The sequence below is a fragment of the Bos grunniens genome, chromosome 4, assembly GCF_055505025.1.
Source record: "Bos grunniens cultivar Pamir isolate PY7600 chromosome 4, Bosgru_T2T1.0, whole genome shotgun sequence".
NCBI classification, from domain to species: domain Eukaryota; kingdom Metazoa; phylum Chordata; class Mammalia; order Artiodactyla; family Bovidae; genus Bos; species Bos grunniens.
In genome coordinates, this window is record NC_141168.1 from 87910869 (window position 1) to 88046377 (window position 135509).

General features: G+C 38.6%; 2 protein-coding genes across 19 annotated transcripts; one reads left to right on the plus strand and one right to left on the minus strand.

Moving 5' to 3' along the window:
* Positions 1-246: 246 nt before the first annotated feature.
* On the minus strand, positions 247-80673 carry SLC25A40 (solute carrier family 25 member 40). Of its 9 annotated transcripts, none has more exons than XM_086397328.1 (13): positions 80428-80673; positions 35832-35950; positions 32302-32370; positions 30864-30985; positions 28889-28948; positions 27016-27122; positions 14105-14172; positions 11581-11705; positions 10786-10959; positions 8800-8909; positions 5281-5362; positions 2969-3049; positions 1223-2628 (listed from the first exon to the last, which is right to left on the minus strand). In XM_086397328.1, exons 4-13 carry the CDS (start codon positions 30958-30960, stop codon positions 2516-2518), a joined length of 1017 nt encoding a protein of 338 aa, XP_086253454.1. In that variant the 5' UTR covers positions 30961-30985; positions 32302-32370; positions 35832-35950; positions 80428-80673; the 3' UTR covers positions 1223-2515. The 9 variants fall into 9 exon arrangements, with proteins under 9 accessions (XP_086253457.1, XP_086253454.1, XP_086253453.1 ...); XM_086397327.1 differs by lacking the exon at positions 35832-35950 and adding an exon at positions 68984-69108; XM_086397326.1 differs by lacking the exon at positions 35832-35950.
* A 160-nt stretch (positions 80674-80833) lies between these two features.
* On the plus strand, positions 80834-108000 carry DBF4 (DBF4-CDC7 kinase regulatory subunit). Of its 10 annotated transcripts, none has more exons than XM_086397320.1 (12): positions 80834-81126; positions 82308-82480; positions 91763-91942; positions 94108-94158; positions 94630-94699; positions 94910-94986; positions 97448-97484; positions 98261-98306; positions 102262-102390; positions 102837-102951; positions 104868-104992; positions 105690-108000. In XM_086397320.1, exons 1-12 carry the CDS (start codon positions 81081-81083, stop codon positions 105706-105708), a joined length of 1068 nt encoding a protein of 355 aa, XP_086253446.1. In that variant the 5' UTR covers positions 80834-81080; the 3' UTR covers positions 105709-108000. The 10 variants fall into 10 exon arrangements, with proteins under 10 accessions (XP_086253446.1, XP_086253448.1, XP_086253442.1 ...); XM_086397322.1 differs by having other exon boundaries at positions 105941-108000; XM_086397316.1 differs by having other exon boundaries at positions 106818-108000.
* Positions 108001-135509: the final 27509 nt, after the last annotated feature.

Here is a 135509-nt window from a genome sequence, read left to right on the forward strand (position 1 = left end):
CCTTAAGACCAGTGAGAGTAGCTGCAATGTCTTACCTCCAGTGCTTTTTATACTGCCTACCACAGTAAGTGTTGAGTGATGGATTAAAACATAATAACAGTAATTTACTTTTAAAAGTTCATTTTGGACAAAAATTAAAAAGTAATACACTAAGCTTTCCCATATCCCTAGAATTTGTGCCCCAGGGGAAAAAAAAGAGGCTAGAATTAAAGGAGTCAAATGTGGCTAAATAAACATAGTAATTGATTAGTTTTCCTAGAAATAACTTTATTTTTGAAAAGTAATATGGAATTATATGAAAGGCAGCAAGCATGTAATACTTGAATAAGACATGTTTCTTAAAAAACTTACACATAAGAAATTAAATGTGTATGTTAGAAATTTTAACATTAACAGAATGCATTTAGAAACATTACCAAGAATACAGATTGTAGCCAAACCGTTTTTGGTTCCTACTAGTAATGCTTTTTTACCACTTAAGTATGAAGTGAACTTGCTCAGTCGTGTCCAACTCTTTGCGACCTCGTGGACTGTAGCCGGCCAGGCTCCTCTGCCCATGGGATTCTCCAAGCAAGAATACTGGAGTGGGTTGCCATTTCCTGCTCCAGGAGATCTTCCCAACCCAGGGATCGAACCCTGGTCTCCCGCATGGCAGGCAGATGCTTTATCCTCTGAGCCACCAGGGAATTCCACTTAAGTATAGACAAAGCCTAAATTCAGACTTCTTTTCTTTCAGATACATTGCATGTAATGCATGTTACAAAAACTACAGGGAATTAGGTTTATTTAAATTCTTTTAGTTATAAAATAAGAATTTTCCACAATGCAGTCAATAGTGGGGCAAGGAGAGAATGAAAGTTTCCCTTCTGTTTGTTTATAAGTAACATTAACTTGAAAAATATAACTGTTTTCTGAGACTGTTGTTCAAAATCTAAATTTTTCTGCCTTTTCCTACCAGTTACCCAAAAGCACAGCAGAACAAAGGTAAATTTAAATTGAATACTGTTAAATTCAGTGTTCAAGATAAACTTCCACGTGTGTTTTATATATATGTTGATAGTATAGCATTAACATAATTTCATATGAAAGTATTTAGCTAGAAGCACAGTGGTAGCTTTAAGAAAGCACAAAATATTGCAATGAAAATGTATTTATATTTTTATGGATATATATGTTGCAAACTTAAGGTAAATCAACACAGGATAAAATAAACACAAACAGCTTAAATACAAACCCTATATAGTTTATTTCAGGTGAAACATTAAATAGTTTTCTACTATATTAGAAAATACATTAATTCCTACCAACACTAGAGATTTGTCACTTAAATATATATTACTCCATTTTAGGGAAAAAATGCTTCACATTTTCATAAAATACAGATAGACTGCAATAAAGTGCTTTTTCTTAGAGTATACAGATCCTGAGAAAAACAAAAATATTTAAAAATATTGTTTGTCTTGAAATCATATTCTTTTTCATTCTTGAAACTAAACTTCTTAGGCATTAGCCTCCAGTGACCAAAAGCTCTTTCTTCAAGGAAACTAGCTGGGTAGTTCCTTGTCTAGCACACTTGTGTGAGATGTGTAAAGTCAAGGGACATGTTGAACATACTCTCAGTGGTGTTAGAACAAGCGAACAGACGTGACCTAGAGAACTTCACAAACGGTAATACCTGATGGCAAGACAGCTGAAACCAGAGGCCTTTCTTGTGCTGAAACAGCCTTCTCACTGCCTGAATGCAACGTGCTTTTCCACTGAACACCCAAGTTTGAAGTGAACATTGAATACAGTCAGTGAACGCGCTCTCTCACAGAAACAGTAGATAATACGGGGTCTTTAGACATCAAAAATAGCAGCATCAATATCACACAAGTTATATTTTTGGTTCATGAATGTAAGATAGCCATACCTCAGATCAGAGAAATCTTAATACACATGAGGCCTTAAAATAGTAACAGGGCGGGGTAGCAGGGGAAACACCCAAATACATATGAATTAAAGAAAATAACTGATAGGCAATATTTGGTAAATGATGTGAATAATAATATTTAAAGACTGCTTTCCATTATCTACTTTGTTGAAACACTTAAGTATCTACGTCCATGATTTAAATGTGTATAAAAGACTTGGGAATTCTTTTAGACTCTGTACATCATTCAGCACACAACTGCAAAAATGTCTGACGACTCTGACACTCCCAACAGGATGAAGTTACACAGAAATCTGTACCAAACTCTGAGATTATTGCTTTCAGTGTAGAATAATTTTTCTCTTCTTTACAAGAATGCTCAATGGTTATGATTTCTGGAATTCTAATTCTCAAAACTAGGATAAAAATTTGAAATTAGAATGATTAAATGCAAAGTAGAGATTTACTATTCGTTTAAATTATAGATAAGAATGATAGAAAACCACTGTAAGATAATAGCAAAAAAAGTGAAAAAAAGCTCTTGCCTAAGAGTCTCCTCTTATTATTTGGTCATGGCTGTTATTTCAGGTTGAAACAGCATCTCTAATATCGCCGTCTTTGAGCATTTTGTTTCTGGAAAAAAGACTTCCCAAATTCATATGTACTGATCATAACAGCACAAGCAGGAGCAATTTTAATTAAACGAGGAATCAGTCCTAAAAAGGGAAGAGAAAAATTCAGACCAAATTTTACCGTACATTTTAAAATGTAATTTATTTGGTTTCATTTTGACAGTTATCAAATTAAGTGAGGTAACATATAAAACACTGTCCCATAACTGGTGTCAAAGAACAAGCCCAATTGTTCACTCCTCACTTTGATTCCAAATTACTTCAAAAGCAACTGGTATTTAAAATTTTTAAACTTACAGCAAAGATATTTAGGAGGAAATAGTAAATGAGGAATATTTTCAAAAATTTTCTGCTGAAAGGCAATTAATTTAAAAGGAAAAAGTAAACATTTTAGTCAACAGTTTGGTAAAGGAAATATTTTTACCTGTAAATAATCCAGAAAATCCATTCTTAGCAACAATGTTCTTCATTATAGTCCAGGTTGACATTTGCAAAGGCATAGAAACTAAATGTTAAAGAAACGATGCTATTATAAATTACCACTTAATTTCTAATATAGATAAATACACATAAAAGAGTGTTTATGGGCTTTGGGATATATCCTTTCAGTATAATAAGAACAGATCTGTTTACATAAAGAACTATTTTAAATCTTATTTTTAATAGTTGGATTCATTAAAAAGAATTTTTAAAGGCACTTTTAAGGTACACAGGACCAGATGCAATCAAGGAGGAACATACAGAAAGCCTCTCCTGAACTGATGTTTAAGCTTGGTGGTGTGTGTCCTTTATACTTTTTTCCGTATCTTAAAAATCTTTCATAATGGAAAAATTTTTAAAGATGTACAGGAATTTTCATGGGGTTCCCCAAGTGAAGCCACGATAACCATTTTTCATTGTACTTTTAGTGCATACATTAAAAAAACTTTTTTCCCCAAAGAGAAGCTTTAAGGAAAAATAGCTTATTCTCCCTAGGGAGGCTCCACTTTACTAGAATCTTTCTGAATAGATGTGCTAGTCTTGAAATAAATCCGTCCTGTCTCCTCTGAAGGGAAGTTTTCCTGTAACTAACAGTAACATCTCACTTATTTGCAACTGCTCAAGTGTCTGGAACACAGTAAAGAAACAGATTTATACATCTTTTGAAATCAGCAAAAATAGATGTTACTCAGATTCAAACATAAACCTCATGAATGTGCTGTACATACACAAAGTTCACTGACCTTCGTTGTACACAGTGATTCTAAGCAGCTGGCTTAGCCCCCAGACTACAGACGCTAAAGGTGAAAAAAAATCTGCTAAAAGGTGGGCATCCTACCACTGTGACAGCTGAGGATTTCAGTCTTCCCAGACCAGTGCGTGCTAGGCAGACACTCCTAATGGTCTCACTGGCTTCTGAGAGCTGCGCTATGAAACTACAGTGATCAGTGTGTACAGTGAGGACTACTCTGAGTCATTAGGGTTAAAGTACATTTCAGTACGTGTGCCTAGGGAAAAAGGGAAAATTAGGCAAAGGGATCATTCAGTAACAGCTCTGTAGAATCTGCAACTTAATGAAGAGGGGCTCATTATCTCAAAATGTCTTCTATATAATATCAGATTCCCTATGAAGATAAATGAGGCCTTGTCATTTAAGAAGCTAAACTATCTATATAAATAGTGTAAGTATAACTACAGTAATTAGAGCAACCAAACAGAAAGGATACATTTTTAAACCAAGAACAAAGTATTTATGACTGAAATTTAACTCTCTAAAAACAGTCAGTGACAAAAGCTTTATACTACAAGTTGACAACTTATACTCCTTGTTTAATTGTTTTCAATTTTGGAAACAACTAGTAAAGAAAGGAGGCTAAGTAGCTGGGTATTTCTAATCTTACGGAGCTCAAGTTTCAAACTGGTCTCTATTTTAATAGTAGGGTGAGATGAATGTAAAAGACGACGAACAAGAAGACGTCTCAACTGGAGGGAAGCCATGGCAGAGCCCTGCCTAAAGATCCAACGTCCCAGAGCTCTTTCTACAGGGGAAAAGCAACTCCATACACTGTAAGGAAACACTGTGATTATTAATATTTCAAGCACAGACAACAATAAACACTCCTCTACTGACCATCCAAATGATCAAATCCTAACAATTTTATGTTTCAGAAACAAAGCCCTATTTCCAGTGGGCTTGCTACACTTTCTGTAATAATAACAGAATGAATGGATCTAGTAGAAGCAACTAATAGTATTTTTTTATAAATACGGACCATTGTTAAATTCTTCATTGTGGTTGTTCAGTATTGCTTCTGTTTTATGTTTTGGTGTTTTGGCCAGGAGGCATGTGGGATCTTAGCTCCCCAACCAGGGATCAAACCTGCACCTTCTGCATTAAAGGGGAAGGCCCCAGGACAGTTTTGTTCTAGAAGAAATTACAGGTTATAAAGAAGTAGATGGGATAACAGGCAGGGGGAAAAAAAAACACATCAGAAGGGAAGCTAAAAAATAGAAAAGAAAAAAGAATATATATATGCATACTAATACAGTCTTTAAAATTTCTTAAATTTTTTGTTTAGGTTTAGAAGTTTTTCTGGGTACTCCATTCTAACAATACATTAGTTTGAGTTAAGTAGAGAGGAAGGCAACCAAGGGGCAGGGGGAATCTTGTCTTCCGTACCTTAGATATTCCTAACTATCTAGAAAGAAAATATTTTTCATGGCACTTTAGACACATTTTAAATTAATTAAACTTACTTTTCTGGCTTTCATATATCCAAAGTTGGGTCTGCTTTTGTGTTTTTACCACATCAAATGGCAAAGTTACAACAGCTGCAAACTAACAAAAAATAAAATTAATTTAAATTTAAATTTTTCCCAAAGTATTTTATACTCTAATTAGCATATTACTTAATAAACACAGTAATAAAATCATAACTAAACTGAAACATAAAGTGAAACCAGGGATGTTTAAGAGAAGCTCCTATTGAAGAGAACAGATAAAGTCTTGTGTATTCCTCCCAAAGTTCAGGACTAAGAGAACAGTCCCCCTATATTCCTGAGGTCACACTACACTAGTTGGCAGTCAGAATTCCAACCAGACCTCTGACTGCAAAACCAGTATTCACAATTTCTGATGCTCCTGTGTGTTCCATTATTCCTTTACCACAGATGAAGGCATAATATGTATTTTAAAGCAGAAATTAAAGTACTTAGTAAATAGCATTTACAATTTTCCAAATGTTTTTAAAATTGTTAAAAAAATTAAAGAAAATAGACTTTTGAACTTTTAGTGCTACATATGTTTTCTTTATGGGTTTCAACATCCACAATGAGGTGCCATCTCACGCCGATCAGAATGGCTGCTATCAAAAAGTCTACAAACAAAAATGCTGGAGGATGCGGAGAAAAGGGAACAGTCTTACACTGTTGATGGGAATGCAAACTAGTACAGCCACTATGGAGAACAGTGTGGAGATTCCTTAAAAAACTGGAAATAGAACTGCCATACGACCCAGCAATCCCACTGCTGGGCATACACACCAGGGAAGCCAGAATTGAAAGAGACACATGTGCCCCAGTGTTCATCGCAGCACTGTTTATAATAGCCAGGACATGGAAGCAACCTAGATGTCTACTGGCAGAGGAATGGATAAGAAAGTTGTGGTACATATACACAATGGAATATTACTCAGCTATTAAAAAGAATCCATTTGAATAGTTCTCATGAGGTAGATGAAACTGGGAGCGAAACAAGTCAGAAAAACACCAATACAGTATATTAACGCATATACATGGAATTTAGAAAGATGGTAGTGATGACCCTATATGCGAGACAGGAAAAGAGACACAGATGTAAAGAACAGACTTTTGGACTCTGTGGGAGAAGGCAAGGGTGGGATGATCTGAAAGAATAGCATTGAAACATGTATATTACCATATGTGAAACAGATCACCAGTCCAGGTTCGAGCATGAGACAGGGTGCTCAGGGCTGGTGCACTGGGATGACCCTGAGGAATGGGATGGGGAGGGAGGTAGGAGCGGGGTTCAGGATGGGGAACACATGTACACCCATGGCTGATTCATGTCAATGTATGGCAAAACCACTACAATATTGTAAAGTAATTAGCCTCCAATTAAAATAATTAAAAACTTCAAATTAATCAATTTAACAGTTATTTCCACAATGCCTTAATTAAGCAAGAAAGGTTTTCTGAAAGAACAAATTCCCTTAAGAATGGCTTATATTTGATATAACAGTCATGCAAAGTAAAACCTAGTCTCTATTTTCTGTTTCCCAACTTACATTTGGCCAATATGCTCATAAAATGACCTTTAAAGTCATCTATTTTTATTTCACCCATCAATGTAAAGAGATTTAAGTTCTTGAAATCAGTTTCAAAGATCTCAGGTAAGATAAAATCAATTATTGTTTCTCCACAATCTAACCCATATAGTTGTCCTTTAGTATCTGAGGTGTATTGGCTACAGATGCTGAAACCTGTGGAGTATCTGTCCCTGATATAAAATGGCACAGCACAATTGGGCGCCGTGTCTGTGGTTCCACACCTGTGGATTCAATAGCCAAGAATCGAATTGATTCAATCTGCAGATGCAGAACCCCTGGATAGGGAGGGCCGATGGGCATCAAAGGTAGCAACGATGGGTATGAGCCTGACACTCTACAGAATAACAGGGTTTAGGCTGTTCGGTTTTCTAAGAGAAAGCCTGGACGTTATCCCACTGATGTGCTTTTCCTGTTGCAGACACATTTTTATTTGTTTAACAGTTAAAAGGCAGTAATATTTTCTAAATTATTAAAGATTTAAAAAATATATTTTCTGTGTTAGGTAAGAAATAGTAAAACAACATTCTTTCATTGCTGGAAAGCTGGGACAACACCCTACAGCCATTCAGCTTTTTTTTTTTTTACATAAAGTACTAAGTACAGAATTGGTTCTACGATTGTTATGGATCACTAAACATAAATGGTACTTGTTTTTTATCATTCATGGTGGATTAAGACATAAATAAAATTTGTAAGTTAATCACCTCACAAATAGAAATAATTAATCATAAAGATTTTGCTGGTATTCTAACTTCTTAAATTGCTGCAAAGAATTGCTCTCTTGCCTCAATATATTTAAACCCCACTAGGGTTAATTTGACATATACCAGACCCAAGAATCTTCACGTCTCAATTTTGAACACAATCTCAGTGTCTTCTGTAGCCTAGGTTTTCTGACAGTGACTCCAATATTTTTCTGCCAGTCTCTATGACTACACTGTGCTCCTTCACTCTATTTATCTGGTTCCAATATGTCAGCACATCACTGTGTCATCACAAATTCATTCTCTAAGTATATGGGGATAAGAAAGCTGTGTCCAAGATCATGGTGATAAGAATCTGCATAAAGGCCCACTACATGAGTTTTCATTATGTGGAGGAGTGGCCAAAGGTGAACTCCCTACTACCCAAAAATGGTCACTGGGTACTGCTGCTGCTGCTAAGTCGCTTCAGTCGTGTCCGACTCTGTGCGACCCCATAGACGGCAGCCCACCAGGCTCCCTCGTCCCTGGGATTCTCCAGGCAAGAACACTGGAGTGGGTTGCCATTTCCTTCTCCAATGCATGAAAGTGAAAAGTGAAAGTGAACTTGCTCAGTCATGTCTGACTCTAGCGACCCCATGCACTGCAGCCTTCCAGGCTCCTCCACCCATGGGATTTTCCAGGCAAGAGTTCTGGAGTGGGGTGCCATTGCCTTCTCTGTCACTGGGTACTGCTCCCTTCTAATTGTAAAGTTTTTTTTTAATTCTTTTAAGAGGCACTCAGCTAGAATGTTCCCAAAGAAACAGGAATTAGCAGAAAAGGATGCAATTACTTCTACTCAATCAGATGATACATAAGAGATAACATTTATAAACTATTAACTAACAAGATCTACTGGTATTTAATGACCAAATTGCCAAATACTTTGTGTAATAAAGTACTATCTAAACTCATTATCATAACTAATGATCTAACAAGGTCAAAAGTTTCAGAAAGACACAATGTACTTGTAATAAAGAGAGATATAAAATGCATTTTAAAATATTTAATGGCTAGTACTGATAATTTATCTTCAAAATAGGGTAGTAAATACTTAGCACTTTGAGGATGCACTACTTTAAAGTTGTTCTATCTCAATAGACATGAAATGGTACATAATATTTTGTTCTGTTTTAGTAAGACAGTTATCACTATTTTGGAATATAATAACAAAAGAATAAACTTACAGAACCAGACAGTGCCCCTGAGGTAAAGTTGATCATAAATGTTGGTTCATATAAGCCAGATTTTGCACACAACCACTTCTTTAAGACTTCATAGTTATACCAGTACATTGCTACAAAAACAGAATAGAATGAACACATTTAGAAATGAAATGTGGACTTTATGGAAAATATTTGAAGAATATTATATATTAAAGGAAAGGAGAATTCTAGTATTGATACACCTTGCTTTCTATTTAGACAAATACTGGGTGAAATTTGTAAAAATAGTAACCAAATTCTCAGTAATATTCTAGGAGTCTTATAAACAAAACTATGCATCAGTAAAAAGTAGGACTTTAATCTCAAAACCCAACAAGAACACGAGAAGAAAGGAGAGTCACAGCTCATGAATACTGATGTAAAACTCCAAAAAAAGAAAAACAAGTATTTCATGAGCTATCACACACTATGACTAAATTAGGTTATCTGATAAACACAATGGTGATAAACAGAAATGCTTTAGATGCCCCGTGCCACATTAACAGAATTGTAGAACAATCGAAAAATGATGGAAAAGCATTCAAAGAAATTTCTTAGAAACCTAGGAATAAATGGCAGCTTTTTCAACTGGATAAAGGATATTCATCACGAACTTAAAAATGAAATAGTTATAATTAACACATTATTGTCTACATAGAAAAAAGGCAGACAAATTAGAATTTATAAGTTTTAGAAGAAGCTGAATATAAGCTAACAGATAAAAAATCAACTCACACTGCAACATCCACAAACACCTGGAAAACATTTTTTTAATAGATTTTTTTAAATAGGCACTAAAAGCTGCAGATTCTTGTACATACCCAGTAAGAGACTTTAAAAATGTTCACAGCATTGTTTACTTGTTTATTCATGTATAAACAAGAGTGAAAAAAAAAAACAGTTGCACATATAAAACAAAACTTAAGGAATATTTCCAAGTAAAATAAATTTTATACCTCAAAAATAGGCAAAACTGAATACCATTGTTTAGCAATAATACACATGTGATAAAACTACTTTTTAAAATCAAATAAATGATAAAAATTCAGGTAAGAGGTTACCACTAAGGATGTGACAGTGGAAGTGGACATACGTGGTTTCATGATTTTAAAAACTGCAGTGTTCTAATTCATATACAGAGGTGGTGATGTCACAGGTGTTTATTAGTGCACTTGGTAATTTATATCCTTACTACTTTTTATGTATAAAACATCAAAACAAAAAATGAAAAAGTATTGGTCTAGGAATCCATGGTGTTTCTAAAAAGCATAGCTGAACACAAAAGTTGAAGAAAAATACTAATGGAAAGGGAAAGATACAGGACTGTGAACAGGAGTCCAAGCAAAGGATTAAATCAAAGGGAGAAAGAACGTGGAATGTTAATACAATGGTCCTCAATAATTCTTTCTTCCAGGTTTTAAATGGAAACATCAGTTTCACAAGAGAAGTACTACTGAAGTATGCACATTCTATAAGTTAATTTTGTATTTCTTCATGATTTTCTCCCTCTTCATAATTCAATGATTAGCACAATCTTGAATCTGATTTATAATAGTCCCTACAAGACACTCACTCAAGTGGGAGAGATTTTTAATAACTGAAAAAAGTAGGAGTCAATATAATTCACAGGTGGTCTTAAATGTTATGATATTTTGATTCATAGTACTTTGCATATCTTACTAATTATGACTTCTTTACAATAATTTTAAAGGTAGCTTCATTACCTACATATGAGTACTCACCAATTGATATTTAAAAAGAAAGAAAACAAAGAGAAAAGAAAACCAGGCTTGAAACAGAAACCGTTCATTAAATAAATACTCATCAAGATCTGAGAGAGCCATGCTGAACGAGGTGTGTGTGGTCACCTAAGACAGTAACTTACCTTTAGCCTTAAAGAATCTAGAATTTCCTTCATTTAAAAGTGGTACACACAAAGCTACTTAAAATGTAGCAGATAAATCCTACCTGAGAATGGTACATCTCTAAGAATGGTAGGAGCCCAGCCCCTCCAGAGGGAAATCCAACCATCTTCAGATACTTTCTTGCTGACAAATCGATGCAGTTCCTCGTAAGAAAACTTCTTAGATTGCATCTTGGTTCTGATCAATTCCAGTGGACTTATTACAGTCACTGCACCAACTGTACAAAACAAGCGAATACAACAAAAGCAAAGCCATGCATTATGAAAACATGCGTGCAGAAATGAGTATTTCATGCATTTTTGTATTTTAAATTTTATTCTGAAATGTCTGCAAACTGTATCTAGTATCTAATGATGGCAACATCCTGGCTCAGATTTTTTTTCCCCTGATAAAGGTATTTCACACACCTTACTCTTTCAAGAGCAGTTCCACAGCCACTATACATCAACCAGGACTATTATAAACCTCACTTCCACTACACAGAGAAAAATGTCCTTCTGATTAAACTCTGAATCGCAAAGTGTATACAGAAAATGATAAAAGACTCTGGCTTTAATTAGACTCTGTGTTATTATCCTAAAATCTAGAATCTAAGGTCTACAATCTCAAACCTAAAACCTCTGTCCAAGAATTAACAGGACAGGCTGATCCTGTCCCATTCTGATGGCAGTCACCACACAATATGACCGCTAGAGCATACGTGTTGACATATGAGGACAAATACGATGCAAAATAAACCGTTAGCAATACACTACTCGAAATTCTCTATGAATGTAAACATTTTAAAGCAAGCTTTAAGTAGAAATCAGAATGAAAACATTGTGAATTTATTACTTACGTCTGGCCACGATTCCAGCAACAATTGGTATGCGGCTTTCATTTTCTCCTAATTTAGATCTCAGAAGAGCAGTTAATTGATCATAGCAGGTAAAATAAATAACTGTGGCAGGAACTGCCATCACTCTGTTAGAACAAACGAAAAGATTGGTACAGCACTATCAAAAGGCTGAAACATATTCTTACATTATTATGAAGCACAAGACACAGTGCACAGAGCATGTGTGCTCAGTCATATCAGACTCTCTGAGACCCCATGGACTGCAGCCCGCCACACTCCTCTGTCCATGGGACTTCCCAGGCAAGTACACCAGAGTGGGTTGACACTTCCTTCTCCAGGGGCTCTTCCTGACCCAGGTGTCAAACCCACACCTCTTGTGTCTCCCGCACTGGCAGGTGGGTTCTTTACCAACTGCACCACCTGGGAAGTAAAAATGAAGATCCTTCTATTTTACAGAAGCTGAAAACCACAGCAAATCAGCTGTGAGATCAGTTTTTCTTTAAGAATTAGCAGTGTTTAACTTAGACAACAAAAGATGTAAAGTAGGTTTCTGCTCTCCAGAGATTTGTAATGTAGTAGAGAAGGTAAGTTTAGAGCACCCAGTCAGGTCATAAATAAGAAAAGACAAATAAGTCGTCTTGACTTATTCTGTGTCTGGTCTTCATTCCCAACTACATACATTATGGTAACATGAAAATCACTAAAGTAAAAAATCTTGTAAATATTACTTGTAAAAAAGTACAAGCACAATTATAAAATACTTTTGAACTGTGGACCATGTCATACCTACTTATAACTGAAAATAACGTCACCAGAACTATATATACTCAAAGGAAATTCCAATGACATTCTTTCAAATGAAAATATCAGGAGGGAGTTATTAATTAAATACAAAGTCGAAGGTACTATCATGTCATAAAGATTTAGCGCAACAAGAAACCAGTCTCTGTTTCTGGTCTAACCAAAGGACTATCACAGACCACACGTGGGAACACCTAATACTCAACAGAGAAGTGTGGTGATGAGAACTTAGGAACAGGACTGACTGCTGCTCCTGGATCTATCACCAACCTTATAACCTTAGGCACTGTTTAGAGTAGGTGCCTCAAAACTGACTAATGAGCTCCATAACAAGATAAGTCAGAAAGAAAAGAGGCAGAGAAAGGCAAGGTATCAATTGGAATTTTTACATTCAGCCTTACTAGCTTGTCATATGAATTCACGTAATAGCTAGTTAGTACAGAATTTAATTATCTGGAAAAGAAGTATAAATAGCACAATACCTCTCATTATTTTAGTAAAATAAAAACCGAAACGAACACTAGTTTCTTAATTTCTGAACATGGAAAAATAAAGAATGCTTCTGTCCCAAGTCCAGTATCTTCAGGAGGGCCTATTTGTCTAATTGACCTGGGGTCATCTTAGAGGAATTTAGCCCTCGAAATACTCCCTGTAACAAGGCTTTTCTGTACGTCTGGAGCACTAAATGAGCTTGCCTGCAATGATCTGTGCAAATGATGTGAGTTTTGGCAAACATCTGCTTCTTTTTGGGGGGCTGGAGTTTCAGTAACCACAGCCAGTCATGAACACAGCATGCTGTATCATTAGCCCCAGTGCAAACCCTACACTCAGATTCAATTGCTGGTAAGGAAGAACCCCTGAACTTGCCGTGACAGCCCGGGGCTGGGAGACGCAGAGCGCCCTTCGTGTCACCAGCGGGGTCTCGGGAGGACTCTGCTGGCCAGGTCCTGTTGCGCCTCCCCCCTCACTAAGACCCCGCCATGCCTGACCCTCACTGATTCCGCTTCGTGCTTCTCCGTTGACTGATTTCACTTCATGCCTCTCCCTTCACTGATTCCACTCCATGCCTCTCCCCTCACTGAGTCCCTCCATGCCTCTCCCCTCACAGATTCGCTCCATGCCTCTCCCCTCACAGATTCGCTCCATGCCTCTCCCTTCACTAATTCCATTCCATGCCTCTCCCCTCACTGATTTCGCTCCATTCCTTTCCCCTCACTGATTCCGCTCCATGCCTCTCCCCTCACTGATTTCGCTCCATTTCTTTCCCCTCTCTGATTCCGCTCCATGCCTCTCCCCTCACTGATTTGCTCCATGCCTCTCCCTTCACTGATTCCGCTCCATTCCTTTCCCCTCACTGATTCCACTCCATTCCTCTCCCATCACTGATTCCGCTCCATTCCTCTCCCATCACTGATTCAGCCTCATGCCTTTCCCCTCACTGATTGTGCTCCATGCCTCTCCCCTCATTGATTCTGCTTCGTGGCTTTTCTCCTTACTGATTCCACTTCCTGCCTTTTGCAGTAATAAACCACAGACATTAGTATACATCCTGCGAGTCCTTCTAGCCAATCATTAAATGTGGGGTAGTTGTGAGAGTCACAAAACAATGCTCTTGAAAATGAAATGTTCTGATATTCAAAATGCATGATGTCCCATCATACTGATAAGGCAAAACAAAACCACTACCATCACTAAATAAGAAAAATACTAAATTTCAACTTACAACGTAGGAGGAAGGCCACTCCACAGGGATTTAATGCCCTCATTTCGAATGATTTTCAAAAAAGCATCCTAAAATTGTAATAGAAAAAAAAGTGGTCAAAATAAACAAAAATGTTTATAGTGATAAACGGTATTTGATTCTTTTAAGCATTTATTTCTAAAATAAACGCTTCCCAGATTTATATATGCCCATTATTTAAAAAGGAAAAAAAAAGAATTTTTCTCAACTTCCAGACAGAAATAAAGCATTTCTAAATCACAGTTCCTGCTTACAAAATAAACCTACATTACTCAGCTTGGGATTGTTCTACTCAGGGCTGAGAAGCAATGTTTTTTGAAGATTATTATAAAAAGGAAGTGGAGGGATGGCAGAAAGTTAGAATAACTCTCCTCTCCCATTATGAGATCTGAGAAAACATTATTTAAACCCAATATTTGAAACCTCTGAGGAAGAACAAAAAGCAAGTAGAAGCTAGAGGGAAGCTTACTGTTAAAAGTCAAAGTCCCATGAATGAGGTTTGCACATTTACAGCTTTTTGCCCATGGGAGCTGCAAGGAACAGTACATTTACTTGCTTGAGATAGCAAACACCAGAGTTTAGGCTTGTAAACTAATCAGAAAGTTAGAAGGGAAATCCTAGGAAGAGAGGCTACAGAGGACATGTTGTTGTTGCCCTTTTAGTCGCTCAGTCATGTCTGACTCTGTGACCCCACGGACTGTTAGCCCTCCAGACTCCTCTGTCCATGGAATTCTCCAGGCAAGAACACTGGAGTGGCTTGCCATTTTCTTCTCCAGACAAAGGATGTAAGCCCTTGAATTTAGCAACAAAGTCAGCCACAAGATGTGGCTCACAACTCAATTGTGCAGCCCCAGAAGAAGACAACAAAAACAAACCAGACACCCCGTGGATGGCAGACGGGGTGGGAATTTCAGCTGCAGCCCACCACAGTGGTGCCTGAGTATAGTCTGAATCTAGCCAAAGTTAACTGCCTATTAGAACAGAACTGACTCTTGGGAAGAATATAACAGAACCCAGAGTCTTTACAGAGCATTCTTCATAATGATCACTATCCAGTCAAAATTCATGAGACATAAAAAGAAACAAACGAAAAAGTAGTCATCAGAAACCAGCACTGAGATGATTAAGATGATGCTATCTGCAGACAAGAACTCTAAAACACCTATTATAAACATGTGCAAGGGTTACAAAGATGATGGGTCCATGGTGCATGGACAAATTTGGAATTCAGCAAGGAAATAATTACTGTTAAAACTGCCAAGTGAAAGTTCTGAACCTGAAATGAAAAATTTAAAAAGTGGGCTTAACAGCAGAAAGGAGACAGCAAGGAGTCACTGAAGACAAATCTAAAATTAAATTGGAAGAAGGAAGAGAAAACAAATGAAGAAAAATGGGATGAAAAGGACATTTTTTTTTTTTGGTGTTGGTTCTAGCACGTCTTGTAGGTCTTCATAGAACAGTTCAACTTCAGCTTCTTCAACGTTAGTGGTTGGGGCACAGACTTGGATTACTATGATACTGAATGGTTTGCCCTGGAAACAAACAGAGATCATTCTGTTGTTTTTGAGATTGCATCCAAGTACTGCATTTCGGACTCTTCTGTTGACTATGATGGCTACTCCATTTCTTCTAAGGGATTCCTGCCCACAGTAGTAGATATAATGGTCATCTGAGTTAAATTCACCCATTCCAGTCCATTTTAGTTCGCTGATTTCTAGAATGTCGACGTTCACTCTTGCCATCTCCTGTTTGACCACTTTCAATTTGCCTTGATTCATGGACCTGACATTCCAGGTTTCTATTTAATTGGAGGCTAATTATTTCACCCTATTGTATTGGTTCATCAACATGAATCTGCCACGGGTTGTACACATGTTCCCCATCCTGTAACCCCCCCCACCTCTCTCCCCATACCATCCCTCTTGGTCATCCCACTGCACCAGCTCCAAGCATCCTATATCATGCATCAAACCTGGACTGGCGATTCATTTTACATATGATAATATACATGTTTCAATGCCATTCTCCCAAATCATACCACCGTCGCCCTCTCCCACAGAGTCCAACAGGCTGTTCTATACATCTGTGTCTCTTTTGCTGCATCGCATACAGGGTTATCATTACCATCTTTCTAAATTCCATATATATGCGTTAGTATACTGTACTGGTATTTTTCTTTCCTGCTTACTTCACTCTGTATAATAGGCTCCAGTTTCATCCACCTCATTAGAACGAAGGATGATTAAATGAAGACCAACTTCTCAGCAGACACATGAAAGGCCAAAAGACAATGTAATGACACATTTAAGGTGCTAAAAAACAAAGCAAGCCAGAATTCTGTATGCTGCCAAAAAGATGTCAAAAATGCTTTATAAAGACATTTCTATAGAACAAAAACAGAGATTACACTGCCAAAATATCTTCATTATAGAAATGCTGAAAGAATTCTTTAGGATAAAGGGTCATGGTGGCACTAAGTAACTATCATCTTCAGAAAGGCAGGAAGAACAAAAGAGGTGGTAAATATGTGGTTACAGGTAAAATATGTACTTCTTTTTAACTATTTCAAAGACATCAGTTCAGTTCAGTTCAGTCGCTCAGTCATGTCTGACTCTTTGTGACCCCATGAATCGCAGCACGCCAGGCCTCCCTGTCCATCACCAATTCCCGGAATTTACTCAAACTCATGTTCATAGAGTCAGTGATGCCATCCAGCCATCTCATCCTCTGTCATCCCCTTCTCCTCCTGCCCCCAATCCCTCCCAGCATCAGGGTCTTTTCCAATGAGTCAACTCTTCGCACGAGGTGGCCAAAGTACTGGAGTTTCAGCTTCAGCATCAGTCCTTCCAATGAACACCCAGGACTGATCTCCTTTAGGATGGACTGGTTGGACCTCCTTGCAGTCCAAGGGACTCTCAAGAGTCTTCTCCAACACTACAGTTCAAAAGCATCAATTCTTCAGTGCTCAGCTTTCTTCATAGTCCAACTCTCACATCCATACATGACCACTGAGAAAACCATAGCCTTGACTAGGCAGACCTTTGTTGGCAAAGTACTGTCTCTGCTTTTGAATATGCTATCTAGGTTGGTCATAACTTTCCTTCCAAGAAGTAAGCGTCTTTTAATTTCATGGCTGCAATCACCACCTGCAGTGATTTTGGAGCCCAGAAAAATAAAGTCTGACACTGTTTCCACTGTTTCCCCATCTATTTGCCATGAAGTGATGGGACCAGATGCCATGATCTTAGTTTTCTGAATGTTAAGCTTTAAGCCAACTTTTTCACTCTCCTCTTTCACTTTCATCAAGAGGCTTAAGCCTCTTCACTTTCTGCCATAAGACTATTTAAATTGAATTTAAACTGTGAACTATTTAAACTGTGAACTGTGGCATCTGTAAAGTACTAGGATGTGCCATCCGTGAGGCAGCAGCACAAACAAAGAGGAGGGGGTAAGGGTGCCAGGACATGGGGGCCCAAGATCCACTCTACTTGCGAGTTAGCAAGTCGGCCTGCATGGCATCAAGAGAGCCCAGGTAAAGACGAAACTCTCTGGGGTGAGACATAAAGCTCATCATCACAGCAACAGCAGCAGCCAGAGTACTGGCATTCTGATCCCTGTATCCTGAGCCCCAGTTTCCACAGGCGTGTGAAGAAGGCTGGATGACACCTGAACACACGGTGGATGCACTACAGGGGAGGAAGCCGACCTCAGGGGACCAAACCATTTACAACGGGGAATAAGGATGCCTCTATCGTCCAAGGTCATTCACTCTCCAAACAGCCTTGAAAAGATGACCAGGAACAAAGGACAGACAATGCCACGCACATGAGATATGCCCCACATGAAACACTTTTGAAGAACCGTTTGCCTAGAAACAGGAATTGAGGAATCAATATAATGTTATTAAAATTCAAACCAATAACAGGAAAGGAGGAAAAAAGGGAACAATTAGAAAAATATACAAAAACAGATTAATACTCCAACCATATGAAAAATTATATTAAAGGACTAAACTTTCCGATTAAAACTCACTACATCAACAGCCATCTGCATACTATCTGTGGAGTCTCTAGGGCTTCCCAGGTGGCGCTAGCGGTTAAGAATCCACCTGCCAATGCAGGTTCGATCCCTGGGTCCGGAAGATCCCCTGAGTAGGAAATGGCAACCGGCTCCAATATTCTTGCCTAGAGAATCCCATGGACAGAAGAGCCTGGCAGTTCATGGGGTCACAGAGGGTAACAGAACAAGACAGAACTATATCACCATCTTGGAGTAAAAGAATGGAAAAAGACAGGCTACATAAACACTACATGAGAAAGCTAAAAGCTGCAAGCTGAAAGGTGGCTATACTACATTCAGATAAAAGACTGCAAGATAATACAGATGTATCAGAAAAACATATCAAGTGAATGTGTATGTTCCTAATAACTAAGGTTCAAAACCCTATGAGGCAAACCAGAGAGAATTAAAAAGGAAGACAGACATATCCTCAATCCTATCTAAAGATTATTATATCCTCTATCAGAGAATAATAGAATAATTTTTAAAAATCTGTAAGACTTCAGCAGATCTAAATAAAACATTAGCCACCCTGACCTAATGGCTTATAGAACGCTATACCCAACAACTGCAGAATACAATATACACTTTAAAGAGCACAAAATAGTCACCAAGACAGATCATACATAGGGCCATTACACAAGACTCAATACATTAAAAAAAATCTGAAAACTTAAGAGTATATTCCTTTGATCAGATCAGAATTAAATTAGAAATCAGGAACAATGACGTATCTAGGAAAATATCGAATTATTGGAAAATTAATAATCCATGGCAAAAGAAATTACAAAGAAAATCACAAAATATTTCAACTGATAATGAAAATACAACATCAAAATCTTTGGAACATATCTAATTTAGTACTTTGAAGGAAATTTAAATGTGGAGTTGAGGAAAGAAAGGCTTAAAATCAATAATTCATGTTTCCACCTAAGAAAGTAAAATGCAATGACCAAAATAAATCCAAAGAATAATTCTGATTTCTGGTTCTGCATGTAAAGAGCTTGAAAGCATCACTTCCATCCTCACAACAAGAAAAAACCTGAACAAACTGAAAAATCAATTCCTCTTAGGATAATCAGAGAATTGAGGTCACTGGTCAAACTGCTACCTTGAACACTGGTAAGTGAGAGTGAAGTCGCTCAGTCGTGTCTGATTCTTTGCGACCCCATGGACTGTAGCCTACCAGGCTCCTCCATCCATGGGATTTTCCAGGCAAGAGTACTGGAGTGGGTTGCTATTTCCTTCTCCTGAGGATATTCCCAACCCAGGGATCGAACCCGGGTCTCCCGCGTTGTAGGCAGATGCTTTACCGTCTGAGCCTGGAGAGACCATCCAAATACAGAGACTCACAGCACAGTAGAGCAGAAGCCCGCAGTTAGAACCAGCACCAACAGGAATGCTATGAGCTATAACTGACCAACGGCTGGAAGCTCAGTGTAGACTAACCGGAGAATCAAAACCTCTGAGGCGCTACTCTGAGAGGGCCTTCACGCTTTTATGACTTTTAGCCCCTGAGCCCTACCAGATCCTCACTGGTAAAATCAAAGAGAAACCCCCTCCTGTTTCCGGCAGGGTAAGGGGAAAAGAAACCACTTTTCAAATATGCCCCAAATCTCTATTCTCCTTTTTTTTAAAGGAGAAACACTCAAGGGAAACTATCTTACTATCTGAGGAATCTCCAGGAAAAGACAACAGGTAAGACAACAACTGGGAGAGTGGAGGAAATTTCAGTCTCTACAACACAGCTATCCAGAAGTAAACAAAGCCCAGCGTCTCGCTGGATAACACTTCACATTCAAGGTCTGTCTTTTAACCCAATACATCATGCCCAGCTTTCAACAAAAAGAATTACAAAGCATACCAACAGGCAAAAAATGTAGTCTGAAGAAACAAACCAAACATCAAAATCAGACTCAGATATGGCAGAGATTTTAAAATTACCAGCCTGGGGATTTTCAGTAACAATGATGAGTATGTCAAGGGCGCTTAGTAGTATCAGAGGACTAGTAGTGGAGACAGTGATAAGGCCGCCTCACCAGAGGCAACGGAAATCACCAGGGGAGTCAGAAATTCCACTCCCACTGCCTTAGTCTGTTAACGCTGCTATAATGAAACACGACAGAGTGGGTAGCTTATGAACAACACTAATTTATTTCTCAGTTCTCAAGGCCGGAAGTCCAAGATCCAGGTCAAATGAGGGCCCTGTTCTGGATTTCACACTTCTCATTGTATCGTCACAAGGCAGAAGGGCAAGGAAGCTCTGCGGTCTCTCTTCTAAGGGCAATAATCTCATTCATGAGGTCTCTGCCCTCATGACCTAATCAACTCCCAAAGGCTCCAGGTCCTAAAACGATTGCATCAGGCATTAGGATTTCTACAGTGAATTCTGGAGGGAACACAAACACTCAGACCACAGTGTCCCAAAGTGAAAGCCCCGACCCCCACTCCATGTGTCTGGAGGCTGAGTGAGGAACACGGACTTCCAGCTCTGCCAGCCCATTAATAAGGTGGCGCCCTCTTCCTGAGCTGACAGTGTCAAAAGGGCCAACTGGGATATTTAAATGAGATTCAGAGACTCATAATACCCAAAATTTCCTGGTTCCAATATTTTAAAAAATCACTTGTCATTTTAAGAAGCAGGAAGAAGAAATTCCCTGGTGGTCCAGTGGTTAGAAACTGGCGCTCTCACTGCCAGGGTGCCAGGTTCGATCCCCGGTTGGGGAACTAAGATGCTGCAAACCACATGGTGCAGCCAATAAATAAATAAACAGGAAGAAAGATGCCAACCTGAATGAAAGGAGACAATAAACAGACACTGGCAGTGAGACTGACAGGATTATCTGACAAAGGTTCTAGAGCAATCAATATATAAACCACTGACCATCACTTACAAAGATGTCTGAAACAAATGAAACATTAGAACAGCTCAGCAAAGGAATATATACACAAAAACCTATATATCAAAATGGAATTTTACAACTGACACCACGGAAATACAAAGGATCCTAACAGATTAATAACTACATGCCAGTAAAATGGATGACCAGGAAAAAAATGGAAAAATTCCTAAACCAGAAAGAAACAGAAAATATGAATAAATGAATTACCAGAAATGAAATTAAATCAGTAATTTAACAACTTCCAACAGACAAAAGTCCATGACCAGATGGCTTCACAGGTGAATTCTAACAAATACTCAGAGAAGAGTTAATGCTTATCCTTCTGAAACTGTTCCAAAAAACTGTACAGGAAGAAAAACTTCCAAACTCATTCTATGAGGCCAGCATCACCCTGATACCAAAAGCAAGCAAAGATGTCACACACAAAAAGAAAATGGCAGGCCAGTATCACTGATGACACATATGCAAAAATCCTCACAAAATCTTAGCAAACCAAATTTAATAAGATAAACACTGATCAAAAGGGGTCACACACCAGGATCAAGTGAGATTTATGAAAGAACAGTTCAGTATCAATAAATCAATCAATGACACACCATATTAACAGACTGAAGAATAAAACCATATGAGGAGGACTTCCCTGGTGGCTCAGTGGTAAAGAATCTGCCTGCCAATGCAGGAAACACGAGCTTGATCCCTGATCAGGAAGACCCCACATGCCAAGGAGGAAATAAGCCTGTGCTCTAGAGCCCAAGAGCCACCACTACTGAGCCCGTGAGCTCCAACTACTGAAGCCTGTGCCACCTAAAGCCTGTGTTCCACAAGAGAAGCCCCGTAAAGAGAAGCCCGTGCACCACCAACTACAGAGTAGCCACCACTCCCAGCAACTAGACGGAAAAAAAGCCTGCATAGCAACGAAGCCCCAGCACCGCCAAGAAGAAAATAAAGTTTATAAATAAATATATAAAAATAAAATAATTCAGCTAAAAATAAATCCACATGATCATCTCAATAGGTGCAGAAAAAGCTTTTGACACAATTCAACACTGTTTCATGATAAAAACCCTCAACAAAGTGGGTATATGGTTACAGAGGGAATATACCTCAACACACTAAAAGCCATACACAACAAGCCCACAGCTAACATCATAGTCAACAGTGAAAAGCTGAAAGCATCTCCTCTAAGATCAGGAACAAGACAAGGATACACTTACTCTCATTACTCAACATGATTTATTCAACATAGTTTTCAAAGTCCTAGCCACAGAAGAGAAGAAAAAAATACAAGGATTCCAAACTGGAAAGGAGGAAGTAAAATTGTCACCATTTACAGATGACATGATATTAAACGCAGTAAATCCTGAACATGCCAGCAGAAAACTACTAGAGCTCCTCATGAGGTCAATAAAGTTGCAAGATGCTAAATTAATATACAGAAATCTACTGCATTTCTAAACACTAACAACTATCAACAAGGGAAAGGGGTGGCAAAGAGTTGGACACTACTGAGAGACTGAACTGAGCAACTGAATCAAAACAATATGGTACTGGCAGGAAACAGACACAGATCAACAGAAGAGACAGCTCAATGAACCCACAATTATATAAGCAATTAATCTATGATAAAAGGGGCAAGAATACACAGTGTGGGAAAGACTGCCCCTTTAATAAACAGTGTTGGGAAAACTGCACAGCTACACGTAGAAGGATCAAACTGGACTACTCTCTCACATCAGGTACAAAAATAAATTCAAAATAGATTAAAGGCTTATATCTAAGACGTGAAACCAAAAAACTTACAGAAGAAAGCATAGGCAGTAAACCAGAGCTCCACAACAAAAGAAGTCACAGCAATGAGAAGCCTGAGCACCACAACTACAGTAGCCCCCGTACAAGCTCGCTGCAACCAGAGAAAGCCCTCGTGCAGCAACAAAGACCCAGCACCCACAAAAATAAATGTTAAATTTCAAAAACATTTTATATGGAAAGACAAAGGAACTTTAGAAATAGCTAAAACAACTTTCAAAAAGAAAAATAAGAATAAAGTAGAAGGAATCAGTTTACCTGATTTCAGGACTTACTCTACAGCTACACTAATTAAGACTGTGTGGTACTGATGTAGGTAATAGATAAATGTTACAGGATAAACAACCTAGAAATAGATCCACACAATATGCCCAAGTGATTTCTGACAAAGTGCAAAAGCATCTTAATGGAGGAATGATACCTTTTCAACAAATGCAAGTGGACAACCATTGGGTAAAATAAACAAAAAAGAACAAACTTCAACCTCAAATCTATATATTATATAAGAATGACTCAAAATGGATCATGGACTTTAAAAATAGGAGAAAATCTTCAGATCTAAGAGTAAATAAAGAATTCTTAGATTTGACACCAGAAGCATGATCTATAAAGTAAAAACTAATTGGACTTCATCAAAATTAAAAATTTTTACACCATGAAAGACCTTGCTTAAGAGGATAAAGGGGGAAGGTAAAGAGTGGGGAAAAAAATTTAGTAATTTAGTAACTACATATTCAACAAAGGACCAGTATCTAGATAATACAAGGAGTACTCAAAACTTAACAGTAAAAATATAAACAGTTCAATTAGAAGATGGGCAAATGACATGAAAAGTCATTTCACTGCAAAGGATAAACCGATGGCTAATAAACATATGAACAGATTTTCAACATCAGTAGCCACTACAGAAAATGTAAATTAAAACCACAATAAGGTATTATTACACACTTATCAGAACTGCTAAAATGAAAATAGTAACACCACCAAATACTAGTGAGGATGTGGAGAAGTTAGGACAGTCATACACGGCCACAGGAATGTAAAATGATACTATCAGTCTACTAAACAGGCTGGCAGTTTCTTAAACCATAAGCAGGCAACTACCATATGACCCAGAAACTCATGGATATTTACTCCAGAGAAATGAAAACTTACAATGATATTATGATTAAGAAAATATATACATTTTGGTCTTAATCCATGGTTCCTGGCACACAGCTCCAAAATTCCTATAATTTCCTAATTGACATAGAACAAAGGTATAAAAACAGTATGAACTTAACAGAAGCAGAAGATATGAAGAAGAGGTGGCAAGAATTCACAGAAGAACTATACAAAAAACATCTTAATGACCTGGATAACCATAATGGTGTGGTCACTCACCTAGAGCCAGACACACTGGAGTGTGAAGCCAAGTGGGCTTTAGGAGGCATTACTATAAACAAAGCTAGTGGAGGTGAAGGATTTCCAGCTGACCTACTTCAAATCCTAAAAGATGATTCTGTTCAAGTGCTGCATTCAATATGCCAGCAAATTCAGAAAACTCAGCAGTAGCCATAGGACTGCAAAAGGTCAGTTTTCATTCCAATCCCATTAAAGAACAATGCCAAAGAATGTTCCAACTACCACACAACTGAGCTCATTTTAAATGTTAGCAAGGTAATGCTCAAAATTCTTCAAGCTAGGCTTCAAAAGTATGTGAACCAAGAACTTCCAGATGTACAAGTTGGATTAAAAAAGGCAGAGGAAGCAGAAATTAAACTGCCAACATCCTTTGGATCATAGAAAAAGCAAGGGAATTTCTGAAAAAAACATCTACTTCTGCTTTATTACTATGCCAAAGCCTTTGACTGTGTGGATCACAACAAACTGTGGAAAATTCTTAAAGAGATGGGAACACCAGACCACCTGACCTGCTTCCTGAGAAATCTGGAGGTCAAGAAGCAACAGTTAGAACTGGACATGGAACAACAGACTGGTTCCAAATCGGGAAAGAAGTACGTCCACACTATGTATTTTCACCCTGCATATTTAACTTATATGCAGAGTACATCATGAGAAGTGTCAGCCTGGATGAAGCACAAGCTGGAATCAAAATTGCCAGGAGAAATATCAATAACCTCAGATATACAGATGACACCACCCTTATGGCAGAAAACAAAGAACTAAAGAGCCTCTTGATGAAAGTGAAAGAGGAGAGTGAAAAGTTGGCTTAAAACTCAACATTCAGAAAACTAAGATCACTTCATGGCAAATAGATGGGAAACCGTGGAAAAAGTGACAGACTTTATTTTTTGGGCTCCAAAATCACTGCAGATGGTGACTGCAGCCATGAAATTAAAAGATGCTTGCTCCTTGGAAGAAAAGCTATGACCAACCTAGACAGCGTATTAAAAAGCAGAAACATCACTTTGCTGACAAAGGTCAGTATAGTCAAAGCTATGGTTTTTCCATAGTCATCTACAGATGTCGGAGTTCGACCATAAAGAAGTCTAAGTGCCGAAGAATTGATGCTTTTGAGCTATGGTGTTGGAGAAGACTCTTGAGAGTCCTTTGGACAGCAAGGAGATCAAACCAGTCAATCCTAAAGGAAGTCACCTCAATATTCATTGAAAGGACTGATGTTGAAGCTCTAATAGTTTGGCCACCTGATGCAAGGAGCCAACTCACTGGAAAAGACCATGATGCTGGAAAAGATTGAGGGCAAGAGAATGTGGCAATAGAGGATCAGACGGTTGGATGGCATCGACTCAAAGGACATGAGTTTGAGCAAACTCAGGGAGATGGTGAAGGACAGGGGAGCCTGGTGTTCTACAGCACATGGTGTTGCAAAGTCAGACATGACTGAGTGAGTGAACAATGACGAGTGATGCCTCCATTCAAATCTCTGAAGAAAGGCATCTGGATGCTTCCAGGCTGGTGAGCATAGGGAGGTGCTGGGAGAATGACAGGCCTGGAGAGGACATAGAAGCTCTATGCCTCCCCTAAGTCCTGCCCTGTGCACCTCTCCTATCTAGCTGTTCCTGAGTTGTGTCCCTTCATAATAAACGAGTAATCTCTTAAGTAAAATTCCTTCCTGAGTTCTGCAAGCTATTCTAGCAAATTACTGAACCCAAGGAAAGGATCGTGGGAACTTCCGTCTTTTGACTTGCAGCCAGTCAGTCAGAAGCATGGGTGACAACCTGGCCTTGAGGGTGGCATCTGAAATGGGAACATCCCCATGGGAGCTAACAACTAACTCCAGGTAGATGGTGTCAGAATGGAGTTAAACTGCAGAACACTACCGGTCTGAACTAGAGGACTGCTTGGTAGGGGGGAAAATACCACTAATTTGTTCAGAAGAATTCTGAGTGTTCAGAGAGAAAAACAGTGAGTAGTTTTTTCTTATATGTTGACACCAAAACCTGTGAATGAACATATCCAGCAGTTTTATTCAGAGCCAAAAATTGGAAACCACTTGAAACAAACTATGGCATATCCATACCATGTAATACTAGTGAGTAATAAAAAGGAGCAAACTATTGATACAGTAAACAACTTGAATGAATCTTCAGACAATTAAAATAAGTCAGAAGTACCAATCCCAAAATGTCCTGTTACAATTCCATTTATAGAACATTCTTAAGATGACAAAATTATGTAAACGGGGAACAGGCTAGTGGTTGGTAGGAGTTAAGAAGTAGGTGTGACTACAGAATGGAAACAGGAAGGATCCCTGGGTGGTAGAATTGTTCTGTATCTTCACTGTATCAATGTCAACATCCTGATGGTCATATTGTACTCATCCTGTTGCATGTAACCAACTGGGAGAAACTGGCAAAGGGTACACAGGGTCTGTCTCTGAATATTTTTCTTAAAATTATGATCTACAAGCATTTCAAAATTTTAAAAACCTACTCCTTTTCCCCCATATATAAGAAAGCATAAACAGATGAACATAAAGTTAACAAAGAATTAAAAGTAAAAAAAGTCTTTCTCCTCTTCTGCTTCAATGTCTACCTTTTAACTGTGTGCTAACTACATGATGGACTCTTTACTGTCTTGCAACTGTTGAGTCTTTCATATAGAAGAATAAACATAAGAATAAAAAACATGCTGTGATTATAAATAATGTAACCTCTTTACCAATGTTCCCTGGAAATGTCCTGGCTTCTTATACCATGCTTTGTTGCCTTCCTCTTCACAGACACACAGATGATCCATAAGTCCATTACTATATAGAAAACATTTTCCTAACAAAGAAGATTACAATGGTCAACACTTATTTCACACAAGTGTATTATTTTTACAGATGATCAAAATAAAAATACAAGGAGCAGGATGAACAAGACACAATTTTGTCTTCACCTTTTAGGATGAAACAATCTGATTTGTTTAATGACAGCACTGGGCTCTAAACTCACAGTGGTGAAAAGCAATTGAATAAATTACTGGATTCTGTTTGCAGGACTATAGTCAAAAAATGTACACAGAAAAAAATTCTCTTCAGTTATCTGAGGGAATGGAGAGAAAAGATAAGAGGAAAACCTCTTTTGAAAAGACAGTATGGGTGTGCATCTTCTCTATCTGATCAGAAGAAAAGTCTGTGGTGTGTAAGGGAAATTCCGACCAAAATATATTATGAAACAATGCATATCTGAATCTTAAAAGAGCTCATTACAAGGAAAAAATTATATTAACTATATGAGGTGATGGATCCTGGCTAAACTTATTGTGGTAATCATTTTTCAATATATACATACATGAAATCATTATACTGTATTCCTAAAACTAACACTATGTTCTGTATCAATTACATCTCAACTGAAAAAGTCGATTATGAAAAAATGTTTTTCATAATCTCAACCCATGCAAATAAAGCTATGCTTTGTCCCTTTCTCTGTATTTTTACTTCTTAATCTAGACACTGGCCAGCTCCTTCCCAATTGACTACAACTTTTTCTAATAATGATTCCTTCCCATTATTGGATTCATTCTTGCTCCCATAACTGTCTTCTCCATTTGACCGTATATAATTCTATCAGTTTCATAGTACACTGGTCTATCTTTAATATATAGGAAACTACTCTGTTTTTCATCCTTTCCTACAATCCACCTATTCTTTCATCCACCTGAATACCTGTTGTTCATTCTGTCTCCCTGATACACATTCAACAGAGTGGCATTTACGTATGAGCTTTCTTACAGGCTGTTTTCTGCTATTTAAACACGTTCGAAATGACATTTTTATAAAAACCGCAAAATATGGATCAAGGAATTGTTATTTTGCCTATCTAATAAAAACATATAACTACTCTTCTCAAAGTCTACATAAGCTCTAATGTCCAGCAATTAACCAAGCTGCTTGATAAAATACTGAATTTCCTATTACTATTCAAGCGACAATTAGATGCCTATTGGAGGAATACTGTAGGATGGGCACAGCTCTTGGACTAAAGTAGGAAGCTAGATTCAAGGTCCCTTATAAGTAAAATTCTGTTCTTACTTGTGAGGCATATACTGAAATACAAAACTGTCCTCTCCATTTGTTAGTAGGTTCATGAAAGTGTTATATGTGTTATACATATGCACGTATACACACAGCCTGTTGACCCTTGAACAACATGAGTCTGCACTGTGAGGGTCTACTTATACAGATTGTTTTCAATAGTAAATGCCACAGTGTTACACGATCTGCAGTTGGCTGAACCCAAGGATAAGGAACTGCAAAAACAGAGGAATTATGGACACTGAGGGCCAACTGTAAATTATAGGCAGATTTTCAGCTACACCAACGGTGGGCAACCTTAACCTCCTCATTCTTCAAGGGTCAACTGTACTTGTTTTCTGCCTAGACTTCATCAGGTATAACTAAGAAATGAGGAAAATGTTTCCGCATGAGGACAAAGGCATCAGTTTTCAAAAACTGGCAAAAAGAGAATATTATTTTCTTAAAAAAATGAATGCAGTGACATTTAAAAACCTAACATAACATTTTCAGGATAAGCTGAACACATACCTTTGGGGAATGGGTTGTTTTGGGCTTGGAGTCGAATTTTAACAACATCAAAGGGTGTCACTATGAAGATACATAAAATTTCAATTAACAAGTGATATCTGTAATTTGTATAGATGTTTGTCCAAAGAAAATACACATGATACCTATATAATGGTTAAAACTATTTATCATAAAGTGGTTTTAAGTGTTAACATTCTAATTTTTTGCATTTGAATTTTGTTTAAAGAGGAACAATGAGAAAATGTAGTTACTTCTTTCACAGGTACTAAACTCTCATTTTGGAGAAGGCAATGGCACCCCACTCCAGTACTCCTCCCTGGAAAATCCCATGGATGGAGAAGCCTGGTAGGCTACAGTCCATGGGGTCACTAAGAGTCGGACACGACTGAGCGACTTCACTTTCACTTTTCACTTTCATGCATTGGAGAAGGAAATGGCAACCCACTCCGGTGTTCTCGCCTGGAGAATCCCAGGGACGGAGGAGCCTAGTGGGCTGCCGTCTACGGGGTCGCAGAGTTGAACACGACTGAAGCGACTTAGCAGCAGCAGCAAACTCTCATTTATACTATTTCTATGGCTATAATTCCATTAACATTAAAGCTAAAATACTGGTATTTCTAAGAAAATATGTTATCTAAGATAAAAGTGAATGTTCCAAAAGACCACTTAAATATCTGAAGATAACTATGTATTACAAGTAATCAATAATCAAATAATATGTCTCCCTATATTAAAATCTCCCTCTGTTAAATTCATCTGTATCAAATAAAAACCACAGGTATCGAAAATTTGAGTAAGCTATCCATAACTCATTCTTGCTACCATATTGTGTTACTCTATATGGGAACAGTGCAGCAAAGGAAAATGGGCATTATGATCTGAAGTAAAATCAGATCAGATCAGATCAGTCGCTCAGTCGTGTCCGACTCTTTGCGACCCCATGAATCGCAGCACGCCAGGCCTCCCTGTCCATCACCAACTTCCGGAGTTCACTCAGACTCACGTCCATCGAGTCAGTGACGCCATCCAGCCATCTCATCCTCGGTCGTCCCCTTCTCCTCCTGCCCCCATTTCCCTCCCAGCATCAGAGTCTTTTCCAATGAGTCAACTCTTCGCATGACGTGGTCAAAGTACTGGAGTTTCAGCTTTAGCATCATTCCTTCCAAAGAAATCCCAGGGCTGATCTCCTTCAGAATGGACTGCTAAAACAATTAGTTTACATTTGTTCTAACCATCTTGGGCTTCCTGGTGGCTCAGGCAGTAACGAATCTGCCTGCAAGGTAGGAGACCTGGGTTCAACCCCGGGCTCAGGAAGATCCCATGGAAAAGAAAATGGCAACCCCCTCCAATATTCCTGCCTGGAGAATTCCATGGACAGAGAAGCCTGGTGGACTACATTCCACGGGATCGCAAAGAGTCAGACGCAACTGAGAGACAATACCTGCTATCTTACTTAAATGAACCAGCCAACTCATTCAAATGTTAAACTGTCACCTACTGTGTCATTTGGCTGTGTCTATAAGAAATTCATTTAAAGACAGAGAAATGTAGTCCAGAGAAATTTAAGCAATTCACTAAAAGCAAAGTAAATGATAATCTGAATTTGTTGCTACTGTAAGTTACCCAACGTCTATGTTTTTCATTATGCTAATATTTAACCCCATATTTTTACTATTTTAAAAAGGATAATCGTCATAAAAGTTTTGACAGAGACCTCCAAGAACTTCAGATCTGAGCCCCTAAATTTAGAGAGGAAAAATTAAGTTCAAAAAGAATAAAGACAATCCCAAAGTACATTCATCCTGAGAACAGCAAAGCAAAGACTAAAATTCTAGTCTCTCGATTCTCTGTCCAGGGCTCTTTCCTGTTATCATGATGAAGCATGAATGATAATATTATCAGTATTTCAGAGTAAAATTCAAGTGGGATCAATAATTCATTCAGATACATAATCTACATCCTAACATTATTTTACCCATCAGTGATGTCAGTATAGCTCCAGTGCAAGAGGCGAACATTTGCTGAAGCGGCGTCACTGTGATAACTGCTGGTCCCTCTGATTCAGGATCCATATCTTTTAACTAACAGTAGCAAAATCTGTTAAAGAAAAGCAAGATGTAAAATGAAAGTGTAACAGAAGATGCCCGCAAAACTAACTGCTAAAAGTTAAATAAACTATAAAAACTAAAACCAGTATTCCTATCAAAGCATATGTTGTTGACCAGCAGAAGTATACACATAAGTTCCATACGCAAAAACACTACACAACTGTCATTAATAGAACGTGTTCTCGGATGTTCCAAAAGTGGTAACTTCAGCTAAGCTATGTGAGCAGCATCACATTTGCAAGACAAATCAATAGAGCATTAAGAAAACACTCCGGCCATGGAACAGAATGAAAGCAGCTGACCAATAAGACTCAAAATCAGAATTCGGCCTCATAAGAACCACTCAGATACTTGAATCTAGTCGAGTTGTCAGCAAATACAGCACTATTTTTATTGCACTGCAAACACTGCTGCAAAAGTACAAAATAAATCAAAAGCATAAGCTTCATAAAAAGCATTATTTTAGAAATAAGATAGTGAGAAAAGCAATATATACTCTTTTGAAAAACTCAACACAAAAGAGTATAAAAATCACTTATAAACTTATTAAAAGAATAACCACTGGCAACATATAGTATCATCTTTCCAAAGGTCTATGTACACAAAAACGCAAATATGGAGGCAGATTACATCTAACTGAATATGTATGAACATTCAAGTATCTATACATGCATCTTGTTTGAAAGACAAAATAGATTAACACCATTCATAGCTTTTAGTAGCCAACTTTGATGCTTAAAAATATAGATATGTTAATAAATACAGATTGACATCATTTTTAATGCTTACATGGTTTTCAATTATATTTATGTAGTCAGCCTCTTAGATATTCAGGTTATTGCCAATTTATTAATTCTTTAATTTCATAAACTCTCATATAAATATATTTATACATACATCTTACTGTAGTGTCTTTACAATTACTATAGGAGAAAAAGTAAGACTGCTGGGCTAAACTAAAAACCTGAGAAAAATTACCACTGCTTTCCAGAAAGACTGGACCAATTTATATTTCTATGGTAATATATGAGTTACTGTTAGCTCATAAATTCACCAACACTCTCCCATACTACATATCATTTATTTTTTCTGACCCATTTGAAAGTAGACTGCATACATCATACCCCGTTCATCCTAAACACCTCAGAATATTTTCATATAATTGAGGTCCAATTACCAAATTCAGGAAACTTAATGCTGACAGTATTCTAAAGTTCATTTTCCAATTTTGTCAATTATCCCAATTACAACCTTTATAAAAATGAATGCTTCTACTGTTTCTTTAGGCTTTTATTATTTACCTACCTGATTTAAGTCTTTTCCTCAACTCTATGTTCCAATATTTTATTGTTTGTAACATCAGTATCTGAAAATCTGTAGTGAAAAAAGAAAGAAACTGTCTTATCTTTTCACACAGGAAACGGATAGCAAACCTAAAGGAAAGGAGTATATAAAAAAACTTTAAAACATAAATCAACTAATATTTATTAACTATTATTTATGAAATATTTTATTAAGTACTTTGCAGAATATGAAGAGCACTCCAGAAATATTACCTTAGAGTTATGAAAGCATTATCACACAAAAATCTTCATATTATCCCAGCAAATATACTCTACTTTAAAAACAGACAATTCTAAACCTGCACATACTGATCCATCTTAGTATCAATAGGAGTTGAACAACCAGATTTTGTGACGCATGGAGGAAATTCAGACTAAGGTAACATGGTAAAGGTTGCCACAACACAGAAGGTAACCCTCTGGTCTACAGGACTAAGGTCTTAGCTTCTTTGAGTGAAAGTACGGTGGGAAAAAGGTGGCAGGGAGGTGCACTGTTCTAGAATAAAGGAATCCACTCAAATGCATCCTGGTTTAAAGAAGAGAACTTTAAAAAGCCAGTTTGAAAGTAACTAAAGAAATCTGAATATGGATTGGATATCAGATATTTTAAAAATATTCTTGATTTTGTTTGGTGAGATAATGTTATTGTATGTACATAAGAGGTCTTTTGGAATGATTTTGTTCGCTGCCTACTGTACAATATTATGGACTTCTATCTATAGTTCTATTTGTCAAATTTCCTCTTCTTCAACAAACAATGCCAAGAAATAGAGGAAAACAACAGAAAGGGAAAGACTAGAGATCTCTTCAAGAAAATCAGAAATATAAAGGAACATTTCATCCAAAGATGGGCACAATAAAAGGCAGAAATGGTAAAGACCTAATAGAAGCAGAAGAGATCAAGAAGAGAGGTACAGAAGAACTGTACAAAAAAGGTCTCAATAACCCAGATAACCACGATGGTGTGATCACTCACCCAGAGCCAGACATTGTAGAGTGTGAAGTCAAGTGGGCCTCAGGAAGTAATGCTATCAATAAGGCTAGTGGAGGTGATGGAATTCCAGCAAAGCTATTTAAAATCCTAGATGATGCTATCAAAGTGCTGCACTCATTATGTCAGCAAAGTTGGAAAACACAGCAGTGGCCATACGACTGGAAAAGGTTGATCCTCATCCCAATTCCCAAGAAGGGTAGCACTAAAGAATGTTCAAACCACTGGACAATTACACGCATCTCCCATGCTATTAAGGTTATGCTCAAAATCCTCAAAGCTAGACTAGCATCACGTGAACTGAAAACTTCCAGGCATAAAAGCTGATTTAGAAAAGGTAGAGGAACCAGAGACCAAATTGCCAACATTTTCTGGATCACAGAGAAAAGAAAGGGAATTCCAAAAAAACATCTACCTCTGTTTCACTGACTCTGCTAAAGTCTTTGACTGTGTGGATCATAACAAACTGTGGAAAGCTCTTAAAGAGATGGGAATACAAGACCATCGTATCTGTCTCCTGAGAAACCTGCATGTGGGTCAAGATGCAACAGTTAGAACTCTGTATGGAACAACTGACTGGTTCAGGATTGAGAAAGGAGTACAACAAGGCTGTTGTTTATTGTCATCCTGTTTATTTAACTTATACGCAGAGCACATCATGAGAAATGCCAGGCTGGGTGAGTTACAAGCTGGAATCAAGATTACCAGAAATATCAACAACCTCAGACATGCGGATGATACCACTCTAATGAGAGAAACCAAAGAAGAACTTAAGAACCTCTTCATGAGGGTGAAAGAGGAAAGTGAAAAAGCCAGCTTACAATTAAATATTGAAAAAAAAAAACTAAGATCATGGCATCTGGTTCAATCACTTCATGGTAAATAGAAGGGGAAAAGGTGGAAGCAGTGACAGATTTCCTCTTCTTGGGCTCTAAAATCACTGCAGGTGGTGACTGCAGCTGTGAAATTAGAACACAACTGCTTCTTGGCAGAAAAGCTATAACAAACCTGTGTTAAAAAGCAAAGACATCACTTTGCAGACAAAGGTCCGTATAGTCAAAGCTATGGTCTTTCCAATAGTTACATATGGTTGTAAAAACTGGACCATAAAGAAGGCAGAGCACTGAAGAATGGATGCTTTTGAACTGTGGTACTGGAGAAGATTCTTGAGAGTCCCTTGGACAGCAAGGTCAAACCAGTCAATCCTAAAGAAAATCAACCCTGAATATTCACTGGAAGGAATGATGCTGAAGCTCCAATACTTTGGCCATCTGATGAGAAGAGCCGACTCATTGGAAAAGACCCTGATGCTAGGAAAGACTGAGGGCAAGAAAAGAGGGAGACAGAGGATGAGATAGTTGAATGGACGATGGATTGACTCAGTGGATGGACCCAGTGGACATGAGTTTAAATAAACTCCTGGAGATAGTGAAGGACAGGGAAGCCTGGCATGCTGCAGTCCATGGGCTTGCAAAGTTAGACATGACTGAGCGACTGAACAAGAAGTATCAAGTGACAACCTTGGGATTTTGATTTCATCTGCTTGATGATTAGTCACGCTCAGTGTCTTTTCACATACTATTGGTCATTTGTACCTCATCGTTGAAAAATGTCTTTTAAGGTCTTCTATCCATTTTTAAATCAAATTATTTGTTTTTTAAGCTGTAGGTGCTTCACAAATATTTTGGATACTGCTGCTGCTGCTGCTAAGTCGCTTCAATCATGTCCGACTCTGTGCAACCCCATAGACGGCAGCCCACGAGGCTCCCCCGTCCATGAGATTCTCCAGGCAAGAACACTGGAGTGGGTTGCCATTGCCTTCTCCAATGCAGGAAAGTGAAAAGTGAAAGCGAAGTCGCTGAGTCTTGTCCGACTCTTATCGACCCCATGGACTCTTCCATCCATGGGATTTTCCAGGCAAGAGTACTAGAGTGGGGTGCCATTGGATACTAGACCCTTAATAGATATATTGTTTGTAAATATTTTTCTCCCATTCTACAGACTGTCCTTTTACCAGTTTACTGCCTTTCGTGTACTGAAACTTTTCAGTTTAATATACTTTCATTTTTATTGTTGTTTCTCGTGTCACAGCCAAGAAATCACTGCCAAGATAAATGCTACGAAGCTGCTATCCTGTTTTCTTCCAGGAGTTTTGATATTTGGGGCCTCACACTTAAATCTTAATCCATTCTGGGTTGATTTTGTATATGGTATAAGGAAAAGGTCAAAGTTCTTAATGTAGCCAAATTTATTGATCTTTTCCTTTATAGATAACTTTTTTGTGCTTTCTTTAAACAATCTTTCCCTACTCAAATGTCCCAAACATATTCATCTATATTTCTCCCCTAAAAGTTTTAAACTTCTGCTATCACCAAATTTTAAGTCCTTAATCCATGACTGACTAAACTTTCACCTTCAATCCATGCAGAAGTATTTTAATAGCATGTGAAGCAGTGATCCAATTTCACTTTTTTCCATGTTAAAACAGATAACCACTTTACCCAGCTCCAAACATTAAATCCCTCTGGGACTTCCCCGGTCGTCCAGTGGTTAAGACTTTGTCTTCCAATGCAGGGGGTACAGGTTCAATCCCTGGTCAGGAAGCAAGGATCCCCTAGGCCTCAGGGCCAAAACATGGAAAGATAAAAGCAATATTGTAACAGACTCCAAAAAGACTTTAAAAGTGGTCCATGTCAAAAAAAAAAAAATTAAAAAAAAAATTAAATCCTTCCTTTCTCCTTTAAACTGACATACTACTTGGTCAAAACTAAGTTTCATTTCAGTATGGAATTGCTTCCGGTCTCTCTATTCTATTTGCCAACTTATCCATCCTTAAACTGTAGCACACTGTATTATGTTTGGTAGGGTAAGTCTACCCTCTCTGTACCTCTTCTTCACAAGTGTCATGGTTACTCCTGGCCCTATGGTCCCTTCACAGAAGTTTAAAAACCATCTTACCATGTTCCTTGAAAAACCTCTTTGGGATTTTGACTCAAATTGAATTGAATCTATAGATAAAACTGGTGAGGATTTTAACCGTGAATACAGTCTGTTCTTTCATTTCAGTTCAGTTTAGTCGCTCACTCGTGTCCGACTCTTTGCAACCCCATGGACTGCAGCACTCCAGGCTTCCCTGTCCATCACCAACTCCCAGAGCCTACTCAAACTCATGTCCATCCAGTCTGATGCCATCCAATCATCTCATCCTTTGTTGTCCCCTTATCTTCCCACCTTCAATCTTTCTCAGCATCAGGGTCTTTTCCAATGAGTCAGTTCTTCCCATCAGGTGGCCAAAGTATTGGAGCTTCACTTTCAGCATCAGTCCTTCCAATGAATATTCAGGACTGATTTCCTTCAGGATTAACTGGTTTGATCTCCTTGCAGTTCCAAGGACTCTCAAGGGTTTTCTCCAACACCACAGATCAAAACCATCAGTTTTTCGGCACTCAGCTTTCTTCATAGTCCAACTCTCACATCCATACACAACTACTGGAAAAACCACAGCTTTGACTAGACAGACCTTTCTTTCATTTACTCCGATCTTAACGTTGTTCTGAGAAGTTTTAAAATTTGTCCTACAGAGATATTGCATATTGTGGCAGATCTAGTTCTAGGTACCTGATAATCTCTACTACTAACATAAAACAGTGTCTTCCTTTTAATCACATGTTCTCTGTGCAGTCGGGCTTCCCAGATAGCTCAGTTGGTAAAGAACCTGCCTTCAAGGCAGGAGACCCCAGTTCGATTCCTGGGTTGGGAAGATCTGCTGGAGAAGGGATAGGCTACCCACTCCAGTATTCTTGGGCTTCCCTTGTGGCTCAGCTGGTAAAGAATCTGCCTGCAATGCAGGAGACCTGGGTTCGATCCCTGGGTTGCGAAGACCCCCCTGGAGAAGGGAAAGGCTACCCACTCCAGTATTCTGGCCTGGAGAATTCCATGGACTGTAGTCCATGGGGTTGTAAAGAGTGGGACATGACTGAGCGACTTTCACTTGCTCTGTGCAGTTAGAACATGCAACTGATTTTTTTTTATCTATTAAGCATGTATCCAGCCAATCTTGCTAAAAAAAAAAAAAAAATCCTCTATTATTTTTAACTGTTGACTTATAGACTCTCACGAGTTTTTTATGTAAATGTGTATGCTATGCTGTGTTCAGTGGCTCAGTCATGTCTGACTCTTTGCAACTCCATAGACTATACATTGGTTCCTCTGTCAATGGAATTGTCCAGGCAAGAATACTGGAGTGGGTTGCCATTTCCTCCTCCAGGCAATCTTCCCAACCCCAAGGGGTGAAACTGCATCTCTTGCATCAGCAGGCGGGTTCTTTACCACTGTGCCATGTGAGAAGTCCATCAAAGTGCATATTTGTCTGCAAACAATGACTGATTTCCATCATTCCTAATCATCATGCTACCATCTTAATTTCCTTTTTGCATAGCTAAGATGTATAATACAGTATTAGATAAATAGAGAAAATGAGTATATTTGTTCCATTTCTGAATTTTAAAAGAATTCTTCTAAGATTACCCATGAGAATGATGTTTGCTCTAGACTTTTTATCCATTTATTTTTAAACATTCTTCATCACATTAAGGAATTTTCTTTCCAATCCTAATTTGCTATAAACTTTCTTTTCCTTTCATTCTTTTTTCTTTACTAATGTAAAACTGATATAAAATTCCTAAGATTATTATAGTGACTTGATATATGTATATGCTGTGAAAAAGTACCTTCTATCTAATCAATCAGCACATCCATCACCTCACATATTTAGCAATATGTCTTTTAGTGAAAACATTTAAGTTCTACTTTCTTAGCACATGTCAGTTATACAACACAGTATTATCAATTATAGTCACCATATTTTACATGAGATCATCAAACTGTATTTCTCTTATAGCTGGAAAATTTCACCATTTACTAACCTCTCCCTATTTCCTCCACACCCTGGCCCCTGACAACCACTTTTCTACTCTGTTTCTGATTTTTTTAAGAGTCCACGTACAAGAGGTGCTATGCAGTCTTTGGGTTTCTCTTTCTGGCTTATTTCACTGGGCATAATGTCAAGGTCCATCAATGATGTCACAAATGGCAGAATCGCTTCTCCTGGCTGAGTAACATTCTATTTATCTATATCACATCTTATTTTCTCTCTTCACAATTTTACTGAGGATTAACTGACATACAATGAACTGCATATAAGTAAAGCTTACAAACATGAGTTTTGACCATCTGTGAAACTATCACTCATCAACAAAATGAACAGAAGTGGCGGGCCCATTCGTGTCCTTCTGCTCCTTTGCTGGTGCTACTTCCCAGCTCCCATCCCTGCATGGATGCAGCTGTGACCTGCTGTCACTACAGTTTAGTTAGAATTTCTGAAAATTCCACACGAATGGAATCACACAGTATGTATTAATTTTCTTTTGGCATCTTTCATTTACCCTAAGTGTTCTGACACTCATTTATGTATTGATACTTACTTCCTTTCTATTACTAAGTAGTATCCCACTGCATAAATATACTACAATTTCTTTATTCATTCCCTGGCTGATACAAATTTAGGTTGCTTCAAGATGGGGACTAGTACAAATAAAGGGACTATGAATTATTCACATATAAATCTTAAGTAAATAAGGAGAAATAAAATGGCTGAATCAAACGGCAAATGCATGCTTAAATTCTTAAGAAACTGCAAACGTATTTTCCAAAGCAGTTTAATCATTTTATATTCCCACCAACATGTAAGTTCTGGTTGCTCCATATCCTTAAAACACTTGGTACAGTTATTTTTAAAAACTGTAATCATTTGAATAGCTGAGTAGTGATATCCCGATGTAGTAGTACTTTGCATTTTCCCAAGGAATAATGATGTTGTGCATCTTTTCAAAATATGCATAATTTTAATTATTTGTTGAATAGTTGGAAATTTTCATGTATTTTTTTGGTGATGAAAAGGCTATCAATAGTTTGTACATAAACAATCACCAACCTAATCACAAAAAAGTAATAACATATACTAAGCCAAAGAAAGTCTTCCCTGATGGCTCAGACAATAAAAAATCTGCCTGCAATGCAGGAGACCCAGGTTTGATCCCTGGGTTGGGAAGATCCCCAGGAGAAGGGAATGGCTACCCACTCCAATATTCTTGTCTGGAGAATTCCATGGACGGAGTAGGCTGGAGGGCTACAGTCCATGGGGTTGCAAACAGTCGGACACAACTGAGCGACCAACACACACAAGCCAAAGAAGAAGAGAAATCGTTATTGAGTTTTATAATTTGGGGCCACTTGAGTCACTACTTGTAACATAAGAGACACAATACTCTTCACTACATGCATGGGTTTCTCATAGCCACAAGTATTCAATTCTACAAATCACTATAAATTTTAAATGCATAAATACTCCATCTGGTAGTGGCTACTTCCATGAGGAATTTTAAACAGGCTATCTAACATTCATCCTTTAGATCGTCCACAAGTATTAAACTACTCTTTTGCTACTGGGAAAAACAGACACACAATTTACCAAACAATTTACCACAATAAGCCTCATTCTAGTCATGAGACAGGTCTCAATGAATTTAACAGGATTTAAATAATATAAAATATGTTCTCTGACAAACTAGAAAAGAATAACAGAAAGGTATCTGGAAATCCCTAAATAACGGGAAGCTGAATAACACCCCTCCAAACATCTCATGTATCAAAGTAAAAATTAAAAAGCATTCTTACACTGAATAATTAAGTATTGAAGGTTTCCTTTTGATATCAAGCACATGATAAGAACATACATTATCACTACCCCTACTTAATGTTTTATTAAAGTTCCTAGCCATCTAGATAAGCAAAAAGTACATATAAAGTTTATAAAGGAAAAAAAAATCAGTATTTCCAGATGACACAATTGTGAACACAGAAAACTTAAACTCATCATAGAATTATTAATAAGTTAGCAACGTTGCTAGCTATAAAAATCAATATGCTAGGCTTCCCTGGTGGCTCAGTGTTAGAGAGTCTGCCTGCCAAGGCAGGAGAGACAGGTTCAACCCCTGGCCCAGGAAGATCCCACATGCTGCAAGGCAAGCCTGTGCGCCACAACTACTGAGCCTGTGCTCCAGAGCCCAGGAGCTGCACCTACTGAGGTCACCTGCCACAAGTGCTGGAGCCTAAACGCTCCAGAGCTGGTGCTCCACAAGAGAAGCCACCACAGTAAGAGGGCCATGCACCCCACAACTAGAGAGCAGCCCCTGCTCATCGCAACTAGAGAAAAGCCTGTGCAGCCACAAAGACCCAGCACAGCCAAATAAATATTATTTTTATAGTGTTAAAAATCATTTCTATATACCTGTAATACATAGAAAATAAAATTTAAAATAAACAGCATGTACAGGAGCATGGAAAAATTTCATGTACTCTGGGGATAAGTTTCACAAAATATTTTCAAGACATCTGTTTAAAAAACATAAAATTTCACCAACTAAAAGGTCTTTATGGGTGGAGTCCAGATGACAGAGCAGGAGGATGCTGAATTCACATCTTCTCACACCCCGGGCACCTACCAGGGCTGCTGAGAGGCCTTGGACACCTAAGGGATGGGAGGAATTCCCAGGCGACTGGGTAGGATGATGGGGGTAAGGGGGGGAAAGAAAAGTAGAGGCGGGATGGGAGCAGAAACCCTGAGGGGCAGCAGGAGGATGAGAGGGGTCACCACTCTCAGAGGGGCCCACCCACAGAGCGAGGATTAGCAGGGATGGGAAGGGATTTGGGGAGACAGTGGACCAGAGGGGAATGTACCCAGCATCTCCCCCACCTACTCAACCACTGGCAAGCCTGCTGGGGTCTCGGGCCTGAATCTCCAGCTTCTGGGGACCCCTCCAGCCTAGAGGGTCCTGAGCCTAGCCCCCACCCCCGCCAAGGGCCTTTTCTAGCTGCTGGCCTCTTTAGCCTAAGCGCCTTCCTCCCCTAGGGCCTTCTCTGGCTTTTTCTGCTGTTGTAGTTTTGTTTTACTTTGCTGTTGTCGTCTCAATTTCATTTCTCTTAAAATATCTACTTTTTAAAATTTTTTATTCTTTCTTACTGTTTTGCTCCTTTTTCTTTGTTGCCTACCCAGCCTACCCCCCTGCATGGCATACAGGGGTCTCCATTCCTGGCCAGGGTTTGGGCCTGAGCTCCCATGGTGGGAGCACCAAGTCCAAACTAGAATCCCAGGGAATGTTAACTGGTGTGAGCTATCCCACAGGTCCTCATCTTGGCACCAAGACTCAGCTCCATCCAACTGCATGCAAACTCCAGTGCTGGACACTGCAGCAAACAACCAGCAAGGAAAAAACAAAGCCCCATCCATCCAAAAAAAATGAGATGACAAAACAATATGGGACAGATGGGACAGACGAAGGAGCAAGGTAAAAACTTACAAGATCAAATAAATGACGAGGAAATAGACTATCTACCCAAAAAAGAATTCAGAGTTTTGATAATAAAGACAACCCTAAACCTCAAAAGCAGAAGGGAGGCACAGATCAAGAAAACAGAAGAAATGTTTACCAAAGACCTAGAAGAACTAAAGAACAAACAGTGGTGAACAACACAACAACTGAAAGAAAAAATACACTACAAGGAATTAATAACTGAAGGACAACTGAAGCAGAGAAAATGAATAAGTGAGTTGGAAGACTGAATGGTGGAAATAATTGTTGAAGAGCAGAATAAAGGAAAAAAATGAAAAGAAATGAGGGGAGTCTCAGAGACCTCTGGGACAACATTAAATGCACCAACATTCAAATTACAGGGATCCCAGAAGAAGAGAAAGATAAACAGTCAGAAAATATTTGAAGAGACTATAGTCAAAAACTTCCCTAACACAGGAAAGGAAATAGTCAACTAAGTCCAGGAAGCACAGAGTCTCAGGGTTAAACCCAAGGAGAAACATGCTGAGACACATATTAATCAAACTAACAAAAATTAAATTCAAAGAAAAAAACATTGAAAGCAGCAACGGAAAAGCAACAAATAGCACACAAGGGAATCCCCATAAGGTTATCAACTGATTCTTCAACAGAAACTTGCAGGCCAGAAGGCAGTGGTGGAATATATTAAAAGTGATGAAAGAGGAAAGCCTACAACCAAGGTTACTCTATCCAGCAAGGGTTTCATTCCTATTTAATAGAGAAATCAAAACCTTTACAGTCAAGCGAAACGGAACAGAATTCAGCAACGCCAAACCAGTTTAATAACAAATGCTAAAGGACCTTCTCTAAGAAGAAGAAAACTTCTCTAGGAAGAAGAAAAATAACCACAAAAACAAAGCCAAAACAATTAAGAAAATGGTAATAGGAACATACACATTGCTAAGTATCTTGAATGTAAATAGAATGACTGCTCCAACCAAAAGACACAGAGTGGCTGAAGAGATATAAAAACAAAACCTATATATATATCCTGTCTATAAGAGACCCACTTTAGACCTTGGGACACATATAAACTGAAAATGAGAAGACAAAAAAATATTCCATGCAAATGGAAATCGAAAGCTGGAGTGGCAGTACTCATATCAGATAACTAGACCTTAAAATAAAGGCTGTTTCAAGAGACAAGGAGGGTCACTACATAATGATCAAGGAATCAATACAAGACGATATATCAATTATAAATATACATGCACCCAGCATAGGAGCACCTCAATACATAAGGCAAATACTAATAGTCGTAGAAGGGGAAATACAGCAACACAATAGTGGGGAATTGTAACACGCCACTTACACCAATGGACAAACCATGCAGTCAGAAAATAAATAAGGAAACACAAGCTTTAAATGGCACAACAAACCAGTCGGACTTAACTGACATTTACAGGACATTCTACCCAAAAGTGGCAAAACACACTTTCTTCTCAAGTGCATACAGAACACTCTCCAGGAGAGATCACATCTTCATTCACAAATCAAGTGTTGGTAAATTTAAGAAAACTGAAATCATATCAAGCATCTCTTTTAACCACAATGCTGAGATTAGAAATCAGTAAGAAAAATAAACTGCAAAAAAAAAAAAATACAAACACATGGAAGCTAAGAACTACACTACTAAATAACCAAGAGATCACTAAAAGAAATATCAAAGAGGAAATTAAAAAAACATAGAAACAAATGACAATGAAAAACACAACTTAAAATCTACCGAACAAAGGAAAAGCAGTCCTAAGGGAAATTTGTAGCAACTCAATCTCATCTCAAGAAACAAGAAAAATCTCCAACAAACAATTGGGTGCTTCCCTGGTGGCCCAGTTGGCAAAGAATATGCCTACAATGTAGGAGACCTGGGTTCGATTCCTGAGTTGGAAGATTCCCTAGTGAAGGGAATGGCAACCCACTCCAGTGTTCTTGCTGGGAGAATTCCACAGACAGAGAAGCCTGGCAGGCTACAGTCCATGCAGTCGCAAAGAGTCAGACACCACTGAGCGACTAACACTTTCACTTTCAACCTTACACCTAAAGCAACTAGACAAAGATAGGAAAAACCCCTAAAGTTAGCAGAAGGAATAGGTCATAAAGACCAAAGCAGAAATAAATGAAATAGAAATAAAGATCAATAAAACTAAAAGTTGGTTCTTTGGGAAGATAAAGTTGATAAACATTTGGCCAAGGTCATCAAGAAAAAAAAGGATAGGATTCAAACCAATAAACTCAGAAATGAAAAAGCAGAAATTACAACTCATGCTATGAAATACATAAGGGACTACTATAAGCAACTATATGCCAATAAAATGGACAACCTGAAATAAATGTACAAATTTTTAGTAAAGTACTATCTTCCAAGGCTGAACCTGGAAGAAATAGAAAATATAAACAGATCAATCCATAAGTAATGAAGTTAAAGCTGTAATTAAAAATCATTCAACAAATAAAAGTCCAGAACAGATGGCTACACAAGCAAATTCTGTTAAATATTTGGAGTAGAGCTAAACATCTATCCTTCCTATACTCTTCAAACACTTTCCAAAAAATCTGCAGAGGGAAGAACACTCCCAAACTGATTCTATGAGGCCACCATCACCCTGATACCAAAACCTAACAAAGATACCACAAAAAAAAGAAAACTAAAGACCAGTATCACCGATGAATACAGACACAAAGCTCCTCAACAAAATCCTACCAATCCAACAACACATTAAAAGGATTATATACCATGATGAACTGGGATTTATCCCAGAGAAGCAAAGATTCTTCAATATATGCAAAATCCATGTGATATACCAGACTAACAAACTGAAGAAAAAAATCCACATGATCATCTCAACAGATTCAGAAAGCATCTGTCAAAATTCAGCACCCATTTATCATAAAAACTCTCCAGGAAATGGGCACAGGGGAACCTACCTCCATATCATAAAGGCCATACTGACAAACCCACAGCACAGATCATTCTCAATGGTGAAAAGTCAAAAGCATTTCCTATAAAATTAGGAATAGGACAAGGATATCCACTCTCGCCACTTTCATTCAACATAGTTTTGGAAATCCTAGCCACGGCAATCCTAGAATAAAGAGAAATAAAAGGAATACAAACTGGAAAAGAAGAACTCAAACTGTCACCTTTTGCAGATGGCATGACTCTATACAAAGAAAATTCTAAAGATGCCATTGGAAAACTGCTGCTGCTGCTGCTGCTGCTGCTGCTGCTAAGTTGCTTCAGTCGTGTCCAACTGTGCAACCCCAGAGACAGCAGCCCACCAGGCTCCCCCATCCCTGGGATTCTCCAGGCAAGAACACTGGAGTGGGTTGCCATTTCCTTCTCCAATGCATGAAAGTGAAAAGTGAAAGGGAAGTCACTCAGTTGTCCCCGACTCTTAGCGACACCAAGGACTGCAGCCTACCAGGCTCCTCCGTCCATGGGATTTTCCAGGCGAGAGTACTGGAGTGGGATGCCATTGCCTTCTCCTGAAAACTACTAGAGCTGATCAATGAATTTGGTTGCAGGATACAAAATTAATGCACAGAAATTCTTGCATTCCGATGCACTAACAATGAAAGATCACAAAGAGAAACTAAGGAAACAATCCTAATGATCACTACAACAAAAAGAATAAAACACCTATGGGGCCTCCTTTGTGTTCAGTAGTGAAGAATCCACCTATCAATTCAGGGGCTGCTGCTGCTGCTACTGCTAAGTCGCTTCACTCGTGTCCGACTCTGTGAGACCCCGTGGACAGCAGCCCACCAGGCTCCTCCGTCCCTGGGACTCTCCAGGCAAGAGTACTGGAGTGGGTTGCCATTTCCTTCTCCAATGCACGCATGCATGCTAAGTCGCTTCAGTCGTGTCCGACTCTGTGCAACCCTATGGACAGCAGCCCACCAGGCCCCTCCGTCCACAGGATTCTCCAGGCAAGGATACTGGAGTGGGTCGCCATTGCCTTCTACCAATTCAGGGGATATGGGTTCAATCCCTAACCCAGGGGATCCCATAAACAACAACAAAAAAAAGAATAACATCTAGGATCACACATAGTAATAATCAATCAAAAGACACAGACTGGCTGGGTAGATACAAAAACAAGACCCGAATATATGCTGTCTATAAGAGACCCACTTCAGACCTAGGGACACTTACAGACTGAAAGTAAGGGGATGGGAGAAGGTATACTATGCAAATGGAAATCAAAAGAAAGCTGGGGTGGCAATACTCATATCAGACAAAACAGACTTTAAAACAAAGACTATTATAAGAAACCGGAGAAGGCAATAGCACCCCACTCCAGTACTCTTGCCTGGAAAATCCCATGGACGGAGGAGCCGGTAGGCTGCAGTCCATGGGGTCACTAGGAGTTGGACACAACTGAGCGACTTCACTTTCTCTTTTCACTTTCATGCACTGGAGAAGGAAATGGCAACCCACTCCAGTGTTCTTGCCTGGAGAATCCTGGTGGGCTGCCGTCTATGGGGTCACAGAGTTGGACACGACTGAAGTGACTTATCATTATAAGAAACAAAGGACATTACATAATGATTAAGTATTCGAGTCAAGAATACATAACAATCATAAATATACATATACACCCAATACAGGAACATCTCAACATGTAAAGCAAAAACTAACAACCATAAAGGGAGAAATCGACAGTAACATGATAATAGTGGGGGACTTTAACCCCACACTTACACCAATGGACAGATAATGGAGACAGAAAATAAATAAGGAAACACAAGCTTTAAATGACGTAACAGACCAGAGAGATTTAATTGCTATTTATAGGACATTCTATCCAAAAACAGCAGGCTACACATTCATCTCAAGTGTACACAGAACATTCTCTAAGACAGACCACATGCTGGGCCACAAAGCGAGCCCTGGTAAATTTAAGAAAAATGAAATCATATCAAGCATCTTTTCTGATCACAACATTATGAAATTAGAAATAAACTATAAGAAAATATCTATAAAAACACAAACACGTGGTGGCTGAACAATATGTTACTAAACAACCAACGGATCACTGAAAAAATAAAAAGGAAATTAAAAAATACCTAGAGACAAATGAAAACAAAAGCACAACAGTAAAAAACCTATGTGATGCAGCAAAAGAAGCTCTAAGCGGGAAGTTTATAATGATACAATTTTACCTCAAGAAACAAGGAAAAAATCACAAATAAACAACCTCACCTTACACCTACAGATAACAACTTAGTGTAACCTAATGAAACTATGAGACATGCCGTGTAGGGCCACCCAAGATGGACAGGTCATGGTGGAGAATTCTGACAAACATATTCCATTGGAGAAAGGAATGGCAAACCACTTCAGCATTCTTGTGTTGAGAACCCCATGAACAGTACGAAAAGGCAAAAAGATAGGACACTGAAAGATGAACCCACCCTCCCAGGTCAGTAGGTGTCTAATATACTACTGAAGTAGAGAAATAGTTCCAGAAGGAATGAAGAGGCTGAGCCAAAGTGGAAACAATGCCAGCTGTGGATGTGTCTGCTGCTGAAAGTCAGGTCTGATGCTGTAAGGAACAGCACTGCATAGGAACCTGAAAGGTTAGGTCCATGAATCAAGGTAAACTGGATATGGCTAAACAGGATACGGCAAGAGTGAACACTGACATTTTAGGAATCAGTGAACTAACATGGAGGGGAAAGGGTGAGTTTAACTCAGAGGACCATTATATCTACTACGGTGTGCAAGAATCCCTTAGAAGAAATGGAGTAGCCCTCACAGTCAACAAGAGAGTGCAAAATGCAGTATATGGATGCAATCTCAAAAATGACAGAATGATCTCGGTTAGTTTCCAAGGCAAACCATTCAGTATCACAGTAATCCAAGTCTGTGCTCCAACCACTAATGCTGAAGAAGCTGAATGGTTCTATGAAGACCTACAAGACCTTCTAGAACTAACACCAAAAAAGATGTCCTTTTCATCATAGGGGACTGGAATGCAAAAGGAGGAAGTCAAGGGATCCCTGGAGTAACAGGCAAATTTGGCCTTGGAGTACAAAATAAAGCAGGGCAAAGGCTAACAAAGTTTTGCCAAGAGAACGCACTGGTCATAGCGAACAGCCTTTTCTAACAACCCAAGAGACAACTCTACACATGGACATCCCCAGATAGTCAATACTGAAATTAGATTGATTGTATCCTTTGCAGCCGAAGATGGAGAAGCTCTATACAGCCAGTAAAAACAAGACTGGGAGCTGACTGTGGCTCAGATCATGAACTCCTTATTGCCAAATTCAGACTTAAATTGAGGAAACTAGGGAAAACCACAAGGCCATTCAAATATGACCTAAATCAAATCCTTTATGCTTACACAGTGGAAGTGACAAATAGATTCAAGGAATTAGATTTGATAGAGTGCCTGAAGAACTATGGATGGAGGCTTGTAACACTGTAAAGGAGGTGGTGATCAAAACCATCCTCAAGAAAAAGAAATGCAAAAATGCAAAATGGTTGTCTGAGGAGGGCTTACAAATAGCTGAGAAAAGAAGAGAAGTGAAAGACAAAAGAAGAAAAGGAAAGATAAATCCATCTGAATGCAGAGTTCCAAAGGACAGCAAGGACAGATAAAGTCTTAAGCGAACAGTGCAAAGAAAGAGAGGGAAATAATAGAATGGGAAAGACTAGAGATCTCTTCAGGAACTTAGAGATAACAAGGGAACATTTCATGCAAAGATGGGCACACTAAAGGACAGAGATGGTATGGACCTAACAGAAGCAGAAGAGATTAAGAAGAGGTGGCAAGAATACATAGAAGAACTGTACAAAAAAGGTCTTAATGACCTGTACTGCCACAATGTAGTAGATCACTCACCTAGAGCCAGACATCCTTAAGTGTGAAGTCAAATGAGTCTTAGGAAGCATTACTATGAACAAAGCTAGTGGAGGTGATGGAACTCCAGCTGGGCTACTTCACATCCTAAACGATGATGCTGTTAAAGTGCTGTTAAAGTGCCAACAAATGCAGAAAACTCAGCATTGGTCACAGAACTGGAAAAGGTCAGTTTTCCTTCCAATCCCAAAGAAGGACAATGCCAAAGAATGTTCAAACTACTGCACAACTGCACTCATTTCACATGCTAGCAAGGTAATGTTCAAATCCTTCAAGCTAGGCTTCAACAGTATGTGAACCGAGAACTTCCAGATGTACAAGCTGGATTTAGAAAAGGTAGAGGAACCAGAGATCAAATTGTCAACATTCATTGGGTCATAGAAAAAGCAAGGGAATTCCAGAAAAACAGCTATTTCTGCTTCATTGACTACATAAAAGTTTTGACTGTGTGGATCACAACAAACTAGAAAATTCTTAGAGATGAGAATATCAGACCACCTTATCTGCCTCCTAAGAAACCTGTATGCAGGTCAAGAAGCAACATTTAGAACCAGACATGGAACATACGACTGGTTCAAAATTGGGAAAGGAATATGTCAAGGCTGTATATTGTCACCCTGCTTATTTAACTTATATGCAGAGTACATCATGGTAAATGCCACGCTAGATGAAGGTGAAGGTAGAAACAAGATTGCAAGGAGAAATATCAATAGCCTCAGATATGCAGATGACACCACCCTTATGGCAGAAAGTGAAGAGGAAATAAAGAGCCTCTTGATGGAGGTGAAAAAGGAGAGTGAAAAAGCTGGCTTAAAAGTCAACATTCACAAAACTGAGATCATGGCATCTGGTCCCATCACTTCTTGGCAAATAGAAGGGGAAAAAATGGAAACAGCAACAGACTATCTTCTTGGGCTCCAAAATCATTGCAGACAGTGACTTCAGCCGTGAAATTAGGACACTTGCTCCTTGGAAGACAAGCTATGACAAACCTAGGCAACATATTAAAAAGCAAAGACATCATTTTGCCAACAAAGGTCTATATAGTCAAGGCTATGGTTTTTCCAGTAGTCATGTACGGATGTGAGTGTTGGACCATAAAGAAAGCTGAGTGCTGAAGAACTGATGCTTTTGAACTGCGGTGCTAGAGAAAGACTCTTGAGAATCCCTTGGACAGCAATGAAATCAAACCAGTCAATCCTAAAGGAAATCAGCCCTGATTCATTCATTGAACTGATGCTAAAGTTCTAATACTTTGGCCATCTGATGCAAAGAGTTGACTCACTGGAAAAAGACCCTGATGCTGGGAAAGATTGAAGACAGGAGGAGATTATGACAGAGGATGAGATGGTTGGATAGCATCACCATTTCAATGGACATGAGTTTGAACAAACTCTGGGAGTTACTGAAGGACTGGAAGCCTGGCATGGTGCTGTCTGTGGGGTTGCAAAGAGTGGGACATGACTGAGTGGCTAATAAAACAACAAATACACCTAAAACAACTAGAGAAAGAAGAATAAAACCTAAAGTTAGTATAAGGAAAGAAATCATAAATATCAGAGCAGAAATAAATGGAATAGAGACAAAGAAAACAACTGGAAAGATCAAAGAAACTAAAAGCAGGTTCTTTGAAAAGATAAACTGATAAACCTTGTATCAGACTTATCAAGAAAAAAAGGGAGAGGATTCAAATCAATAAAATTAGAAACAAATTATGGCTGGTTCATGTTGATATATGGCAGAAACCAATACAGTATTATAAAGCAATTATCCTCCAATCAAAAATAAATAAAACTTTTTAAAAAGATATGTAAAAGGAGAAGTTACAACTGACTCCACAGAAATACAAAGGATCATAAGAGACTACTAGAAGCAACTGTGTGCTAATTAAATGGACAATCTGGAAGAAATGAACAAATTCTTACAAAGGTACAGTTTCCCAAAACTGAACCAGAGAGAGACAGAAAATATGAACAGACCAATCAAGCACTGAAATTGAAATCCTGATTAAAAATCTCCCAATAAACAAAAGTCTAGAACCTGATGGTTTCACAGGCAAATTCTATCAAATATTTAGAGAAGATTTAACACCTATCCTTCTGAAACTATTCCCAAAAATTGCAGAGGAAGAAAAACTTCCAAACTCATTCTATGAGGCCTCCATCACCCTGATACCAAAACCAGACAAAGATACAACAAAAAAAGAAAATTACATGCCAATATCACTGATGAACATAGATGCAAAAACTCTCAACAAAATACTAGTGATCCTTATCCTACAACATACTAAAAAGATCATATACCATGATCGAGTGGGGTTCATCCCAGGGATACAAAGATTTTTCAATATCCACAAATCAATCAGTGTGATACACCACATCAACAAACTGAAGAATAAAAACCGTATGATCATCTTAATAGATACAGAAAAGCTTTTCACAAAATTCGGCAACTATTTATGATTTAAAAAAAAAACTCTCCAGAATGTGGGCATACCTCAACATAACAAAGGCAGTATATGACAAACCTACAGCTAACATCATTCTCAATGGCGAAATGCTATAAGCATTTCCTCTAAAATAGGGACAAGAATAGGAGGTCTACTCTTGCCACTTTATTTCAACAGTTTTGGAAGTCCTACCGTCAGCAATCAGAGAAGGAAAAGAAGTAAAGGGAATCCAAGTTGGAAAAGAAGTTAAACTGTCACCGTTTGCAGGTGACATGATATTATACATAAAGGACAGTAAAACTGCTACCAGAAAACTACTGCTGCTGCTGCTAAGTCACTTCAGTCACGTCTGACTCTGTGCAGCCCCATAGATGGCAGCCCTCATCAATGGACTAGGCAAAACTGCAGATTACAAAATTAACACACAGAAATCTGTTGCATTTCTATACACCAACCACAGAAGATCAGAAAGAGAAAGCCAAAAAACAATTCCATTAATCAGTGCATCAAAAAAACAAAAAAACTAGGAATAAACCTACCTAAGGAGACAAAAGACCTGTATTCCAAAAACTCTAAGAAGCTGATCAAAAAATTCACAAACAGATGGAAAGATATGCAATGTTCACAGATAGGAAGAATCAGTATTGTCAAAATGACTCTATTACCCAGAGCACTCTAAAGATTCAATACAATCCGTATCAAATTACCAACCGATAGCATTTTTCACAGAACTAGAACAAAAAAACAATCTCAAAATTTGTATGGAAACACAAAAGTCCCTGAAAAGCCAAAGCAATCTTGAGAAATTAACTTCAGACTATACTACAAAGCTACAGTCATGAAAACAGCACAGTACTGGCACAAAAATAGAAACAGAGATCAATGGAATAGGATAGAAAACCTAGAAATAAACCTATGCACCTATGGTCAATTAATCTATGACAAAGGAGACAAGACTACACAATGCTGCAAAGACAGTCTCTTCAACAAACAGTGCTGGGAAAACTAGACAGCTACGTGTTAAAAAATGGAATTAGATCATTCTGACACCATACACAAAAATAAGCTCAAAGTGGATTAAAGACCTAAATGTGAGACTGCACGTTATTAAACTCCTAGAAGAAAACATAAGCAGAATACCATGACATAAACAGCAGCAACATCTTTTTGGATCCATCTTCCAGAATAATGGAAATAAAAACAAAAATAAATGGGACCTAATTAAACTTAAAAGCTTTGACACAACAAAGGAAACTATAAGCAAGGTGAAAAGACAGCCCTCAGAATGGGACAAAACAATAGCAAATGAAACTGACAATTTCCAAAGTATACAAGCAGCTCAATACCAGAAAAACAAATAACCCAATCAAAAAGTGGGAAAAAGACCTAAATAGACATTTCTCCAAAGACATACAGATAGCTAATAAACACATGAAAAGAAACTCAACATCACTCGTTATTCAGTTCAGTTCAGTGGTTCAGTCGTGTCCGACTCTTTGTGACCCCATGAATCGCAGCACGCCAGGCCTCCCTGTCCATCACCAACTCCCGGAGTTCACTCAAACTCACATCCATCGAGTCAGTGATGCCATCCAGCCATCTCACCCTCTGTCGCCCCCTTCTCCTCCTGCCCCCAATCACTCCCAGCATCAGAGTCTTTTCCGATGAGTCAACTCTTCGCATGAGGTGACCAAAGTATTGGAGTTTCAGCTTTAGCATCAGTCCTTCCAAAGAACACCCAGGACTGATCTCCTTCAGAATGGACTGGCTGGATCTCCGTGCAGTCCAAGGGACTCTCAAGAGTCTTCTCCAACACCACAGTTCAAAAGCATCAGTTCTTCAGTGCTCAGCTTTCTTCACGGTCCAACTCTAGCATCCATACATGACCACTGGAAAAACCATAGCCTTGACTAGATGGACCTTTGTTGGCAAAGTAATGTCTCTGCTTTTCAATATGCTATCTAGGTTGGTCATAACTTTCCTTCCAAGGAGTAAGCATCTTTTAATTTCATGGCTGCAATCACCATCTGCAGTGATTTTGGAGCCCAAAAATATAAAGTCTGACACTGTTTCCTATGAAAGTCTGACATCTATTTCCTATGAAGTGACGGGACCAGATGCCATGATCTTAGTTTTCTGAATGTTGAGCTTTAAGCCAACTTTTTCACTCTCCTCTTTCACTTTCATCAAGAGGCTTTTGAGTTCCTCTTCACTTTCTGCCATAAGGGTGGTATCATCTGCATATCTGAGGTTATTGATATTCTCCTGGCAATCTTGATTCCAGCTTGTGCTTCTTACAGCCCAGCCTTTCTCATGATGTACTCTGAATATAAGTTAAATAAGCAGGGTAACAATATACAGCCTTGACGTACTCCTTTTCCTATTTGGAACCAGTCTGTTGTTCCATGTCCCGTTCTAACTGTTGCTTCCTGACCTGCATACAGATTTCTCAAGAGGCAGGTCAGGTGGTCTGGTATTCCCATCTCTTTCAGAGTTTTCCACAGTTTATTGTGATCCACACAGTCAAAGGATTTGGCATAGTCAATAAAGCAGAAATAGATTTTTTTCTAGAACTCTCTTGCTTTTTCAATGATCCAGCGGATGTTGGCAATTTGATCTCAGCCTTTTCTAAAACCAGCTTGAACATCTGGAAGTTCACGGTTCACATACTATTGAAGCCTAGCTTGGAGAATTTTGAGCATTACTTTACTAGCGTGTGAGATGAGTGCAACTGTGTGGTAGTTTGAGCATTCTTTAGCATTGCCTTTCTTAGGGACTGGAATGAAAACCAACCTTTTCTAGTCCTGTGGCCACTGCTGAGTCTTCCAAATTTGCTGGCATATTGAGTGCAGCACTTTCCCAGCATCATCTTTTAGGATGTGAAATAGCTTAACTACTCAGCCATTAAAAAGAACAAAATAATGTCATTTGCAGAAATATAGAGGGACCTAGAGACTGACATACAGAGTGAAGTAATTAAGTCACACAGAGAAGCAGAAACATAGTATGACATCCCTTATATGTGGAATCTAAAAAGAAATGATATAGATAGAAATGAACTTACAAAACAGAAGAAGATTCACAGATTTAGAGATAGAACTGACGGTTACCAGGAGAGGAAGGATGTGCACAAGGGACAGTTGGGGAGTCTGGATGGACACGTACACACTGTATTTAAACAGGTAACGGACGAGCAACTACTGCATAACACATGAACTCTGCCCAGTGTTATGTGGCAGCCTGGATGGGAGCAGGGTTGGGAGATAATGGATATATGTATCTTTATGGCTAAGCCCCTTTGCTGTTTACCTGAAACTATCACAACATTGTTAATGGGCTGTGTGTGTTAATTGTTAATCAGTTGCTCAGTCATGTCCAACTCTTTGCAACCCCATGGACTGTAGCCCGCCAGACTCCTTCTGTCCACTGAATTTTCTAGGCAAGAATACTGGAGGGGGTTGCCATTTCCCACTCCATGTGATCTTCCAAATCTGGGCATCAACTCACGTCTCCTGAGTCTCCTGCATTAGCAGGCAGATTCTTTACAATCGTGCCACCCGGTAAGCCCCATTAATTGGCTATACCCCAATACAAAACTAAAAGTTAAAAAAAAAAAAAAACTGCAATGAGGTATCACCTCACACCAGTCAGAATGGCCATCATCAAAAAAACCCCTACAGACAATAAATGCTGGGGAGTGTGGAGAAATGGGAACCCTCTTGTATTGTTGGTGGGAAGGTAAATTGATACAGCCACTATGAAGAACAGTATGGAGGCATCTTAAAAAACCAAAAATAAAACTATCATACGACCCAATAATCCCATTACTGGGCAAATCACAATGGAAAAAGACACATGTACCCCATGGTTCATTATAGCACTACTTACCAGGACATGGAAGCAACCTAAATGTCCATCAACAGGTGAATGGATAAAGAAGATATGGTACATATAAACAATGGAATATTTATTACTCAGCCATAAAAAGGAATAATATTGGGCCATTTGTAAACACATGGATGGTTCTGGAGCCTGTCATACAGAGTGAAGTGGGAAAGAGAAAAATAAATGTCATATATATGTGGAAGCTAGAACAACAGTACAGATGAACTCTTTTGTAGGGCAGGAATAAGTCATACAGAACAGACATATGGACACAAAGGGGCACTGGGAGGGTGGGATGAATTAGATTAGGATGGCATATATACGGTATCATCAGTAAAACAGATACCTAGTGGGAACCTGCTATGGAGCACAGGGAACTCAGCTTGGTGCTCTGTGACAACCTAGATGGGTGGGATGGGAGGAGTGATGGGAGAGAAGTCCAAGAGAAAGGAGATACATGTATACACACAGTTGATTCACTTAGTTGTACAGGAGAAGCTAATGCAATATTGCAAAGCAATTATACTCCAATAAAAAAACAATACAACAAAACATTGCCGAGGGGAAAAAAACTACAGGTCTTTATAATTCAAAAAGATACATGCACCCCTATGTTCAGAGCAGCACTATTTATAATAGTCAAAACATGGAAACACCGTAAGTGTCTACTGGAAAATGAATGGATAAAGATGTAGTACACATATACTATGGAATATCTGTTGTTGTTTTTAGTCTCTAAGTTCTGTCTGACTCTTTGCAACCCCATGGACTGTTGCCCACCAGGCTCCTCTGTCTATGGGATTTCCAAGCAAGAATACTGGAGTGGGTTGCCATTTCCTTCTCCAGGAGATCTTCCCAACCCAGAGATCGAACCCATGACTCCTGCACTGGCAGGCAGATTCTTTACTGCTGAGCCACCAGGGAAGGCCACAATGGAATACTACTCAGCCATAAAAAGGAACGAAATTTGGGTTATTTGTACTGGGTCATTTCCAGAGATGTAGATGGACCTAGAGTCTGTAAACACAGTGAAGTAAGCCAGAAAGAGGAAAACAAGTATCATATATTAACACATGTATGTGGGATCTGGGGCTTCCCAGGTGCCACTAGTGGTGAAGAACTCACGTACCAATGCGGGACACATAACAGATGTGGGTTAGATTCCTGGGTCGGGGAAGACCACCGGGAGGAGGGCATAGCAATCCACTCCAGCATTTTTGACTGCAGTATCCCATGGATAGAGGAACAATCCATAGGGTCACAGAGTCAGACATGACTGAAGCAACTTAGCATGCATGCACATGTGGAATCTAAAAAAGAATGATACAGATGAACCTATTTGCAGGGCAGGAATAGAGATGAAGACATGAGAACAGACATGAGCACATGGGAGAAGGGGAGGATGGGACAAACTGGGAGATCAGGCCTGACATATAAATACTGCTGCTACTGCTAAGTCACTTCAGTTGTGTCCGACTCTGTGCGACCCCATAGACGGCAGCCCACCAGGCTCCGCCGTCCCTGGGATTCTCCTACCATGTATAAAACAGATAGCTAGTGGGAACCTGCTGAATGGCACAGAAAACTCAGCTTGGTGCTCCGTGATCACCTAGATGGGTAAAACGGGAGCTGGAAGGCAGGGCCAGGAGGGAGGGGATGTATGTGTACACACAGCTGATTCACGTCATTGTACAGAGATGCTAACACAACATTGTATGTCAATTACACTCCAATAATAATAAAATAAAACACTTCAAAAAGAAAAATACAAGTTTTTATAATTCAAAAGGATACATGCACCCTTATGTTCGCAGCAGCACTACTCACAATAGTCAAAACATGGAAGCAACCTAAATGTCCATCATCAGATGAATGGATAAAGATGATGTGGTACACATATACAATGGAATACTCCTCAGCCATAAAAAAGAAAGAAAGAATGCCATTTGCAATAACATGGATGGACCCAGAGATGACCATTACTAAGTGAAGTAAGTCAGAAAAACAAAGGCAAGTACCACATGATGTAACTTACATGTGCAATCTAAAATACGGCACTAATGGACCTATCCAGAAAACAGAAATGAACTCAGAGATGCAGAGAACAGACGTGTGGTTGCCAAGGTGGGGCAAGTACTGGGAATCTGGGATTAACAGACGTACACTATATATACAGGACACATGAACAGCAGGGTCCTACTATATAGCACAGGAGTTATATTCAACATCCTGCCATAAACCATAATGGAAAAGAATATTTTAAAGCATTTCTATATGTACATAAGAGAATCACTTTCCTTTAGAGCAGAGATTGGCAAAACACTGTAAATCAACTATATTTCAATTTAAAAAATAAAATTAAAACAAAATTAAAGGTCTTAATAGAAAAAAATACCACTTTATGGACTGAAATAATAAATGCTATATCAAATCTTCCAAATTGGTTCTAAATTTACAGGAATCCTAACAAAAATTCTCAATTTTTAAAAAATTGTGGATTTGATAAAATACTTCCCAAAACCTATATCGAAGTAAAATGGCAAGAGTTGCCATAAATTGTGAAATGCATCTAAAGCAGTGCTTACAAAGAAATTTATGACATTATATGCTTCTATTAAAAAAAAAATCTAAAAAACAAGGATCTAAGCACTTGCTTTAAGAAACCAGAAAAAGAAGCGCAAATTAGAACCAAAAAAGGCAGAAACAATTCAACCAAAAACAGAAATGAATCATTCACAAGAGGTTCAACAGCATATATGATAGAACAGACAAAAGAATCAGCAAACCTGAAGATCAATTGAGATCACTCAATCTGAGGAACAAAGAGAAAAATAATGAAGAAAAATGAACAGAGTCTAAGAGACCTACGTGACTTTATCAAGCACACTAACCTACACATGATGGGAGTCCCAGAAGACAGAAAGGAACAAAAAGAACAGAAGCCAAAAGCCTCCAAGCTTTGATTAACAGAAGGGTGGGAGGGGAGGCGATGGAGGAAGAAGAGAAGGAGAAAAAGAAACTACACATTCAAGAGTCTCAACAAACTCCTGGTAGGATAAGCTCAAGGAGAGCCACACTAAAAACACTGTAATTAAACTGCCAAAAGCCAACCACAAAGAGAATCCTGAAAACAGGAAGAGGAGCAATTCATTACATTAAAAGGATCTTCAATGATTACAAGCTGATTTCACATCTAAAACCTGGAGGCCAGAAGGCAGTACACATTCCCAGATAAACAAAATCTCATAGATTTTGTCTCTAGTGATCTTGTCCTACAAGAAATACTAGGGGGCATACTGTTCAGGTTAAAATGAAACACACCACTACATAGTAACTAGAATTCATATGATGAAGCAAAAAGCACTGGCAAAAGTAACAACATAGATAAATATAAAAGACAAAGGGTCTTCCAGCTCAAGATGGCAGAGTAGAAGGATGTGTGCTTATCTCCTCCGGCAAGAGCCCCAAAATTTCAATTACCTGTTGAACAACAATCGACAGGATATTGGAACCCACCAAAAAGATACCCCACGTCCAAAGACAAAGAAGAAGCTGCAGCAAGACAGTAGGAGGGACGCAATCACAATAAAATCAAATCCCAAACCTGCCAGGTGGATGACCCACAGACTGGAGAACAATAACACCAAAGAAGTTCTCCCACTATTATGAAGGGTCTGAATCCCAGCCTGGGGATCCAACAAAGAGACTGAGAATCCCCAGGGAACCTGGCCTTGAGTGCCAGCGGGATTTGATCACAGGCCTTCCAGAGGACTGAGGGAACCAGAGACTCCAGTCTTGGAGGGCACAAACAAAATTTTGTGTGCATCAAGACACAGAGAAGAGGAGCAGTGACACCACAGGAGACTCAACCAAAACCACCTGCTAGTGTTGGAGGGGCTCCTGTGGAGGCGTGGCTTGGCAGGGCTTCACCACAGGGGCAAGGTCACTAGAAGGTCCCCCTTAGCACACACCCTCTTGGAGTTCACCATTAATCCTACCATAGAGCTCGCAGACCCCCTGGTGGGTCACCTCAGGCCAAAGAGCTACCAGGGAGGGCGTACAACCATCAGCAGATAACTGGATTAAAGCTTTACTGAGACTCTGCCCCTAGAGCAATTCCCAGTTCTCCCCATCACCAGTTCCTCCCATCAAGAAGCTTACAAGCCTCTTAGCTTCATCCATCAGAGGGCAGACAAAAGAAGAACTTAGAACCAGAGTCTCAAGGTGGCTAAAGCAAAAACCATACTACAGAAAGTTAATCACAAAGAAAAAGCAGAAAGTTATGTCCCAGATGAAGAGACAAGATAAAATCCCAGAAAAACAACTAAATAAAGTGGAGATAGGCAACCTATTCTTTAGAAAAAGAATTCAGAATGATAGTGAAGATGATCCAGGATCTTGGAAAAAGAATGGAGGCAAAGAATGAAAATATACAAGAAATGTTTACCAAAGACCTACAAGAACTAAAGAACAAACAAACAGAAATAAATAATACACTGCTGCTACTGCTAAGTCGCTTCAGTGGTGTCCGACCCATAGACAGCAGCTCACCAGGCTTCCCCATCCCTGGGATTCTCCAGGCAAGAACACTGGAGTGGGTTGCCATTTCCTTCTCCAATTCTTTGAAAAGCAGTTCCAGGTAAATACACTAGAAGGAATCAACAGCAGAATAACTGAGGCAGAAGAACGGATAAATGACCTGAAGGACAGAATGGTAGAAATCACTGCCGCAGAACAGAATATAGAAAAAAGAATGAAAAGAAAAGAGCCTAAGAGACCTCTCGGACAACATTAAATGCACCAACATTAGCATTGCAGGGGTCCCAGAAGAAGAGAGAAAGGACCTGAGAAAATATTTGAAGAGATAATAGCTGAAAACTTCCCAAACATGGGAAAGGAAATAGTCAACCAAGTCTAGGAAGCACAGAGAGTCCCAGGCAGGATAACCCCAAGGAAGAACACACTGAGACACATAGTAATCAAACTGACAAAAATTAAATACAGATAAAATATTAAAAGCAACAAGAGAAAAGTGACAAATAACATACAAAGAAACTCCCATCAGGCTATCAGCTGATTTCTCAACAGAAACTCTACAAGCCAGAAGGGAATGGCATAATATATTTAAAGTGATGAAAGGGAAGAACCTACAACCAAGAATACTCTACCCAGCAAGACTCTCCTTCAGATTTGATGGAGAAATCAAAAGCTTTCCAGACAAGCAAAAGTTACGAGAATTTAGCACACCAAACCAGCTTTACAACAAATGCTAAAGGAACTTCTCTACACAGGAAACACAAGAGAAGAAAAAGACATACAGAAAATAAACCCCCCCAAATTAAGAAAATGTAATCAGGTCATACATACTGATAATTACCTTAAATGTAAGAGGATTAATAAATGCACCGACCAAAAGACACAGACTGGGTGGATGAAAACATGTGCGTGTATGCACTTCCACTTGTCCTATCACTCTGCTTGACCCCCACAAACTGTACGCAATTCTTTTATATTAAGTTAATCATGTTCTCATGATGGCTTGCAATTACAATTATCTTTTTTTGGTCTGGCTATTGATCGTGAAAACTGATAAACATCTTTTACTATTGTGATTATGTAACTATTACTCACTTAATTGTATCATGATTGGTTAACAGAAGAGTAGAACTCTATATCACCAAAACTAGGATCTAATAGAAAAACTTGTAATCCCTTTTTAAAATCCAAGAATTTTCTTGAAATTTTTTGAAAAATACAAATGTATTTGTATACAAATACCTGAGTATTGCCTTTTTTCCTCCAGAGTTCCAGATATGTTTCTAATGAGCAGTCATGCTTAAAAACAACTGAACTATATGATGATCTTTTACTTTTATCTAGTTTGTTTCCCTTTTTCTATTTCATATTCAGTGCTCTCATTTCATTTAGTTTATGTTCTCCAATTTCTCCATCTCTTCTTACATACGTACATACATACATATATATATATGCATAATATATATATTTTAGAAAACCTATGAACTTCTGCCTAACTAAAATAATTATGACATTTTGATTCTACCTGTTTGACTTAGTATAAATAGAATGCTAGATTTCTAATTAAAAAATAGATATGAAACAAGCAACAAAGGTTTACTGCATAGCACAGGGAACTAGAGTCAATATCTTGTAATAACTTATGATGGAAAATAATTTCAAAAATAATATATGTGTATTTGTATAACTGAATCACCTTCTGTGCATCTGAAACATTGTAGGTCAATATACTTCAATAAAATATTTTTTTTTAAAAGACAACTGGATAAAGCAATAAACTAAATCTCTGATAATGAGCATACAATATATAAAGATGTAACTTGCATGACAGCAACAACACACACGAAGGCGTTAGGGGGTGGAGCCGTATACTACTGAAATTAAAAAGACACTCAACTGATTGTTATAAATTAAAATACTAATTACAATTCCCCAGGCAACCATTAAGAAAATAATATAATAGATGAAACAGAGACAAGGAACTGTGTATGAGAAAATATCTATTTAAAATGAAAGAGGCAGTTATGAAGGAAGACTATAACAACAAATGTAAGACATACAGAAAACACATAGCAAAATGACAGATACAAATCTTCAGTATTCTTGCCTTGAGAACCCCATGAACAGAATGAAAAGGCAAAACACAGGGCACTGAAAGAGGAACTCCCCAGGTGGGCAGGTGCCCAATATGCTACTGGAGACCAGTGGAGAAATAACTCCAGAAAGAATGAAGAGACAGAGCCGAAGCAAAAACAACACCCAGTTGTGGGTGGGACTGGTGATAGAAGCAAGGTTTCATGCTGTAAAGAGCAATACTGCATAGGAACCTGGAATGTTAGGTCCATCAATCGAGGCAAACTGGAAGTGGTCAAACAGGAGATGACAACAGTGAAGATCAACATTCCAGGAATCAGCGAACTAAAATTTAGGACTGGAATGGGTGAATTTAACTCAGATGACCATTATATCTACTACTGTGGGCAGGAATTCCTTAGAAGACACGAAGTAGCCATCACAGTCAACAAAAGAGTCCGAAATGCAGTACTTGGATGCAATCCTAAAAACAACAGAATGATCTCTGTTCATTTCCAAGGTAAACCATTCAATATCACAGTAATCCAAGTCTATGCCCCAACCAGTAACACTGAAGAAGCTGAAGTTGAACAGTTCTATGAAGACCTACAGGACCTTCTAGAACTAACACCCAAAAAAGATGTCCTTTTCATTATAGGGGACTGGAATGCAAAAGTAGGAAGTCAAGAAACACCTGGAGTAACAGGCAAATTTGGCCTTGGAGTACAGAATGAAGCTGGGCAAAGACTAATAGAATTTTGCCAAAAGAATGCACTGGTCATAGCAAATACCCTCTTCCAACAACACAAGAGAAGACTCTACACATGGACATCACCAGATGGTCAACACTGAAATCAGACTGATTATATTCTTTGCAGCCAAAGATGGAGAAGCTCTATACAGTCAGCAAAAAAAAGACCGGGAGCTAACTGCGGCTCAGATCATAAACTCCTTATTGCCAAATTCAGACTGAAATTGAGAAATTGAAGAAAACCACTAGACCATTCAAGTATGACCTAAATCAAATCCCTTATGAGTATACAGTAGAAGTGGAAATAGATTTAAGGGACTAGATCTGATAGACAGAGTACCTGATGAACTATGGACTGAGGTTCGTGACACTGTACAGGAGACAGGGATCAAGACCATCCCCAAGAAAAAGAAATGCACAAAAGCAAAATGGCTGTCTGAGGAGGCTGTACAAATAGCTGTGAAAAGAAGGGAAGGAAAAAGCAAAGGAGAAAAGGAAAGATATAAACATCTGAACGCAGAGTTCCAAAGAATAGCAAAGAGAGATGAGAAAGCCTTCCCCAGCAATCAATGCAAAGAAGTAGAGGAAAACAACAGAATGGGAAAGACTAGACATCTCTTCAAGAAAATTAGAGATACCAAGGGAATATTTCACGCAAAGATGGGCTCGATAAAGGACAGAAATGGTAGGGACATAACAGAAGCAGAAGATGTTAAGAAGAGGTGGCAAGAATACATAGAAGAACTGTACAAAAAAGATCTTCACAACCCAGATAATCAGGATGGTGTGATCACTTACCTAGAGCCAGACATCCTGGAATGTGAAGTCAACTGGGCCTTAGAAAGCATCACTACGAACAAAGCTAGTGGAGGTGATGGAATTCCAGTTGAGCTATTTCAAATCCTGAAAGATGATGCTGTGAAAGTGCTGCACTCAATATGCCAGCAAATGTGGAAAACTCAGCAGTGGCCACAGGACTGGAAATGGTAAGTTTTCATTCCAATCCCAAAGTCATGCAATGCCAAAGAATGCTCAAACTACTGCACAAGTGCACTCTCACACGCTAGTAAAGTGATGCTTAAAATTCTCCAAGCCAGGCTTCAGCAATACATGAACCGTGAACTTCCAGATGTTCACGCTGGTTTTAGAAAAGGCAGAGGAACCAGAGATCAAATTGCCAACATCCGCTGGATCATGGAAAAAGCAAAGAGTTCCAGAAAAACATCTATTTCTTCTTTATTGACTATGCCAAAGCCTTTGACTGTGTGGATCACAATAAACTGTGGAAAATTCTGAAAGAGACGGGAATACCAGACCACCTGACCTGCCTCTTGAGAAACCCATATGCAGGTCAGGAAGCAACACTTAGAACTGGACATGGAACAACAGACTGGTTCCAAATAGGAAAAGGAGTACGTCAAGGCTGTATATTGTTACCCTGCTTATTTAACTTATATGCAGAGTACATCATGAGAAACGCTGGACAAGCTGGAATCAAGACTGCTGGGAGAAATATCAATAACCTCAGATATGCAGATGACACCACCCTTATGGCAGAAAGTGAAGAGGAACTAAAGAGCCTCTTGACAAAAGTGAAAGAGGAGAGTGAAAAAGTTGGCTTAAAGCTCAACACACAGAAAACTAAGATGATGGCATCTGGTCCCAACACTTCATGGAAAACAGATGAGGAAACAGTAGAAAGAGGGGCTGACTTTATTTTTCTGGGCTCCAAAATCACTGCAGATGGTGACTGCAGCCATGAAATTAAAAGACACTTACTCCTTGGAAGGAAAGTTATGAACAACCTAGACAGCATATTAAAAAGCAGAGACATTACTTTGCCAACAAAGGTCTGCCTAGTCAAGGCTATGGTTTTTCCAGTAGTCATGTATGGATGTGTGAGTTGGACTATAAAGAAAGCTGAGCGCCGAAGAACTGATCCTTTTGCAGTGTGGTGTTGGAGAAGACTCTTGAGAGTCCCCTGGACTGCAAGGAGATCCAAGCGGTCCATCCTAAAGGAGATCAGTCCTGGGTGTTCATTGGAAGGACTGATGATGAAGCTGAAACCCCAATCCTCTGGCCACCTGATGAGAAGAGCTGACTCATTTGAAAAGACCCTGATGCCAGGAAAGATTGAGGGCAGGAGGAGAATGGGAAAACAGAGGATGAGATGGTTGGATGGCATCACTGACTCAATGGACATGGGTTTGGGTGGACTCCGAGAGTTTGTGATGGACAGGGAGGCCTGGCATGCTGCGGTTCATGGGGTCGCAAAGGGTCAGACATGACTGAGTCACTGAACTGAACTGAAATGTAAAACAGATTAAATAATTCAAGAAAAGGGCAAAGACTGGCAGAATTTTAAAAAAAAAGATCAAACTATATCCTAGCTATAAGAGACCTATTTTAGATTCAAACACAAAAATAAACTGATAATAAAACATAAGTATAGGCAACATAAACATAAATGTCTGCATTGTGTGTGATGTGCGAAGTCGCTCAGTTGTGTCCGACTCTTTGCGACCCCGTGGACTGTAGCCCGCCAGGCTCCTCTCTCCATGGGATTCTCCAAGCAAGAATACTGGAGTGGATTGCCATTTCCTTCTCCAGGTGATCTTCCCAACCCAGGGATTGAACCCGGGTCTCCTGCATTGCAGGCAGGCGCTTTATCCTCTGAGCCACCAGGGAAGCCCAAAGTCTGCATTAATGGATCTTTAATTAGTAATTCCTCTTTTTCTTCCCTCTAATGACTTAAAATACAATTATACAAAACAACAACTATGTTAATCACTGTCATGCATAACATTGTTATTTACAATACACAGTATCATTAATGTTGCATATTTACTTATATACAATATATGCTTTACTATGTATAAACATCATATATTTATACTTATGTTACATATTTGTAATTGACACATTTAAGTGCACATTATATGTGCTTATATATATCACATACATAATATATAACAGTAACGATATGTCATTTACAAGGGGGTTGGAGGAATGGAGTTATATAGGAGAAAAGTTTTTACATACCATTAAAACCAAATTGGTATTAATCTGAAATACACTTAAAAATTAAATGTGAATTGCAATCCTCAAGAAATAAACTAAAAACATAACTAAAATATATACAGAAAAAATGAGAATACAATCAAAACATTACACCTGAACATCCAACACAAAAGAGGGTGGTAAATGAATCGAGAAACGAAAAAGTATGACATACAGAAAAAAAGAGCAAAGTGGCAATGTAAGCCTTCTATTTTGAATAATTTCATTAAAGACAAATGAATTAAATTCTCTAAGAGACTGGAAGAGTCAATATAAAAAGTGATTTAACTACATGCTGTCTACAAGAAATTCATTTTAGAACCAAATACATTTGTAAATGGGTTGAGAATGAAAATGTAAAAATTTATTCCATGAAAACTGTAACCAAAGGAGAGCCAGAGTGCCAATATAATACCAGACAAAAACTTTAAAACAAAAATAGTTACAACATCGAAGAAGAATGATATAAAGGTCAATGTACCACGATTTTAAAAAACTATAAACATATATACAACAGAGCCCCAAATTATATGAAGCAAAAAGTGACAGAAGACAACAACAGTTGGAAGCTTCAATATTTCATTTTCAATGATAAACAGAACTAGACAAAAGATTAACAAGGAACTAGAAAATTAACTACTACAAACCAGCTAGACCTAACAGACATACATAGAATACTCCACCAAATGAGAGCAAAATACATTCTTCAAATGAACATGGAATATTCTCCATGACAGATATGTTACAATACAAAATAAGGTTCCATTAAGTTTAAGAAGACTAAAAATTATATAAAGCATCTTCTCTGATCACAGGAGGAAAAAAATAGAAATCAATAACAATAGGAAATTTGGAAATTTAAAGCTGTTGAATGAAACAATACACTCTTAATTAACCAACAGGTCAAAGAATCCATTACAAGGTAAATTACAAAATACCTTGAGAGAAATTAAAATGAAAACACATCGTACCAACACTTAAGGAATGCAACAAATGCAGTACTAAGAGTGCTAAGAGGACGGAAATTTATAGTTGTAAAGGTCTACATTAAAAAAGCAAAAGATCTCAAATCTTTATTCAAACCTGAACTTCTCCTTTACGGAACCCAAGAAAAAAGTTAACTAAACCCAAAACAAGAAGAGGAAAGGAATATTACAGATTAGAATGTAAATAGAGTAGAAAAACTACAGAGAAAAATCAATGAAACCAAAAATTGGTTCTTTAAAAAAGAAAAAGTGAAATGTTAGTCACTCAATCATGTCCGACTCTTTGCGATCCCATGGACTGTAGTCCACCAGGGTCCTCTGTCCATGAGACTTTTCAGGCAAGAATACTGAAGTGGGTTGCCATTCCCTTCTCCAGGGGATCTTCCTGACCCAGGAATTGAACCCAGGTCTCCCACACTGCAGGCAGATTCTTTACTGTCTGAGCCACCATGGAAGACCTCTTTAAAAAAGATCACCAAAATTAACTTTTGGCTAAACTGACCAAGAAAAATAAGAAGACTCGAATTGGTAAAATCAGGCATGAAAGTAGAGATATTACCAGAAGCTTTACAGGAATAAAAATTATTACAGGAAATGAACAAGTAGAGTTGGACCATAAAGAAGGCTGAGCGCCAAAGAATTGACGCTTTGAAATTATGGTGCTGGAGAAGACTCTTCAGAGTCCGGGGCACAGCAAGGAGATCAAACCACTCAATTCTAAGGGAAATCAACCCTGAATATTCACTAGAGAGGGACTGATGCTGAAGCTGAAGCTCCAATACTCTGGCCACCTGATGCAAAGAGCCGATTCAATGGAAAAGACCCTGATGCTGGGAAAGACTGAGGGCAGGAGAAGCGGGTAACAGAGAATGAGAAATGGTTGGATGGCATCATCAACTCAAAAGACACGAGTCTGAGCAAACTTCGGGCGCTAGTGAAGGACACGGAAGCCTGATGTGCTGTAATTCATGAAGTTGCAAAGAGTCAAACATGACTTAGCAACTGAACAAAAATCTGTCAACAAATTACTTGAAATAAACAAATTCCTAGAAACACACAAAGTACCAAAAGTTACTGAAGAAAGGTAACACTTTCTAACTCATTCTATAAAACAAATATTACTCTAACATCAAAGCTAGAAAAAGATATCACTTGAAAACTACATACTAATATTTCATATATATATATATAAAACAGGAGGGAAGGAGGCAGGACATAACCTTAAAGAAGGACATATCGATGATATGACATAAACAGGTCAGAACCAAGATGGCAGAAGATTCCACTTTCAGTAGACCTTGAACCTTATCACACACTCATCATAATACATTAACATGCTAAATGATATACTTATGGGCACCATGACAGTTCCCAGGAAAACCATAAAAGGATAAAAAGTGGGCAGTGGTCCAATTCCTAGAAATCTCCAAATTCCTAGAATTCTCCCCCCATTCCCTGAAACAGTTGGAATAATCCTCCCACTTATTAGCCTATGAAGTTACTCAGCCCATTAAAAATTAATGCCCCCATGTATTTTTGGCCACTCTCACCTTTTGACATGGGATCTCATTCTGTCTACAGAATGTGTATCTCTAAGTAAATCCTACTTCGTAACTATTGCTTTGTCACTCATTGAAGTCTTTGTGTGGACCACAGCAAACTGTGGAAAATTCTTCAAGAGATGGGAATACCAGACAACCTGACCTGCCTCTTGTGAAATCTGTATGCAGGTCAGAAAACAACAGTTAGAACTGGACATAGAACAACAGACTGGTTCCAAATAGTGAAAGGAGTACACCAAGGCTCTATATTGTCACCCTGCTTATTTAACGTATATGCAGAGTACATCATGAGAAACACTGGGCTGGAAGAAGCACAAGCTGGAATCAAGATTGCCTGAAGAAATATCAATAACCTCAGATATGCAGATGTCACCACCCTTTTGGCAGAAAGCAAAGAACTAAAGAGCCTCTTGACAAAAGTGAAAGAGGAGAGTGAAAAAGTTGGTTTAAAAGTCAGCATTCAGAAAACTAAGATCATGGCATCTGATCCCATCACTTCATGGCAAATAGATGGGGAAACAATGGAAAAAGTGACAGACTTTATCTTTTTGGGCTCCAAAATCACTGCAGATGGTGACTGCAGCCATGAAATTAGAAGACGCTCGCTCCTTGGAAGAAAAGTTACGACCAACAAATAGCGTATTAAAAAGCAGAGACATTACTTTGCCAACAAAGGTCCATCTAGTCAAAGCTATGGTTTTTCCAGTAGTTATGAATGGACGTTATGAATGGATGTAAGAGATGGACTAAAAGAAAGCTGAGTGCCGAAGAATTGATGTTTTTGAACTGTGGTGTTGGAAAAGATTCTTCAAAGTCCCTTGGACTGCAAGGAGATCAAACCAGTCCATCCTAAAGGAGATCAGTCCTGAATATTCATTGGAAGGACTGATGCTGAAGCTGAAATTCCAATACTTTGACCACCAGATGCGAAGAACTAACTCATTTGAAAAGACCCTGATGCTGGGAAAGATTGAGGGCCGGAGGAGAAGGGGACGACAGAGGATGAGATGGTTGGATGGAATCACTGACCTGATGGACATGAGCTTGAGTAAACTCCAGGAGTTGGTGATGGACAGGGAGGCCTGGCATGCTGCAGTCCACGGGGTTGCAAAGAGTTGGACATGACTGAGCAACTCAACTGAACTGAAGTCTTTCTGCGACAAAATATAAAGAACCTGAGCTTCATTAAGTCCTGAGACCAGGTGCGCAATCTCAATAAAAAGACTTGGGTTCAAGTCCCAGTCTGTGGGCTCAAGTCCTAAACTGAGTTTGGCTGAGTAACAGTCTCAGCCCATGGGTTTAAGTCTCATCTGAGTTGTGCAAGTTTCATATAGATGCAAAAGTTCCCCACAAAATGCTAGTAAACTGAATCTAGCCCTATATTAAAATAATTTACACCATGATCAAGTTGGATTTATCTCAAACATGCAAAAGTGGTTCAACTTATGAAAATCAATCAACAGAATTCACCATATTAATTAGATCAACAGAACCACATGATGAACTCAGTTAATACAATAAAAACTGAGGAACTTCATCATCATGATAAAAGGCATCTAAGAAAAACTCACATATAACATCAGACTTAATGGAAGAAAACGGAAAACATTCCCCCTAACATCAGGAAAATGACAAAAATGCTGCTTTACTGCATAATTATGCAAGTTCTAGCAAGGGCAATTAAGCAATAAAAACAGATAGAGGCATGCAGATTTGAAAGAACAAAGTAAAATAATCTCTATTCACAGATGACATGATTTTATATCTTGAAAATTCTAAAGAATACACCAAAAAAGAACTACCAGAGCTAATAAATTAATTCAGCAAACAAGATCAATATATAATAATTAGTTGAGATTCTATATAGCAATTGACAACCTGAAAATAAAATTAACAAAACAATCTCTGTTACAAAAGTACCCAAGTATAACTTTACAGTTGGTCTTCTCACCTCCTACATCTGAGGTTCCATAAATTCAAACCACCACAGACCATGCAGTGGTCTTGTTTAGTTGTCAAGTCACGTCTGACTCTGCAACTCCATGAAGTGTAAGCCACCAGGCACCTCTATGGAGTGGGTTGCCATTTCCTTCTCCAGGGGATCTTCCTGACTCAGGGACTGAACCTGCGTTTCCTGCACTGGCAGGCGGATTCTTTACTGCTGAGCTACCAGGGAAGTCCACATAGTGCTGTTGGAAAGTATTTAATGGAAAGTAAAGACCAAAAATGTATAAGTAATGAAAATTACAGAACACTGCAGAATGAACTCAAGAAGACCTAAACAAACTGGAACCATCCAGTGTTCATGGACAGAAATCCACAATACTGTCAAGATTGCAAATCTATACAAATTCAATACCATCACTCTCAAAACTCCAACTGCTCTTTTTGTAGAAATGAACAAGCTTATTCTAAAACTCATACGAAATTTCAAGACATCTTGAATAACTAAAACAATCCTGAAAAAGAAAAACAAAAATTTAGAGGACTTGAGACTTCCCAGTTTCAAAACTTACTAAAAGGCTACAGTAATCAAAACTGTGGAACTAGCTAGCTTAAGGATAAACATAAGAATCATGGAATAGAATTCATAGTCCTAAAACCACCCCATACATCTATGGTCAACAGGCTTTTTTGAGAAGAAATATACCAACATGTATCCATGTTGGTACAAATGGATTCCACATACCAAAGAATGAAGTTTGACCCTTTCTTTGTCCATGTTATACACACAAATTGACTTAAAATGGGTCAAAGACCTAAAGTGTAAGTGAAAGTGTAGTCGCCCAGTCGTGTCCGACTCTTTGCGACCCCATGGACTGTAGCCTACCAGGCTCCTCTGTCCATGGGATTTTCCAGGCAAGAGTACTGGAGTGGGTTGCCATTTCCTGCTCCAGGAGATCTTCCCGACCCAGGGACTGAACCTAGGTCTCCCCCATTGTAGGCAGACGCTTTTACTGTATGAGCCAGCAGGGAAGTCAAAGACCTAAACTAAAACTATAAAACTCTTAGAAGATAAGATGAAGTAAAGCTAAGCTAAGTGACCTTGGATCTGGCAACAGGTTGCTAAAGATAACACCAAAAGTACGAAAAACAAAAACACAAAGGGCAAATAAAATTGAATTTCATCAAAATTTAAAACTGTTGTATATCAAAGGACACTATCCAAAAAGTAAAAAAGACAAGCCACATGATTGGAGAGAATATCTGCAAATCTATGTGATAAGAGTCTAGAATAGAAAATCTTTAAGAACACTTACAATCCAACAACAAAAAGAGAAAAGCCCAATTAAAAAATGGGCAAGGTACCTGACCACTTACTCAAAGAAGATATACTAACAGCCAAGTAACATATGAAAGATGCTCAATATCACAAATCATTCAGTTCAGTTCAGTCACTCAGTTGTGTCCGACTCTTTGCAACCCCATAAATCGCAGCACGCTAGGCCTCCCTGTCCATCACCAGTCCCGGCGTTCACCCAAACTCATGTCCATCAAGTCAGTGACACCATCCAGCCATCTCATCCTCTGTCATCCCCTTCTCCTCCTGCCCCCAATCCCTCCCAGCATCAGAGTCTTTTCCAGTGAGTCAACTCTTTGCATGAAGTGGCCAAAGGACTGGAGTTTCAGCTTTAGCATCAGTCCTTCCAATGAACACCCAGGACTGATCTCCTTTAGAATGGACTGGTTGGATCTCCTTGCAGTCCAAAGGACTCTCAAGAGTCTTCTCCAACATCACACTTCAAAAGCATCAATTCTTCGGCGCTCAGCTTTCTTCACAGTCCAACTCTCACATCCATACACGGAAAAACGATAGCATTGACTAGATGGACCTTTGTTGGCAAAGTAATGTCTCTGCTTTTCAATATGCTATCTAGGTTGGTCTTTCCTTCCAAGGAGTAAGCGTCTTTTAATTTCATGGCTGCAATCACCATCTGCAGTGATTTTGGAACTCAAAAAAATAAAGTCTGCCACTGTTTCCCCATCTATTTCCCATCAAGTGATGGGACCAGATGCCATGGTCTTAGTTTTCTGAATGTTAAGCTTTAAGCCAACTTTTTCACTCTCCTCTTTCACTTTCATTGCTGCTGCTGCTGCTGCTGCTAAGTCGCTTCAGTCATGTCCAACTCTGTGCGACCCCATAGATGGCAGCCCACCAGCCTCCCCCGTCCCTGGGATTCTCCAGGCAAGAACACTGGAGTCGGTTGCCATTTCCTTCTCCAATGCATTAAAGTGAAAAGTGAAAATGAAGTCGCTCAGTCATCCCCGACTCTTAGTGACACCAAGGACTGCAGCCTACCAGGCTCCTCCATCCATGGGATTTTCCAGGCAAGAGTACTGGAGTTGGGTGCCATTCACTTTCATTAGGGAAATGCAAATCAAAACCACAATCAGACACCACTTCACTCCCAGTGGGAAGCCTATTAACTTAATCTTAAAAAAAAAGGAAAATAACAAGTGCAGACGAGCATGTGGAGAAATAGGCAAACTTCTATAATACACTGTTTATAGTAATGTACAATGATGCAGCCCCTGTGGAAAAGTTTGGAGCTTCCTGAAAATGTTAAACATTATTAGATGACCCTGCAATTTCTCAGTTAGTTCATTTCAGCTGCTCTGTTGTGTCCGACTCTTTGGGACTCCATGGACTGCAGCACACCAGGCCTCCCTGTCCATCACCAACTCCCGGAGCTTACTCAAACTCATGTCCATCGAGTCAGTAACGCCATCCAACCATCTCATTCTCTGTTGTCTCCTTCTCCACCTTCAGTCTTTCCCAGCATCAGGGTCTTTTCAAATAAGTCAGCTTTTCCCATCAGGTGGCTGAAGTATTGGAGTTTCCGCTTCAACATCAGTCCTCCCAATGAACACCCAGAACTGATCTCGTTTAGAATGGACTGGTTGGATCTCCTTGCAGTCCAAGGGATTCTCAAGAGTCTTCTCCAACACCACACTTCAAAAGTATCAGTTCTTTGGCGCTCAGCTTTCTTTATAGTCCAACTCTCACATCCATACATGACTACTGGAAAAACCATAGCCTTGACTAGATGGACCTTTGTTGGCAAAGTAATGTCTCTGCTTTTTAATACTCTCTCTAGGTTGGTCATAGCTTTTTTAAAGCAAGCATATTTAAATTTCATGGCTGCAATCACCATCTGCAGTGATTCTGGAGCCCAAAAAGATAAAGTCGGTCACTTTTTCCATTGTTTCCCCATCTATTTGCCATGAAGTAATGGGACCGGATGTCATGATCTTAGTTTTCTGAGTGTTGAGTTTTAAGCCAACTTTTTCACTCTCCTCTTTCACTTTCAACAAGAAGCTCTTTAGCTCTTCTTCGCTTTCTGTCATAAGGGTAGTGACATCTGCATATCTGAGGTTATTGATATTTCTCCCAGCAATCTTGATTTCAGCTTGTGATTCATCCAGCCTGGCATGTCACATGATGTACTCTGCATATAAATTAAATAAGCAGGATGACAATATACAGCCTTTCCCGATTTGGAACCAGTCTATTGTTCCATGTCCAAATCTAACTGTTGCTTCTTGACCTGCATACAGATTTCTCAGGAGGCAGTTCAGGTGGTCTGGTATTCCCATCTCTTGAAGAATTTTCCACAGTTTGTTGTGATCCACACAGTCAAAGGCTTTGGCATAGTCAATAAAGCAGAAGTAGATGTTTTGCTGGAACTCTCTTGCTTTTTCGATAATCCAACAAATGTTGGCAATTTGATCTCTGTTTCCTCTGCCTTTTCTAAATTCAGCTTGAACATCTGGAAGTTCTCCGTTCACATACTGTTGAAGCCTGCCTTGGAGAATTTTGAGCATTACTTTACCAGTGTGTGAGATGAGTGCAATTGTGCGGTAGTTTGAGCATTCTTTGGCATTGCCTTTCTTGGGGATTGGAATGAAAACTGACCTTTTCCAGTCCTGTGGCCACTGCTGAGTTTTCCAAATTTGCTGGCATATTGAGTACAGCACTTTCACAGCATCATCTTTCAGGATTTGAAACAGTCGAGTGTTCAGGCTTTGTTTGTAGTGATGCTTCCTAAGGGCCACTTGACTTTGCATTCCAGGATATCTGGCTCTAGGTGAGTGATCACACCGTGGTGGTATATTAACAAGCAAACTGAAAAAACAGAGTCAAACAAAAACTTGGACACAAATGTTCAGAGAGTTATTATTCACAACAGCCAAAGAATAAACAACTCAAATGTTTAAACAAAACAAATGGATGAATGGATAAACAAAATGTGGTCTATCCCTACCAGGGAATTTTCTTTTATTCAGTTACTAAAAAAAGACAGAAGTACTAACACATGGATGAACCCTGAAAATTATGCCAGAAGAAAGAAGCCAGGACAAAAAACACCTGTTTTATGATTCCATTTACATGAAATGTCCATAATGGGCAAATCCATAGAAACAGAGAGCAGATTAGTAGGTGCCACGGGGTGAGGGATAGGAAGGTGGGATCAGGAATGCCTGTTTAATTTCTTTCTACCGTCCTGCATATATTCTAGTGGTGATGGTTGCACAACCCCATGAATACACTGAAAGTCACTTCAAAATAATTTAAATGAATTTCATGTTACAGAATTTCATCTCAAGTGTTTAAAAAATGACATGAGATACTAGTTTGTACCCAGTGAGTGAGGAGGATGTTTAACAACTAGAACTCGCATACATTGCTGGAGGGAATGGTTATTAAAAACGTCTGTAGTTTCTCCCATGGAGCAACTAAGCCTGCACACCAAAATTACTGACTCCAAGCAGCAACTAGAGAGCCTGTGTGCTCCAGAGTCCATGTTCTACAACAAGATTAGCCTGCACCCCACAATGAAGATCTAGTACAGCCAAAAAAATTCTATAGTCAACTCCAAGAAAAATTAAAAAAAAAGTCCACAACTACATACAAATGTTCATAGCAGCATTATCATAAAAGACCAAAATTAGAAATAACTCAAATATCCATCTACAGATGATGGATAAACTGTGGCATATTCTCACAACAGCTCAACAATAAAAAGGAATGGAACTACTGATAGATACATGCAGCAACATGGATGAATCATAAACAATGTTATGTTATGCAAAATATCTGAGATACAAAGCATATAAATTATAGGATTTCATTTATATGAATCTGGAATATAGGGAAATTTATTTATGATATTAGAAATCACAAGAGTGGTTACCTTTCAAATATCTTTTGCTATTGATTCCTAACATAATTCCACAGTGATAAAAGAACAGACTCTGTAAAATTTCAATACTCTTTAGATCATGAAATTTTTGCACCTTGTTTTATAAAGTCCTTGGATATGTCTCAGTGTCTCCTAGTTTATAATCTATGGGAACTTGAATAGAATTTGTATCCTGTTGTGTGAAATTTGTATAAATCTTAATTATGTTGAATTGGTTCATGATGCTTTTCAGGTCTACTATATCCTTCTACTTTTCTGTATATTCATTCTGTTAATTTTTGAGAGTTTGATATTGAAACTCCAACTAAAAATCTCAATTTATCTACTTAAAAAATAACTGCAATATATAATGCAACTGTATGTAACTTTGTTCTGTATTTTCCAAGTCTCCTGTAAATGTGTTATCATACTTTCATAATTTAAAAAATAAAAAGAAAGAAAGAAAGAAGAGTGGTTTCAATGGCAGGAGAAAGGAGACTGGAACAAGGAGTGAAATAACCTTCTGAGGTGACAGACATGTTCTTTATTTTGATGGGGGAGGTGGTAATCATATGGATATATATATTTGTTAGAATTCATCGATCTATATGCTTAAAATGGGTGCATTGTATTGTATGTGTATTATAAAAAGGTATTAGAAATTTTATAAATCTACATGACTCGATTTCTATGGGAGTCTTAAAGTAAACCAATCTCACTGCTGCTGCTGAGTCGCTTCAGTCGTGTCCGACTCTGTGTGACCCCATAGACGGCAGCCCACCAGCCTCCCCCGTCCCTGGGATTCTCCAGGCAAGAACACTGGAGTGGGTTGCCATTTCCTTCTCCAATGCATGAAGTGAAAAGTGAAAGTGAAGTCACTCAGTCGTGCCCAACTCTTTGCGACCCCATGGACTTCAGCCCACCAGGCCCTTCAGTCCGTGGGATTTTCCAGGCAAAAGTACTGGAGTGGAGTGCCACTGCTTTCTCCATCACCATGCTTACCTCAGCATAAAACAGAAAAGCAAGCCTGTGAGCTAGTCTAGAACACCTGTAAAGTCATCATACATGGGCCTAAAACAACACTATAAACATAGAAATGAGCAAGAAAAGAAAATCAAGGCAAACTAGTATAAAAACAAGGAATTGGGGTAAAGAGAATGAAGTAAGGAAAATGGAGGGACACAGCAGACACCCAGTCAGTAAGCAGTATTTATGACTATTTAAGAAGGGCCACTACTAAGCACAGTCAATGGCACACAGTAGAAGTACAATAACTATTATATAATGAGTGAACATATGGTAAAAATTACAAAATGGAAGCGATTTCAATCTGGGAATTCATTTGCTGAGGGAGAGACTTGCCCTAAGTCAATGTCCTCACTCTCAGCAACTTCCTTTCACTTTTCTTTGCATGAGTTTCCCAATCTACGAAATGGGAGTAAAAGCCCCATTTCCAAGGTGTGGATAAAGTTGAGATAACCCGCAAAAAGGATTCAAAGCTCACACAAATGCAACCACCTGAGCACCCACCGCTGGCTTGTTTCATAAACAATCTCGGATTTATTAAGCAGAAGAAATTTTCAAAAATCCCCCACAACCTGCTCATCTTCCCCACTAAGTAAAACTAACCATTTCAATACTCTGGGAGTCATTCTTGCTCTTCCTCCTCATCCAACCTATCATCCAGCCCTAACCATTCTAACCCTCAAATATCATTCGCTGTACTGTCATCACCCTAGTCTAAGCTACAAATTACCTCTCACATAAATTACTAACCTTGCTCCAGCACACGAGCTTTTGCAATTCCTGAAATGTGTTATGCTCCCTCTTGACAAACTCCTATTCACCCTTTGGGTTTCATTCTAGTTTTCACTCACAGGTGCTCAGTCAGCGCAGAAGAAAACGGTGTACTAGGAAGGTAGACTGTTTTATAATCACAGCCCAAAACGGATTCCATAATGTCCTAAAGGACTTTACTATCTAGTTCAGAATGTAACACAACCTCTGAACCGACTCATTATCCTTCACAGCTCCTACAGGTGCCACAACAGCCTCTAGATTATATTGTCCCAGGGTGATCCACTCTCAAATTTCATTTTTGACCCTTTACTTAGGTTGTGTTCAAGGACTTGACATGCAGAATTTTCCTCGGTTTCCCAGTCAACTAAGACATGGACTTTAGTGCCACAGCCACTACTCAACTCTATTCTTTCATATGCTTAGCTTGCAAAACTACAAACTTAACCTCAGAAGAACCTTAGGTCCTCCAATTCACCAGGGTAGTGAGACTCTCAAATAATAAATACAGCAACAGAACACATTTCAGCAGACAATATATCAATAGTTGGCAAATAAATCAAACTGGGCTACTACTGAAGGCCCGAAGGAGAAAAAGGTTAATTCTAAGTCAGGCTTACTATGAAAAGGCAAGAGGAACGATTATCAGCCAGGTAGAGAGGCTTAAGGAAAAGAAATAAAGGATAGTGGTATTACAGAAGAATGAATAAATCCCTTTACCTAGATTCAAGAATTAAAAAATTTATATTTGTATATATATGAGGTGGTCTGGAAAAGCAAAGGTCTCATTTGATAATTACAAAAAGTTGTGGGTTAGACAGAACACATATTATTTTCATTTACAGATGAGGAAATTACAGTATGGCAAGGTTAATATTTACCTAAGGTCATAAAACTACCTAGGAACAGAGTCAGTACTGAATGAAACTCATTTTTTCTTGATTCACTGCCAAATGTTCGTTTAATTAGACCATGATTCTGCTCATATTCTCCAGCTTTGCTTAACAGAACTCTTTAATCAACTTTCCACAAGGAATGCTGCCTCCATGTATCTCTTCTTGCATTCATAACTTTCACCTGAAGCACATCTCCAGAAATACTTTAACATAAACCTTATTCTTTTACCAATAACCCCGATTATATACATGATGGTAAAGAGGTGTCTATGTTTACAGGCCATAGATATATAACTACATCCTTCTTCCACTGGCTACCAAAAGATCTGAGCTCCAATAATAATTTTTTAAAATTGTCTTTGGGTTACAGATCAGAAAATTTCTAACACTGTGCAGCAAAACAAACTTTCTGCTTATTCACAGCTTGACATTATCACCTGCAGTGCAGTCGAGGGTGTGTCTCAAAGCCTTGGGTGCTACTGTGTTACTGTCCTTCCTCATTATAGCAAATAAGAAAGGTACCTCAGCTTTCACTGCAACATAAAATGGCCTTCCTATTTTTGTGTTCTTCAACAGAAACATATTTAAATCTTTTCCATATCCCCTAAGAGCTTCCCAGATGGCTCAGATAGTAAAAAATCTGTCTACAATGCAGGAGACCTGGGTTCAGTCAGTGAGCTAGAAGATCCCCTGGAGGAAGTAATGGCAACCCAATCCAGTATTCTTGCCTGGAGAATTCCATGAATAGAGGTACGGTCCAGGGGGTCACAAAGAGTTGGACATGACTGAGCGACTAAAACTTTGACTTTCATATCCCCAAACCTTCCAAAGACCCTATCTTCCCTTCCTATCACTATAATTTCCTATACTGACACATTTTTTGCAAAATGTATACTCAATCCACCACCACTTCAAGCCCATCATTTTCATCTAGTACTGTATTTACCTTAGCCATCTCCTGAAATTCTCACTAATGCACCAAGGACATCTTAGACACCAGAATCAAAGGCCCATTTTTCAAGACTTAACTTTTCAGAACCCGAGAAGTTGGAGAGGCTGATATAGAGTTCACCAGGATGACAGCACTTACTTAGCTCTTATTCTGTGCCAGGCACGGTACTAATTAGGCTTTCAAAAACGTTCCAATTAATTTTCACATCTGAGAAGTGTTTTTTACTCCCTTTTCAGATATTAAAATTTAGGATCAAAATTACCCAAAAGCCATATAGTCAGTGAAGCCTGCACGATGCCAATGTTCATAATTTTGTGACATTTGAAGATTAATTCCAAGTTTTCTTCCTAACTCTGTGGCCTTTTCTCCAACTCTTTCACTATTTCATCATCCTCTGCTCATCACTACTTCTCTTATTTCACATGCTCTCCTGGGCAATTTCCATTTCCTCCCATAACTTTAACTGCATTCTGTATCAGTGTTTCTCAATCTTTTAAAACTTTTTATAAACATAAAAACCTCACGCTCTTCCTGTAGCTTTTTTGAAAACAGATTTTTCCCAAATAGAAATTATAATGTTGCATGTTTGTCCAAACTATACCTCCTTCAGCCTTTAAAGCTCTGACAACCTCATAGGCATCACCCATGACTGAGAATCAGTGCTTGGGCTGTAAGTCTCTCAAACTATCTTCCCTCTATTCGACACGCCCACCATTCTCTCCCAGACATCTCCCCTGAACTACAACAAATGTTACCAACGATCTAATAAAAATAGATCCTTTAGTATCTCCCCAGACCCTTCAAACTAAGGCCATTCACAGCAAAACTCTTATTTCCCTTAGCAAAGCTGAACCATCTCTTTGTGTCCTCCATTTTGGCTAAAGGTACTTACAATATCCCCTTTTCTACGCTTTTTAAGGTACCTATTTGTGGAACAGCGGTACTGGCACTAACTTCCCTGAGCTTTTTCGTAACAAGTTAAAAATCAACCACCAAACAATGAGTGATTATCATGGCCAGGTGGTAAGGAATGCATAGTACAAGATTTAACTCTTTTACTCCTTAAGAAGTTTACAGGCAGAAACATACCAAAATCCTTTTGTGTGTGTGTGAAGTGTTTTCTCACAAGACGAAATTAACTTAGTTTTCAAAGCATCTCAATGGAATCCTTACTACAAATCCCATTTTAAGAGATGTAAAAAACTGAGATTCAAAAGGAGTAAGTAATTTAACCAAATTTTTACAAACGGATCTGTCCAGACCCAAAAACCTAGACTTGAGATTTCAAATCTCCTTTCCAGGTACTGTTGAAATAAACTCAGTAAAACGAAATCAGATGTAGGTACAAGAGGTCAATAGAGTAGCGCACGTAAATAACAAAAAGCACAAGGCGCCCAGGACGCGCTCTAGGCCGGGGGCTTTTTGGCCCAGCCCTCGCTTCGACGCCCCCCGCCGCTCTGTCCCGTGAAATCTCTCTGCGGCCTGCCTCCAAATGGCCCGATGACCGCGGGAAAACCGCACTCGGGGCGCGGAAAACAGAGCCTGCAGCAGCCAACCCGCCCCGCCCCAATCTGAGTCCGGGCTCGGCCGCAACCGCTGCGTCCCCCGCAGCCGGAACAGTCGACCCGCGGAGAACAAGCGTACCTGGTGGAGGGAGCAACTGGAGGACCGGCGGTCCGAGCAACCTTAGAAAGCCGGAATGACCCCGGTGGAGAGCTGGGCCGGCCGGCGGCGCTAACTGCATTCACTCTGTTCGGTCAACTCGGAACCACAAGGACTCTTCAGGGTAGCGAAGGGACGCGGGGCGGCGACCACCGAGCGCGGACCTGAAGCCGGGAAGGCATCGCATAGGAAGAGCCGGCGGGGCACAGAGACACCACCCTTGGGGGCGGGGCGCAGGCGCGAGGGGCGGGACGCGCAGGGCGAGGAGGCGGGCACTAAGGGACTGGGCGCACGGCGCGAGGGGCGGGCACGTGGGGGCGAGCGCGAGGCGGGGCGCGCGACGTGAGGGGGGCGGGGCGCACGTATCGGCGCCGCGGCCGCGTGACGCGTTTTCAAATCTTCAACCGCCGAAGCCCAGTCGTTTTTGCTTTTCCTCTTCCTTCTCCGCGCTCTGGGGCCGGATTCGGCCCCGGAAACCAAGCCAGCGGGCGCGGCATCTCTACTGCGTGGGTGTGGTGGCCCGCGGAAGGGGAAAGGCGACCGGCGGGTCAACGGACCTCGAAGAAGCCGAGTTTTCGCGGCGGCCCGGGGCAACACCCTCTCCCAACCCAGCATGTAGGTGTTGGGCGGCTGCCATGAACTCCGGAGCCATGAGGATCCACAGCAAAGGACATTTTCAGGGTAGGAAGCCCCTCCTCCGTTTGCAGTCCCTTTAATCCTTTCCTCCCCTCCTGGTTCCATTGTTGATTCTAAAGAGTTCTCGCCCTGGGGCTCTCTGCTTTTCTGCCTGACATGTGCGTCCTGCTCTGTGGCCTGAAGGAAGGCACGGTTCAGGGAGCAGAGGGATCTCGGCCCCAAATTCCTCGTCGTATGGTCGATTATAAAACGAGAAGACAGTGTGCGGACCCGGGAGCCCGCCGGGGCTCCCACAGATGCTGCGACCCTTGGAGGCTGCAGATCGAGCCTCGGTTTAAAAGCAGATGTGTTCGGGGCTTTTCGCTTCCTGATTAAATTGCGGATTTTTGGTCTTATGAAGTTGAAGCAAAGTATTTCAAACACACCTTTGCTGTTTTCAACATTATAAACAGAAATAAAAGCAAACTCTCATTTTCAGGCACTTGTTAAGTAGTCCGGCCTCCAAGTGTTTCTTCCTAATATATAGTGTGTGTGTGTTTATGTACAGTATGTATACATGGTCTCCTACTATAAACAGATTTGAGTTCTTTAATTTTTAAGCAGCTGTTTGTAGCTTAGATCTGTTTTCAAAAGAAAGAATGAAATAAATGGTGATTTGGTTCTTCAAGTGGACCGTTAAGTTTTTTTAATATACACTGACTCTACATGAAACTTAACCTTGAGCAGTCAGGAACCTTTGAGGACTAGGTCAGTACCAGTTTTGAGTGTTCAACAGAATGCCAGAAGCTCAGTAAGTATTTGTTGAGTAAATACTCCATGGAGTTTACATCCTATGAAAACTTTGAAATTGGTTTTATATAGTTCTATGCCTTAATGCATAAAACAGGATTAAATGCATGAATATTTCCTGCAAATCAGTTCCTATGAACAATAAACGTTTTGTGACATACAGTATCTGTTTAAAGACTATTTTGCCATTATCCTAAGTGACACTACAGAGGAAATATATTAAAATGTTAATGCTGAATTAGTAGGATTATATTTTTCCCTCTGTGATATGATTATTACATAAATTATTTTTTAAACAGTAGGTGATGGACAGGGAGGCCTGGCATGCTGCAATTCATGGCGTCGCAGAGAGTCAGATACGACTGAGCGACTGAACTGAACTGAAAAATTTTCTGTCTGCGTAAAGCATGATCTAATTCTAATTTTTTAAACAACAGGTGGAATCCAAGTTAAAAATGAAAAAAACCGACCATCTTTGAAATCTCTGAAAACTGATAACAAACCAGAAAAATCCAAATATAAACCTCTCTGGGGTAAAGTATTTTACATTGACTTACCTTCTGTCACCACATCTGAAAAACTGCAAAAGGACATTAAGGATCTGGGAGGGGTAAGTCAAATCCATGCACTTTGACCAAAAAGAAAAACTTTCTAACTTATAATCATTTAAAATTTTTCTTTTGGAAAAAAAAGGTATAACCATATAGCACCAGGGGCTTCCCTGATGACTCAAAAGATAAAGAATCTGCCTGCAATGCAGGAGACGCAAGTTCAATACCTGGGTAGGGGAGATCCTTTGGAGAAGGGAATGGCTACCTACTTCAGTATTCTTGCCTGGAGAATTCCATGGCCAGAGGAGCCTGGAGGGCTATACAGTCGAGGGTCACAACGAATTGGACACAACTGAGCAACTAACACTTTCACTGTTTACCAAGCTTAAATTTTTTATCATCTGTTTATCATTAATGCAAAGTCATGTAACTTCGGAAACCTGACAGAACTTTCAGGTTTCTATCTGGTGTAAAGTTCACAGTGTGAAAAATGAGACACCCTTGTCCTGGAGGAACTGCTGATTGCCTTTTCATTGTAATGATGGGATGTCCTTCAGATGGCAGGAGCTCTTTGATTGTGATTATTAGGAAGCTAAATATAAATAAGATGGTATTTAGAGAACAAGGAAAACCTGTTTAAACCACAAAGATTTAAAGTTTCTTTTGACTGATACAGACTCAAAAGAATGAATGTCACTAAGGTACCACTTTTGGTTTATGAATATGGGAAATATGCTTCTTTCCTACGTTATACATTTGAGTATTAGAAAATTTGGATAAATTACAAGATTTTTTTAGGATTAAGGGCGATACTGGATAAATTTTGCCAAGGTTAAGATTTAATTTCCTGATTCTTCCTGCTGTACTTTGAGTTTGTCTTGGTTAGCATTTTTTAATATGAGAAGGCAATGGCACCCCACTCCAGTACTCTTGCCTGGAAAATCCCATGGACGGAGGAGACTGGTGGGCTGCAGTCCATGGGGTCACTAGGAGTCGGACACGACTCAGCGACTTCACTTTCACTTTTTACTTTCCTGCATTGGAGAAGGAAATGGCAACCCACTCCAGTGTTCTTGCCTTGAGAATCCCAGGGACAGGGGAGCCTGGTGGGCTGCCGTCCATTGGGTCGCACAGAGCTGGACATTACTGAAGTGACTTAGCAGCAGCAGCATTTTTTAATAATATGAGTAAATCCTGCCATAATGAGAATAACAATTTGCTGAACATGTAAGAGGTTTTTTGGAACTATTTACTGATATTTTACTTATTCTGTCTTTGAAAAACTATTCTACTGTTTTGCTGTTTTCTTAGACTAAAACATTGTCACACACTTGTCATAGTAGTAGCATGTTATCAGAATAACCATATGACTGCATTCCTAAAGGTTATGTTTTGTAACCTAGCACCTTTGAATAAAGGATCCTTTCATTTTAAAAAGTAAGTACTCAAGTGTTCAGAGAAGTTAAGTGACTGGCTCAGGGTAGAATCAGCCTAATTTCCAGACTCACATGCTATTGCACCATTCTGTTCCTCTAGAATCCATGGCTACAGTGGAAAAACTCATTAACCCTACTGATGTAAATCAGTAATTTTAGATTTGCGTTTTTAGCAGTGGAGCCCTTCAAACAAAATCATGTTAAGAAGACCAATGTATAAAGCCACTGCTCTAGCTAAAAGAGCAGTACAGAAGCTCTCATCCCTATAGCAGTTCCTGAGACACTTGCAAGAACCAAATTTTGAGTTAACTTATACATTAGATAATAGTTGAGAGTTGGTTTTATCAAATTTTCATCCTAAAATGGTTTGAAGTAGGCCAATGAAATGAAGAGCGTATTTCCCCAGAGCTGTGGATTTTGCACTGAATTTGATTATTCTTTAATTTCTCTTAAAAACTTTTAAATCAAATTCTGATCTCCCCAACACACTACCTTTCCAATAATTCATTGATGTCATGATTTCTGTCCCTAGCACAGTACTGTTTTCTATCACTGAAAAAGACTGTTAAGATCTCAAATGTGAACTATAAAGGAACTTTGACCTCCATACACTTAAGTTTTAAGATTCAACTCTAAGAAATAGTTCCATAGATATTCCTTGAAAGGATTATGCTTACTATTTTTATAATTACTTAAATCCTTTATCCATTTGTAATTTATCCTGCCTCAGGCTATTAACAGTGTTAGTCTGTTTTAAAATGGTCTATGCATTTTTTTCTCTCATCTTAATGAAAACATCTGGTTCAGTCGCTCAGTCATGTCCGATTCTTTGCAACCCCGTGGACTGCAGCACACCAGGCTTCCCTGTCCGTCACCAACTCCCAGAGCTTGCTTAGACCCATGTCCATTGAGTCAGTGAAAACATCTAAATACACTTTTTATTTGGAGAATACACTTCTGAAAATTAAACCACTGAGAGCACATCAGGAAAGTCTGACATAATGGGAAAATATCTTTAATAGTGGAAAGGAAGACTGCTATTGCAAAACCATCCATATAAAGGCCCATGTCTAAACAGTGTGGGCTAAAATAAGAGAGTTGGGAAAGAAAAGAGATATAGGGTCAGATACCTTACCATATCATGGACTTGAGGATAAAGTTACTTGTTTTTGATGTTCAGTGTAACCTTTGAGTCATTAGAAAATAAATTTTGAGTTTATACTTTTAAAGACCTAGATTCAATAATAGCTAATAAAGACTGACAAAACTAAGTTAATGGTACAGGACCCAGTATTAAGTATTTTGGTAGATTCAAAAATGAATCTGATACCTAGTCCACCTGCAATTTCTAATCAAGTAGAGATGGCATTGTTACAATTGTTATATAACAATGTTAAAAGGGAAAGATTATTTCCAACTGAGGAACCTTGGAGGCCATTATATGGACACAATTTGAACTCAGCTTTGAAGATTGATTATGATTTGAGCATATGGAAATTCATTCAGAAATTATTCCACCAGTGTTTCCCATATGGTAGCACTTTTTAAGATGACAGGGATGCAAAAATTAGATGTAGTCTAATCCTCTATGAATTCTCAGCCTATAGGAACATCAGACGCCTAAATAAATAAATTGCAGTATAGCACTGTCAGTGCTTTATCAGAAATTATGTAGAAATTGCCATTAGAATACAGAAATGGAAATTATTAACTCTGCCTTTTACAATTTATAGCAATGATAAAGTTTGAGCTGAATCTTGAAAGCCTAGTAGGAATATACCAGGTAGAATGAACGAACTAAATAGAAGAAAGAGCATACATAAAATATATGTATGTGTGGTTTGAGCAGCTGTTAATAATAGAGTATGACTTGATTTTGGGATTTAGATGGGGGAAATAGCAAGAAACAATGTTACATTGGGACCAGACTATGAAAGATATTTTGTTCACTACTAAAGAGTTACAAGAGGTGTAGGAAATGGAAAACCAAAGGAAATGTGGGTACTAGCATAATGAGTCAGACACGACTGAGCGACTTCACTTTCACTTTTTACTTTCATGCATTGGAGAAGGAAATGGCAACCCACTCCAGTGTTCTTGCCTGGAGAATCCCAGGGACAGGGAAGCCTGGTGGGCTGCTGTCTATGGGGTCACAACGAGTCCAACACGACTGAAGTGACTTAGCAGCAGCAGCATAATGACAGACATACAAACCAATACAATAGAAGAGAGAAACCAGAAATCCTCTCATAGTCACCTGATTTTCATCAAGGTTGCCAAGACCATTCAATGGGGAAAGGATAATCTTTTCAACAAATGCTAGGAAAACTGAATATCAACATGCATAAGAATAAAGTTGTACCCTTACTGTACATTATATGATGCAGTTAATTAAAAATGGATCAAGATCTAAAACGTAAGAGCTAAAACCCATAGAGGAAAGTATTGGGGAAAATCTTAATGGTATTAGATTTGGCATTGATTCCTTGACTATCATACCAAAAACACAGACAACAAATGAAAAAAAATAGATAAATTCGACTTAATAAAAATGAGGTTTTGTGCATCAGAGGACTACTGTCAAGAGTAAAAAAGACAGCCCACATAATGAGAGAGAAAAATTTTGCAACTTTTTTCTGTTTGCAATATCTGTTGATGGATTAATATCCAAACTATAAAGAGTACAACTCAACAAAAATCAACCCAGTTCAAAAATGAGGCAACGACTTGAGTAGACCTTTCTCTAAAGAAGATATATATAAATGGCCAATAAGCACAAGAAAAGATGTGCCACATCACTATTCAGTTCAGTTCAGTCGCTCAGTTGTGACCAACTCTTTGCAACCCCATGAATTGCAGCACGCCAGGCCTCCCTGTCCATCACCAACTCCCGGAGTCCACCCAAACCCATGTCCATCCAGTCAGTGATGCCATCCAGCCATCTCATCCTCTGTCGTCCCCTTCTCCTCCTGCCCCCAATCCCTCCCAGCATCAGAGTTTTTTCCAATGAGTCAACTCTTCACATGAGGTGGCCAAAGTACTGGAGTTTCAGTTTTAGCATCAGTCCTTCCAAAGAACACCCAGGACTGATCTCCTTTAGAATGGACTGGTTGGATCTCCTTGAAGTCCAAGGGACTCTCAAGAGTCTTCTCCAACACCACAGTTCAAAAGCATCAATTCTTCGGTGCTCAGCTTTCTTCACAGTCCAACTCTCACATCCATACATGACTACCGGAAAAACCATAGCCTTGACTAGATGGACCTTTGTTGGCAAAGTAATGTCTCTGCTTTTGAATATGCTATCTAGGTTGGTCATAACTTTCCTTCCAAGGAGTAGGTGTCTTTTAATTTCATGGCTGCAGTCAGCATCTGCAGTGATTTTGGAGCTCAAAAAAATAAAGGGAAATGCAAATCAAGACCCCAGTAAGACAGACATAGAAAACCAACTTAAAATTAAACAACAAGTTCCTACTGTATAGCACAGGAACTATATTCAGTATTTTGTAATATACTATAATAGAAAAGAATATGAAAAAGAATATATATATGAATGTGTAACTGAATCACTTTGCTGTACACCACACACTAACACAACATTGTAAAATAACTATATGTCAATCCAAAGAAGCAGTGTGTTACCACCTCACATCCATTAGGACAGTGACTGTCAACATAGGTGTCAGTGAGGATGTAGAGAAACTGGGACCCTTGTGCACTGTCAGATTGTAAAATGGTGCAACTACTATGGAAAACATGTTGTTTCCTCAAAATAATAAAGAAAGGAATTATTATGTTCAAGCAATTCCACTTCTGGGTATATATCCAAAAGAACTGAAAGCATCTTGAAGAGATAATTTATATACCCATGTCCAGAACAGCATTACTCACAGTAACCAAAAGGTGGGGGAAAAAAACAGATATTAATAAGCAGATGAATGGGTAAATGTGGTTTATACGTACAGTTCAGTCGCTTAGTTGTGTCAGACTCTTTGCGACCCCATGGACTGCAGCATGCCAGGCTTCCCTGTTCATCACCAGCTCCTGGAGCTTACTCAAACTCATGTCCATTGAGTCGGGGATGCCATCCAACCATCTCATCCTCTGTCGTCCCATTCTCCTCCTGCCTTCAATCTTTCCCAGCATCAGGGTCTTTTCAAATGGGTCAGCTCTTCGCATCAGATGGCCAAAATATTGGATGTTCAGCTTCAGCATCAGTCCTTCCAATGAATATTCAGGACTGATGTCCTTTAGGATGGACTTGTTGGATCTCCTTGCAGTCCAAGGGACTCTCAAGAGTCTTCTCCAACACCACAGTTCAAAAGCATCAATTCTTCGGTGCTCAGCTTTCTTTCTAGTCCCACACATCCATACACGACTACTGGAAAAACCATAGCTTTAATTAGACGGACCTTTGTTGGCAAAGTAATATCTCTTCTTTTTAATATGCTGTCTAGGTCATAGCTTTTATTCCAAAGAGCAAGTGTCTTTTCATTTCCTGGCTACAGTCACCATCTGCAGTGATTTTGGAGACCAAAAAAGTAAAGTCTGTCACTGTTTCTGTTGTTTCCCCATCTATTGGCCATGAAGTGATGGGACCAGATGCCATGATGTTAGTTTTCTGAATGTTGGGTTTTAAGCCAACTTTTTCACTCTACTCTTTCACTTTCAACAAGAGGCTCTTTAGTTCTTTGCTTTTAGCCTTAAGAGTGGTGTCATCTGCATGTCTGAGGTTATTGATACTTCTCCCAGCAATCTTGATTCCAGCTTGTGCTTCATCCAGTATAGCATTTCTCATGATGTACTCTGTATATAAGTTAAATAAGCAGGGTGACAATATACATCCTTGACGTACTACTTTCCCAATTTGGAATCAGTCTGTTGTTTCATGTCCAGTTGTAACTGTTGCTTCTTGACCTGCATACAGATTTTTCAGGAGACAGTTTAGGTGATATGGTAGTCCCATCTCTTGAAGAATTTTCCACAGTTTGTTGTGACCCAGACAGTCAAAGGCTTTGGCATAGTCAATAAAGCAGAAATAGATGTTTTTCTGAAACTCTCTTGCTTTTTTGATAATCCAAAGGATGTTGGCAATTAGATCTCTGGTTCCTCTCCCTTTTCTAAATCCAGCTTGAACATACGGAAGTTTTCTGTTCACGTACTGTTAAAGGCTAGCTTGGAGAATTTTGAGCGTTATTTGCTAGCATGTGATATGAGTGCAGTTGTGCAGTCGTTTGAACATTCTTTGGCATTGCCTTTCTTTGGGATTAGAATGAAAACTGACCTTTTCCAGTCCTGTGGCCACTGCTGAGTTTTCCAAATGTGCTGGCATATTGAGTGCAGCACTTTGACAGCATCATCTTTTAGGATTTGAAATAGCTCAACTGGATTTCCATCACCTCCACTAGCTTTGTTGGTAGTGATGCTTCCTAAGGCCCACTTGACTTTGCATTCCAAGATGTCTGGCTCTAGGTGAGTGATCACACCGTTGTGGTTGGAATATTATTCAACACTGAGAAGGTATGGAATTCTGTTCCATGCTACATCATGGGCAAACCTTGAAAACACTGTTACATGAAATAAATCAGACCCAAAAAGATAACTACAGGATTCTACTTATATGAACTACCTAGAATTGTCAAGAGACTTCCTTGATGGCTCAGCAGTGAATCCATCTGCAGTGCAGGAGATATGGGTTTGATCCCTGTGTGGGGGAGATCCCTTGGAGAAGGAAATGGCAACCCACTCCAGTATTCTTGCCTGGGAAATCCCATGGACAGAGAAGTCTGGCTGATTACAGTCCATGGGGTCATAAATGAGTTGGACACAACTTAGTGACTAACCAATGACAGAATTGTCAGATTCACAGAAATAGGAAGTAGAGATTAAAAGAGATAAAAAGGCTGGTGGGAGGGGTAATGGGGAGTTACTGTTCAGTGGGTACAGTTTCAGCTTACAATGATGATCAAGTTCTAGAAATCAATAGTTCAGTTCAGTTGCTCAGTTGTGACCGACTCCTTTGCTGTTCATCACCAACTCCCAGAGTTTACTCAAACTCAGGTCCATCAAGTCAGTAATGCCATCCAACCATCTCATCCTCTGTCATCCCCTTCTCCCGCCTTCAGTCTTTCCCAGCATCAGGGTCTTTTCCAATGAGTCAATTCTTCCCATTAGGTGGCCAAAGCTTCAGCTTCAGCATCAGTTCTTCCAATGAATATTCAGGACTAATTTCCTTTAGGATGGACTAGTTGGATCTCCTTGCAGTCCAAGGGACTCTCTTCTCCAGCACCACAGTTCAAAAGCATCAATTCTTCGGTGCTCAGCTTTCTTCACAGTCCAACTCTCACATCCATACATGACTACTAGAAAAACCATAGCAATGACTGAACGGACCTTTGTTGGCCAAGTAGTGTTTCTGCTTTTTAATATGCTGTCTAGGTTGGTCATAGCTTTTCTTCCAAGGAGCAAGCGTCTTTTAATTTCATGGCTGCAGTCACCATCTGCAGTGATTTTGGACCCCCAAAAAATAGTCTGTCACTTTTTCCATTGTTTCCCCATCTATTGGCCATGAGGTGATGGGACCAGATGCCATGATCTTAATTGATAATGGGATGGTTATTAAAACATTGTGAATGTACTCAACGTCACTCTATTGTACACTCAAAAATGGTCTAAAAGGAAAATATTGTTAAATATTTTATCACAGTTTTTTGGTTTTTTTTTAAAACGTGGGAGATTGGGCTTCTCTTGAAAAACTGGGACTTCTGTTAGTGTGAGGGCCCACATATTTATGAAAAAAAATTTTTTTAAGAGTATTTGATATGTAATTGTTCATTTGCATTCTTGATGACCCTTGTAGGCATTTGAGTTTGTAATCCTTGGCATATATAAATGTACTTTATTTACTGGTGATGAAAATGTTATTCAGAAAAAGACGTAGTGATTTGTATTTAACCAAGGCAGCTGCTGGTCTTAGCGACAAATTCTATGTAATGCTTAGATGAAATTAAGTCATTATTACATAGTTTGTTTCACTTTTATTATCCTCATTTATGTTGTGAGATGCTGTAGAAATTAGATACAGCTGTTTAAAATATTTTTAGCTTCATTTATGCAAATAGTTAATTTTCCTACCTTTGAATGGGAGTGATTTTCAGCATTGACTTTGGTATATGTGTTTATTAATTCAGGCAGTGGTTTTCAGACTAGGGAAATTCTCTTCAAAATAGTCATACACTCTTAAGGGTAAAGGTTTCCTATCTTTTAGTAGTTTCTCTTATGGAAAGATATTATAACTTTATGAGTTTGAATTGTGCTGTCCATTACTGTAGCCATTAGCCAATTGGCTACTGAAATTTAAGGTAACTAAAATTAACCAGGTTAAAATTCATTTGCTCAATCACATTACATTTCAAGTACTCCATGTGGCAATGGCTACCATATTGAACAATGGTGATAAAGAACATTTCCATCATTACAATGCATTCTACTGGACAGTTCTGCTTTAGAGCATCAACGTGAATCAGAATACCTGTGTTCACACAACATTGTATATCAGCTATACGTCAATTAAAAAAATTTTTTTTAAGGTTAAGAAAAAAATACCTTTATTCAAGTTCCTTTATGACTGGCGTAACCTCAGGTAGGTGCCTTCACTTCTCTTCTATTTTCTTCTCCAGTACCATGGGTTATGTGGATTAAACTAATTATTATATATAAACTACATGCTGTTCTTGGGTTGTTAGAACTCCCCTTGTACTTTCTCAGGACTCAAGGCTCAGAATAATACAGCATAGAAATTTAGAAAATATTGAATATATTTCAGATTGACATTTCCTATTGTGCCTAGCATATGAAACAGTTAATGGTTTATATGAGTTCCTTAAAAATATTTTTTTTTTCCTTTAGCGAGTTGAAGAATTTCTCAGCAAAGATATCAGTTATCTTATTTCAAATAAAAAGGAAGCTAAATTTGCACAAACCTTGGGACGAATCTCTCCTATACCAAGTCCAGAATCTGCGAATACTGCGGAAACCACATCACCTCATCCCAGCCATGATGGAAGTTCATTTAAGTCTCCAGATACAGTAAGTCTCTTAAATATGCTTTGAGACTCTGAAAGGCTATGCATGAGTGAGTGAAAGTTGCTCAGTTGTGTCCGACTCATTGCCACCCCATGGACTCTACAGTCCATGGAATTCTCCAGGCCAGAATACTGGAGTGGGTAGCCTATCCCTTCTCCAGCAGACCTTCCCGACCCAGGAATCGAACCAGGGTCTACAGCATTGCAGGCGGATTCTTTACCAATTGAGCTATGAGGGAAGCCCCTGAAAGTCTATAGGATGTTATAATTAAGAGTGGGCTGACAGCAGAGTTCACCTAGGTAGAATAATATCTACATTAAGTGTATCTACATTAAATGTGGCTTTCTAGTTGTCCATAAGGCTGCTGTTGTATATAGAATGGTGATTTTTTTCTCCTAATAATACTTATATAGTCCTACTCCAGGGGGCTTCCCAGGTGGTGCAATGGTAAAGAATCTGCCAGCCAATGCAGGAAACACAGGTTCACACCCTGCATTGGGAAGATCCCCTAGAGGAGGAAATGGCAACCTACTCCAATATTCTTGCCTGGAAAATTCCATGGACAGAGGAGCCTGGCAGGCTACATACAATACATGGGGTGGCACAGAATTGGACATGACTGGTTGACTGAGCACAATCATACTCTGATTCCTAAAATACACCCTTGCATTTAGTGATGACTTATGTTTAGAGTAATTTACAACTAAAAGATGACAGCAGGTCATTTTTTAAAGAAGGAATAGACGCCTTTTGTTTGTTTCAGAGCATGGTAAACAAACAGTAGCCCAGGGGCCAAATACAGCCTGCTGCCGATTTTTTTATAGCGTGCAAGCTAGGCATGTACATTTTCAAATGGTTGAGGGGACATTCAAAAAGAATACTTTGTGACAATTGGCAGTTATATGAAATTCAAATTTCACTGTTCATAAATAAAAGTTTTATTGGAATACAGACATACCCATTCATATAGGTATTGACTGATTGCTTTACTGCTATAAAAGTAGAGTGGGATAGTTGCAACAGAGACTATATGGCCTGCAGAGTCATATGAACATGTACTGTCTGGCCCTTTAAAGAAAAAGTTTGCCAGCCCCTGGTCTAGATTTACTGACATCACTTCAGTTCAGTCGCTCAGTCCTGTCTGACTTCTTTGTGACCCCATGGACTGCAGCACGCCAGGCTTCTCTGCCCATCACCAACTCCTGGAGTTTACTCAAACTCATGTCCATCCAGTCGGTGATGTCATCCAACCATCTCATCCTCTGTTGTCCCCTTCTCCTGCCTTCAGTCACATCACTACCACTCAGTTGTCAGTAAGTTGTAAGATACAGTGAAGGGTAAATTAAATTGATTTAATTGGTTAGGAAAAGCAGAAGAGATTGGAAAAATACTGTTTATCTCATTTTTAAATTGAAATTAATTAAATAATTTTAAATATCGTCCCCATTTACCTCATGTAGCCATTTGGGAAACAGGGACACCTGGAGGCAGGGAAGAACAGGTAAGAGAAATGAGTTACACAAGAGAAATCACTTGGGAAAAAAGAGACAAATATATAGAAGAAAAAAGTCAAAGAAGGAGAGACCTAGGAAGCCTCATACATTCTTTCAGTTCCTGCTTTTTTTGAGGAACAAGGTTGTACAACCGTGACTAGTTCCAAATTAGTTGCTGCTGATAGCATTTCAACTAATTTTCCTAATGTCTTATTTAAAACTGAAGCTGTGTAAAAACCAATATATCTAGTCTACTCATATCATTAGGTCTTCAGTTAAACAAGAAATTAAAAATGTAAACTTATATTTAATTACAGACGGAATCTCAAATCAGTCTATTTTATTTTTCATGTTGAATAACATTTACTACAGAACTGACCTTGGATCTCATTCAGCTGAGTTCAGTTGCTCTACTTAAAAAAGAAGAAACAAACTTTTTCATCAGAAATCTAATTGCAAACAAAGACTGTAAGGGGATCAGTTTTTACCATATATTTATTACGCTGATGGTAATTAAGACTTGTGTAAATAAAATGTATGTATTTTAAAGCTCATGTTTATATTAAAATTCACTTTTAAATTTTATCTACTTTTGCTCATTTTGTCTTTTTAAAATTTTTTCCAGTAAGGCACTATGTATAACTATAGTTTGGTTGTTCTTTGGTCTTTCTATAGGTGTGTTTGAGCAGAGGAAAATTATTAGTTGAAAAAGCTATCAAGGACCATGTAAGTAGGAATTTTTTTAAAATTCACAGTGTTTATTCTGTTACTAGAAACTGAAATATAAAATAGAGATGTTCCTGAAATCTTTTCCTCATTTTTAATAGAAAAAGCCTAAATATCAGCATGTGTCTTGTTTTATGCTTTTCATGAAGTAACACCTCCATCTTGTGGCCTTTTAAAGTATTACTGGACACTTCTGAAGCTTGTGGCATTCTGTGATTTAAAACAAAATAATTTCTTGAAACTATTAACTGTAAGGCTACAGGGTACATTGTCAAGAATATCAGAGTGTATTAATCAGGAATGGTTTTAGAAATTCCAGAAGGAAAAACTGCTGTCCTCATGGTTATTGTAATTGTGTAGGGTCTGTTCTGAATAACCATAAGTGATATTAAACTTCAATAATATTTTTAATTTAGCTCATTTAAAATAGTAATTTCCTAGAAAATCTGTCAAACTTTTTTTTTTTAACAGGACTTTATTCCTTCAAACAGTATATTATCTAATGCCTTATCATGGGGAGTAAAAATTCTTCATATTGATGGTAAGGATTTTATTACTGTTTTTGACAGTATTTGCTCTAAGTGTCTATCTGTCTCTTGCTTCCTAATTTTAGATAGTGAGAGTTTTAATAGTAAGACATACCTGTAACATTAATTCTTTCATCTAAACTTAGTACAATTTTAAGAAAGTAGCAGTGTTTAACTGCAAAGGCAAAAATGCTAATCTTAAACCCTTCTTTCTTTTAAAAAAGACATTAGATATTACATTGAACAAAGGAAAAAGGAATTGTATTTACTCAAGAAGTCAAGCACTTCTGCAAGAGATGTGGTATGTTATTTTCCTTAATTTTTAAACTAATTAGAGAAAATGATTAAGCTTGGTTTTTAGTTATGTATCTATAAACTTTTTTGCCAAGTGGAAAATATTACTGCCAGAATATACAAGGGGTAATCATGTATACTGTATACATATTCTGTTATCTGAATAAATTATTGCCTATCACTTTAGGATTTACTCATACGGTGAAAGTTGTTTCAGGGATGGTTGGCATAGTTTTATTTTCTTCTTTGATGGCTGCTACCGCTAAGTCGATTCAGTCGTGTCCGACTCTGTGACCCCATAGACGGCAGCCCACCAGGCTTCCCCGTCCCTGGGATTCTCCAGGCAAAAACACTGGAGTGGGTTGCCATTTCCTCTTTGATGGCTACTGGAGCCAAAAGAACAGATATTTTTGTTCATTCTGAAAGAAAACACCATGACTGACATATTGCATGAGAAGCTCCTAATGTGTATAATACACTCCTTTCAGGAACACAAATAAGGAGGCTTACTTATCAAGTTCTCTAATTTCTGTCATATAGTATGACTATCTGGCCTAACCTCAAAATATTTGTTAAACAAGTGTGTTGGGCATTAACGTCTGTTAGACCTAATGCTCTACATCTTCCGTTTCTTCTCTCTTGACTAGCTTCCTTGACAAAGCCTCTGTATAGAATCTTGCCTTCATGATCCTTTAAAACAAACCTCTTCTGTCCTTTAAAACAATAAATACAATAAAAACTTCCTTGACCTCACATCCCTACCTACTATTTAATCTTTATATCATCCAGGCATTTGACATTTCCACTTTTATACTTCCCATTCACTTTTCAACCTGTACTACTGACCAATTTGGCATTTCAGGTGTGCACTTTTTAAAAACCAGTCATATTGGTTCTCTCAGCTACTGTTCACTTCCTCCTTGAACTTATTTTCATCTGGAACTTCTCTCATCCCTTTGCTTTCTCATAGTTGTCATATCTCACAACATTCTTTTGTGGTCTGGTTTTTTTTCACTCAATTGTTGAATGAATCTAAATGGTAAATAAATTTTATAGAAGAATGTATATAAAGACATGAAGCCATATGTAAGATGGCATGTTTGGAAAATTTTCTGTAGTATAATACAACCTGATCTTTGAGTGTGAAAGTGATAAATGAAGCTAGAAAGGTTAGTAGGTTAAGATAGGTCTTTGAACACTACGTAGAGTTAGATTTTATTTTTAAGAGTTTGGAACATGACTGAGAAATAACTAATAGAAGAGGAACCTGGTTGGATAGCTATTTTGGAAGGATCCTGTGATAGCCAATTAACGATATTTCCTTGCAAGACTGATCATTTTACTCTCATAGTTCTACCTTTTCCAAAATGCAGTAGAGTTGGAAATCATACAGTCTTTAGCCTTTTCAGATTGGCTTCTTCACTTACTAATAGGCATTTAAAGTTCCTCCATATTGTTTTGTTACTTGATAGCTCATTTCCTTTTGTTGCTGAATATTCCACCGTCTGGATGTGCCACAATTTACCCATTTACTTTCTGAAAGACATCTTGGTTGCTTCCAAGTTTGGCTGCCTGTGGCACCTTTACAGCTGCAGTGTCTTAACTGGGGTCCACTCTCATGTCAAAACTGAGGGAAAAAAGAAAGAGGAAATAATACAGGGATTCCCTTTGTACTCTTTCCTGGCTCTTTGTAGCCAAAAAGATGAGGTTTGTATAGGAGTTACAGCCACTGACTCTGCTATTGCTGCCAATCTCAGGACTAGAGGTCCATTCTTCAAGAAGCATTGCAAGAGAAAAGAGAGTAGGAGAATAGAAAATATATCCCCCATCCCCTTACCCTTAAAGATAATTTTGACTTCCTTCTGCAGTACACCTACTTTTGTTTACTTTTAGTCCTCAAGTAGTAGTTCATTGAATTTTGTCCAGTTTTTATTGTCATCACTTCATATGGGGAGTGACCATATAGAATATATTCCATCTTGACTAGAATTAACAGGCTAATAAATTTTTTAATAATTCTTTGATGAATTTATCACAAAGGTTTTGCTGAATAAGGACATAAAAATAATTAACATGACTATTTTTAGATTATTCTTTTAACCATGCTTTTTCATTATTGGTTGATTTCTTTCTGTGAAGATAAAAACCAATTATAGCTAAAATGCAAGGTATGTGTTGGGTGTACTGTAAAAGTAAGCTTGGGTTACTAAGTTCCATACCAGTGGTTAAGATCTTTAATTCTTGAATCATCTTTGTTTCCTTTCATTTCTTTGGTTGAACTGATTTTAAAAAGCAGCATTTTCTCGTTTTTTTCCCCCCATGAAACTACAGTAATCAGCCTTCCTTTATATAGTTCTTTTTCTATATGGTTTTTTAATTTTAACGATATTGAACAGTTGTAGTACCTGTTTTCCCTTTTCAAGCCCAGTGTTTTCACTATATATCTATATTTCCCCCCACCTCTCCAGGGGAAGAGAGTAGGTGTTGGCACTCAGAAAACAAAAAGTAGGTATTTTGATTTTCTTAAGTGTGCATGTTTTGCTAGAAAATAGAACAAACATAAAAAGTCTACTGAAAAATCATGTAACCAACCCTTTAAATGACTTATTCAGTGGGTTGGTAGCCTTTTACCCTATGGCTGTCTGGTGAAGCCTGCGGGCTTTTGTTGGAATAATTTTTTATACATTTTTAATTCATCATATTACTAAGAAAATAAATGATATTGAAATTCAGTTATCAGAATATTTTTCAGTGTACAATAGTTATATACTTGTTTTTATTACACATTAAAAAGTTCTACCAGAGATTATAATTGCTACTGTAATTCGGTTTTTAAATGATGAGTGTAAATGATGCTTTGAAATATTTGTAGTAATTAATATGATATGGAAATGTTCAACTGGTATCAAAATTAGAAGCACTGCTAATACTACTGTGTCCCTTAGTTATGTGCAGAATTGGAGGAAATGTTGAATTTCGGTTAGAGACTAGTAAACATGAAATTCAAATTTTCCTGTTTTTAGCTCAAAATTCTCCTGAATTCTACTTATAGATCCTTTGAGGGATTGATTCAGTTTAAGAATTTCAGAATATAGACAGAGAGTTTGTTATTTTGGAAATGGATTTATAAGATACCTTACCTGAAGCTGAAAATTTCAAACTGAAATGAAATGGGTAATGGATACATAGTTGGATTATTTTAGCCCAAGAAGTTTTGTTAAAAAATTTTTAAAAATTCTGGATTTGTAAGTACCTAATATCATACTTTATATATTCCCAAGCAGGTAGACTCAAAAAGCCTTTTGTAAAGGTGGAAGATATGAGCCAGTAAGTATCTTGAATTCAATCTGTATGATTTAAAAGGAGAAAATATTTGATTAAAGGAGAAAATCTAATTAAGCTATTTCCACTAATACTCTTAGGTCCCTTTATGTTAGATTTACATGATACTAATATGCATGTGGCACAGTTTCAAAAAGGAGCATTAGGGCAGCAATGGAGCAGACATAGAGAACAGACCTATGGACACGGTAGGAGGAGAGGAGGGAGAAAGGGAGATCTATGGAGAGAGTAACAGGAATTTACAGTACCATATGTAAAACAGATAGCCAATGGGAATTTGCTGTATGACTCAGGGAACTCAAACGGGCCTCTGAGACAGGCTGAAGGGTGGGGCTGGGAAGGAGGTCCAGAAGGGAGGGGACATGGGTGTACCTATGGCTGATTCTTGTTGATGTATGACAGAAAACCACAAAATTCTGTAAAGCAATTATCCTTCAATTTAAAATTTTTTAAAAAGCATTAATTACTTTGTGTTTGAGGACTGAATTTAGTTTCAGTAGGTTTTAGATAATAATTACTTAAAAATATAGTTTAGAGCAACCATGAGACCAACTCATTTTTCAGTACTTCAAATAACCCTTCTCTGGCTGAATGTAATACCATACAATTTAGTTAAAGATTTACTTAAAGATTGCATTTACATTTTTGAAAAAGAGATTATTAGTTACTACTTGGAAATGTAAAATCTGACTATAACATCTAAGTTGATAGTTTTCTTAAACTCATTCTGAACCTCTGTAACATAATCTTAATGAAGACTACAGACATAAGTAAATTAATTTGGCATGGGAGAATTAGATTTCTCTTAACATTCTACTACTCATTTAGACACATGTGATTAATTCTCTTAGGTACTCCCTGAGGTGATAAAGATGCGTTGAACACTTTTTATTAAATGTTCTGCTGTGACAGAAAAGTACAATTTAAAATTAGGCCTAGAGAAGCATCAATAAGTAGAAAGACAGTCCATGTTCATGGATTGGAAGACTTATTTTTAAGATGTCAGTACTACCCAAAGTGATCTACAGATTCAGTGCGGTCCCTATCAAAATCCCAATGACTGTTGTTATAGAAAGAGAAAAATCCATCCTAGCGTTCATATGGAATCTCAAGGGACCCTGAACACCCAAAGTAATTTTGAAAATGAAGAACAGAGTTGGAGGTCTATACTTCCTGATGTCAAACTTACTACAAAGCTGTAGTAATCAAAACAGTTCAGTACTGACATATAGACAGATGTATGAACCAATGAAATAGAAGAAAGAGCCCCAAAGCAAATCTTTATATGATCACATGATTGTGGACTAGGGTGCCGAGAGCATTCAGTAGGGCAAGGACAGTCTTTTTAATAAATGAAATTGAGAATACTAGATAGCAACATGCAGAGAAGAATGAAGTTGAACTCTTACTTTATGCAATATATAATATTAACTCAAAATGAATCAGAGACCTAAAACTATAAAGCTTTTGGGTAAAAAACCATGAGTAAGCTTTATGACATTGGAATTGGTGCTGATTTCTTGGATATGACACTAAAAGCAGAAGCAAAAAGAACTAAATTTTACTACATCAAAATTACAAATTTCTGTGCCCAAAGAACCCAACACAATGAGAAGGCAACCTATGGAAAGGGAGAAGAAAGTTGCAAATAATGTATCTAATAAGATGTTACTATAAAGAACAACAGAAAGTCAAATGACCCAGTTGAAAAAGGGGCAAAGTTCATACATTGATTCAGAGATATACAAATTACCAACAGGCATATGAAAAGATGTTCAACATTACTAATCATTAGAGAAATGCAAATCAAAACCACAGTAAGAAATCGGTGAAGTTGCTTAGTCGTGTCCGACTCTTTGCGACTCCATAGGCTGTAGACCGCCAGGCTCCTCGGTCCATGGGATTTTCCAGGCAACAATACTGGAGTGGGTTGCCATTTCCTTCTCCAAAGAAATCTAATACCTCACAACTATTAGGATGGCTACTGTTTTGAAAAGAAAAAATGAGTGTTGGTGAAGATGTGGAGATACTGGAACTCTTGTGCACTATTGGTAGGATTATAAAATAGTGTAACCACTTAGGAAAACCATATAGAGATTTCTCAAAAATTCTGAACTGTATGATCCATGAATTCCACTTCCGAGTATATATATCCAAAAGAAACACACAGTTGTGAAGAAGTACTTGCACATGCATGCAGCGCTACACTATTCACAATAGCCAAGAGGCAGAAGTAACCAAAATTTGTTCATCAAGAGATGAATGGATAATATGGTGTATATATATACAGTGGAATATTGCTATGCTTAGCCTTGCTCAGTCATGTCTGATTCTCTGCAACCCCATGGACTGTAGCCCACCAGGTTCCTCTGTCCATGGAAATCTCCAGGCAAGAATACTGGAGTGGGTTGCCATTCCCTTTTCCAGGGGATCTTCCCAACCCAGAGATCAAACCCAGGTCTCCCACATTGCAGGCAGATTCTTTACCATCTGAGCCACCAGGGAAGCCCCCGATGGAATATTATTCAACTTTAAAAAGGAATGAAATTTTGATACATACCACAATATGGATAAACTCTGAAGACATTGTGCTTAATGAAATAAGAGGAAATTACTGCATGATTCTATTTAATGAGATACCTAGTGTAGTCAGATTCATAGAAACAAAGTAAAATAGAATGGTGCTTGTCAAGGTCTGGTGGAGAAGGGAGAATAAAGAGTTACTTATTTTATATGTGGATTCAAAGTTTCAGTTTTGAAAGATGAAGAAAGCTATAGATATGAACAGGTGTTAAGAATCTAAAAACATTGTGGATATATTTAATACAAGGGAAAATGAAGAGTTACTTATTTTGTTGTATATGGATACAAAGTTTCAGTTTTGAAAGATGAAAGCTTTAGATATGAACAGGTGTTAAGAATCTGAAAACATTGTGAATATACTTAATACAACTGAATTGTGTTCTTAAAAATAGTAAATATTTGGAATCAAGATTGCCAGGAGAAATATCAATAACCTCAGATATGCAGATGACACTACCCTTATGGCAGAAAGTGAAGAGGAACTAAAAAGCTTCTTGATGAAAGTCAAAGAGGAGAGTGAAAAAGTTGGCTTAAAGCTCAACATTCAGAAAGCTAAGATCATAGCATCTGGTCCCATCACTTCATGGCAAATAGATGGGGAAACAGTGGAAACAGTGTCAGACTTTATTTTTCTGGGCTCCAAAATCATTGCAGGTGGTGATTGCAGCCATGAAATTAAAAGACGCTTACTCCTTGGAAGGAAAGTTATGACCAACCTAGATAGCATATTCAAAAGCCAGAGACATTACTTTGCCAACAAAGGTCCATCTAGTCAAGGCTATGGTTTTTCCAGTAGTCATGTATGGATGTGAGAGTTGGACTGTGAAGAAAGCTGAGCACTGAAGAATTGATGCTTTCGAACTGTGGTGTTGGAGAAGACTCTTGAGAGTCCCTTGGACTGCAAGGAGATCCAACCAGTCCATTCTAGAGGAGATCAGTCCTGGGTGTTATTTGGAAGGAATGATGCTAAAACTGAAACTCCAGTACTTTGGCCACCTCATGCGAAGAGTTGACACATTGGAAAAGACTGATGCTGGGAGGGATTGGGGACAGGAGGAGAAGGGGATGACAGAGGATGAGATAGCTAGATGGCATCACCGACTCGATGGACATGAGTTTGAGTGAACTCCAGGAGTTGGTGATGGACAGGGAGGCCTGGCGTGCTGCAATTCAAAGGGTCGCAAAGAGTCGGACACAACTGAGCAACTGAACTGAACTGAACTGAAAGATAGTAAGTTTTAACTGATTTCTATTGTTTCAGACTTCAGAGGAATTATATGATTTTAAAATATAAGACTTAAAGCATGTTTTCTTTCATCATAAAGATTCTCATGTGTTTGTTTTTTTACTCTTTTAGGCTTTATAGGCCATTTTATCTTCAGCTGACCAATATGCCTTTTATAAACTATTCTATTCAGAAGCCCTCCAGCCCATTTGATGTAGAGAAGCCATCTAGCACCCAAAAGCAAACTCAAGTTAAACTAAGGTTGGTTTTACCTTCAAGCAGTTTTTAATCTTTTTAATAAATACTTTAAATAATTCATTTAATGCTGTGGGGGGGGGGTGTATGTGTGAGTGATCACTATTAAGGTTTCTCCTTTGGATATTTTTCATGCCCCTTTGCTAGATTTAAAGTCTGAATTTTTTTCATTGTGTCACATTTAGACACTTTAGATTGGGGTTTGAGAGGAGAAGCTAAAAAATACTTAAAAATTATTAAAATACATTGTTTCTCTTCAGTGATGAGATAATTCTCCTGAATAATCATTAAATTCTCATTTTGCTTATTAAAAAGAAAAATGGTTAGAAGTATTTGTTTATATAAATCTCTGCAGATTATAGCAGATGTTGTTTAAAGTCTAGGACTGTAAATTTTTTTTTTAAGTATTCCCTGTGTTCAGTAGTTAATCTTTTACCATGTATTTCTATCAGGATCCAAACAGATGGTGATAAATGTGGTGGAATTCCAGTTCAATTCCAGTTAAAAGAGAAGAAAAAAAAGGGATATTGTGAATGTTGCTTGCAGAAATATGAAGATCTTGACATTGTAAATATGATTTTGTATTCAGGGGGTTGATGTTTCCAGAACTATGAATAATATCTGCTGTATAAATTTTAGCTTATTCTTTTGATTGTGGTTGGTAGCTTCGTAATTATGAAGTAGCATATACTTCTTTTTGATAGAATTATCTTATATTTTAAGAACCCCAACTGGGGAAATATATATTGAAAAGTCATTTTTATCCAGTCAACAAATATTTATTGAGTGGTTACTGTGTACCAATCACTGCTCTGAGTGAAAAGCATCATACAAAAGAGACCAATTCCTGACCCTCGTGAAGATACATTCTGTGGAAGGGGAGGAGAAAGAGGTAACCGTAGGATAAAAGAATAGTGAGGCATATATAGAGAACATTACATCAGTGCTATGAGAAAGCAGGAATAGAAGATCTTGCTGTTTATTTAGATTAGACAAGGAATTCCTAATTGATAAGGTGATATCTGAGTAGAGACCTGTGTGACTTTGAGGGGACAGACTTGTGAATGTTGAAATAAGCAATGCAGAAATGGTAAAGTAAACTGATGGGATCAAAGAACAGATATTGGTGGACTAAACAATGGTAGCAGAAGTGGTCAGACATGGTGAGACTGTGGATGTGATTTAAGGCCAAGGAGGCTTGCTAATTGATTGGATGTTGGGAGAGACAGAGGAGATGAAGGGCCATGGCTGTGAAGTGCAGTATTTCAGTCCTTAGCAATTTACAAATGGGCAAGAGATCTACTAATGGGAGGATGAGAAGAAAGTGGAGACTTTTTTTTGCAATAGCAGAAAGAGAAATAGATGAAAATGTATGTGGTCTGAAGAGAAGATGGGAACAATTACATTTGTAAACTGATAAAAAAAAAAGCAAAAGAGCTTTGGATCCAGGCTAGCCCAGGTTTGAATCCTGGCTTCCTGCCTCTGTGACTTTAGACAATATCTGGCACTGTGCTTGTTAAATATTAGCTGTTATTGTTTGAATGTTAATTTTTAAAATAATAGTTAGGTCTGTTTTGGTACTTGGTTTTGGTAGAAGATAGTGGGAACGTTGAGAAAAAGTACTTGAAATATCTGATTCATAAACTATACCTCTGTCTTCAGACTCTAAATTGAATTTAGACTCTAAATTGAATTTATAAATTGTTTTATAACAGAAGTTTGTGTCACATTTTTGTGTTCAGTTTATCTAATAAAGGAGGAAAATAGTTTTAAATTATTTTTAATCAAAAACTGAACTTTCTCAAAAATATTTCGTCTAAGTTTTATCTCAATACACTGAACTTGTTGACTTTGTTCTTGACCACCCTTAAAATGAAGAAGGCCGTCTCGGTACTCTCTGTCATAAGTACTGGGTAATTGAGATTATTTGCTTATCTCAAAAATGTTGTTTTTATTCCCAGCATTAGTTGTACTTTTTTTCTTTTTAATTTATCTTCTAGATTCTTATTTTGGGTTCTTATATGTTAAATAACATTTCATGTATTTTAATATTTTATAAGCTTTACCTAACTTACTACTTGGTGGTAATTATATAAGGATAAAATAATGTAGTAAAGAGAAGTCTTTCCAAAAATATTAGCATACTCTAAATGCTCATAGCATACTCTAAATGCTGTGTTTCTGTTTTTCTTCAGCTTTATTTCATTTTCTGATGTAACTCCCTCATTTTCAGTTCCCTTAAAACCACAAATTCATTAGTACTTGATTCTTCTCATTGGAAAATGGAAGACTGAAAACCAAAGTAGTTTTAGTGGTTTCTGAGAGATAACTTTTATTCTACTTATTTTAAGTTCTGATAAAGGATATTTCTTTGGAGTAGTTATTAGAAACTTAATTTTAAGTGCAAGAAAATATTAGAAAACCTGAACAAAAAAGTATCTATTGCTTTTAAAATATAATTATTATATACTTTTTTGTTTTAGCATCTTCTGAGTGAGCAACACAGAAACTTTGCACAGAGTAATCACTATCAAGTTGTTGATGACATTATATCTAAGTTAGTTTTTGACTTTGTGGAGTACGAAAGGGACATGCCTAAAAAGAAAAGGTAATTTATCAACCTAAGTTTTAAGACTATCAGACTATTAAACTAAAAATAAATCCAAAGTTTTCTGTTCTTAGAAGGATTATAATTTCAGGATATAAATATGGTTAAGAACTGATTACTTCCACCACCAAAAGTGCTTACCTTAGATTACTTTTAAGGCTCTCTTCTTAACAGTATAGTCAAAAAGAGGAGTTGGCAAAAAATACAGAGAATTGTTTTACGCTTTGTGAACCACAAGATGTCTATTGCAGCTACTCAGCTTTGCCTCTGTACAATGAAAGCAGCCACAGACAGTAAAGTAAATGGGTATGGCTATGTTCCAGTAAAACTTTATTTAAAAAATAGGTGGCACACTAGATAGATTTGGCCCCTCATCTAGACCATCTCCTTGGACTCAAAAAATAGAACTTTTTGTTATTCTTAAGGAGTTTTAAGAAATTCTTCTACTTCTGTTAAGTCTTCTTTATACTTTTACTAGATATTTCTGCTCTGCTTGCTGATAAAAGTTGTGTCAGTACCTTTAATAAATATTAAATGAATACAGTGCTGTTCAATATACAGTAACTGTACATTGACAAACTAAGCCTCATTAAGTTTATACCAATAAATCTAAAATTTTTAAAAATGCTTTCATGTGGATATACCCTAGAATTGGTAATAATGCAGTAGGTTGTTTACTCCTTATATCTGTTTCTAGACCAATCATAAATGCATAAAGACTACTAAACATCGTATTTCTGCAACATTCAGAATGACTGCTCATGATTGATTTAATAGAATATTTGGGGAGGAAGCATATCTTCAACTATTAAAACGTATATAGGCTATGGTAAGAATGTGGAATTTCCTAAAAACATTCTGCAGCAAAATTCTACACTAGTACTTATACATCAACTGGTTATTCCATAATCAGTTATCTTATTACCTGCACAATTTTTATCTCTACAGGCAAGTCACCTAAACATCTCTGGACTTTCAATGGAGAGAGTGGTGTTGGACTAGTGTTTTTATATTTTATATCCTCCATTTGTTCAAGAGGAGTCTTAAGTGAAAGTATCAAAATAAGTAGAAAAGGAACTCTTCTGGTTTTGAAGGGGCAGTTGGACTTCTGTATTTTTCTTTGTTATCTATGACATGTATAACAAAACATAATTAGTGAGCTGTTGTAACCACATGGCTCAGTGGTAAAGAATCTACCTGCCAATGCAGGAGACATGGGTTCAAGCCCTGGATTGGGAAGATTCCCTGGAAGAGGAAATGGCAACCCACTCCAGTATTCTTGCCTAGGAAATCCTATAAACAGAGGAGCCTGGCAGGCTACAGTCCATGGGGTCACAAAGAGTAGGATATTGAGCACACACACACAATACAAAATAGCATCTCAAGAATATTAAGAGGCTCTATGAAGAAGAGAGTGTCAGGTCAAATATGTGTATGAAACTTAAGGACTACTAATTTAATAAATCAAAACATGGAAGAAAATTTTTAAGATAATAAAAAAATTAGGAGCAGACCCAAATCCCTTCACCATCATCTTTCCTTGGTTTATATGGTCAAAGCAGTTTTAAATACCAAGTTCAAGATACTGCTTGCCTGTGGTAGAAAGTGGAAGAATGTGGATAAGGAGTGGCACACTAGAGTTTTCAGCTTTATCTGTAAAGTTTCATTACTTCAAAAACATCTAAAGCAAATTTGGCTAGAGGTTAAGAGTTCTATATTTTTGTAATGTTTTCTTAATTAAATTTCATAAACAGGTTTAAAAGATACTCAAAGAGTTTTGATAGCAATTATTTTAATTTTTTTCTTTTTTTTTTTTCCTTTGAAGAATAAAATACAGTGTTGGATCCCTTTCTCCTATTATTGCAAATGTTGTGAAAAGGTCTGGAACTAAAGAGCTGAAATTGCTGCATAATTCTCAGAAAGACTCCAGGGAAAATGTACATATGATGGAGCAGGGTTTCCTATATAAAGAACCTGTTCGGGAACCTGAACAAAAGTTTGTGTCTTCTTCAGAACATACCCTCCGCCGTTCTAGTGAACTGAGAGAACTTGATGATAAAACATCTCATAAATGTTCCATGTTAAATCCAGCTGAAAATAACGTAAAACAAAATTTTACACCTCTGCCTCCATGTAAAAGTAAACAAGAATACATTCTTGATGTTTCTGAACACAAATTAATTTTAAATGAAAGTGACTTAGAAGTAAAGGTAGATCACTGTCCATGTAGGCCACAGACATCTATACAGGTTTCTAATTTCAATACAGATGATAGCGCATCTCAATGGAAACAAAAGTTAGATACTGTGCTTTTTCCAGCAAAGCATCTGAAAGAAAAGAACCTTTATTCGGTATTTCATCGTGATTGTGACCTGTTAGCAATAAACAGTTCACAGGAGCACCTGACAATTTGGGCAGAAATTCCATCCGAAAGCCCTCCTGAGGAACCCAACACGTGTGACATCAAGAGTACGGATAGTTTGCCTTCTGGTAAAATCTGTCGGAAAGTGAAAATACCATTAGGAAGAAATAAAAAAGAAAACCTGGAACCAAATGTAGAGTTAGATAAAAAAAGAACTGAATTTCTTACTACACAAGAAAACAGAGTTTGTAGCTCACCAGTAAAATCTCTACTGGATTTATTTCAGACTAGTGAAGAGAAATCAGAATTTTTGGGTTTCACAAGCTATACTGAAAAGAATAATATATGTGATGTTTTAGATATTTTGGAAGAGGAAAATTCAAATCTGTTAACAATGTTTTTCTCTTCCCCTTCAACTTCTACATTTACTGGCTTTTAGGTTTAAAATAAATGCCTTTCAGAAGCAATGTAGATCATATTCTTGACATTTTTATAAATATGTATAAAAATTCTTAGTTTGGGGAATGGGGGTTTGCCAGTTTTGTTTACAGAACCAAATGTAAATATTAACAATAAAAGTGATTTTGCATTTTTCTATAGAATTGCATACCTATTTTAGAAAAAATGGAATAAACTTGTGACTCTACATACTGTGTTCATAATTGTTTTCTAAGAATTATGAATAGTGAATTTGCTTTATGTCAGTGAAAACTAATTTCAAGTAAAATTTTGAGAATTTGAAAATTTAGCATTATAAATTAGGTACACTGGTTTTATGTATTGTCTATTAAAAGATTTCCATAATATTGCTTTTAAAAACCTCATTTTCACACAAAACACAAAAAAATGTATTTCAGTGTCTTGAGTTCTAGAAATCATTATTACCAGAAACATTGACACTTGAAGGTGAACTTGGTGGACCATGCTTGGGTGCTGGCACTGAGGAGTTATTTGTAGCTCATTAGAAGCTATGAGGAAAAAAACTTAACCAGGCTAGCTTATGAAATGAAATAATTTTTCTTACCTTTGGAAATACTTAATTCCAAAATTCATTCTTTCATCCCTAATTTGGGGGACTTTCCTAGTGGTCTGGTGGCTGAGATTCCATTGCAGGGGGCCTGGATTCCATCCCTGGTCAGGGAACTAGATCCCACATGCTGCAACTAAGGGTCCCAAATGCCACAGCTAAGATGTAGCACAAATGTTTTGTAGAAAATAGTAGTTTTAAAAAATCCCTAATTTGGTATCAAGAAATGAGAAAAGGGGTGACAATGAATTGTAGATAAGTTTCAAAACATGAAGACTGCCTTTGATCACTAGGCAATTCAATAATTTAGAGAAAATTCAAATATAAGGAAAATTTCAACACCAATAGACAGTTAATAAAAATTGGTAAACAGGATAGAAAATTCCATTTGTTAAGTATGAGGGTTTTTACAGAGACATGTTTTCAGTAGTGAACTCACATAACAATGGACAAATACCCATTTTCAAAATACTCTCATATTTCAAAAACAGTTTGTTCTCATTATTAACAAACATCTTTGAAGGACTAAATTGTTATTTTTATTCAATAACTCTTTGAGGCTCCCCAGGGACCATATTAGTTGCCCCTAATAGTAATCCCATACTCTTCTCTGTTTTGGTACAGTTAAACTATAAAAGCTGAGAGCCTTAAAGGCAACTCATCACAGGTTGGGTTCCCACAGGAAGTAAACTCTTGTTTAGCATACAGGTGGTTTTCTAAGGAGTGCCTCTGGACTTAACTGACCCCACAGGAATCTTCAGGGTTCCTAGGTGAAGCCGACTGGTAAATCAGTAAATGTTCAATAACCACGCCAAGATGGGGCATGATTAGGTAAGGAGGTTCTGCAGCTGGGAATTCCGGAAGGAGCTGACAGTTTCTACTGCCTGTACTCCCACCAACAGGGGTGCACGTTCTTTATTAAAAGAGGCATCAGGGTCAATTACTCCTACCAGGATGGTGCCTCCTTGTCTGCTGGTCTCTTGATACAAGGAACCCAAAGGGGCTAAGTGATAACTGCAGCTTATAAGTCAACAGGAATTACTCAGATGGGAAGCACAAATTCCAAGAGGAACACTTAAGTAGGGCCACTCCTGCTTCTGCCTATTGGTTCCCACACCCAAGTATTCTTTTTTCAGAGACATCAGATCAGATCAGTCGCTCAGTCATGTCCGACTTTGCGACCCCATGAATCGCAGCACACCAGGCCTCCCTGTCCATCACCAACTCCCAGAGTTCACTGAGACTCACGTCCATTGAGTCAGTGATGCCATCCAGCCATCTCATCCTCTGTCGTCCCCTTCTCTTGCCCGCAATCCCTCCCAGCATCAGAGTCTTTTCCAATGAGTCAACTCTTCACATGAGGTGGCCAAAGTACTGGAGTTTCAGCTTTAGCATCATTCCTTCCAAAGAAATCCCAGGGCTGATCTTCAGAATGGACTGGTTGGATCTCCTTGCAGTCCAAGGGACTCTCAAGGGTCTTCTCCAACACCACAGTTCAAAAGCATCAATTCTTCGGCGCTCAGCCTTCTTCACAGTCCAACTGTCACATCCATACATGACCACAGGAAAAACCATAGCCTTGACTAGACGGACCTTTGTTGGCAGAGTAATGTCCCTGCTTTTGAATATGCTATCTAGGTTGGTCATAACTTTCCTTCCAAGGAGTAAGTGTCTTTTAATTTCATGGCTGCAGTCACCATCTGCAGTGATTTTGGAGCCCAAAAAAATAAAGTCTGACACTGTTTCCACTGTTTCCCCATCTATTTGCCATGAAGTGATGGGACCAGATGCCATGATCTTCGTTTTCTGAATGTTGAGCTTTAAGCCAACTTTTTCACTCTCCACTTTCACTTTCATCAAGAGGCTTTTTAGTTCCTCTTCACTTTCTGCCATAAGGGTGGTGTCATCTGCATATCTGAGGTTATTGATATTTCTCCCGGCAATCTTGATTCCAGCTTGTGCTTCTTCCAGTCCAGTGTTTCTCATGATGTATTCTGCATATAAGTTAAATAAACAGGGTGACAATATACAGCCTTAATGTACTCCTTTTCCTATTTGGAACCAGTCTGTTGTTCCATGTCCAGTTCTAACTGTTGCTTCCTGACCTGCATACAAATTTCTCAAGAGGCAGGTCAGGTGGTCTGGTATTCCCATCTCTTTCAGAATTTTCCACAGTTTATTGTGATCCACACAGACAAAGGCTTTGGCATAGTCAATAAAGCAGAAATAGATGTTTTTCTGGAACTCTCTTGCTTTTTCCATGATCCAGAGGATGTTGGCAATTTGACCTCTGGTTCCTCTGCCTTTTCTAAAACCAGCTTGAACATCAGGAAGTTCACAGTTCACATATTGCTGAAGCCTGGCTTGGAGAATTTTGAGCATTACTTTACTAGCGTGTGAGATGACTGCAATTGTGCTGTAGTTTGAGCATTCTTTGGCATTGCCTTTCTTAGGGATTGGAATGAAAACTGACCTTTTCCAGTCCTGTGGCGACTGCTGAGTTTTCCAAATTTGCTGGCATATTGAGTGCAGCACTTCCACAGCATCATCTTTCAGGATTTGGAATAGTTCAACTGGAATTCTATCACCTCCACTAGCTTTGTTCGTAGTGATGCTTTCTAAGGCCCACTTGACTTCACATTCCAGGATGTCTGGCTCTAGGTGAGTGATCACACCATCGTGATTATCTGGGTCGTGAAGATCTTTTTTGTACACTTCTTCTGTGTATTCCTGCCACCTCTCCTTAATATCTTCTGCTTCTGTTAGGTCGATACCATTTCTGTCCTTTATCGAGCCCATCTTTGCATGAAATGTTCCCTTGGTATCTCTGATTTTCTTGAAGAGATCCCTAGTCTTTCCCATTCTGTTGTTTTCCTCTATTTCTTTGCATTGATCGCTGAAGAAGGCTTTCTTATCTCTTCTTGGTATTCTTTGGAACTCTGCATTCAGATGTTTATATCTTTCTTTTTCTCCTTTGCTTTTCACTTTTCTTTTCACAGCTATTTGTAACGCCTCCCCAGACAGCCATTTTGCTTTTTTGCATTTCTTTTCCATGGGGATGGTCTTGATCCCTGTCTCCTGTACAATGTCACGAACCTCATTCCATAGTTCATCAGGCATTCTATCTATCAGATCTAGGCCCTTAAATCTATTTCTCACTTCCACTGTATAATCATAAGGGATTTGATTTAGGTCATACCTGAATGGTCTAGTGGTCTTCCCTACTTTCTTCAATTTCAGTCTGAATTTGGCAATAAGGAGTTCATGGTCTGAGCCACAGTCAGCTCCTGGTCTTGTTTTTGCTGACTGTATAGAGCTTCTCCATCTTTGGCTGCAAAGAATATAATCAATCTGATTTCGGTGTTGACCATCTGGTGATGTCCATGTATAGAGTCTTCTCTTATGTTGTTGGAAGAGGGTGTTTGTTATGACCAGTGCATTTTCTTGGCAAAACTCTATTAGTCTTTGCCCTGCTTCATTCCATATTCCAAGGCCAAATTTGCCTGTTACTCCAGGTGTTTCTTGACTTCCTACTTTTGCTTTCCAGTCCCCTATAATGAAAAGGACATCTTTTTTGGGTGTTAGTTCTAAAAGGTCTTGTAGGTCTACATAGAACCGTTCAACTTCAGCTTCTTCAGCATTACTGGTTGGGTCATAGATTTGGATTACTGTGATATTGAATGGTTTGGCTTGGAAATGAACAGAGATCATTCTGTCGTTTTTGAGATTGCATCCAAGTACTGCATTTCAGACTCTTTTGTTGACCATGATGGCCACTCCATTTCTTCTGAGGGATTCCTGCCCGCATTAGGAATATAATGCGTAGTAGATATAATGGTCATCTGAGTTAAATTCACCCATTCCAGTCCATTTCAGTTTGCTGATTCCTCGAATGTCGACATTCACTCTTGCCATCTCTTGTTTGAACACTTCCAATTGGCCTTGATTCATGGACCTGACATTCCAGGTTCCTATGCAATATTGCTCTTTACAGCATCGGACCTTGCTTCTATCACCAGTCACATCCACAGCTGGGTATTCTTTTTGCTTTGGCTCCATCCCTTCATTCTTTCTGGAGTTATTTCTCCACTGATCTCCAGTAGCATATTGGGCACCTTGAACTCAAAGTATATAGTATATCCTAGATGATATCCCATCCTCAAAAGTGCCGCCTCCACACTGCTAAGCTAATGCTACAGCTGTGCCTTTAACAGGCTTCCTGGGTGGTTCAGCAGTAAAGAATCCGCCTGCCAATGCAGGAGACGTGGGTTCAATCCCTGGGTTGGGAGGGTCCCCTGGAGGAGGAAATGGCAATCCACTCCAATGTCCTTGCCTGGAGAATCCCATAGACAGAGGAGCCTGGTGGGCTACAGTACAAAGGGTCTCAAAAAAGTCAGACACGGCTGAAGAAACTGAGCACATAGATCTTTAACAGGCCATTCCAAAACTCTTATCATTGGGGAAGCTATGGTGACTGGGTATGAATTAAGACCACAGAGGACCTGACTGTGGGCTCACTACCATACCTCAGCTGTAAAGTCAGTCCCCTACTGTAACAGGAAAGTACGTAAGATTCTATGCCAATAAATCGAATCCTCAAATTGTGACGGTGGGAACAAGAAAGACAAACTCATACCTGGAATACATCTGCTACTGTGTCTCGCGTAAACTTGTCATCAAGTGCCAGCTTGGTCTCTTCAAGGTGCTGTAGCAGGAGCCCACTGTTAGTTTGTTTCTGACAACTTGAACTTCCAACAAAAGTAGAAACACTAGATCAACTTAAATGAATAGAAGTCCATATTATTGAGCCGAGTCATGGCTTTCATCCCTGCCCCATAGCCCTTCTGCTCACAAACCCACTGTGCCAGCACTGGGGTGATATTAACGTGTGATATGAAGATGCTCACACTGCATGCCCACTCCCACATGCCACTTGCCTGTACCCTTTTCACTTGATCTTCCAATCTTTGTCTCCACAAACCCCTTAGTAGCCAGTCAAATCATTTTTCACCGCCCAAGAGTCCACATATATTCTAAACTCATGCCATTTCTCTTTCCACACACAGAGGTAGACTAGGTCACCACTTGAGTCTCTGCCCATTGGAAAGATTTTCCCTGTGTTTGACTTTAAATGCCATCTATTTTCAGCTTGCACCCACAGAAGCAGCTAGTCCATGAACCAAGTCTGGGTTTTTCCTCCTTTTTCCAACTGGTCGTAAAGGATGGCCCATACACCTGTAGGCATGACCTGAGAGAGATACAGCAGTGATGGATGGCATGGGGTCCGTGCTGCCTGCTCATGCAATTCCCACAAGCCCTCAGGTCCTGCTCTTGCTCAACCCTGGATGGCCCAGTCCCATCTTACCATGGATTACCGCACACCTGCTTCAAGTTATGACTCTATGGGTCTGAAAGAATCCCAACTCGAGACTGCCAGTTGTAACCACATGAAGATTTTGCCCCATGGTCAAGTACGTCGTCTCTCATACATCATCTCATAAAGTGAACTATTTTCCTTTTTCATACAATATGTAATTCTCCACTGAAGATGGCATGGCCTTACTCTAAAACCCAAGGCTTCAGTTGTGATTTCCCACTGGTGCTTGCCATAAACTCCAGCTTTCCTTCTATTGGAGTCTCTAGAGCCTTTGAACCTGCCAGGCTATATGACTGCAGAGCCCTTTTCTGCTCACAGCTGGCACCGTTTTATGCCATTGTGTGGAAGAACCTAAATATATTCCAGTGGGGATATACTGCCTCTAAGATCCAAAGAGGCCTACTAGCCATCATGCTTCCTTCTTCATGTTTGGGAAGTTCAGGGGGCAATCGTTTGTCCTTTACTTTGGAAGCCACATCCTGGAATCCCTCTGACCAATGGAACTCCAAAAATGTTACTGATGTGAGAAGGCCCCTTAATCCTAGGGTATCTCTCCTAGGATATCTCTCCTACTCTTTAGGGAGCATGTGTGTCTCTTCAAAGTGTCCAATGTGCTAGCAACTTCTTGCTCATAGGGTCTAATAAATACATTATCATTGATATAATGTATTACAGTGACGTTCTCTGTGGCATCCTCTTCAAATTATAGGATGACAAAGGACAAGAAAGTTTAAACAGCTCTGAGGTAAAATCACAAGGGTATACTATAGTCTATTCCCTGTGAACACACACAGTTTCTGATCTTTTAGTTTCCTAACAGGGATGGAAATTATGCCAACCAATGTCTGCCCACCATTGACTCGAGACTATGTTCATTTGCAATGGAAAGGATACCACATATGGCACTTCAACTGCAACTGAGCCTGTGACTTAGTGCAGTTGTAGTCTACAGTTGTCTTTCTCAACCCAGATGATGGGAATCAATTAGCTTTTCAGTTCAGTTCAGTTCAGTCGCTCAGTCATGTCCAACTCTGTGACCCCATGAATTGCAGCACGCCAGGCCTCCCTGTCCATCACCAACTCCCAGAGTTCATTCAGACTCACATCCATCAAGTCAGTGATGCCATCCAGCCATCTCATCCTCTGTCGTCCCCTTCTCCTCCTGCCCCCAATCCCTCCCAGCATCAGAGTGTTTTCCAATGAGTCAACTCTTCACATGAGGTAGCCAAAGTACTGGAGTTTCAGCTTTAGCATCATTCCTTCCAAAGAAATCCCAGGGCTGATCTCCTTCAGAATGGACTGGTTGGATCTCCTTGCAGTCCAAGGAACTCTCAAGAGTCTTCTCCAACACCACAGTTCAAAAGCATCAATTCTTCGGCACTCAGCCTTCTTCACAGTCCAACTCTCACATCCATACATGACCACTGGAAAAACCATAGCCTTGACTAGACGAACCTTTGTTGGCAAAGTAATGTCTCTGCTTTTGAATATGCTATCTAGGTTGGTCATAACTTTCCTTTCAAGGAGTAAGCGTCTTTTAATTTCATGGCTGCAATCACCATCTGCAGTGATTTTGGAGCCCAAAAATATAAAGTCTGACACTGTTTCCACTGTTTCCCCATCCATTTCCCATGAAGTGATGGGACCAGATGCCATGATCTTCATTTTCTGAATGTTGAGCTTTAAGCCAACTTTTTCACTCTCCACTTTCACTTTCATCAAGAGGCTTTTTAGTTCCTCTTCACCTTCTACCATAAGGGTGATGTCATCTGCATTTCTGAGGTTATTGATATTTCTCCCGGCAATCTTGATTCCAGCTTGTGCTTCTTCCAGCCCAGTGTTTCTCATGATGTACTCTGCATATAAGTTAAATAAACAGGGTGACAATATACAGCCTTAATGTACTCCTTTTCCTATTTGGAACCAGTCTGTTGTTCCATGTCCAGTTCTAACTGTTGCTTCCTGACCTGCATACAGGTTTCTCAAGAGGCAGATCAGGTGGTCTGGTATTCCCATCTCTTTCAGAATTTTCCACAGTTTATTGTGATCCACACAGTCAAGGGCTTTGGCATAGTCAATAAAGCAGAAATAGATGTTTTTCTGGAACTCTCTTGCTTTTTCCATGATCCAGCGGATGTTGGCAATTTGACCTCTGGTTCCTCTGCCTTTTCTAAAACCAGCTTGAACATCAGGAAGTTCACGGTTCACATATTGCTGAAGCCTGGCTTGGAGAATTTTGAGCATTACTTTACTAGCGTGTGAGATGACTGCAATTGTGCTGTAGTTTGAGCATTCTTTGGCATTGCCTTTCTTTGGGATTGGAATGAAAACTGACCTTTTCCAGTCCTGTGGCGACTGCTGAGTTTTCCAAATTTGCTGGCATATTGAGTGTAGCACTTTCACAGCATCATCTTTCAGGATTTAAAATAGCTCAACTGGAATTCCATTACCTCCACTAGCTTTGTTCATATATTATCTATTGGATAAAAAAAAAATTTCTGACCCTTAAGTAAGTCTTGGTCTGTGTAGTTTGTTTACCTTCTTAAATATCTCCTAAGTATCTCTAAACTCTCCTTCTTACCAATTATACAATATAAAAATTGATTAATATAAAGTTATTTTACCTTAGTTCCTTTGAAGGAAATAAAATAGCCATCTTATATCATTGAACAAGGTATCTATTTCCTTATGCAGGGAATTTCACGCAGTTATAATTAAAGTTTATTTTACTCTAATAATTTTTACCCTTTATATATTTAGGAAACCTGAGCCTTACTGCAGAGATTCAACTTAACATAATTATTTTCACAGTCTATAGACATCCATGCTACAAACTGTTACCAAATGTCTATGCTATATGAGCATTATGCTAGGAGTTTGGGATAGAGGAAGCCAAATGGAACAAAACAAAAACAGTCAGCAGTGATAAATATCACAAAGAAAAAGAAAGCAGGTTAAGGGGACTAGAGAATGAAGGGGAAGAGGTGTTATACAGATCAGGTAAGTATCTCTGAAGGAAACAAGACAGTGTCTCAGGGCACTGAGAAGCAGCACTCCAGGCAGGCAGATTAGTGAGTACAAACTGTACTGTCCCAGGGCAGAAGTATATTCTGCTTGTTCTAAGCAAGGAGATCAGTGTGACTGGAGTAGTGTAAGTAAGGGAGAGGCAAATAAGTAGGATATGAAATCAGAGAGGAAACAGGGCCCAGATCGTATGGGGCCTATGGATTCAATGGAAAGATGACATGAGACACATAGGTAAATCTTCTAGCAACCATATTTTAGAAAGAAAAAGAAATGAAATTAATTTTAATAATGTATTTTATTTGACCCACCATATCTAAAATATCATTTCAATACATAATCAATACAATAAAATATGAATAACGTTCTTACATTTTACCTTTCCTACTAAAAGTCTTTGAAATCCGATGGGTATTTTATATGCGCAGCACATCTACATTCAAGCTAGCACATTTCAAGTGCTCCATTGCTCAAGTGCGCATGTGCCAAGTGGCTACTGCATCGGTGCTGTTATAGACAAGTATAAAGCCTTTAAAGGGTTTTTAAATTTGTTTTATGTATATATATATATATATATATATATATATAAAAGAAGAGAAGCAAAAGGCAAAGGCAAAAAGGAAAGATATACCCATTTGAACGCAGAGTTCCAAAGAATAGCAAGGAGAGATAAGAAGCCTTCCTCAGTGATCAGTGCAAAGAAATAGAGGAAAACAATAGAATGGGAAAGACTAGAGATCTCTTCAAGAAAATTAGAGCTACCAAGGGAACTTTGCAAGCAAAGATGGGCACAATAAAGGACAGAAATGGTATGGACCTAACAGAAGCAGAAGATATTAAGAGAGATGGCAAGAATACACAGAACTATACAAAAAAGATCTTCAAGACCAAAATAATCACGATGGCGTGATCACTCACCTAGAGCCAGACATCCTGGAATGCAGTCAAGTGGGCCTTAGGAAGCATCACTACCAACAAAGCTAGTGGAGGGGATGGAATTCCAGTTGAGCTATTTCATATCCTAAAAGATGATGCTGTGAAACTGCTACACCCAATATGTGAGCACATTTGGAAAATTCAGCAGTGGCCACAGGACTGGAAAAGGTCAGTTTTCATTCTAATCCCAAAGAAAGGCAATGCCAAAGAATGTTCAAACTACTGCACAATTGCACTCATCTCACATGCTAGCAAAGTAATGCTCAAAATTCTCCAAGCCAGGCTTTAACAGTACATGAACGAAGAACTTGCAGATGTTCAAGCTGAATTTAGAAAAGGCAGAGGAACCTGAGATCAAATTGCCAGCATCCGGTGGATCACTGAAAATGCAAGAGAGTTTCAGAAAAACATCTATTTCTGCTTTATTGACTATGCCAAAGCCTTTGACTGTGTGGATCACAACAAACTGTGGAAAATTCCTAAAGAGATGGGAATGCCAGACCACCTGATCTGCCTCCTGAGAAATCTGGAGGTCAAGAAGCAACAGTTAAAACCTGATATGGAACAACAGATTGGTTCCAAATTGGGAAAGGAGTACGTCCACGCTGTGTATTGTCACCCTGCTTATTTAACTTATATGCAGAGTACATCATGAGAAATACTGGCCTGGATGAAGCACAAGCTGGGCAAGATTGCCAGGAGAAATATCAATAACTTCAGATGTGCAGATGACAACACACTTATGGCAGAAAGCAAAGAGGAACTCAAAAGCGTCTTGATGAAAGTGAAAGAGGAGAGTGAAAAAGTTGACTTAAAACTCAACATTCAGAAAACTATGATGTCCGACACTTTGTGAACCAGATGATGGCATCTGGTCCCATCACTTCATGGCAAATAGATGGGGAAACAATAGAAACAGTGGAAGACTTTATTTTTTGGGCTCCAAAATCACTGCAGATGGTGACTGCAGCCAGGAAATGAAAAGACACTTGCTCCTTGGAATAAAAGCTATGACCAACCTAGACGGCATATTAAAAAGCAGAGATATTACTTTGCTGACAAAGGTCCATCTAGTCAGAGCTATGTTTTTTTCCAGTAGTCATGTATGGATGTAAAAGTTGGACTATAAAGAAAGCTGAGCACCAAAGAATTGATGCTTTTGAACTGTGGTGTCAGAGAAGACTCTTGAGACTTTTGAGAGTCCCTTGGACAGCAAGGAGATCCAACCAGTCCATCCTAAAGGAAACCATTCCTGAGTATTCACTGGAAAGACTGATGTTGAAGCTGAAACTCCAATCCTTTGGCCACCTGATGTGAAGAACTGACTCATTTGAAAAGACCCTGATGCTGGGAAAGGCTGAAGGTGGGAGGAGAGGGATGACAGAGGATGTGATGGTTGGATGGCATCACCGAGTCAATGGATATGAGTTTGAGTAAACTCTGGTAGTTAGTGATGGACAGGGAGGCCTGCCGTGCTGCATTCCATGGGGTCGCAAGGAGTTGGACGTGACTGAACTGACTGAACTGATAAAAAATATTTATATGTTTTATATATATATATATATATATATATATATATAAAAGAACAATATAATGAATTTAAAGTTGTCACCACCCAGTTTCAACCACCAGCAATACATGGCCATCTCTCCCTCCATGCACCTTCCCCAAACCTAGATTATTTTGAAGAAATATACTGAAGAGTTCTTCACAAAGGAATGACTTTTAACAGCTCACCTGACTGTCAAGTGGAGAATACCTTGTGAAGGAGAAGCACAGATGGAAACAGGAAGACTTGTTATGTTGTTGCTCAGTCGTGTCCTACACTTTGTGAACCCATGAATGGCAGCACACCAGGCTTCCCTCTTCTTTACTATCTCCTGGAGTTTGCCCAAACTCATGCCAATTGAGTCACCATCTCATCCCTTGTCTCCCCCTTCTCCTCCTGCCCTCAATCTTTCCCAGAATCAGGAAATTTTCCAATGAGTCAGCTTTTGGCATCAGGTGGCCAAAGTATTGGAGCTTCAGTTTCAGCATCAGCCCTTCTGATGAATATTCAGGTTTGATTTCCTTTCAGAGTGACTTGTTTGATCTCCTCACTGTCCAAGGGGCTCTCAAAAGTCTTCTCCAACACCACAGCTCAAAAGCATCAGTTCTTTGGTGCTCAGCCTTCTTTATGGTCCAGCTCTCATATCTGTACATGACTGCTGGAAAAACTACAGCTTTGACTACACAGCCCTTTGTCTGTTGTGAGCCTGTTACAATAATCCAGGTGCATTTACAGCAGCTCAGTTGGAAGTGATGGCAGTGGAAATGGTAAGATACAGAGGACTGACTAGATCCTTAATATATATCAAAGGTAGAAACTGACAAGACACATTGGTGAATTGGTTATGGAATGTAAGACAGAGCAATCAGAGAAGACTTCACTGTATTAGGCCTGAGCACCTGATACGGTTGCCATTTACTGAAACAGGGGAGACTCGGAAGAATAGCTGCATGGAGATTAAGAGTTCATCTTTGGACTTAAGTTTAGATAACCTATTAGACATCCAAGTGCCGACAGTGAATAAAAGTTGTATATTGAGGTCTGCAGTTCAGGGAAGAAGTCCAGGCAGAGATATACATTTTAGAGTGATTAGAAAATAGGTCATATTTAAATCCATGGGACAAGATGCAAGCTCTAGGAGATGAATATGAATGGAGGAGAGGTCCTGCTACACTCCAAAGTTGAGAGCAGGAAGAGAAGGAGGAGCTAAGAAAGAAGACTTAATCAAAGCCCCAAGTGAGACAGAAAAAAATAAAAATAAACACAAGAAACAGTAATGTCCCAGACAAGTAAAAAAGTATTTCAATATAGCAATACATATTACACATACACACACACAGCAATATTCAATATAGCACAAGTAACTGTACTCAATATCTTATAATAACCTATAATGGAAAAGAATCTAAAAAAGAATACATATGTACATGCGAGTCAAACACGACTGAGCACACACGCATATATATAACTGAATCACACTTTGCTGTATATCTAAAACATTGTAAATCAACTATATTTCAATAAAAATTTTTAAAGAAAGAAGTATTTCAAGAAGGAGGTGGTATAACAAAACAGAAAACTAAATTTAAGAAAATAAAAACCAATGCCTAGAATTTGAAAACAAACTGAAACAAATGAAACTAACTGTATATCAGTTTGACAACAAACACAGAAAAAAGAATTATTCCAATTAGTCTTAGAGTGGCACCCCACTGCAGTACTCTTGCCTGGAAAACCCCATGGATGGAGGAGCCTGGTGGGCTGCAGTCCATGGGGTCACGAAGAGTCGGACACAACTGAGCAACCTCACTTTCACTTTCACTTTCGTGCATTGGAGAAGGAAATGGCAACCCACTGCAGTGTTCTTGCCTGGAGAATCCCAGGGACAGGGAAGCCTGGTGGGCTGCTGTCTATGGGGTCGCATACAGTCGGACACGACTGAACTTGGCAGCAGCAGCAGCAGCAGCCTACTATTTTGTCTATACAGTCCTTTATACAATATATTCTTAGGACAAAAATACTGAAATGGCAAACAAATCTTAAAATACCTAATGTCGTTTGTAGTTTTATTGTTAATAGTAACAAATATATTATTTTGAAATTAAAGTGTATATATTTTTAATGTAATAGAACTAAGAAACTATGTTAAAACTGCTCAAGACCAATGTTCAACATAAGAAGGTCAGTTAAAAATATCTTGGAATTTTACATTGTGGTTCTAAGTATTGGTATGAACTTGTAACCTTTTTATTAAGTTACATATTTTCTAGCTCTGTCCATTGAAAGTGGTGATAATCAAGTAGCAACAAGTTATTTTGTGGTCCCCAAACACCATTCCACAGCAAAAGAACTCAGGTGTTTTTTAACAAAATTAGTTCCAGGAAATGTACCAACTACATTTGGGATATCACATTGTGATAGAAAGGAAGGAAGCTATCAAAAGCTTCAATATTGACAAATTAAGTGAATACAGAAAACATCAAAATGTTCCCCTTTGACCAAAACAGAATAATGTGAATATCACACAATTGCAACTGACAAAAATACACTGAATGTGCAAAGTCACAAGGTCATAGTGATACTCAAAAAAGGAAAAAGAGAGAGAGATTTTTTTGGATATGATGGAGGTTGCTAGGTAACCCACACACTACTCTAAAATTGGATAATTTTAAGGAAATAACTGAAGATCTTTGCTGTATTTCTTGTTTGAACAGTATGCCAGGGTAATCAAATAATTCTAAAGGACATAGTAAAATTTCCTCTATACATAATAATTCTAGCTAATAAATGTAGACGTAATGATCAAACTAGAAACTACCATCTTACAACCCCTATTTCAAAATGAATCAATGATCATCAACAGATATTAAAATCATTAGTTAAAAGTTTGCTAGGAAACTTCACAGGGAAGAAATCAGGCTGAATTAAACACCTGAATTAATTAAGTCACCACCTGAATTAAGCATTACTAAAAAAGTGAGACAATCTGACACTACGTGGTTCTCCAGGTGATAAACAGTATGAAGTCTGTAATATCACTTATGGCTAGGCAAAAATCTGAAACAGAATACAATCAAGTCTTTAGATCTCACTTCTAGACAACAAACAGGACTACTCACTTTCTACAAGACATAAATAAAATAAGCTTCAGCTACCAAGATAATCACTTATCCCAGCATAAGAGCCCTGAGTTCTTCAACAGCCATAGAATACTGTTCCTGCTTTAGCAACTCAAATACCACAACCCAAGAGTTGTTGAGTAGAAGCATAAAGGTCAGAACTGAACTAGGCAAATGCAGCAACCTCAACGTAAGGGGCCAATTTCGACAGGGTACCTACTTCACAAACCTGGTGTGGGCAGATCTGACATAGGACACACAAAAATCCATGTCAATGGTAGAGCAGATACATTTGTAGAACAATTCTGTTTCCAAGAAGATCTGTCCATCATTGACAGAAATAACATTCACTGGACTGTAACCAGACACATCAACAGCTTGTGCTTCTGGTAAAGAAGTCAAGAAGCCACCAACAAAAGAATCCTTCGTTATGTTTGCTCTCTCCAGGAGGTGGGAATGCAAATCTAACACATCACCAGGCTCTCAAGAGTAGTAGAGTGGCCTGCGTGTCAGCAGAGGCACCTGACAATAAGCAATAGCCTGTTTATAGGTGATTCATTCATGGACAATCAAAGTATGTTTGCCATTGTCCCTAAAATACCCACCCCCCCACCCCCCACCCCATAGGATGGTAAGAATAAGCAATCAGGTACTGATGTGGAGCTGTGTTAGAAGCAGAAGCTGAAACCACATTAGTGTATTCATGTTCTCCATGGCATCCACATCTGTTAAGTGTCTTCACCAACTGGGCAACGATGGATCTCTTTTGACCAACAGCAGTGTAGATATGTAATAGTACAGCTTCCTCTTTTCATCAGAAGAAAGTGAAAGTTGCTCAGTCATGTCTGACTCTTTAAGACCCATGGACTGTGGCCCAACAGGCTCCTCTGTCCATGGAATTCACCAGGCAAGAATACTGGAGTGGGTTGCCATTCCCTTCTCCAGGGGATCTTCCCAACCCAGGGATCAAACCTAGGTCTCCCACATTACAGGCGGATTCTGTACCATCTGAGCCAAGGTGTCCTCCATTCTTGGAGAGTACCTCTGAAGTGCCAGTCTTCTGAAGACAAGTGTTAGGGGCATGGAGGTTCCTTTTAGCAATAAAGGATGATCTCAAATTTTGAACATCAGCCTGGCCTGCCAAGGGAGGGTGTACAAGCCACACAGCCCAAGGATGTGTGCACAAACAGCATCTTTGCAGCTCTCCTTGGATGCTTCCTCTGCAGCTGCTATCTCCAGACTGACTCCCAAACACTAACCAGAAGAAATCACACTAATATTTTAAGATAGTATATAAGGATTATGAGATAATTATATGAGAAAATATATTTTTAAGAAAAATCCTTATTGTAAAATCATAACAAAAATAAATAAAAGTATAATTCACTACAAACATAAAATAATTCTTATATAATTTTTCTTATGAAATTTTAAAACATAGACAAAAGTAGGAAATGGTATTCTAAGATTCAGCCATTGTTCACATTCTGTCATATCAGCTTTATGATCACACATCCCAAAGATAACACTAGCAAAAAAAATGTTAATTGACTTTTTTTATTGAGGTAAATTGACATACAGCATTACATGTTAGGTGTACAACATAATGATTTGATATCTGTGTACACTGTGAAATGATCACAATAAGTATAGTTAACATGCATCACCAGAGTTATAGAATGTTTTTCTTCTGATGTGAGCTTTGATGTTTCATTACCCTCAGCAATTTTCAAACATGCAATACAGTATTATTAAATATAGTTGCCATACTATACATTACATCCTGACTTATTATCTTATAAATGGAAATTTGTAGCTTTTAACTCCCTTTATCCATTTTGCCCACCCTCCAACCCCCGCCTCTAGCAACCAACAGTCTGTTCTATCTACAAACTTGGTTTCTGTCTTTTAGATTCCACATGTAAGTGAGATCATAACCAGCAAATTTGTTTTAAAACATACATACAAAGGTATTTCCTTCAGCACTATTTGTTACAGCATAAAAACTGGAAACCAAACATTTATTAAAAAAAAAGGACTGGTGGCATGAATAGCCACCATGAAGTTCTGTGCAATGTTGGAAAAAACTGGAAGACCTTTTAAATACTACTATGAAGTGATCTCCAGAATATATTTTTAAATGTATAAACTATGTCACAGACAATGGGTATAAAATGCTACCTTTTATCTAAGAAATAACTGAAGAGCAAAGCAAAAACTAAATGAAAAGCAACAACATTACAAACCACACTAGATATTATTATTATCAACAACTTTAACCCAATAAACTTGAAAATGGACAAGAAAAAAAATAGAGAAAAGCCAACTTACTAAAACTCACACAAAAAGAAAAAGTAAATCTAAATAACCCTATACCTATTAAAGAAAATGAACCCATAATTAAAGACCTTCCCCCAAAGAAATCTCCAAGCCGTATCACTTCACTGGTGACTTCTAAATTAACAAAGAAATAACATCAATCTTGTAATGCTCTTATAGAGAATACTCTTCAACTTGTCTTATGACACCAGAATAAACTCAACACCAAAACTGAAGGACTTACCAGGACAGAAAATTACAGATTAACTTTTCCATAAATCTATTGATTTAAAAATCCCTAAAACAAAATAGTAGCAACTGAATCCAATAACTTACAAAAGATATAATACATTACAAACTTGAATGCAATGTTGGCTTAATATTTGAAAATCAATCACTGCATTTCACCATACTAAAAGAATAAAGAAAAACATGCAAACTGACAGGAATATAAAATAGAAATTAAACACTGGTACCCGAGTTGTACAGTAAATCTAAAACAAATGTGTGTGTGTGTGTGTATGTATATATGTATGTATATATACACACACACATATAAAATTCTTCCCAGGGAAATAGGTAGCAACTTGGTTTAGAATATTGCCAAAGAGTTACTCTCTCCTCTTGGCTAGGCCTTATTCTGTTTATAAGCAGCAATGAGATAAGTTTGGGGACATAAACAGACAGAGATGGGTCAAAGGGTCCCTTTATTCTCTGTTTTCAAGACAATGCTTTATCATCCCTTTGCTGGAAGAATTTACCTTTTTCTGGTGTATGCATGAGCAGTTCAGGAACCCTACTCACATGATTTTACCAGTTTGCTCCTAATCTACAACTAAGTTTTCTGGGCACAGTGGAGTAAATGTCCTCAAAGGAGTGAAGTGTTATGACTGTTCTATTACCTACCCTGAGCATGGGGAAGTGTGGAGATATCCAGTCACACCGCTACCAGTGAGAATGCAAAAAGGCACAAACACTTTGAAAAAATAGTGCACTTCTTAATATACTTGCTATAGGATCCAGTAATGCTACTCCTAGGTATTTATCCAAAAGAAATGAAAATTTATGTTCACAAAAAAGAATGTTCACAGCAGTTTTATCATAACAGTCCCAAACTAGAAATAGCCCAAATGTTTACCAACAGAAGAAAATGTAATCTGTGTTATACGCATACAATGAAATACTACTCTACATTAAACAAATTACTGATGCATGCAACAACATAAATGAAAATCAAAAATACTTTTCACTTCACTATGACTGAAAGCAGCCAGACTGGTTCCACTTACATGAAATTCTAGAACGGGCAAAAGTAATCTATGGCGGAAAAAACTGCATTGGGGTGGGGGTGGGGGGTTGGGATTTAACTAGGAACAGTATAAGGGGTCTTTCAGGTGTGATTTTAGTGTCATATATTAACAGTTAACAGGCTAATGCATTTGTCAAAACTCAGCTAAAGTGTGTTAAAATATGTGTATTTTACTTCATATAAATTTTACATCCAGAGAAGAAATTTTAAACACTGAACTCTAGTTAATGACACAAATGTTAAAGCACTTAGCAAAAAGTGGGTGAAAACTGTAACTTGCTTCAGCAAACATAAAAAAAGAAAATGACTTAATGGGTAGATATAGCAGACTATAACAAAAAAAACTAACAGTAGAATCTGGATGGTGGACATATTCTTTCAACCTTGCTGTATGTCAGAAAGTTCTGTAATAAAAGACTGAAAATAAATTTAAAGCTCTGTTGCCTCCTCTGAAATAGGTTCAGTAAGAAAGCTTTTCTCAGGTGGACACAGTAAGTAGCAAGTAAGCATAATTTGAAGAAAGAAATTTGTTACAGGACTTTGAAAAATACAAATCTTCATTCCTTTTAAGCAGTATATATAACTTGTCTTCACAATACTTTTGAAAGAACAGTCTTTTGTTGTTTTTGGTCACTAAGTCGTGTCTGACTCCTTGCAACCTCCTGGAATACAGCACGCCAGGCTTCCCTGACCCTCACTATCTTCCTGAGTTTGCTCAAATTCATGTTCATTGAGTCGGTGATGCCATCCAACCATCTCATCCTCTACTGCCCCCTTTACCTCCTGCTCTCATTTTTTCCCAGCATCAGGGTCTTTTCTAAACAGTCAGTTCTTTGAATCAGGTGGCCCAAGTATGGAGCTTCAGCATCAGTCCTTCCAATGAATATTCACGGTTGACTTCTTTTAGGATCTCCTTGCAGTCCAAGGGACTCTCTGAGTCTTCTCCAGCACTGCAATTTGAAAGCATAAAATCTTCGGTGCTCAGCCTTCTTTATGGTCCACCTCTCACATCTATATATACTGGAAAAACCACAGCTTTGACTATATGCGCCATTGTCAGCAAAGTGACTTCTCTGTTTTTCAATACACTGTCGAGGTTCATCATAGCTTTTCTTCTAAGGAGCAAGCATATTTTAATTTCATGGCTGCAGTCACCATCTGAAGTGATTTTGGAACCGAAGAAAATAGAATCTGTCACTGCTTCCACTTTTCCCCCCTTCTACTTGCCATGAAGTGATGGGATCAGATGCCATTATCTTCATTTTTTTTAAAGTTAAGTTTCAAGCTAGCTTTTTCACTCTCCTCTTTCACCTTCATCAAGAGCTCTTTCTCTTCACTTTGTGCCATTAGAGGGGTATTATCTGCATATCTGAGGTTGCTGGTATTTCTCTTGGCAATCTTGATTCCAGCTTGTGATTATCCAGCCTGGCATTTCGCATGATGTACTTTCCATATAAGTTAAATAAGCGGAGTGACAAAATATAGCCGAGAAGGGTAATGTCAAAGAATGTTCAAACTACCACACGGTACTTAGTGTGACTTAAAACTATTAGTTGATAGTCATATTTAGACAGTGCCATGTTTCCTATAAAAAATGAGAAATGATTAATTGCACAGTAAGGGTTAAGTCTATAAAGAAAAATTTAATCAAGGAGCTCCCAGAACATAACTTGAATTTATTAGTAAAGTAGGTGTATTTTAGTTTCTTCAACCAATCTGAAGGGAGATAAAAGTCCTACCTGGCTTGTCTGGTATAGAATTTTGTTACTCTCCTTGCTGCTGGTTCAGTTCAGTTCAGTTCAGTCGCTCAGTCATGTCCAAATCTTTGCGACCCCAGAGACTGAAGCATGCCAGGCCTCCCTGTACATAACCAACTCCCCGAGTTTACTCAAACTCATGTCCATTGATTTGGTGATGCCATCCAACCATCTCATCCTCTGTCATCCCTTTCTCCTCCTGCCTTCAATCTTTCCCAGTATCAGGGTCTTTTCAAATAAGTCAGTTCTTCGCATCAGGTGGCCAATGTATTGGAGTTTCAGCTTCAACATCAGTCCTTCCAATGAATATTCAGGACTGATTTCCTTTAGGATGGACTGGTTGGATCTCCTTGCAGTCCAAGGGACTCTCAAGAGTCTTTTCCAACACCACAGTTCAAAAGCATCAATTCCTTGGTGCTAAGCTTTCTTTATAATCCAACTCTCACATCCATATATGACCACTGGAAAAACCATAGCCTTGACTAGATGGACCTTTGTCGGCAAAGTAATGTCCCTGCTTCTTTTAATACGCTGCCTAGGTTGCTCATTACTTTTCTTCCAAGGAGTGTCTTTTCATTTCATGGCTGCAGTCACAATCTGCGGTGGTTCTGGAGCCCAAAATATAAAGTCTGTCACTGTTTCTACTGTTTACCCATCTATTTGCCATGAAGTGACAGGACCAGATGGCATGATCTTAACTTTTCTGAATGTTGAGTTTTAGGCCAACTTTTTCACTCTCCTCTTTCACTTTCATCAAGAGACTCTTTAGTTCTTCTTTGCTTTCTGCCATAAGGGTGGTGTCATCTGCATATCTGAGGTTATTAATATTTCTTCCAGCAATCTTGATTCCAGCTTATGCTTCATCCAGCCCAGGGTTCCTCATGATGTATTCCGCATATAAGCTAAACAAGCAGGGTGACAATATACAGCTTTGACTGACTCCTTTCCCGATTTAGAACCAGTCTGTTGTTCAATGTCCAGTTCCAACTGTTGCCTCCTAACCTGCATACAGATTTCTCAAGAGGCAGGTCAGGTGGTCTGGTATTCCTATCTCTTGAAGAATTTTCCAGTTTGTGGTGATCTACCCAGTCAAAGGCTTTGGCATAATTAATAAAGCAGAAATAGATGTTTTTTCTGGAACTTTCTTGCTTTTTTGATGATCCAGTGGATGTTGGCAATTTGATCTCCAGTTCTTCTGCCTTCTCTAAAACTATCTTGAACATCTGGAATTTCACAGTTCACGTACTGTTGAAACCTGGCTTGGAGAATTCTGAGCTTTACTACTTAGCAGCAGCAGCAGCAGCAGCAGCATGTGAGATGAGTGCAATTGTGCAGTACTTAGAGCATTCTTTGGCATTGCCTTTCTTGGGGATTGGAATGAAAACTGACCTTTTCCAGTCCTGTGGCCACTGCTGAATTTACCACATTTGCTGGCATATTGAGTGCAGCACTTTCACAGCATCATCTTTCAGGATTTGAAATAGCTCAACTAGAATTCCATCACCTCCACTAGCTTTGTTCGTAGTGATGCTTCCTAAGGACCATTTGACTTCGCATACCAGAATGTCTGGCTCTAGGTGAGTGATCACACCATCGTGATTATCTGGGTCATGAAGATCTTTTTTGTATAGTTCTTTTGTATATTCTTGCCACCTCTTCTTAATATCTTCTGCTTCTGTTAGGTCCCTACCATTTCTGTCCTTTATTGAGCCCATCTTTGCATGAAATGTTCCCTTGGTATCTCTCATTTTCTTGAAGAGATCTCTAGTCTTTCCCATTCTATACTTTTCCTCTATCTCTTTGCACTGATCACTTAGGAAGGCTTTCTTATCTCTCCTTGCTATTCTCTGGAACTCTGCATTCAAATGGGTATATCCTTCCTTTTCTCCTTTGCTTTTTTCGCTTCTTTTCTCTTCACAGCTATTTGTAAGGCCTCCTCAGACAGCCATTTTGCTTTTTTGCATTTTTCTTGGGAATGATCTTGGTCCCTGTCTCCTGTAGAACGTCATGAATCTCCATCCATAGTTCATCAGGCACTCTATCTATCAGATCTAATCCCTTGAATCTATTTCTCACTTCCACTGTGCAATCATAAGCAATTTGATTTAGGTCATACCTGAATGGTCTAGTGGTTTTCCCTACTTTCTTCAATTTAAGTCTGAATTTGGCAATAAGGAGTTCATGATCTGAGCCACAGTCAGCTCCTGGTCTTGTTTTGCTGACTGTATACAGCTTCTCCATCTTTCGCTGCAAAGAATAATTCATCTGATTATGGTATTGACCATCTGGTGATATCCATGTGTAGAGTCTTCTCTTGTGTTGTTGGAAAAGGGTGTTTGCTATGACCAGTGCATTCTCTTGGCAAAACTCTACTAGCCTTTGCTCAGCTTCATTCTGTACTCCAAGGCCAAATTTGCCTGTTACTCATACGTTTCTTGACTTCCTGCTTTTGCATTCCAGTCCTCTATAATAAAAAGGACACCTTTTGGGGGTGTTAGTTATATAAAGTCTTGTAGGTCTTCATATAAACGTTCAACTTCAGCTTCTTCAGCATTACTGGTCAGGGCATAGACTCAGATTACCGTGATATTGAATGGTTTGCCTTGGAAACAGATCATTCTGTCGTTTTTGAGATTGCATCCAAGTACTGCATTTCAGACTCTTTTGTTGATTATGATGGCTACTCCATCTCTTCTAAGGGATTCTTGCCCACAGTAGTAGATATAATGGTCATCTGAGTTAAATTCACCCATTCCAGTCCACTTTAGTTTGCTGATTCCTAAAATGTCAACATTTACTCTTGCCATCTCCTGTTTGACCACTTCCAATTTGCCTTGTGGCACATTCACAACTGGGTCCTGTTTTTGCTTTGGCTCCATCCCTTCATTCTTTCTGGAGTTATTTCTCCACTGATCTCCAGTAGCATATTGGGCACCTACCGACCTGGGGAGTTCATCTTTCAGTGTCGTATCTTTTTGCCTTTTCATACTGTTCATGGGGTTCTCAAGGCAAGAATAGTGAAGTGGTTTGCCATTCCCTTCTCCAGTGGACCACATTTGCTGCTAGTAGCAAATTATTAGAATTCTGTACATTATTTTTCTTCTTAAAGAAAAATGAAAACAGCTCTGCCAAAAGTCATACCATGAATGTAATAGAAGTTAAGAAACACTTTTTATCAACTTCAAAAATGTAAAATATTTTTAATAGAATATTTTGAAAAATCAACTTCAAAATAGCATTTATTTTTTATATTAAAATACATAATGCCTTTTAACAGGGATTAAAAGTGTGATCATGTCCTATTTAACTTATATCCATCTATCATAATGTATTTGTTATATTAAATACCATTTAAAGATAAAAACATTTGTCTCCAAATCCCTAGAAAACAACTAACAGACCATAGAGAATGAGGAAAACATGAAAAATCACTCCTATTTACTCGTATTACTATCCTTGAAACATACAGTGGCATCTCACAGGTTTCATCTACTACAAGGAGTTATCTTCCAGAAAATTTCTTAGTTCCTTACACAAATGGACATGGGTCACATCACTTCTGTTTTGAGATATGTCTCAATTCTTGGAGTTAGCCAAGTTTTTGTTCTTTTTATTTTTCTATATATTATCAGTAATAAAAATGAAATGTGGAAAGATACAACTCAACAGTATAAAACACACTATATTTAGTAATAAATATAACAAAACACATATAAAACCTCTGCAAGGCAACTTATAAAAGTTTACTGAGAAACATTAAAGAAAATCTTAATAAATTTTTAAGAGTTACCAAATTGTGGAAAGAAAGATTCAATTAAAGATTTCAGTTCCTTCCAAATCAATTTATAATTTGATCTTATTCTGAAAGCTTTTGTTTTTAAGCTGCAAATCATTACACGTTAAATTGAAATAACAGGACTTCTTCCCTGGTGGCTCAGCGGTAAAGAATTTGCCTGCCAAAGCAGGAGTCAACGAGTTTGATCCCTGGTCAGGGAAGATCTCATATGTAATAGAGCAACTAAACCCATGGGCCACAACTACTGGCCTGTGCTCTACAGCCCAGGAGCCGCAACTACTGAAGTCTATGTGTCCGAGAACCCCTGCTCCACAAGAGAAGTCACTACAATGAGAAGCCCATGCACTCCAATGAAGAGTAGCCCTGCTCACCACAACTACAGAGAAGCCGGAACAGCAATTTTAGACCCTGCCAGCCAAAAATAATAAAATTTAAAAAAAATAACATACAAATTCATTTGTAATTCATTTAATAAACATTTACTATGTACCAGCTACTGTGCTGGGAACTAGGAACCTGACGGTCTCTGAATATACAGAAAAGCCTCCTATTTTAGAATGGTAGTGAGAGAAGGTCTTTCTATAGAAGTGGCTTTCAGTTAAGACTTTAAGAAAGAGAAGCCACTCGTGACAGCTGGGAGAAGGGAATCCGGAGGAAACAGTGTGAATGAAGGACTAAATGCATGAAGCAGGGACCACAAGTGATAACACGATTCCAAAGAAAGGGGCAATCTCTTGAGGCTGGGAGTGGAAAGCCTGGAATACTAAGTAGGGAAAACCCGACTTTATATTGGGGAAAAAAACTGTACTCAAACCAGAGAGAGTAAGGGGAAGGGTTTCCAAGAAAGCAAATAGAAAAGAACAAATCAGGACTACATGATATAAAACAGGGTAGTCAAAGCCTGACAGCAGAATTGTTTCGTAGTTGTGACTTCTTTAGGGCTGGGCTTCATCTGCTTGGAATCCCAATGGGACATTGTAAGATTGTAATGGGTCCCAGCCGTGCCTATTATCATGGGACATTATTTCACGAAGCCAGCACTCATGCCTTATCATCAGCAAGAAATACTAGCTTTGCACAGGCAAAGAATACTTTCCATCTGGCCTTCTGGGTTGCGAATAAATCAGTTCTCTCCACCTTGGCATCAGTATATGTGAAGTGAAGACTCCCTGGAGAAAGGTGTAAAAAGTAGAGCTTATTTATGTCCTCTCCAAGTTCATTATTTCCGATAAAGTTAACAGAGCCCTAATCGACAGGAAGAAAAACTTCCTCCTTTTAGAGCTGTGGCCTTGGCTTCCTTTTCAGCCTCAGGAAAAGTTTCTTTCTAGAAACAGAAGGCAGAGTGGCCACTTTTGCGGTCTCTGGGCCCCTAAGCTAACACTCTGTGTCAGAAGTCACTTGTTTTAATCAAAAAAAGAGCAACCTTTCTTCTGCTTTAACCATGGTTATTCAGCACTGTATTTAAACTTAACATTGTTTTTAGCACTTGATATTTAGGGGAAAAGATAAGAAGAATTAAGCCACGTAAAGAGAAAGTTATTTTTACTTGAAACTATCAATATTCATAGCAACTTCCTGGAAGAGTTTATTTCCAAGCACCATTTAGTTATTTCCCAAGGCAGAAAAAGTAGCAGCCTATAAAGAGAGAATAAACTACATAAATATGTCAATCCTCCAACCCCCAACTTCTGACTGCCTTTCTCCTCCAACTGTGTCTTTGCCTGGAAGCTAAAAGAAGGGCATTTTTAGCTAAAATGCACTGTTAAAGTTCACAACAAACATTCTTTACATTCATTCTACTTTTAAATACATCAAATTCAGGGGAAGGCCAGAGAACCCTTTTATTTATACAGGATGAGTATTAATGAAAATGCTAAAAAGATGAATTCTATGAAAAATTTTCCTCACTTCTCCATGGAGAGATTAATTCCAGGCTGGTAATCAGTGCAAGGACCATGTACAGTGAGCAGAAATCATCCAGAGACAGAAAACAGGTGGACTCAGAGCTTTTGCAATTTAAAATACTCTCAATAACTTCCTACATGGCTCAGTGGTAAAGAATCCGCCTGCCAAAGCAGGAGGATGCAGGTTCAATCCCTGGGTCAAGAAGATCCCCTGGAGAAGGAAACGGCAACCCACTCCAGTATTCTTGCCTGGCAAATCCAGGCAAAATTCTTGCATGGAGCCTGGTGGGCTACAGTGCTTGAGGTCACAGAGTCGGACACGACCGAGCATGCACACACATACTAGATACTGATGGAGAAGTGCCCTAAATTCCATGCTGGACACACAAAAAATGGCCCTAAGGGGAAGACTGAGCAGATTCTATTCACCCTAGAGAATATACACCAAGTTGATTCCTCCCTTCTCTTTAGTCCAAGATGTGATGTAACAGCCGCTATCGTGACAGGCTTGTTTATAAGCTCCCAAATACTATGGTGTGTGTTCATCTCCCGTTATTCACAAATGGCCCAGCCATCCTGGGCCATCAGCCTGGGTTGGAGCTACCACCAATGCCTGGGAGCCCAGCACCTACTGTGTGATGCCTCTTTAGACTCTATGCACTTTGTTGACCCAGGCATTTGAGGACAGTGAGGAGCTCTCTCCTGGATCACAACAGAAAAGTCCGTAGGTCCAGGGGACAAGATAAGAGGAAGAAGGGAGAATGCTTGAGCTTACTTAAGCCAAGATTCGCAGAACAGCTGATAAGGCACAGTGACCAAGAGCACAGACCCTATAAACCAACCCTTCTAGGTCTGAATCTCTGCTGAACAGCATAAAAGATCTGTGACCAGAGCCCTCATATCCAGCTTCTCCATACCTTAGTCCCTCACCTACAAAATGGGGATTAACAGAACCTACCTCACAATGCTGTTTTGAAGATTAAAATAAGACATTGTACATGACGGCACAGTGCAGGGCTCAGCCCTTAGTAGATGTTCAGTGTTACTGTAATGATATCATCACATGAGGGATATTATTAAAAGTAAATTCTCCAAATCCTTCCTCCCAGAACACACTGTGGTTTTGAATAGTTTTAATACACAACGTGTAGAGCCTCTTTCAAGAGGCAGAGGCCAGTGGCCCTTTTTACCTGGCAGAGATCCCCTTTCTGGGCTCTCCTGCTTCAATTATCCACTCAAGGCTTCTGGCCTGAAACTCCCAATTCCAATCTCAAGAAAAGACTCAAAAGGGAATTTTTTTTTCCTCCTTTCAAACTCTGAAGATGCAAAAGCAAACAAAAAGCACATTTATCTCAAAATTGAACATAATCTGTTATGGGTAAATTTCCAAACACCAATGGTTCAAAATGTTTCCTCTCCTCAAACTTTGCTATTATACCTCGCATCACCTTCCCATTTAAAGAGAATCCTCAGAACCAAAGTTTACTTCCTGGTCTGAAAAAAAAAAAATCAGTATTAACTATTAATGTCTAATTGATATGAAATAGTAAAGAAAGAGTGGGTGGATGACTGAATTAAACACTCCAAGAAAGCTAAATGAAAAATGATTTATTTAAATGAATAATGCTAATCAACACTCAAAAAGAAGCAACATGAAGTAACATTTGACCTAATAAAGACTTACTGGAAGCCCTAAATTCATTCTGGAAAGATGTCTGAAAGATACTGACACTAATAAAAAAAGATACATATATACACACACACACACACACACACACACACTTGAATATTACTCAGCCATTAAAAACAAAGAAATAATGCCATCTGCAGCAACATGGATGGACCTGAAGATTATGATCATACAAACTGAAGGAAGTCAGACAAAGGCAAAGACCGTATGATATTGCTTATATACAGAATCTAACAAAATGATAAAAATGAATTTATTTACAAAACAGAAATATACTCACAGACTTACAGCATAAGCTTATGGTTAACAGGAGGGAAGGGTAGAGGGGGAGGAATAGATTGGGAGTTC

Excerpts from the sequence above, each read along its gene's own strand:
- SLC25A40 (XM_086397326.1), bottom strand. The coding sequence starts at position 30,960 with ATGGATCCTGAATCAGAGGGACCAGCAGTTATCACAGTGACGCCGCTT. Across the intron at positions 27,123-28,888 it reads AAACAACCCATTCCCCAAAG|GAAAATGTTTTCTATATAGT; the intron begins GTATGTGTTCAG and ends CTTCTTTGTTAG. Across the intron at positions 5,363-8,799 it reads CAGGGGCACTGTCTGGTTCT|TTTGCAGCTGTTGTAACTTT; the intron begins GTAAGTTTATTC and ends ATTTTTTGTTAG.
- DBF4 (XM_086397316.1), top strand. The coding sequence starts at position 81,081 with ATGAACTCCGGAGCCATGAGGATCCACAGCAAAGGACATTTTCAGG. Across the intron at positions 94,987-97,447 it reads GCACTTCTGCAAGAGATGTG|GGGAAGAGAGTAGGTGTTGG; the intron begins GTATGTTATTTT and ends CCACCTCTCCAG. Across the intron at positions 104,993-106,817 it reads GACATGCCTAAAAAGAAAAG|AATAAAATACAGTGTTGGAT; the intron begins GTAATTTATCAA and ends TTTCCTTTGAAG.